The 120,339-nt window shown below is 47.3% G+C and overlaps 3 protein-coding genes and 1 long non-coding RNA gene across 4 annotated transcripts; 2 read left to right on the top strand and 2 right to left on the bottom strand.

Moving 5' to 3' along the window:
* Positions 1–13,520: 13,520 nt before the first annotated feature.
* LOC128415491 (BPI fold-containing family B member 6-like) lies at positions 13,521–38,269 on the top strand. Its single transcript, XM_053391731.1, has 15 exons — positions 13,521–13,641; positions 17,304–17,412; positions 21,007–21,111; positions 22,340–22,495; positions 23,560–23,623; positions 24,489–24,552; positions 26,690–26,781; positions 27,727–27,903; positions 30,311–30,367; positions 31,470–31,637; positions 31,764–31,831; positions 33,439–33,481; positions 34,683–34,746; positions 36,581–36,657; positions 38,065–38,269. The coding sequence occupies exons 1-15, from the start codon at positions 13,521–13,523 to the stop codon at positions 38,086–38,088; spliced, it is 1,389 nt and encodes a 462-aa protein (XP_053247706.1). The 3' UTR covers positions 38,089–38,269.
* A 1,958-nt stretch (positions 38,270–40,227) lies between these two features.
* BPIFB2 (BPI fold containing family B member 2) lies at positions 40,228–76,898 on the bottom strand. Its single transcript, XM_053391730.1, has 17 exons — positions 76,827–76,898; positions 59,410–59,510; positions 57,621–57,757; positions 56,152–56,257; positions 55,920–56,024; positions 54,766–54,912; positions 53,728–53,785; positions 52,165–52,225; positions 48,809–48,900; positions 47,910–48,104; positions 47,230–47,271; positions 46,072–46,248; positions 44,425–44,492; positions 44,160–44,205; positions 42,343–42,406; positions 42,111–42,187; positions 40,228–40,589 (listed from the first exon to the last, which is right to left on the bottom strand). Exons 1-17 carry the CDS (start codon positions 76,896–76,898, stop codon positions 40,548–40,550), a joined length of 1,590 nt encoding a protein of 529 aa, XP_053247705.1. The 3' UTR covers positions 40,228–40,547.
* Positions 76,899–79,004: 2,106 nt separating this feature from the next.
* LOC128416680 (uncharacterized) lies at positions 79,005–102,330 on the top strand. The gene is made up of 16 exons (XM_053394729.1): positions 79,005–79,257; positions 79,483–79,609; positions 80,757–80,844; positions 84,130–84,237; positions 86,044–86,169; positions 86,876–86,927; positions 88,405–88,465; positions 89,200–89,291; positions 91,557–91,730; positions 94,576–94,617; positions 97,115–97,270; positions 98,129–98,202; positions 98,589–98,637; positions 99,846–99,903; positions 100,628–100,707; positions 101,928–102,330. The coding sequence occupies exons 2-16, from the start codon at positions 79,501–79,503 to the stop codon at positions 101,967–101,969; spliced, it is 1,311 nt and encodes a 436-aa protein (XP_053250704.1). The 5' UTR covers positions 79,005–79,257; positions 79,483–79,500; the 3' UTR covers positions 101,970–102,330.
* An 8,471-nt stretch (positions 102,331–110,801) lies between these two features.
* On the bottom strand, positions 110,802–114,066 carry LOC128415145 (uncharacterized). Its single transcript, XR_008330869.1, has 3 exons — positions 114,009–114,066; positions 113,205–113,284; positions 110,802–111,215 (listed from the first exon to the last, which is right to left on the bottom strand). It is a non-coding gene; the product is annotated as an uncharacterized LOC128415145 (long non-coding RNA).
* Between the last annotated feature and the right edge of the window lie 6,273 nt (positions 114,067–120,339).

Raw genomic sequence — 120,339 nt, 5'->3', positions numbered from 1 at the left:
AATTAAGATTGCCAGAAGAAATATCAACAACCTCAGATATGCAGATGACACAACCTTGATGGCAGAAAGTGAGAAGGAATGAAAGAACCTCTTAATGAGGATGAAAGAGGAGAGCGCAAAATATGGTCTGAAGCTCAACATAAAAAAATGAAGATCATGGCCACTGGTCCCATCACCTCCTGGCAAATAGAAGGGGAAGAAATGGAGGCAATGAGAGATTTTACCTTCTTGGGCTCCATGATCACTGCAGATGGTGACAGCAGTCACAAAATTAAAAGACGCCTGCTTCTTGGGAGAAAAGCAATGACAAACCTAGACAGCATCTTAAAAAGCAGAGACATCACCTTGCCAACAAAGGTCCGTATAGTTAAAGCTATGGTTTTCCATAGTGATGTATGGAAGTGAGAGCTGGACCATAAAGAAGGCTGATCGCCGAAGAATTGATACTTTTGAATTCTGGTGCTGGAGGAGACTCTTCAGAGTCCCATGGACTGCAAGAAGATCCAACCTCTCCATTCTGAAGGAAATCAGCCCTGAGTGCTCACTGGAAGGACAGATCCTGAAGCTGAGGCTCCAAGACTTTGGCCACCTCGGGAGAAGAGAAGACTCCCTGGAAAAGACCCTGATGTTGGGAAAGATGGAGGGCACAAGGAGAAGGGGACGACTGAGGATGAGATGGTGGGACAGTGTTCTCAAAGCTACCAGCATGAGTTTGACCAAACTGCGGGAGGCAGTGGAAGACAGGAGGGCCTGGTGTGCTCTGGTCCAGGGGGTCACAAAGAGGCGAACATGACTAAACAACAGCAACAATGTGCCTGTCTGGTATAAAAATCTGATGTGTCTCTAAAGGACCACAAAAACAGAAAGATGTGTTTTATTCCCATTTAAATCATTTTAACTGAGTTGCATTGGAGGTGATTTTGGGGAGGTATATTTCCTTTTCTCTTGAAGCATGGGGCTTGCAGGGGTAGCGGAAGCCAAAATCTGGTCAAGCCAGTCTAGTCTAACCAGGCAAGAAGGCTGAGTCAAGTCCAGGCAAAGGTGAAGGCAGATCTCCCTGAGCAGCTCCCAATGGCTGAGCTTCAGAAGATGTTGTCTCAGCAAAGAGCTGAGTCCGTCTATCCCGTGGTTGGCCCTGCCTCCCTAGGGAGCTAGGTTTATGTTGCGTTTATGGTGTGTAAGGGAAGAACTGGTTCTCTGAGTCTGAGCAAGCTACATCCTCAGTTCAGGAGAAGCCTGGGGAAGGGGATAAGGGTCTTTCTCCCCCACTGAAAGTGGAACAGCCTGTTCCCTTCCTCATCCACTTCTTTCTCAGGGTAGCGAAAGGGACTGGTTTGGGAGTCATGGCAGATCGACTGCTTCCCAGGAGAGACATATTTGTACATCCAACAAGTTTATGTTTAAGTTTATGTCACTTACCGTACTTTAGTGTATCTTTATCCATTTTCAGCATGGGCGGAAGGCACTCGGAGGTTTCATCAGAAAGGGCTGCCCGGCTGCAGAACAGCAGCAGCAGGCAGATCTGCATTGCCTTGAGACAGAACCCCATGATGCGTCACCACCACGTACGGAAGAAGATGGCGAAGACGGGACCCGAGGACCTGAGGTGGAAGGAGCAAACGTGGAAAAAACAAACCCACAACAACACGTTATTAGTTTGGGTTATGAATGAATTACGGTGGTTGAGATTTAGAACCCAAAATGAGGGACTTTCAGGGTGTACAAAAAGTGAGTTCAAATGTGTTGCCAGAATTTCTTCATTCAATTAAATGTCTAAGTCACAAAAACATTAAGTCACCATTGCTGTATTTTTAACTTGTCTGCGGGGAGAAGCAAATGAGCTCTTGCGCAGCCGCAGTTACTTTTGAGAAGATCTATGAATCAATTGGCTCCGCTTTTCCCCCCAATGGAAATTATTTAATTATTTAGAATATTTCTTAACTGCTTTATATTCACAAGAATCTCGAAGTGATTTGCAAAAAGATGAAAACCAGATGCAATGGGACAGAATTCTCAAAACGCTATAGAGAGTAGAGGTCCAGTCCCTGAATAAGATAGGAGTGGAATGCTTCACTGCAGTCCTAGATTCACTCTGTACAGGCCATATAAAGCAGAGCACACCTCTCCGTTCAGACTGAAAGACCTATCTACTACCGTTTTCTATTTCCCACCATATTTCATTTATTTGTTTAGCAAGGTTTATATATCACTTGATTGTTTAAAAAAAAACACTTCTGAGTGGTTTACAAAAATGTAAAATAAAACACTTAACTCTGTTGACTAGAAAGTTAGAACTAAGTATTTAAAGAATGATTTTTGCAACATGGTTTTTATTCATTTTCATCTTTAAACTGTCTGACATGTTTGCACTGAGATATAGCTCTGTTTGCATTAGAGCACATGACATGCAACAATTTCATAAAAATAAAACAATAAACAGTCAAGAAGAAATTAAAATCAACCATGAGCTAAAAGCACATTAAAGCATCTCCATGCCTCCGTGCCGAGATAGGCTTGCCTAAACAAAACTATTTTAAGTGGGTGTCAAAAGGCACAAAGTCCTGAAGTGCAGGTGCTGCCACACTAAACTGAGCCTGGCTTCAGCTGGGGAAGGTGGGATATAAATAAAATTTTATTATTATTATCATCAAACTAAATTCTAATTTATGCAACATTTTAGGGTTTGTCCAAATGACCTGCTTACCATGCATTTGCCATGTTTTGTTTGCCTAAGGCTTGCTTGGAGGTTAAACACAGTCCTGTCTTTACTGAACATTCATTCTGATTTATTTGGGGGCCAGTTATATGAGAATGAGCCTTCTTGATTCGCTTGCACAAAGCTTCTGCGGAGGTCAGACTATGTCTATACTTTATTTAGCATCTGTTCCGATTTGCTTGTGAGGCGATTCTGTGCCTTCCTGTAAATGGTTTACTATTTTCACACTTTTTTGCACATTTTCCACGTCACTTTCCTAGCCACGAAAGTGGATTTGTTGCACCAGGATGGGTGCTTCCGGGCTGTCGCTATTTTCAAGCCGGATTCAATCACATCCTGGCAAATTCAGGGCAATTCAAGCTGATCTGGAGTTCTTGCAAAACAAACCTGCTTCCCCAAAAGATTGGACTCTTTTGCCAGAAGGAAAGTTACAGGGAAATGCAATTTCCTGGCGCATGCTTGCTTTTGATGCAGCATCACCTAATCTCCCTACAAGCAAATCAGAACGGATGTTCATTTTTAAAAAGTTGTCTGAAAGTGACTGGTAGCAGAGCGCTTTATACCGCGCTAATCTTGCAAACCAAAATTTCTGATATGTGCTTGTTTCCCTCCTGCCAATTAACGACGGTTTGGAGGCTCTCTGAATTAGCTGCAAGCAAATGGTGACATACGAGCCATTTTGGATTTAGTAGTAATTACAGGCTTGTTTCATAATCGCACTCGATGAAAAGGACTTTTTGTGCAGAGAATGCAAAATCAGCAAAGTCTCCAGCCTCAAAGGCTGTCTCCAGAACCTTTCTCTTTCTTGTAGATCTCCTACCATCAGAGGTGTCTTGGGGCAACTGCATCGCTCACTTACCTGTCCGGCTGGACTGGAGATTCCTCAGGAGCAGATAGAGCTTCACCTGCTAATCTCCTCTTTGATGATAGGGAAGCGCCAGATATTATATACTCACACCAGGAATGAAAGAACCAATTCAGAGCTTCGATAAGCGCTGGGATGTGCGAAGTGAGCGCACGGTGGCATCTTCCAAGGTAAATATTTTTACTGACATATTGGAAAATTTAGGAGAAGTCGCCGAGTGCCAGGGATCATATGACTCTCTGGGAGGCGCACAGAGGCAAGGCACTGGATCAGGCCACAGGAGCCCAGCAGGTGACGCTAAAAAGAGGAGGAGGAGGTGGATGGAAAACGGGGCTGTCCAGAGAGGAGGACGACACACACGTGCACCGTGCGACACGTGGCTCGCACTTTCTCACCAGGGGTTCACCAGCCCTGGCTCCTCTCCCCTGCTATGGTTTTATTGGTTTACTTATTATGGTTTCCCATCCATGTCCCTCCTTGTAAGGGGGGGTTCATTTGGCGGAGAAAGCAGCCAACACTTTCCCCCACTCCAGCCTGGTCCTATAAACTGTTTCACATTAAATAGATGCCACCTCCTTAACATTTAACATTGCTGTTTCTCCAAGATCAGAGGCAGTAATGGTTCTGAACCCCGGTTGCTGAAAACTGGAGAAAAGGAGAGTGATCTTGTGCTCACTTTGTGCTCCTTATGTTCTCAAGGAGTACTGTTTCATTGTTTCAACCCTACCTGTCCTTTCTCCAAAGAACCTGGAGCAACGGGTGTTGTGGTTCCAGTCCCAGGGGTCTCCTACCCAGTTCAGGGCTGGACAGTTTAACATTCGTAACAGAACTGCATCATGTACCAGAGCCAGTGTGGTGTAGTGGTTAAGAGCGATAGACTCGTAATCTGGTGAACCGGGTTCGCTTCCCCGCTCCTCCACATGCAGCTGCTGGGTGACCTTGGGCCAGTCACACTTCTTTGAAGTCTCTCAGCCCCACTCACCTCACAGAGTGTTTGTTGTGGGGGAGGAAGGGAAAGGAGAATGTTAGCCGCTTTGAGACTCCTGAAGGGGAGTGAAAGGCGGGATATCAAATCCAAACTCTTCTTCTTCTTCTTCTACCTCTAGAAACTGTATTCTCAACATGTACGGTTCTGCGGCCCAGATAAAGGTTACACATTTGTATATATGCCAGCAATTAGGGTGGAATCTGCAGGCATGTTAAAAAGCATTGTGAAAATGCTTTTAAAAAAAATAGTTTTGAAAAATGCATTGAATTTGCTGTAGCTCATAGCTGCCACCTAGTGTCACAATTGCGTATTGCACTTGACAACACAGTCAAAACGTTTTATTTGCAGCTGTATAGCTGCACTCCTGATCATAGAATCACAGAAGAGACCCAGATGGTCGTCTGGTCCAACCCCCTGCAATGCAGGAATCTCAACAAGCAGTCCCTCATCCAATTTGGAACCATGTCAGATCCTGTTTATCTTTGCAAATGTGCTTGCAGTTTTATCGCTGCACAACTTTATCCTTTGCTCTTCTTTCACTAGCTTGGTTTATTCTCCACTGCACTTCCAACTCCTCTCTCTCTCTCTCTCTCCCTGCCCTCCTTCTGCCTGTCCTCTGATAAAACATGCACTTTCCTACAAACTCCCAACGCATAATGTACCTGCTAGCCCCAAAGTCACCACGACGACTTTTTGCATTCTGCCTTGTCTAAGCACGACATGTGGCTGAAATTCCACCTTAGAAGATTTCCACCTTTATCTGATAGGGCTTTAAGATTTCACAGTTAGCAGGGGTTTAAGAGAACTCTGTAGAACACTAAAGATGACTTTGTGGTATGTAATACAATCACTCCATATCCTTCTCTGCGAAGACAGGAAGTCCCTGGGCACCGACACTCTGTCCAGTAAGGACGTCAAAAAAATTTCAGCGTGATTTGGTGCCATCGTGAGATCCCCTTTCACCTCTTCCGGTCTCTGCAGATTTAAAAACAACAATGTCGCAACAACCTCATTTGAGCTGTAAGTGTAAAAAGCTCTCTTTTTGCCTAATGCGGAGATTACGGAATAACTGCCTTTCCCACCTTCTTGACCAAAAGAGGAGGAAGTATTATTGGCTATATTTTATTATTCCACCACCACCACTGTTCCCCTGGATTTATTCTACGGATCGCAGAGCAGAGCATCGCCTGAGATTTGCGAGTGCGGCTTTCTCACGATTGAAGTGTAGAGTGTTTGAGGACCCGGACATTCGCAGGGAATCCAAAATGCTTGTTTACAAAGCTATTGTACTACCAGCCTTACTGTATGCTTGTGAAACATGGACCACTTATAAACGCCATCTCCAACTCCTCGAAAGAGTCCATCAACGGTGTCTCTGAAAAAATTTACACATCACTTGGGAAGACAGGTGAACTAATATCAGTATACTGGAAGAAGCAAAGATCACCAGTGTTGAAGCAATTATTCTTCAACATCAACGTCGTTGGACTGGTCATGTTGTGCGGATGCCTGATGGTCGTCTTCCAAAGCAACTACTCTATTCCAAACTTAAAAAGGGAAAGTGTAATGCTAGTTGTCAACAAAAGAGGTTTAAAGATGCTAAGCTTGTGTGTGTGTCCCAACATGAAACCGAAACATCATAGCCCCTTGCTATGGCCCACACTTTAAGAATCCTTGCAGAACCATTCAGATGCACATTCCTGCCTTCTTCCCTCACCCCTGAAATGTTTTGCTTTACTCCATGACAGAGGCAGCCCACAGTCCCACCAGCATCGAGCAACAGCCACAATCCACAACAGGCAATGGCCACAGCCAACCCACACATGGAGCCACACAGCCCAAGGGCACAGACTCTGCAGCGTCCATCTTTTGCACCTATCACACGCCAGAGGTCTGTTTCTGGCACTGCCAAGTGCACATGAAGCTTCCACATCTGTGCATGGAAGTGCATTGCAGTTCCTGTGGCACATCAGAGCCCATTGTTTCCGAGGTGCTTTTGAACTTGTGCACTATTGACGATAACATCACAGGCAGCGCGTGGTGCAACAGAGGCGATAGTGATCTCTGGTTCTTGGCGTGCTTTGCTTGTGTCATGGAAACCTGGCTGCAGCTGTTGGCTTTGTCTATGTACTCAGAGAGTAAGAACAGGTAGTATGGTGAAGAAAGGAGATTCACTCTGTGTAATCTGCAAGAAGCAGGAATCTGTAGGCCAGTACTGATGAGAGTTTATGGAGGTTGTTGGGGGGAGGTTGGGGGGGGGGAAATTGGAGAAGAGGTCTAGCACACCTCCAGTCTTGAGAAAGCCAGGAGAGGGAGGCCATGCTCTGGTGTAGTTCCTCTACATTTGTCATTCTAAGAAAAATGAGAATCTGATCTCTCACTGTGTCACATCTCCCATGTTTTTTTTGCATTGGTGCAGCAACAATAAGCCAGTTTTGAAAGTGGTTTAAATTTCCTGGCATATTCTTTGAGCGGGTCTTTGCCTCTGCTTTGACAACTTCTCATGCAAGAAGAAAGGCGAGAAGAGAGAAAGGGCAGCAGAAGAAAAAGGGAAGGAACTGGAAGAGTTAGGGTAGCAAAGTCCAGTTTGCAAAGAGCAAATCGGTTAAGGCCTTGATTGTCTAAGACATTCAGAAAATCTTGCCTAATGGAGGTCTCAGGAGCGTCTCTCCTGGTTTGCACTACAGTGGTACCTTGGTTTTCGAATGTAATCCATTCCGGAAGACCGTTCGACTTCTGAAACGCTGAAAAACCAAAGCATTCACTTCCAGAAGCATTTACTTCCGGAAAACTCAATACGGAAGCTGCGTGGCATGTTCAACTTCTGAAAAGTGTTTGAAAACATTTGACTTCTGAGATGTTTGAAAACTGAGGTACCACTGTATATTAATGTTGTTGTTGTTGTTGTTGTTGTTTAGTCGTTTAGTCGTGTCCAACTCTTCGTGACCCCCTGGACCAGAGCACGCCAGGCACTCCTGTCTTCCACTGCCTCCCGCAGTTTGGTCAGGCTCATGTTTGTAGCTTCGAGAACACTGTCCCACCATCTCGTCCTCTGTTGTCCCCTTCTCCTTGTGCCCTCCATCTTTCCCAGGATCAGAGTCTTTTCCAGGGAGTCTTCTCTTCTCCTGAGGTGGCCAAAGTCTTGGAGCCTCAGCTTCAGGATCTGTCCTTCCAGTGAGCACTCAGGGCTGATTTCCTTCAGAATGGAGAGGTTTGATCTTCTTGCAGTCCAAGGGACTCTCAAGAGTCTCCTCCAGCACCAGAATTCAAAATATATTAATAAGCTGCCTCAAATGACTGGAGAACCAGAGTAGAAACATCTTTCTAGACAAGGTTTTGGATGTTGTCCTTGTCAAACCTGAAAACCATCCTTATAATTCCAAAACAGTATTGCTGGACGCCCACCAGCCAAAGGAATACGATTGAAGCAAATGCTCTGATTAGGTAGTGAAGCTCAGATAAGACTGAGACATTGTGAAGAAGAAGAAGAAGAAGAAGAAGAAGAAGAAGAAGAAGAAGAAGAAGAAGAAGAAGAAGAAGAAGAAGAAGAAGAAGAAGTAGTAGTGGTGGAGGAGGAGGAGGAGGAGTTTGGATTTGATATCCCACTTTATCACAACCCGAAGGAGTCTCAAAGCGGCTAACATTCTCCTCTCCCTTCCTCCCCCACAACAAACACTCTGTGAGGTGAGTGGGGCTGAGAGACTTCAGAGAAGTGTGACAAGCCCAACGTCACCCAGCAGCTGCAAGTGGAGGAGCAGGGAATTGAACCCAGTTCACCAGATTACGAGTCTATCGCTCTTAACCACTACACCACACTGGCTCTCAGTCTAGGTGGTTTCCTCAGCTGAATGGATGGGAGGCCGCCTGCTCTTGAGGGGTTTACATGTCCTCGGAAGCAGTAGGTAACAGCTTGGATCCATTGCTAGGGCTTGAGGTTCGAGGGGCCTCGGTGGTCCTGAGTGCCTTCCATCAGTTTAGGCTGGTGGCCCAGCTATGCCCCTATCTGAATAGCATACCGTCCAAGCATCCCAATTTTCCAGGGAAGCCATACCAGTTTCTGATTTGATCCTGGCATGTCCCAGCTTTCCTTTTTCCTCCCTTCCATGTCTCGGAGAACCATGAAAAGTCAGGGGTGCAAGAACAGAGTCTGGTTTATACAGAAAATAAAATCCCTGCACCAAATGAAGGATATGGTGAAACTAGCATACAAAGCCCTTCCTCTACTTTGGAAAGGAAAGGTCACCAATCCATGTTAAATTCTTTAATTTCAATGCTTCAGCAGCCGGCAATGAATGAATTTTATTTTATTTTATTTGGGTCACAGAGCAATCAGTTCCACTCCACATACAATATCAAGGAAGTCATAAAACATGATAGGGATACATTTTAATTTGCAATTAGGTATAACAGGGACAATACAGATATAGCAGCAGTTAAAAATATATATAAATTAAAACTTAGGCACTAACATATAACCTAAAATCATCATTTAAGGCCTTAATCATTATGATAGCACAGCTTGTTCCCTAAGTTTTATGGCAATCGCACAGAATTTGGCCACCCTTAGCGTGATCTCAGGATCCTTGCCCTCTGCCAGGGATTTTAGACATTGCAGTTCAGATTCATTTGGAGATTTCTGCACAGCAGCGGTACCATATTTTTCGCCCTATAAGACGCACTTTTTCCCCTCCAAAAATGAAGGGGAAATGTGTGTGCGTCCTATGGGGCGAATGCAGGCTTTCGCTGAAGCCTGGAGAGCCCCACCGCCAGCCCCACAAGCTCGGGGGACAGCGGGGAGGCACAGCGCGCCTTTCCCGCAGTCCCCCGACTTGGTTAGAAGGCTGGCGGGGGGGAGAAGCCTGCTCCTCCCCGTCGCCAGCCCCGCAAACTCGGGGGACAGCGGGAGGCGCAGTGTGCCTTTCCCGCTGTCCCCCGACTTGGTTAGAAGGCTGGCGGAGGGCTTCCCCCTCCTCCAGCCCCGCGATCTCCCAGAGCGATGCCAAAGCTGCACGCAGCTTCGGCATCGCTCTGGGTCCCGTTCTGGGGGCTGGGGGAGGGGGAAGCCCGAGCTTCCCCCGCCCCAGCCCCGCGCCTGGGGGGGGGGAAATAATTTTTTTCCCTTTATTCCCCCCCCCCAAATCTAGGTGCGTCCTATGGGCCGGTGCGTCCTATAGGGCGAAAAATACGGTAATAAATACCGAGCGTATATCCCCGTAGAAACGGCAGCGTAACAAGACATGAGAGACAGTTTCTACCTCCATCAAGCCGCAGGGGCAGACTCGTTCCGCGTATGGTTTACCCTCAAATCTGCCCTGCAATAAGGCAGATGGCAGCACGTTGAACCTAGAAAAGGTAAATGACTGTCTGTATTTAGGTATTTGTAATTTTGACCAATAATTTGCTGGGGTAAATCCTCTCCCATTATCTTTTATTGCTGGGTGTTTATTCATCTCGCTCACGTGGCATCAGCTGGCCATTTCTGAGGAAATGCAGGGAATGTCGATTCCTTTATTGTAAAGGGAGCCTCACACTGTCTACTCAGAAGTAAGTCCCATTGTATTCCATGGGGCTTACTCCCAGGTAACTGAGTAAAGATTGGGCAGCCTTACACTGCCATCCTAAGCATGTTTACTCAGATGTAAGTCCCATTGAGTTCAACAGGATTTACTCCCTGGTATGTTCCTGATCGCAGGGATGTGGGTGGCGCTGTGGTCTAAACCACTGAGCCTTGGGCTTGCCGATCAGAAGGTCGGTGGTTCGAATCCCCACGACGGGGTGAGCGCCCGCTGCTCGGTCCCTGCTCCTGCCAACCTAGCAGTTCGAAAGCACGTCAAAGTGCAAGTAGATAAATAGGTACCGCTCAGACGGGAAGGTAAATGGCATTTCCGTGTGCTGCTCTGGTTTGCCAGAAGTGGCTTAGTCATGCTGGCCACATGACCCGGAAGCTGTCAAATGCCAGCTCCCTCGGCCAGTAAAGCGAGATGAGCGCCGCAACCCCAGAGTCGGCCATGACTGGACCTAATGGTCAGGGGTATCTTTACCTTTTATGTTCCTGGTCATTCTCACAGATTCTGTTGTTGTTGTTAAGGATAAGGATAAGGATAAGCGCTGAAATCTTATTTCATTCCAGAAGGTGTTGCCTACAGTCCCGTTGCTCTCACATCCTTCCTTTACAACAATCCTGCGAGGTAGGTGAGGTGGCGACTGATGCAGATGTGGATGTTAGGTCTATGTGTGCAGCAAGATTGAATGTCCCCTTTTTCATCAAATAAATGTTGGCGGGGATGGGATAGCGATAGCTTAGCTTCTGCTGCCTACGTTCTTATACCTCTGAAGGTATAAGATTGCCTCTGAAGACAATCTGGAAGCCCCAGCTAGTGCAGAATTCAGCGGCCAAATTGCTCAGCAGGGCAAGACGAGGGTTTGAGCATCTTGCACTGATCCTGGCCTGATCCTGGTTTTGACCTTTTTTGAGGGGAGGTCAAAGTTGTTGAACTTTTTTTTTTCTTTTGCTAAATCGCATAGAATTTTGAGCTGTTTTTATGGAAAGTTGGCAAACAACACTGGGTTGCTGTGCATCCGGATTTCCCCAGAAATTTTACTGAAAATTGATCTATCAATGGCCTTTTAAACTGAGGAGGGGGGAAGATTGCTTTCTTTTTTACTTTGTTAGGCATTTTTGTGTTGTATATTGCAAACTGTCCTGTGATCCTCAAACAAAGGGCAAGACAGAAATTAAATACATAATAATAAATATAGGTACACATTTAGTAGACCTGGTTTCAAAGATTATTGCTGGCATTTGAAGTCCATTCAAAATGAAGTGCATTTTCCATGGCACCAGCTTAATATTTTACTTAAATCTTCAGCCCCCTAAGCGACACAATTGAAGGCATTGGAGAACAATGTAAATCACATTGTGTTACATATGGCCTACATCAAGGGACATTTAGATCCCCTGCAACGTCTTTACAATGGAGCCAGGAGGAGCTACCCGGCTGATGTTTATCACTGTATCAGTCCAGTTGTGGCCGCTATATAAAGCTCAGAGGAAATTGCTTTCTCCAGCCTGGGAAGGTCAGGAAGTTCAGGAGTGACCAGTCAGGACAAAGTTCTAGTTACAGGTAGGTAGCCGTGTTGGTCATACCAATAACAAATTTAGTTGGTCTCTAAGGTGCTACTGAAAGGAATTTTTTATATTTTGTTTCCAGTAAGGACAAAGGTAAGGAAAGTTGCAGGTAGAGGATTGACTTGGCCGATGAGTGGGGGGAATGGGGCAGAGGGTTGGTTGGAAAGCAACCTGGGCAGGTAAGCCTCTACTCTAGACATCAGCATTGATTGCAAGATGCTGCGATTTTGGTGCGAAGGCTTCAAAGTGGAGTGGGGTGGGAGTGTCACAGAATAGAACAAAAAGAATCATTTGAGTCCCATGCATGCATTAAACTGCATGGTGTGGTTTAGGGCCACTTGTTGGCACATTTCCTCCAGCCAATCAATGGGACCACAAACCTGATAACTCAGCGGAGATTTGAGAGGTCTTTTCACTGAAAGTTTTGCTTGCAATGAAGGTTGTCGGTTTTTGGAAGGATCAAACCAATGACTCATATGAATACATGCAGAGAACTTTGCGTGCTAATAACCAAAGCGATAACAGTAGAGAAACAGGCAGGGCCCTTTCCTTGTAGAGATGTTTCACAGAGGAGCGTGGCCCTCGTATTCCCCCAAAAATGTGCAATTCAAGGTGAATGTGGAAATAGCAGCCTAAACAAAGGATTTGAGGAATGTTGGGGGAAGCTATTCGATCAAGCAGCTGTCAAAAGCGACTTTGTGGGGCTTTTCTTGCACATCCACACAAAGGAAAGAAGTAGTGTGTGCAAAAAATGGGGCTTGTGCAGGAGATCTTCCTAATGAATGATGCTCCTGGACTCCATAAGACATTACCATGGACATGTAAAAGGGTAAAAGAGTATTGGGAAATCTATAATGAATTGGGGGGGGGAATGTTTAAAAGTACTTTCCCCCAAAAAAACCAGTCCTTTCTCTTGGGGATAATTCAGACGGAAATTCCCAGGTGTCAAAAAAGGTTATTTATGTATGCTACAACTGCAGCAGGTGTTTTGTTAGCCCCAAAATGGAAAACGAGCAAGGTCCCAACCAAAGAAGAATGGCAACTTGAGTTGACAGAATATGCACAACTCGCAGACTTAACATATAGTATAAGAGAACAAGAAGAACATACGTTTAAAGAAGATTGGAAGACATTTATTGAATATATGGGAAATAATTGTGTACTGCTGAAAACACTGGCAGCATTAAGATAAATTCAACAGTGTAAATAAGTTTGATGGATGCAATAATGGAATACTGATTGCTATAGTTTTTGTAAAATATGCAGGGATTTATGATATGTAAAGTGAACCATGGAAAGAGAAGGGAAGTCACTGATATCTTAAGGATGTAAAATGAGAATTTTAAATTGCAAAACAGAAAAATTAATTGTGTGTGTGTGTGTGTGTGTGTGTGTGTGTATACACACTTTACCAATATTTCCCCCCGCTTGAGTGACAGGAGGCTTCCTTTTCAGATATTTAAAAGGGCTAAAAAGGATGTAAATGAGAAAAGCATAGTGTGAGTACACTCCTACTTTAACCTACTTGTTAGAATATGTATAGAGAATCCCATGCGCGCGCACTTACACACACAAAGGTGCACGTGTGGCGGGATCTCTCCATTGTATCAGGAATTCTGCAAAATCCTGTGGATCTCCCTGCTTACAAATCTGTGTGTGGCCGATGAGCCCGGTCTTCGCACAAATCAAGTCTCCAGTGACTGGGAGAACGGGATTTATCAGCCCCAGAGATCTCTCTCAGGAGCTTTTTACCAGATTACTGCTTCTTTACACAGTAGGGGTGATGACCTGACCCAACTTTCCCAGCAGGTCTTCTGGCTCGATGATGTGGAGCTTCTTGGGGCTACTTGTCCTCTGCAGCCTGGTCAGCCCCTCGCAAGGAGGCCCAAAAGGACTTTCACATGGGATCGTGTCCATCGTCAGTCCGGCCACTGCTCTCAAATGTAAGAACGCTTCGCAACTCGTGTTTGCACCGGTTAGTAAGGAGACAGGCGCGAGTAGCTCCCCTTTCTGCTTGCTCCGAATCACATCCGTTGAAAACTGGTACCACCTAAACTTGTGAAAGAACCTTTTTATTGATTTCCATGGATGTTTTCAGGAAGGAGGTGATTTCCTGCCCGTTGCTGACAACTGCTTACTTCTTTCCTTGGCACCACCAGGGTGCAAGGCGTTTGGCGGAGCGGCAGTCAGAAAGACTTAGGGGTTAAAGCCAAGAGCTTTGTGGGAGCTATGGAAAAGGGGCTTGGGAGAAGAAAAAGACTCATGTTCTGGGAAGCATCTTTCAGGGATAAGTGTCAACCACAAGGGTGAAGCAGCAGAGACCTTCAAGGAAGCCCAAGGATGCTTCAGGGAGCTGTGTTTGGTTGAGCTGGAGAAACAGGAGTCCTGGAGGGGAGATAGTTTGAGTTATGAGAACAGAGGGGTTGGCATGGCGACGTTTTGAAGGTCAAGGTGGAGAATTTTGTGCTGGGTGTGGTAGTGGACAGGAAGGCAATCTGGGTATTTAAGGAAGGCCATCACAGTTGTTTTGAAGAGCAGGTTTGTGAACAGAGGAGACTGAGCTGAGCTGTGATGTTCAGGTGGGGGAGCCGTGATTTGACCTTGGCTTACAGCACATCTTGCATCTTGCTATCACTGTTCTTCTTGACTGCTGCCAAAAGAGGCATCTACATGCTTTACAAGTGCAAAAGCCAATTTCGCAAACATTGCAATATAAAGCTCCCTAATTCAAATAGTAACCACAGAGCCTAGGACTTGCCGATCAGAAGGTCGGCGGTTCGAATCCCCGCGACGGGGTGAGCTCCCGTTGCCTGGTCCCTGCTCCTGCCAACCTAGCAGTTCGAAAGCACGTCAAAGTGCAAGTAGATCAGTAGGTACCACTCCAGTGGGAAAGTAAACGCATAGCTGTCAAGTGTCCCTTATTTGAAGGGACAGTCCCTTATTCCAGCGCCATGTCCCACTGCTGTCCCTTATTGATAGATGTCCCTTAAATGATGTCCCTTAAATTTCAAAGGAAGCAGCTCCTCTCCCTCCCTCCCTGCTGCCCAGGGAGGAGGGAGGCTCCAACTGTGTTGCTTGGCTGTGTTGCTCACCCAATAAGAAGTCTAAGAACGACTGGGGGGTGGAGCTTGCATGCCTTGTGTGTGGCTAGTTAATGCAAGCTGAAGGGTTTTTTGAATGCTGGACGCCATTTTGTTGCACATGCTGCTGCAAACTTTGCAGTGCAAAGCCAGGCCGGGGAGCCTTCTTAAGTTGAGGCTGCATTGTGGTGCATGTGGTTCAGATTCTATTCAGTTGAACCTCTGGTTACAAAGTTGGTTGGACAGTGTTCTCGAAGCTACCAGCATGAGTTTGACCAGGCTGCAGGAGGACAGGAAGACTGGAGTGCCTGGAACAGGTGAGGCTGCAGGTCCCTTATTTTGGCTGCTGGTCCCTTATTTTCAAGGCTGCTGGTCCCTTATTTTCAAATCTGTAAGTTGACAGCTATGGGTAAACGGCGTTTCCGTGCGCTGCTCTGGTTCACCAGAAGCAGCTTAGTCCTGCTGGCCACATGACCCGGAAGCTGTACGCCGGTTCCCTCAGCCAGTAAAGTGAGATGAGCGCCACAACCCCATAGTCGGTCACGACTGGACCTAATGGTCAGGGGCCCCTTTACCTTTACCTTTAATTCAAGTAGTATGCAATAATAATAATAATAATAATAATAATAATAATAATAATAATAATAATTTTTTATTTTTACCCCGCCCTCCCCAGCCAAGGCCGGGCTCAGAGTGGCTTACAAGCAATAATAAAAACAAGATGAATGATTACAACTTAAAAACAAAAATAAAAAACATTAAAATAATGGAACATTAAAATATTAAAATGTAGCCTCATTGCAGGAGGAGACGGAAAAGAAAAAAGAAAGAGAGGGAGGGAGGGAATCAAATTGGCTCCAAGCCAAAGGCCAGGCAGAACAACTCTGTCTTACAGGCCCTGCGGAAAGAAATCAGATCCTGCAGGGCCCTGGTCTCATGAGACAGAGCGTAACACCAGGACGGAGCCAGTGTTGAAAAGGCCCTGGCTCTGGTTGAAGCCAGTCTAACTTCCTTAGGGCCCGGGACCACTAGGGTGTTGCTATTTATGGACCTTGAAGCTCTCCGTGGGGCATACCAGGAGAGGCGATCCCATAGGTACAAGGGTCTAGGCCCTGAAGGGCTTTAAAGGTCAAAAGCAGCACCTTAAATCTGACCCTGTACTCCACCGGGAGCCAGTGCAGCTTGAAAAGCACTGGGTGAATATGCTCCCATGGCAGAGACCCCGTGAGGAGCCTCGCTGCAGCATTCTGCACCCGCTGGAGTTTCTGGGACAGCTTCAAGGGCAGCCCAGCATAGAGCGAATTACAGTAGTCAAGGCTGGAGGTGCCTGTCGCATGGATCACTGTGGCCAGGTCGGGGCGGGAAAGGTAAGGGACCAACTGCTTGATGCGGCGAAGGTGGAAAAATGTCGCCTTGGCTGTTGCTGTAACTTGCGCCTCCATGGAAAGGGAGGCGTCAAGGATTACACCCAAATTCTTAACGGAAGGCAATGGCACTAATTGGGCCCCCGCAATGAAACAAACCCACTAAAATATGCAGCAACAGAAACCCCATCTTTAAAAAAATAACAGCAGTTTTAAAAAGGTTGAGAAAGGTGTGTCCTCACCTGCCTTTGGGAGCCCCAGAGTACTCTGGGTAAAACTTAGCCGTGTTAGAATTTCTACAATATTTTTGCAGCTGCCGTAGCATGTCATCTGCCTAACCAGCTAAGGTTGCAATCCTAGATACATTTACTGTTGAGTAGACATGGATAGGAACGGGCTGCGACACCGTGCCATTTGCGTATCTTCTCCTCTGCTCCAAAGTTCACCACCCCAATCCTTCCATCACGTCATCTGCAGGGCCCTGAGCCCTGGCAAAAAAGAAACAAGATTTCTTGGACCAGTTTCCAGCATAACATTTCCTGAAAGTCATTACAATAAGGCTGAATGGCTCATTGAACATTTACTTTGATTTACCTGGGACGCGGGTGGCGCTGTGGGTTAAACCACAGAGCCTAGGACTTGCTGATCAGAAGGTCTGCGGTTCGAATCCCCGTGACGGGGTGAGCTCCCATTGCTCGGTCCCTGCTCCTGCCAACCTAGCAGTTCAAAGCACATCAAAGTGCAAGTAGATCAATAGGTACCACTCCGGCGGGAAGGTAGACGGCGTTTCCGTGCGCTGCTCTGGTTCGCCAGAAGCGGCTTAGTCATGCTGGCCACATGACCCGGAAGCTGTACGCCGGCTCTCTCAGCCAGTAAAGCGAGATGAGCGCCGCAACCCCAGAGTTGGCCACGACTGGACCTAATGGTCAGGGGTCCCTTTACCTTTTTACCTGAGAACACTGCTTTGGTGAGAGAAAACTGGTAGAGAAATACAATATAATGTATCTCAGTGTTATGTAAACACTGAAAATGGTGTGTGTGTGTGTTTAATAGTTGCCGGAGGTGAAACTGCATAGTATGTAATAACAGACAACCCATGCCAAGCAAATTATTTTCCACCCACAAGATCCTGTGCCGTGATCCTGTTCCTGTATGTTTCAGATGTCTCCTCCGTCTTCCTTCGGAACGAGCTTCTCCAGAGCCACTTCTTGGCCATTCAGTTCCCAGATGTCCCTCACAAAGATAAGCACCCGGAAAACTGGATTAAGGAGTAAGTAAATGACGAGGCTCCTTTATATATATTTAATTTATATGCAGAATACATCATGCGAAAGGCTGGGCTGGATGAATCCCAAGCTGGAATTAAGATTGCCGGAAGAAATATCAACAACCTCAGATATGCAGATGACACAACCTTGATGGCAGAAAGTGAGGAGGAATTAAAGAACCTTTTAATGAGGGTGAAAGAGGAGAGCGCAAAATATGGTCTGAAGCTCAACATCAAAAAAACGAAGATCATGGCCACTGGTCCCATCACCTCCTGGCAAATAGAAGGGGAAGAAATGGAGGCAGTGAGAGATTTTACTTTCTTGGGCTCCACGATCACTGCAGATGGTGACAGCAGCTACGAAATTAAAAGACGCCTGCTTCTTGGGAGAAGGGCTAGATAGCATCTTGAGAAGTAGAGACGTCACCTTGACAACAAAGGTCCGTATAGTTAAAGCCATGGTTTTCCCAGTAGTGTTGTATGGAAGTGAGAGCTGGACCATAAAGAAGGCTGATCGCCGAAGAATTGATGCTTTTGAATTATGGTGCTGGAGGAGACTCTTGAGAGTCCCATGGACTGCAAGAAGATCAAACGCATCCATTCTTAAGGAAATCAGCCCTGAGTGCTCACTGGAAGGACAGATCGTGAAGCTGAGGCTCCAGTACTTTGGCCACCTCATGAGAAGAGAAGACTCCCTGGAGAAGACACTGATGCTGGGAAAGATGGAGGGCACAAGGAGAAGGGGGCGACAGAGGACGAGATGGTTGGATAGTGTTTTCGAGGTTACCAGCATGAGTTTGACCAAACTGCGGGAGGTAGTGGAGGACAGAGGTGCCTGGCGTGCTCTGGTCCATGGGGTCACGAAGAGTCGGACACGACTAAACAACTAAACAACAACAACAAATGACGAGGCATTTGCAGCGCCATATTTCAGAGTGGAAGAGGAATCGAGGAAAAGAGCCGGACCCAAAGGAGGCCTTGTGCTGGTTCCAAGAGGGCCTTTATCTCATTTTCTAGAACAGCTGGGAACATGCTGTGATAATTCAATGTAGTTCTTGGCTGGCTTTGTTCAGGGCTTGCCAGGAATACATCTGAATTTATTTATTCCTTTTAGCACCTGACTGCTTAATCTCCTTTGGCTTTTGTTAGCCCAACCTCAAAGCCAGATGAGGTGCAAAGAGAACATGGCAGACATATAAAAACGAACTTTGATGCCCAAAGGAGCCAAGTCTCATCCTTCCCCCCCCCAAAAAAAAACCCCAAAGAAGACAACCTCCAAGATCAAGGTGGCCAGAGGTCAATGGGTGCAAGTGGTCACTTGGAACAAGGCAATTGATAGTATAGAATTTACCCCCAAGAGACCTCTCAGCTAAAGGGGCGAAGTGGACACGCCCCTCTTTAAGCTGCACCAGTCTTTTGAGAAATGTGAATTGCAAGTGCTGGGAGAACCTGCCCACACCTGGGACCCTGCAAGGCATGGAGAAGGACTTAAAAACTCCCCCCACTCACTGCCACCTCGGTTCTTCATTTTCTTCTCTGAAGGATACCAGCGTAATTTTCTGGTATTATTTTTACATTATAGTAAATCGTGTAAGAAGGGTTTAAACAACAGACATGGAAATTGCAGGCTGATGCGGAAATCCGGTGAAGTTAATTTAAGATTGGGGGAGAGAGAGAGAGAATTTGGGTGAATATAAGGTTGACCAATTCATGCATCCCTACCTCCTCGTTTTGATGCTATAGGAGATGGAGAGGGGAGAAATAGCCATCCAAGCTGGTGACAACCACTGTCTCCGGTGGGAGGAAGTTCCATAGTTTTAGTTAAACAAAAACCACCAAAGGACCACCTTCAGTGAGTTGTGGGTTGCCATTACATGGCCACTCAGAGAAGAGAATTGTTGTTGCCCTGTGACAAGACAACGGACAGGCTGCCATGACCTCTGACCTGAGAGGTTGGCACGGAGCCTACCTGAAATAAAGGATCTCTTTTACCTCTTGTGTACACAAACGCTTCTCCCAAGTCCAGGCTCTTGTTGATCTCAGATATCTTAAAGGACAAGTGAGAGGTTGAAGTGAGCGTAAAAAGAACCACCTGGAGCTCTTCCCCCTGTTTCCGCCCTTGGGTGCAATTGAGCAATATTGCAATCCATGCCACGGAGAGGGTGTTTGCTCAGATTCAGTTTGCTCTTATGCTTTCTCAAAGGCGTCTGGTCAGTCACGGGGAGAGCACGATGCTGGACTGGATGAGCCATGGCCCTGATCCAGCTGATGTTCTTCTTATTTTCTTACCAGTTTGTGGGAGGGGGCAAATGGCAAAGCTACCACCATCACTGAATAATAATAATAATAATAATAATAATAATAATAATAATAATGGGCTGAGCCTTCTATGGGAGTTTGGGCTGCGTGTTCATCAGTATGCGGATGATACCCAGCTCTACCTCTCTTTTAAATCAGAACCAGTGAGGGCGGTGAAGGTCCTGTGTGAGTGTCTGGAGGCGGTTGGAGGATGGATGGCGGCTAACAGATTGAGGTTGAATCCTGACAAGACAGAAGTACTGTTTTTGGGGGACAGGAGGCGGGCAGGTGTGGAGGATTCCCTGGTCCTGAATGGGGTAACTGTGCCCCTGAAGGACCAGGTGCGCAGCCTGGGAGTCATTTTGGACTCACAGCTGTCCATGGAGGCACAGGTCAAATCTGTGTCCAGGGCAGCTGTTTACCAGCTCCATCTGGTACGTAGGCTGAGACCCTATCTGCCTGCGGACTGTCTCGCCATAGTGGTGCATGCTCTGGTTATCTCCCGCTTGGTCTACTGCAATGCGCTCTACGTGGGGCTACCTTTGAAGGTGACCCGGAAACTACAACTAATCCAGAATGCGGCAGCTAGACTGGTGACTGGGAGCGGCCCCCGAGACCATATAACACCGGTCTTGAAAGACCTACATTGGCTCCCAGTACGTTTCCGAGCACAATTCAAAGTGTTGGTGCTGACCTTTAAAGCCCTAAACGGCCTCGGTCCAGTATACCTGAAGGAGCGTCTCCACCCCCATCATTCTGCCCGGACGCTGAGGTCCAGCGCTGAGGGCCTTCTGGCGGTTCCCTCATTGCGAGAAGCAAAGCTACAGGGAACCAGGCAGAGGGCCTTCTCGGTAGTGGCGCCCGCCCTGTGGAACGCCCTTCCAGCAGATTTCAAAGCGATAAACAACTACCTGACATTCAGAAGACATTTTAAGGCAGCCCTGTTCAGGGAAGTTTTTAACGTGTGGTATTTTACTGCATTTTTGGTTTTTATGGAAGCCGCCCAGAGTGGCTGGGGAGGCCCAGCCAGATGGGCAGGGTATAAATAATAAATTATTATTATTATTATTATTATTATTATTATTATTATTATTATTTATTATCTGAAGGGCTCCAGGTTCTTCACCATTGCTTGACCACCAGCTCCCAGCTGTAAAGTGGCTTATCTCATGCTCTTGAATTTGAGTGAGCCCCCCGCATCACCACACAGCATTAGTCCCCCCCCCCCAATATATAGCCAGCCATGGCCAACTGAACGCCCACTTCATTTCTCTCTGCTGCCTGATTTTCAATCTTCAGGTTGCATGTCGTGAGGGTCTTCACTCCATCGGTCAGTCTGGAGCTGTACGAAAAGGTAGATTCCTTAGTGTGCATCAAGGCCAGATTTCATCTCAGCGGTAAATTGTGAGTTGCACCCCCTTCCCCCCCCCCTGCATGCTTTCTGCCTATTTCATTGCTACTGGTTGATTTTGTTTTGGGTGGGTGGGTGGGTTGCTTCCCAAGTTAAGGCGTTCCTCTGTGGATATTGTAGGAGAGGGTCTGGAAGGCACGATTTATCACTTGCAGGGTTGAACATTTTGTTCCCCTGTTGTTGTTGTTTTAAAGTGTTCTGTCCAAGTGGCACTGCCAGTTCAGGTGGGGGTCCACAAGACTGTGACCTGGGAGCAAGCAGTCGTTAAGAAATGTGCCATCCACCAGGTACAGAAAGCCATAGGACAAGCCCCACTGGTCAGACCAAAGGCCCATTGACCTTGACATCCTGGTTCCAACAGAAGCCTTTTCAGGATGCTCACGAACAGGGCAGGAAGGTGTTAGCTCCTTCCTGGTGTTTGTTCGCAGCCACTGGCCTTCAGAGATCTGCTACTGAACCCATAAGTCTGAGCAAAACTGGTTAACCCCACTGGGTGGCAATGACTTGCCGGAGCTCAGCCCTTGGACTATATATGCTTAGGTTCAGCATAAGACAGCTGCCAGCTGATCGTGTCCAAAGGAGGGCAACCAAAATGGTCAAAGGCCTGGAAACGATGCCTTATGAGGAACGGCTAAGGGAGCTGGGCATGTTTAGCCTGGAGAAAAGGAGGTTAAGGGGTGATATGATAGCCATGTTCAAATATATAAAAGGATGTCACATAGAGGAGGGAGAAAGGTTGTTTTCTGCTGCTCCAGAGAAGCGGACATGGAGCAATGGATCCAAACTGCAGGAAAGAAGATTCCACCTAAACATGAGGAAGAACTTCCTGACAGTAAGAGCTGTTCGACAGTGGCATTTGCTGCCAAGGAGTGTGGTGGAGTCTCCTTCTTTGGAGGTCTTTAAGCAGAGGCTTGACAACCATATGTCAGGAGTGCTCTGATGGTGTTTCCTGCTTGGCAGGGGGTTGGACTCGATGGCCCTTGTGGTCTATTCCAACTCTATGATTCTATGATTCTATGATTTTAAGTAGGAGCACAGGCCAGAGGTCTCTATATAGGGCAAGCTTTGGACACAAGCCATAGAACCCCAAATACTGATGCTCTCTGCTGGATTAAAAACATAATGCTTTGCCCAGAAACACAGTGGTTTGGCTGGCGGTTAAGGAATGCAGTGGGGGAGGAATCTCACTGGGGTTCTGTTCCATGTCTTTTCGTCTCCTAGCTTTTTCGGCAAACACTTTGAGCGGATTGACATCATCCTAGACGTAGACATAAAAGCAGAAGTCAGGTTTGATGCCTTTTTTGCGGGCGGCTTCCACATCAGACTGCAAGTGTGCAAGAGTGAATTCGCAATCGCAAGGATCATCTGCCCTTCGCAGTAAGTGCTGACGCAATTCGCTCAACGTGCTCGTTCCTACAGTTCCGTCTGCATGCCTTTGGCTGAGAGAGCTGCCGAAGTTGGCCCCAGAATCCTTTCAGGAAACCAGATCCCTTCCCAGCCGCAGCACACACTCAGCTTCACTGCCTAAAGGTGGTGTTGTGGGACTATCAAAGGATAACCATTCAAATAAGTTTTGAGACATTCCTTATTTTGTGTCATTGCTTGCTGCTTGTCATCCTGGGCTTCGTTAGGAGGAAGAGTAGGATAGAAATGTAAAATATAACAATACAGTACAGTAAAGTACAGTACATTACAATACTACGATATCAATAGCAATATTCAAAGCATGTTTACATTCCAAGCAATGCAAAAATATCATTAGTGGCAGAAGAAGGAACTTTGCTTCTCCTGGCAGCATGACTAGAGATTAGGGCTGGGCAATATATTGATACAGTGGTACCTCTGGATGCGAACAGGATGCAACCTGCGTCTGCGCATGCGCATGACGTCATTTTGAGCGTTTGCGCATGTGCGCGCGGCAAAACCCGGAAGTAACACGTTCCGTTACTTCCGGGTCACCTTGGAGTGCAACCCACAGATGCTCAACCTGCAGCAAATTTAACCCGAAGTATGACTGTATATCATCCCAAATCAGTTTGAAATCCACATTGTGATATCGGTTTCATAATTTTTGACCTGACAATATATCATGAATCATGGTGTGTATGTGTGTGTGCGTCCTACGTAAAAATCGCAATGGGGGGGGGAACTGTGAACCAGCCAATGCTTCTCTCAATTCCTGCAGCCCTTGGTAACTCTGCTGGTCCAGGGTTAATTCTGCCTCATTCAGGGAGGCAATAAATCACAAGAGCAGGTGCCAGCAAAAATCACAATGCGGGGAAAACACGATGCAGCCCAACTTCTCCAGTTCTTGGAAGTGTCTTACTTCCAAGATAAGCTTTGCCCTCACCAAGAATGTGGGCTTCAGAATAAGCTTATAACAAGCTGCTGCCGTCCCAGACCCTTCCCTTCCCTCTTTTCTAACTTGCTTTTCCCTGCAGCTTGTTGGTGAATAAAGTGAGGCCCGTTGTAACGACCATCCTGGCAGCATCATTCCACAAGACGGTGAGTTGCAGCTCCATGGATCTGGTGTATGTCAGCCATGAAAGAGGGTTAAATAAGTCTTGGGGATATCATAATGCATATATTTTCAGATTACCAAGGTAGACAAGATGCCCCTACAATGATGTCTTCAGGTACTTTTTAAATAAAAATAAAAATGGGGGGCTCAATCAATTTTCCAGCTGGCATCCTGTATCAGCCATAGTTTACTCCGTTGGAGAAACCACAACTTGTGTATAACTGGATTGTTGTTGTTGTTTAGTTGCTTAGTCATGTCTGCCTCTTCGTGACCCCCTGGACCAGAGCACACCAGGCACTCCTGTCTTCCACTGCCTCCCACAGTTTAGTCAAACTCATGCTGGTAGCTTCGAGAACACTGTCCCACCATCTCGTCCTCTTCCGTCCCCTTCTCCTTGTGCCCTCCATCTTTGCCAACATCAGGGTCTTTTCCAGGGAGTCTTCTCTTCTCATGAGGTGGCCAAAGTCTTGGAGCCTCAGCTTCAGGATCTGTCCTTCCAGTGAGCACTCAGGGCTGATTTCCTTCAGAATGGAGAGGTTGGATCTTCTTGCAGTCCATGGGACTCTCAAGAGTCTCCTCCAGGGGTTGAGAATCACTCCAGGGGAACTGTGGCACAGGTCCAAACTCGCCATAAGGCATAAGCGTAAAGCCTAAATTCCAAGTTAAAATGGCCAGAGAGGGAGAACAGAACCATGAACAGAGCAATAGTGGGGTCCAGTGATCGATGCAAAGAGCATGAATTCTTACTCCTGGAGATGTTTTGAAGACAACCCAGAAGCAAACAAGCTCAAGGGTGAGAAACCAAGGAAAAACCAAAACCTTTGTCTTAACCCTTGCCTTGCATTTCAGGTGTGCACAGCGGTGGAAATGGTCATCAACGTCTCAGGGGTCGATTTTCTGCACACTGCCAATGGTGAGTTACTTTGACTAGCTGCCAAAGCGTTTCTCTCCTTCGTTCTCCTTGCCAACTTCTTGAATGTTTGTTCCTCTTTCTTCTAGAAAAGGAGCCACAAAAGGCTCCTGGGCCTCAGTGCTTATGGGCAGCATAAACTTTCGTTGTCAGCAGCATCAGTGCTTTATAAATGCATTGGTTAAATGCATATATTCAGCTACAAGGCCGTGGTAGATAAAGAGGCATAAAAGAAACACAGATAACATCACAAACTGCTCCCTGTGGGTGTCAAGAGGCAACACCAGTTCCTGACCTGCCCACATATACAGTGGTGCCTCGCAAGACGAAATAGTTTTCCGTTTTTGAGTCGTTCCGCAAGACGAATTTCCCTATGGGCTTGCTTCGCAAGAAGAAAGCCCATAGGGAAATCTCCGGGGACCTCTTTTAAATGCTGGCGGTGGGGAGCAAAGCCTTTCGCCCCCCGCTGGCCTTCAGAAGAGGTCCAGGAAGGCCGGCGGGGGCCGAAAGGCTTTGCTCCCCACCGCCAGCATTTTAAAAGCGGTCCGGGATAGCAGGGCTTTCCCGCTATCCCGGACCGCTTTTAAAATGCTGGCCATCGGGAGCAAAGACTTTCGCCCACCGCCGGCCTTCAGAAGAGGTCCTGGACCTCTTCTGAAGGCCGGCGGGGGGCAAAAGTCTTTGCTCCCCCCCGCCTGCCTTCCCGGGATAGCGGAGACTTCTCCGCTGTCCCGGGGCTTTTAAAATGCTGGCAGTCGGGAGGAAAGCCCTCCTGTCCCCGGAGCTTGCGGGGTGGGAGGTGGGGAGAAGGCCTTTTCTTCCCACCGCCAGCCTTCAGAACAGCCTTCTGAAGGCTGGCGGTGGGAAGAAAAGCCCTTGTCCCCCCCCCCAGCCCTCAGAAGAGGTCGGGGACAGACTGTCCCCGGACCTGGTCTGAAGGCGGTTTCCATAGGAACGCATTGATTGATTTTCAATGCATTCCTATGGGAAACGGTGCTTCGCAAGACGAAAAACTCGCAAGAAGAAAAAACTTGCGGAACGAATTAATTTCGTCTTGCGAGGCACCACTGTAATCTGTTACAGCCAGCTGGGTCATCCAAAAGCGAACCTTCCTGGCTAAATGTGGGCACGCAAGGACCTAACAGAGTTTCCCTGTTTTCCCTGTTTGTTACATCCAGTGATTATTCTTCAACCCTACTCAGCAACAGCTGTAACTGGGGGTCAACAAAAAGAGATGTTTTGCCACTCCTTTGGAGTGGTCCGGGTGTCCCCAGATAGAATGCACTGATAATTATTATTGTTGTTATTATTATTATTATTATTATTATTATTATTATTATTATTATTATTTATACACCGCCTATCTGGCTGGGTTTCCCCAGCCACTCTGGGCGGCTTCCAACAAAGTATTAAAATACAGTGGTCTGTCAAACATTAAAAGCTTCCCTAAACAGGGCTGCCTTCAGATGTCTTCTAAAAGTCTAGTAGTTGTTCTTCTCTTTGACATCTGGTGGCAGGGCGTTCCACAGGGTGGGTGCCACCACCGGGAAGGCCCTCTGCCTGATTCCCTGTAGCCTCACTTCTTGCAGTGAGGGAACCACCAGAAGGCCCTCGGTGCTGGACCTCAGTGTTCAGACTGGACAATGGGGGTGGAGACGCTCCTTCAGATATACTGGGCCGAGGCCGTTTAGGGCTTTAAAGGTCAGCACCAACACTTTGAATTGTGCTGGGAAACGTACTGGGAGCCAGTGTAGGTCTTTCAAGACAGGTGTTATGTGGTCTCAGCAACCGCTCCCAGTCACCAGTCTAGCTTTCGCATTCTGGATTAGTTGTAGTTTCCGGGTCACCTTCAAAGGCAGCCCCACATAGAGCGCTATGATCCTTTCCTTATCTTCACTCCCTGTGCCGTGCACTAAATGCATCCCTTGTGCCAGGCAAATGAAGCGTGGTCTGTACGTGATGCCCGCGTTTAACAGGAAATGGCTCCTACAAGATGTAGAGCCATAACTTTGTTCTGAAGCCCGGCTATCAGCTGCTAGGATACTGTAGACAGCATATGGTACTTCTGGCAAAGGACGTTCACATCTGAAATGTGCATTTGTGAGAGTGTAACGCCATCACTGTGTTTTATTCCTTGCAGTGTTTTTCTCCGTGGGCACAGTGGCTACCATGCAATATCAGCTCGCCAGCCTGCCATTGATAACTTCAAACTACGTCGCGCTGGAATTCAACGTAAGGAGCGTGTGTGACTGCAAAGCCCCCCTGCCCAGGGTCTCTTTCCTCCTGAAGGGAAGCTGAGCTCCATACAAAACGTACACGGAGGAGATCCGCCTTCCACTCAGAATTAACCTAGGGAATATTCACAGCCACGGGATGTTGCACTGGCTGCTTGCAAAAAAGGGGGGGGTCTCTTTAAAGGATTCACGGAACCGGTTTGGTTGGCGGCCATTAGCCTTGGCAGCCAAAAACGGCCAGTTTCAACTCACCATTCCCACTAGCCTGTGCTAGGACTTCTGCTAGAGCACCAGGGCTTCCTTTCCTCACCTGCACCCCTCCCCCACCCCCAATTGATGTGGGGTGTTGGGAGAACCCCCAGAACATCACATGGGGGGAGGAGGAGAGGTATTTTTGTGCTCTTAGATTCTTAGGCAGGTATATTCAGCGTGTCAAGATATTGATGGGATCCAACTCCCAGATACCAGAATTCCAAGATTGTGGGCTGGTAAAGGGACCCCTGACCATTAAGTGACCCCTGATAAAGGTAAAGGGACCCCTGACCATTAAGTCCAGTCGCGGACGACTCTGGGGTTGCGGCGCTCATCTCGCTTTACTGGCCGAGGGAGCCGCCGTACAGCTTCCGGGTCATGTGGCCAGCATGACTAAGCCACTTCTGGCAAACCAGAGCAGCGCACGGAAACGCTGTTTACCTTCCCGCCGGAGGGGTACCTATTTATCTACTTGCACTTTCACGTGCTTTCAAACTGCTAGGTTGGCAGGAGCAGGGACCGAGCAACGGGAGCTCACCCCGTTGCGGGGATTCAAACTGCTGACCTTCTGATCGGCAAGCCCTAGGCTCTGTTGTTTAACCCACAGCGCCACCCGATAAAGTGATAGAGGCTACCATTATTTTGAGTAACAGCGCTGTGCTTTTTCGCTCTTTCTCCAACCGCTTTCCAGATGATCATCCGAACTGGGGGACGATACATTACCCTCCCTGTCGGCGCAGGGCCTGTCACTCTCCCTGTCTTGCATCACCATGGTTTCTGCTTAGGGATGTCTCAGGCTAGCCTGGATGCCATCCTCATGGTTCTGATCCAGATCCGCGTGCAAGAGTTCATTTCCACCCCGGAAGTGGTGAGTGGCGGCACGTCAGGTAGAAGGGTTGCAAATTTCTCTGCTTGGCTCATCAAAATTTGCAGGTGGAGGCAGAAGGGGGCAGAGACTGAGTCATGTGACCCCAGCACCCAGCTAGCCTTTCGCCTTTGGGTGCAGAAGAGGACGCTTAGCTTTTCATTATTTTTCTAATCATTTTTATTTGATTTTACAAATACAAAATTATAACAGTCCAAACGTATTTCTATAGATGATAGATAGATGATAGATAGATAGATAGATAGATAGATAGATAGATAGATAGATAGATGATAGATGACAGATAGATAGATAGATAGATAGATAGATAGATAGATAGATAGATAATTTATTACGGTCAGAGACCAGCTTATAAAACACACTGGAGGGTACATTCTCAGAAAGAAAACAAACAGTTAAAACAATGTACAAAAATAAATTTACAATTTATATATGCGATAAGCATATAGACACTTAAAACTTTAAGATATTCCATATATAGAGATTACTCTGAATCTCGCAACTTCCCCCCATCTCCTCTGTGGGTCTTATTATCAACATTTACAACTACATATTATTCCATAATCTATATTCTATATCAATCCATATTATCTATGGTATTTGTTACATTACAAGGGAGATTAAAATTCTGCTGATGTTTCCATCTGCTTGCAGTGGTCTCTTAAATAACTTTAAAATTATCCCCATCTTTTTTAAAAGTTATAATAATAAATAATAAACCTTTATTGTCACTACACCACCTGTGTGCAGTGAAATTAAACGAGCCCCCCTCCCCCCTCCCCCATACACTCAGTCTTGTTCGCGCTTTGTGTGCTTGTCGGAAGTCAATTGCACCACTATTTATTTATTTTTTAAAGTTTTTGTCCTCTTGGTTCCTGAGTTTTCCAGTCAGTTTTGCCATTTCGGCATAGTCCATCAGCTTAACTTGCCATTCCTCTCTGGTAGCGACTTTGCCTTCTTTTCATCTGTGGGCTGTTGTCCCATACATAAAAGTCTTTTCTGATCTTTTGGGATGTTGGTACCTAAAATTCCTAAACAAAAGGCTTCTGGTTTTTTAACAAAGGTTATTTTAAACATTTTTAGTAGAGGACACTTATCTATCCTGTTGCCAATGTTTATGCACGTTTCAGTTGACAGTGCAGTATCTTTTTTTAAAAAAAAAAGATTTCATTTATTTATTCACTAAATTTATATCCCTTCCTTCCACCAAAGGAGCCCAGGGAGGTAAACATGCTGATGTTACAACATTATAGTCAAAACATCTCAACACAGTTAAACGCTTTCCGCCATCGGATGGCTGAGTATAAAAGAATAAGGAGAGGCCTCGTGTCACCCTTCATCGCAGAAAGCAAAATGGATTCAGCTGTTCCTTCTGCTGTGTCCTTAGGGAAGGGCATTCTGACACGTCAGAGCACCCCTTGAACTACCTTGCATGCCGGAGGGTCAAAGTGAAAGGGTCTTTGCGGTGCAACAACAACACACTAATTTAAATGAAGCTATAATAATAATAATAATAATAATAATAATAATAATAATAATAATTTATTTATACCCCGCCCATCTGGCTGGGTCTCCCCAGCCCCCCGGTCAGCTTCCAACAAAGTATTAAAATACAGTGGTCTGTTAAACATTAAAAGCTTCCCTAAACAGGGCTGCCTTCAGATGTCTTCTAAAAGTCTGGTAGTTGTTCTTCTCTTTGACATCTGGTGGGAGGGCGTTCCACAGGGCGGGTGTCACTACCGAGAAGGCCCTCTGCCTGGTTCCCTGTAGCTTTGCTTCTCGCAATGAGGAACTGCCAGAAGGCCCTCGGCACTGGACCTCAGTGTCCGGGCAGGACAATGGGGGTAGAGACACTCCTTCAGGTATACTGGGCCAAGGCCGTTTAGGGCTTTCAAGGTCAGCACCAACACTTTGAATTGTGCTCGGAATTGTGGGAGCCAATGTAGGTCTTTCAAGACTGGTGTTATGTGGTCTCGGGGGCCGCTCCCAGTCACCAATCTAGCTGCCGCATTCTGGATTAGTTGTAGTTTCTGGGTCACCTTCAAGGTAGCCCCACGTGAAGCACATTGCAATAGTCCCCAAGCGGGAGATACCCAGAGCATGCACTACTCTGGCGAGACAGTCTGCAGGCAGGTAGGGGGTCTCAGTCTGCATAACAGATGAAGCTGGTAAACAGCTGCCCTGGACACAGAATTGACCTGCGCCTCCATGGACAGCTGTGAGTCCAAAATGACTCCCAGGCTGCACACCTGGTCCTTCAGGGGCACAGTTACCCCATTCAGGACCAGGGAGTCCTCCACACCTGCCCGCCTCCTGTCCCCCCAAAACAGTACTTCTGTCTTTTAAAAAGATCTGCCATTTTCAACGCAACACCATTTTATGCCAACAGTTCTCTGCTGCCAGTGAGCTGACGACCGTCGTTGCGTCTCTTCTGTCACATCAAAAGGTGAGCGGGTGTTTGCTTTTAAGAAGTGCGTGCCTTGTTTTATCTTCAAAAGCCACACCGTCGATAAGGATAGCAATAAAAACCATCGCTGGAAAAACAGAAAAAACCTCTATCGGAGCAAAGCAGGGTGGCAGCAAATCACCCTTAGCAGGCAAAATCCAACAAAAACATTTATGTAGGAAACTGCAGAGGAGTTTATAAAGGTCGCAAGCAGCGGGGGCGGGGGTAGAAAATGTGCAAAAAGCCCCCAGCAAAAAGAATCAAAGGCTTGTTGAAGCAGACAAGTCTTTGGCCGGGCATCTAAAAAGGGAAAGCGGTGCTGCAGGCAGCTGTGGTTGGTGCAAAGTGAGACTGGCAGGCGGAAGGCAAGGAGGTCAACAGTAGGGGGAGCCAGAGCCACGGACAAGCAGAGCAATGCCCCCACCTTCCTTTTCCCAGCTGAGTTCTGCTGAGGCCAAGGAAGAGCAGGAACCTGACTGTCAGTTGCAGCCCCTAGAGGCCTAGACCAGGCACAGGCAAACTCCGGCCCTCCAGATGTTTGGGACTACAATTCCCATCATCCCTGACCACTGGTCCTATTAGCTAGGGATGATGGAAATTGTAGTCCCAAACTGAGGGCCGGAATTTGCCTCTGCCTGCCCTAGACCAGGGTTTCCCAAACTTGGGTCTCCAGCTGTTTTTGGACTACAACTCCCATCATCCCTAGCTAGCAGGACCAGTGGTCAGGGATGATGGGAACTGTAGTCCAAAGCACCTGGAAACCCAAGCTTGGGAAACCCTGGCCTAGACTGGTTATAAGTTAAGGGGGCAGGCAAGTGGGGGCAGGCGGATGTTTGTGGGGCAGTGCCCTGTTGGCCTTAATGAACCAGCCTCCACCGGATGCAGGTCTGAGGGACCTTGGGGAAAGATCCTGCCCCAGTGACTCGCCACAAGCACATGCCCACGTACAGGCATCTTTTATTTTCGTCTGTTTGTCCAATTTGTCCATCGCTTTTTCTTGCCCAGCAAAGCAACTTACAGATAATAAGTCCCACACAGATACGTTAAAACCAGGAGAGAGAAACGCATCAAAAATATCCTTTGTGCCCCACACTTTTCACAGTGCCCCAAGTGTCCTCTAAAGGCGCCGCTGAAAATCACCATCTCTTTGGTCGGGATCCGGAGGATTATCCTGGAGCCCAAGAGAGCCGTCATTGAGCTTTCCGTCGAGATTGCCTTGTTGGCGAAAGGTCCGTCCGGGTCCCTCGTTGGGCTCTTTGTCATGAAAGCCGTAAGTGTTGGAATCAAGAGTTTTCTGCGTGGCTTGGCTTTCAAGTCCAGGGAATGGCAGGGAGGAAGGACTTTTCCAGTCTCCCCACCATCTGAGACGTTGTTTCCCCCCCTTGTCTGATTGCAGAACTTAAAACTGAGTGTCCATGCCTCTGTTTTCGGCGGCAGACTGTTCTTCACTACAAAACTGGCCAGGTATCTTGCCTCACTGTTGCACGATCGCTTAGTCTCAGGGAGTCGAAGCAGAGCAGGGGTGGACTTCTTTGCAACTTGTGGGATGTTATAGTGAAGGGGCCATTAGAATATTGTTCTCTATATGATCCCAAAAACTGTTTAAGGCGAGGTTTTTCCAAAGGGGGGAGGTTTTTCACCAGCCAGAAGAACAAGGCTTTTTCTTGCTTAAATGTTACGGTGCAAATGGGCCTCTCGTTGGAATGTCTAGCTTAGGCAATAAAGATAAGAGCAAGTTTGAATGGGCCCCAGTCGGGAGGAGGTAAAATGCAGGAGACAAAGCCCCATCTTATTGCTATCAGTATAAATAACATGTTTTACATTTGAACACGTGTTTAGGCTCATGGCGTGGAGAGGCTGGTGCAGGAAGGAAAGGGGGGGCAAGCCCATGTAAGGACATAGGAAGTTGCCATAACTTTCGGTTTACAAGAAATCAGGTGGCTTACAGGAGATCAGGTGGTATTCTATTCTGCAAATCTATATAAAGGGGGGGGGCACCCTGACTACTGTGTGCAGGTTGCGTACTGATCACCCTGTACCTTTGTTTTGCATATGCACTTCAAATAAAAATCCTGTTAATAACCTGCAAGGACGTTTAGCCGCTTTGTGTGAATCTGTGCTTCAGGGACCCAATAGCAGATATGTGTGGTCCTTCAGTAGAGCAGACTTCCCCAACCTGGTGCCCTCCAGATCTTTTGTACTATAGCTCCCGTCGGCTGTAGTCAGGCCCTGCTGCTGTGCGGTTGAGCTTGGAGTGAAAGAAGCCCAATAGTCTTGTCCAGACCAGAAAGCAAGCCTGACCTGGAACCAGAAGACTTTATAAGGCTCAAGGGATATCACCTCACTTACTCTGGACTACTGGGATAAAGAGCCTTCATAATAATAATAATAATAATAATAATAATAATAATAATAATAATTTATTATTTATACCCCGCCCATCTGGCTGGGTTTCCCCAGCCACTCTGGGCGGCTTCCAGCAGAATATTAAAATACAAAACCTATTAAACATTAAAAGCTTCCCTAAACAGGGCTGCCTTCAGATGTCTTCTAAAAGTCTGGTAGTTGTTCTTCTCTTTGACATCTGGTGGGAGGGCATTCCACAGGGCGGGTGCCACTACCGAGAAGGCCCTCTGCCTGGTTCCCTGTAACTTGACTTCTTGCAGTGAGGGAACCACCAGAAGGCCCTCGGATCTGGACCTCAGCGTCCAGGCAGAACAATGGGGGTGGAGACGCTCCTTCAGATATACTGGACCAAGGCCGTTTAGGGCTTTCAAGGTCAGCACCAACACTTTGAATTGTGCTCGGAAACTTACTGGGAGCCAATGTAGGTCTTTCAAGACCGGTGTTATGTGGTCTCGGCGGCCGCTCCCAGTCACCAGTCTAGCTGCCGCATTCTGGATTAGTTGCCTGTGTGGCTTGGCGTCCAGCAGTTCCCTATTTTGGCCAGTCCTGGGAGGCAGCATGACGTGAATTGTCACGTCTGTCCTTTCTTTTGGGATGTAACTGGCTCACTTGGGTCCTCCATGATGTCTCTCTTGACCCTTATGTACAACTTCTTCTTTCCACAGTCTTGAGCTGCTCCTGGTTTCTTCCCAAGTTGGACCTGTTAACGTAAGCTCTTTTCCATTTAGTGATTGACCGAATTGATTTGACGCCTTGATTGCACCTTCCACAGGGACAAGAATTGGCTACAGTATTAAAGTAGAAGAAATAGAGACATAGCTAGCTAGACAGAGAGACAGATAGACAGAACAATCTGACACGCAAACATTTGCTTAAATAGGGGACCCCCTAGAACAGGCATAGGCAAACTCGGCCCTCCAGATGTTTTTGGGACTACAACTCCCATCATCCCTGTCCACTGGTCCTGTTAGCTAGGGATGATGGGAGTTGTAGTCCCAAAGCATCAGGAGGGCCGAGTTTGCCTATGCCTGTTCTAGAAGCTTCATCTTGGCCATGGGAAGCCAGGCAAAACAGAGAGGTGGAGCAGTGTTTGTGGAAGGGAGATGAAGTTTGGCTCCAGAGAGCTTCGGGGGGTAGGGGCAGGTCTCTGACTCAGGAGAGGGGGCCAGTGATTTGTAGGGAAGTGTACCAGCCAGGAGACAAGAGTCGGAGGCAGGGGAAGCTTCAGAGCCAGAAGTTGGGGCACAGGATGGGTCAGAAGAGGAGGAGGAAGCAAGTCAGGCAAGTGAAGGGCTAGGTGCTTCCCCTCCCTCTCCTGCACCACAGTATCCCAGAACCAGGAGGGGACTGAAGAGGGAGGAGCAGAGGCAGTTTCCATGCAGGCATAGTCTCTGGCTGCATGCACACAGTCCTTTGGGGGGGAGGTACATAAACTAGTGGAGGGGGAGTGGTCCACTGTTGCTGCAAATGCCTCGAGAGTGCAAACCTGGGAATAGCTGCCTAAATGCTAAACTGGTGTGGGTGGGTATTCGGAGCCAAAGAAGCGACTGCTAAGCTGCGGATGGAAAGGATCCTGACTCTGAATGAATTCCACTGGAGGACCCTTTTTTGCTGCCGTGCAATTGACACAATCTTCTCTAGATCGTATTTCCTGGAGAGATGTTGATTATGGAGGCATTGCAAACCACCTGAGACTTAAATCCCCCATGGAGATCTATCAACTCATCTCACAAGAAGCAGTTGTTGAGGAGGTCATTTGCACTGACAGAAAGCAAACAGCCCCAGCCCATGCACCTCGGTGAAAATGCCCATCTTGAGCCGGATCCAGTGTGAATCCCCCTTGTGATGGCGCATACATCCTCTGCCAGTTTGATTCCTAGATCACTTCCTCCGCTGTTCTGTCTTACAGGTCTCTGTCCTCGTGAAGTTGATGAAGTTGCTTATAGCAGAAACATTTGTGCCACGAGTTAACGGTAAGGCAGCTCAAATTCCATCTCTGACACACCCTCTATACATGAAAAGCCCTCTCACACTTTGACTTTCCAGGGAAAACCCACTCCTTAGCTCTAAATCAGAGGAAACGGCAATCTGGAGAAAATTCAAATAGCTGTTTGCTCCGATGGAGCACTAAAGAGCAGTTTTCCTCAGAGAAAGCAGCAGGACGAGACGAAGTACGGATAAGCTCCAATACTGATCTCAACCTTCCCATGTTCATGGAGCCACAACTGCAACACCGATGCATAAGAGTGTTTAGATTCTCCATTTTTGTTTATTTTTATATATAATTTTTTATAATTTTTTTAACATACCATTTTCAACAGTAATTAAACATATCTTTACATCTTATTCAATTTTTTTTTACTTCCATCAGTCCTGTCTGAAAATTTTCCAATGTAATCTCTTAGAATACATTTCTTATTTTCCCTGTTACATATAAAACTCAGAAACCAATATCTCTATTCTTTATCTACTTTGTAGCACTTCGTATATTTCTCCTTACAAAACTTCTTGTAGTCCTACTAGCGTAATTTGTTGGTTACAATTGCTTTTCAAATAGTTCATATACTTCTTCCAATCTTCTGTAAATCTCTGGTCCCGCAGGTTTCAAATCCATCCTGTCATTTTATCTAATTCTGCATAGTCCATTAATTTCGTCTGCCGTTCTTCTTTCGTCGGAATTTATTCTTGTTTCCATTTCTGGGCTAACAATAGTCTTGCCACAGTTGTTGCCTATAAAAACAATTTAACATCTTGCCTATTAATGTCCTGACCTATAATACCAAGTAAAAATGCTTCTGTTTTTTTTAAAAAAAATATTCTCCATTTTTGTTGGTGCGTTTCTTTGTATGTGGATTTGGATGGCGCCTTGTACGCCTCCTTTCGGCAACTCCTGCAGCCCAACTGATGCCAAAGGTCTTGTTAGGCTTCCCTTTAGACCACATCAGTGAGGGTGAGAGGGCGGTCTTGTTGTGTGAGCATGCCAGGGCCTCCGGGGACACTGCCCAGGCTTGTGCCCCGGTGTGCTGGGCCCAGGGGTAACCCGAGTAACATGGTCCAGGTCCGGTCCCAAATCCAAGGGTTCCGCAAGGAGTCAGTTAAACAGGTCCGAGGCAGGACACAAGGCAGGAAACCAGGCGAGGTCAGGCACAGGATCACAGGCAGGTTCAGGCAAACAGCAACATTGCTCCCGCAACCTGGGGCAGGGTCCAGCAGCCTTTTATCTCTGTCTGGGCGGTCCTGATCCCCCAGTGACTCACCTCCCTGTCTCACCCGAAGACCAGCACTCCTCCTGCGGGTACTCAGGTCTCTCCTTCTCTCAGACCTCAGTCTCTGCAGCTTGGGAGACGTCAGTGGGTTACTAGACCCAGGAGCCACCTCAGCCTCCCCTGACCCAAGCTGTAGTGGAGCAGCTGTAAGTGTTGGCCCAGCTGGAGGCAACGAGGTCATCCCCGCATCTGGAGCCAGGGCAGGCTCAGGCCCCTGACTCGGCCCAGCTGGTGCTTGTTGCAGGGGAACCTGTGCAGACTGGGGCTCTTCAGGATCAGGCCCCAGACTTGGTTCAGATGCCGTCTGAGGCAAAGGATCCGGTGCGGACTGAGACTCCTCTGGGTCTGCGTCCGAGCCAGAGTCCCAGGCCATCACACCCGGGGAGGTCACTTCAGTGTTACTGATGCCGCGGTTTGACTTGCCTAGGCCAATGAAAAGTTTTGGGAATGCTGGTCTAGACTATGGCTCAGACATGACCTAAAGAAAATGCTCCTCTCTGCTCTTCTTTGCTATTGTGCTTATTCTGGTTGCTTTTTTCAGAGTGCCTGGACGTCGGGATCCCTCTGCCTCCAGTGCTGCACATTCGCTGGAATTATCCGGCGATTCACTTTACGCAGGTAAGTCTGCCACTGGTACCTTCCCTCCAGCCACGCATCCAAACGTGACTGGACTCTCTGCTCCATGTTCTCCCCATTAGCAAATCCCACACGTAAGATGCTTTTCCATGAATTTCAACATGCTAGGACTACTGGACCAGCCAGATAATCTGCTTTCCAAGAGAAATATTCCTTATATATTACTTCCCAAGCAGACCCTGTTCTCTACAGCGTAGCCCTGATTCAGCTCTAGCTGTGGTAAACTATTAGTAAGAACTAGTGGCTCTGGATGGAGATGCATATCCCATAATAATAACATAAGATGGAGGTTAACAGATTGAGGTTGAATCCTGACAAGACAGAAGTACAGTGGACGCTCGGGTTGCGAACGTGATCCGTTCGGGAAGCACGTTCGCAACCTGCAGTGTTTGCAATCCGCAGTGCCACGTCTGCACATGTGCAGGTCGTGATTCGGCACTTCTGCGCATGCGCAAAGCGTGTTTTGGCACTTCTGCGCATGCGCAAGTGCCAAAACCTTGAAGTAACCCGTTCCACTACTTCTGGGTTTGGTGCGGTGCGCAACCCGAAATCGCACAACCTGAAGCATCTGTAACCCGAGGTATGACTGTACTGTTTTGGGGGGACAGGGTGCGGGCTGGTGTGGGGGACTCCCTGGTCCTGAATAGGGTAACTGTGCCTCTGAAGGACCAGGTGCGCAGCCTGGGAGTCATTTTGGACTCATAGCTGTCCATGGAGGCGCAGGTCAATTCTGTGTCCAGGGCAGCTGTCTACCAACTCCATCTGATATGCAGGATGAGACCCTACCTGCCTGCAGACTGTCTCGCCAGAGAGGTGCATGCTCTGGTTATCTCCCGCTTGGACTACTGCAATGCACTCTATGTGGGGCTGCCTTTGAAGGTGACCCGGAAAGTACAACTAATCCAGAATGTGGCAGCTAGACTGGTGAGTGGGAGCGGCTGCCGAGACCACATAACACTGGTCCTGAAAGACCAACATTGGCTCCCAGTACGTTTCCATACGAGCCCAGCAGCCTGTTCTCACAGCAGTCTACCCCACAGCGGCCAAGCCAGCAGGATCCAAGCAGAAGTGCACTCTCCCCTGCTGCAATTCCCAGAAATTCCCAGCAGGAGGACTTTAAATAAAATTACAAACTGATGTGGATAGCTGATTGGGGAAAATGAAAAATGGAGAGGAATTGAAATGGATAGATTCTTCTATCCCTAGTTTCCATGGGCTGGAATGCAGAGAGAAGACATGAAGACTTCTAGATCTTCTGCTCTTCACTGCTTAGGACTTCCTCCAGCACTCAGATTCTTCCTAAATTATGTAGGCCTGTCCTAATACGATCCCCACCATTTATTTATGGGAAACAATGAGCTAAACTTTTCGCTTTTCCAACGTCTGCAGAGGATGCTGGCACTGTGTGTGTGAGTTGGCCAAGGGGGCCTCGCATCCGAAGACATTCCACCTGGTTTCGGCTGCGGGAGGAAGGCAAGAGGGATGTCTTAGCGAGAAAGAAGAACCTATACCTATCTTATCCTTTATTTTCCTAACTGTGAACCGCCCTGAGACCCCCGGGTATAGGGCAGTATATAAATTATTATAATAATAATAACAACAACAACAACAACAACAACAACAACAACATTTTGCACTTTGTTTCAGGCCTGGGGTCAAGTTGAGGGTGATTTGCACAAATGTTAGATGCTAGTAGCAGGACTCTCTCAAATAGGAGGCAGGAGTCTTTGCATAGTCTGTAGGTGGTTAGGCCTTGGGTGTTTTCCATTAACGGAAAAGATGGATACAGAAAATAATATTAGAAAGGTAAGAGTGGACTCTTAAGTTTGGCATTGCAAACCCATGCTGAATTTTAGCATGAGTCTGGGTCTGAATGTGCTTCAGTGTGCTTCAGGGAGCCAGTGTGGTGTAGTGGTTCAGAGCGGTGGACTCGTAATCTGGTGAACCGGGTTCGCTTCCCCGCTCCTCCACATGCAGCTGCTGGGTGTCCCTGGGCCAGTCACACTTCTTTGAAGTCTCTCAGCCTCACTCACCTCACAGAGTCGCTTTGAGACTCCTTAGGGCAGTGATAAAGCGGGATATCAAATCCAAACCCTTCTTCTTCTCTGTGTTGGACTGCGGGTCCAATGCAAAGGAGCAGCAGCGTAAAACACAGAAGACCAGGTAGCTCAATTATTCCAGACTGCAGGTGAAAGATCTCACATCTTAGAGCTCTCCTATGCAAACAGAGCATCTCCCTAGGCACAGAAAGCTAGCAGATTGAAATGAAGATTTCAGCATAGGCTTCTCCTTGGCATGCTACATTTCTGTGTGCAGGGAGGGAGGCACAATTTTTTTTGGGGGGGTGGCATTCAAACATGCAAGCCTCCACCTGAGGTATGACCTTCACCACTCAACTCTATGAATCAGAGGAATCGCCCCAGAGGGAGAAAACAATAGTTTGATATGCGCAGTTTTCAAATGACCTTATTCAAAGGCACTTGTTAAACTTCATGCCCTTCTCCATTGTCTCCCGAGATAGACAGATGTCAACTAAGGTTTGCTGTCCCACAGTCACTGGTACAATTTAGGTGCTTTTTAAGCTTTGAGCGCTGGATTGTGGGTGATATTCTACGCTCATGGTGTCTCTCTTCACAATAAAACTTCTTCGCTTTCCTCAACGGCCAGAGAGTGTTTCTGTTTTGTGATGCTGCCCGTGATCCTTGCGACTGCTTTGGCTCCTTTGGCCGCAACCAGAAAGAGCCGCTCCATTCAGTATTTCAGGGCTGATATCCATAAAACATCAACGCAAGGACTGCTGTGGGCCCCTGCGGAGAGTTACTCTCCCGGCTATGGGCTCCAGGGGGATATTAAACCATAAACGCCCTTCACTATTACGTGACTAATGTCGTCATTTACACAGCAACTCTTTGCATCACTGTAAGCAAAGGCGAAGGGGAAAGATGTTGAGATTAGAGTGGAAGGAGACCCAGGGGAGGAGGCGGTTGTGATGCCCCTAAAACACCTGGAAAATAAAAATGCCACCGTGTGCTTTTTAAAAGTAAGGAGGGAGCAGCATGTGGAGGGAGATAGCTGCACATGGAGCGCGGGCTGCTATAATCCAACTTGTGGATCAGGCACGGCCAAGATCCGCTCAAGGGTTCCTCTTGAGCACCCTCTGCAAAGGAGCCGGATGTGGCCCTCTCGTATTTTAACTCTGGGCCTTATACATCTCCCACCAGGAAAACTAGGGACTGGGGAACCCCTAAAATAGATATGGGGGTGCATGGGGAGAGGAGAGGGAGAGGAAGTCCCACTGTGCAGGCAAAAGCCCTGGTGCTGTAACTAGGAAACTTCATTGGCTAAAACCCTACAGAGCATGATGGTCAGCTATTTCATTCTGAAAATGGCTGGAACACCCCCAAGCAATTGAGATCAGAAAGAGTATTTTAATGAGACAAAACAACACATGATGGACATGATCCAGTTGCATTTCAGCACTTGCAAATCCCATTGATTTCCGCAGGAAAAGTTAAGAATCCAATGTAATCAACACACTTTGCTTTGGCTCGATTGCTGCCCATAGTATTTATTTCACTCAACAACATTTACAGGAAAAGAATTGAGAAAGCAGAACACTTAATGAATGCATGAACCCGTGCGTTACTGGGAAGCAAGTTTCCTTTAAATTGGCAGGCCTTATTTCTGAGTGAATGAGTTCCAGATGACACCCCTGTTCATCGCCTGCTGCCAAACCACCAGGTGTGTTTCCTCTGTTTCATGCAGCGAAGAAAGGTAGACTCTCCTTCATTCAAAAGCGAAAGGATTTGCAGGTGCAAAGAGCAGAGATAAATGTGCCTTGCAGAGGAGAACTCTGTGCTCTTCTTTTCAGCTCAGGGCTGGTAGTCAAGGTCACAGTTGACCTGAGCATAACCCTGTAAGTTAAAAGGCAAGAGGAGAGTCAATACATGCTGCCAGAGGGATCTTGGGTAGAGGAACAATAAGGAAAGGTGTTCAAATTATCATACACAGAAGCAGTTTATTTCTGGGGCTCAGGAGACCGGGTGCAAGATGGCACTCAGAAGCAAACGCAGTGGCCCTTCAGATGGCGTTGCACTCCAAATCCCATCGGCCCAACCAGCATGGCCAAGGGGCAGCAATGATGGGAGTCGTATGTAGCCCAACAACATTTGGCTCCCAGTACGTTTCCGAGCACAATTCAAAGTGTTGGTGCTGACCTGTAAAGCCCTAAAAGACCTCAGTCCAGTATACCTGAAGGAGCGTCTCCACCCTCATCGTTCTGCCCGGACGGGGTGGGGGTGGGGAGACAGGAGGCAGGCGGGTGTGGAGGACTCCCTGGTCCTGAATGGGGCAACTGTGCCCCTGAAGGACCAGGTGCACAGCCTGGGAGTTATTCTGGACTCACAGCTGTCCATGGAGGCGCAGGTCAATTCTGTGTCCAGGGCAGCTGTTTATCAGCTCCATCTAGTACGCAGGATGAGACCCTCCCTGCCCGCAGACTGTCTTGCCAGAGTGGTGCATGCTGTAGTTATCTCCCGGTTGGACTACTGCAATGCACTCTACGTGGGGCTACCTTTGAAGGTGAACCGGAAACTGCAATTAATCTACAATGCGGCAGCTAGACTGGTTACTGGGAGTGGCCACCGGGACCACAACACCGGTCCTGAGAGATCTGCATTGGCTCCCTGTGTTTCCGAGCACAATTCAAAGGGTTTAAATTTAAAGCCCTAAACGGCCTCGGTCCAGTATATCTGAAGGAGCATCTCCACCCCATCGTTCTACCCGGACACTGAGGTCCAGCTCCGAGGGCCTTCTGGTGGTTCCCTCATTGCGAGAAGTGAGGTTACAGGGAACCAGGCAGAGGGCCTTCTCGGTAGTGGCGCCCGCCCTGTGGAACACCCTCCCTTTCAGATGTGAAGGAAATAAGCAGCTATCTTATTTTTAAAAGACATCTGAAGGCAGCCCTGTTTAGGGAAGTTTTTGATATTTAATGCTGTATTGTTTTTAACACTCGATTGGGAGCTGCCCAGAGAGGCTGGGGAAACTCAGCCAGATGGGGGGGGGTATAAATAATAAATAATAATAATTATTATTATTATTATTATTATTATTATTATTATTATTATTATTATTATTACTACTATGGACAGGCTGCCATGTTTTCCAAAGGAGGGTCAATCTGACCTCAGTTATGCTCAGAGTTTAAGGAGAAGACCTTGAGCATTTTCAGCTGTTGTGTTCATCTTGGACCACTCAGAAGAACATCAGCTGCACCAGGCCAAAGGGCCCACAATCTAGTCCAGCGTCCTGTTCTCACAGTGGCTAACCAGATGCCCTTTGTGGGGAAACCCTCAGGCAGGTGATTTGGGGATGTCTTAGCTAAATAAGTGGGGCTGAAGGAAAGGACGGAGGCAGCGCAGCCCAAGGAGTCTCACCTCATGAATTTCGATCTCGGGCTCGATGTACTGGACGTTGCTGAGCTTGGGAAGAGAGATCCCCACACTCAGAGCAGCTGCAAAGGGAAAACGACAACACGGTCAACACCCCCAACTTGATGGGGCAACTGTGGGGCAAGGGCTCATGCTCTTCATGCAGCCCCCCTCCCTCTAGGTGCTGAGCTCCTAGGACCCCAGTGGAGCTGCTGTTGAAGCGATTCGCCTGCATTACCGTTCACGTGAGCCAGGAAAGCATCCTGAAATTCGGAGAGGATCACCCTTCTCAAATAGGAGATCTGCCAGGGAGAGAAAAGGCAATGGGTTGATCCCAGATCTTGACATGAGTGATCACAGAGGAGCAAAGGAAGCTCCCTTATGCAGAGTCAGACCACCGCTCTTCCTAGCACAATTTCATCTGTGCTGACTGACAGCAACTAGGAATGGGGGAGAAATTTGATTGACGAAGCACCGAAAGCCTATTCTATCCAATTCACACGTTTCGAAACAATAGGCAGACCGAAACACAGGACTAGGCTTTGAAATCGCACTCGCCTGAATTTTGCGATGCAGTTCTCAAAGCAACCGATGTTTACAAGAATGCATGTGGTGAAGGGAAGAGTGTATGAAAATGAAGATATAAGAGGCAAAAAATACATTGCATATGGGGAAATTGCTCGCAAAAAAATGCCTCTTCAGTCAAAACTGCATATAAAAATGTGTTTATTAGGCAAAATTTGCACTAAGATGCTAGAGAAGTTTCACTTTATTAAGCATCACAAATTGCTGCAAAATGTGGAGAACTGAATTTAAGAATGGAAGAAAGAGAAACCACAGCAGCTGAAATGGACAGATTCTTCCATGTCTTGCAGTGACTCCCCAGGGTTGTAGACTCAGGGCTGCTTCACAGCCCTACCAGCAGATGCTGTCGTCCAGCCCAGACACTGAGGTCCAGCGTCGAGGGCCTTCTGGTGGTTCCCTCCCTGCAAGAAGCGAGGTTACAGGGAACCAGGCAGAGGGCCTTCTCGGTAGTGGCACCCACCCTGTGGAACGCCCTACCTTCAGATGTCAAGGAAAGAAACAACTATCTTACTTTTAAAAGACATCTGAAGGCAGCCTTGTTTAGGGAAGCTTTTAATGTTTAATGCTGTATTGCGTTTTTAATATTCGGTTGAGAGCCACCCAGAGTGGCTGGGGAAACCCAGCCAGACGGGTGGGGTATAAATAATATATTATTATTATTATTATTATTATTATTATTATTATTATGGCAGGAAGTGAACCTGTGACTTCTTGCAAGCAAAACGGGTGTGCCACCCACTGCCCTGTGGTCCTTCCCCCATACTAATAATAATAATAATAATAATAATAATAATAATAATAATAATATCTTTATTGTCATTGCCCCCTCTCAGGGACAACGAAATTACTCAAGGGAGGTTTGGGTCGCCTGGTCCCCGGATACACGTGCGCACAGAGTAAGAATGAAACAACCCTCTGCAGAGAGACTATAATTCATTGCTGGTGAAACAACACAGAGGATCAACGTACAGTAGGAGAAACCAAAAGTTAGAGATGACTCTAAGGGTCAGACCTGGGGCTTTTACACATCTGGAATCCCACCAGATGTCAAAGAGAACAACGACGACCAGACTTTTAGAAGAAATGTGAAGGCAGCCCTGTTTAGGGAAGCTTTTAATGTTTAACAGACCACTGTATTTTAATATTTTGTTGGAAGCCGGCCAGAGAAAATTTTGCTGACCCCTGTTGTAGAACCTCAGAGGTTGTGTCAAGGACCCTGCGCTGTGGGAGCTGAGCACCCACAACAATTTTTTTGTGGGTGCTCAAGCACCCAGAGCCCCCTAGAGTCTTGGGATACTGCAGAAGACATGGCCTAAACAGGCTCAGAACAGCTATGGGACCCACTTGGGAGCACAGCATAGGCGTAAAATGCACAGCAAACCACCACCACCCCAGCTAAATCCCCCCCAAGCAAAAATCCTGGCTACGTCCATGGAGCGCAGCAAGGAAGGCAAAAGGCAGATGGCGTACCTCTGTTATCTCCACGCTAGAAGACTCCACCTCCAGACCAACATCTCTGCAAGACAAAGTAGAATGACATGAGCCATGATGGCATCAGCTGCACCACTGAACTGGACACTCAGGTCCATCAGGTCCCTGAGGAAAGGACGGGGACTGGAGTGTCCCTTTCCTCCTTCACCACAATGAAAGCAGAAAACAGTTGGCCCTCGTCAGGGGGGCGGGGTGAGGCAGGAAGTAAAATGGTAAGGAAAGTAAAATGTCTGACTGAACTCACCCATGGACGGCAACTGTCAGATGGAGACTTGTAATTGTGACATCCAGCTTGACAGCTAAGCTCAGGTCCTGCAAACAGAAGACCGGGAGGGGGTCATTTTCATGAGAGAAAGCTACAAAGGCTCTATCCTTTGTTTGTTTGTTTCCTTGTTTGTTTATAATACTTTTATGTTGTGAACCATGCTATGATCTTCAAATGAAGGTGGTATTCAAATTTTAATAGCAATAGCAATAGTAATATACAGTGGTACCTCAGGATGCGAACGGGATCCGTTCTGGAGCCCCGCATGCATCCTGAAGCGAATGCAACCCGCGACTGCGCGTCTGTGCGTGCGCAGGTCGCAATTCGCCGCTTCTGCACATGCGCGTGACATCATTTTTACCATCTGCGCATGTGTGAGCGGCGAAACCTGGAAGTAACGCGCTCCATTACTTCCAGGTTGCCACGGAGCGCAACCAGAAAGCGCTCAACTTGAAGCAGCTTCAACCCGAGGTATGACTGTACAGTCGTACCTTGGTTTTTGAACAGAATGCGTTCCGGAAGTCCTTTCGACTTCTAAAATCAAGGCACGGCTTCCGGTTGGCTTCCAATTGCACAGGTGCACCAGAAACAATAGCAGAAGCCGCATCGGATGTTCGGCTTCCAAAAAAAGTTCAAAAACCGGAACACTCACTTCCGGGTTTTGAAAGTTCGGGAGCCAAAACGTACGAGTACCAAGGCGTTCGACAACCAAGGCACAACTGTAGTAATAATAGGAGCTTGTGTTGCTTGTCACACACACCCCACACGCTACTGAACCCACCCCACACATTGTCAACCCTCTTCCTTTTACACCTCACCCAACCTGCCGCACCCCCCACCACCACCGCCTGTGCAGCTTGCTTCAGCTCTCTGACCCACCCACAGCTCGCCCAACCCATTGCCCACTGAGAGCAGAAATCCTATATTTTAAAATCCTACATGGGCAGGCACACTCAGTCTCCAGAGTGTCGATGGACAAGTGCAAATATTTATAAACCACTTGACAATTGAAAGCTGCCAAAGAGGTGGATAGTATGATAAAATACAGACTGTAAATAAAAATTGCAGACTTGGTAAACTAAAAGAAATAGCCCCATTTCTACAATAGTACAATTAATTTTCCCTAAAATGACCAGGTCAGACTTCAAGAGGTGACTTCTGCTTAGATGCATCACTTGCTTGATTTGCAAGAGGACAATGCATAAAATATCAATGTGCTACACACTTGTCTTATGTGAGCTGGCAACTCATTCCAGAGGGCTGGAGCTGCAACACTAAAAGCCCAGGTTCTAGTACATACTAAGCACATCCCTAGGTCACATGGTGCTCTCAGCAGTGCCTTCATCTGAGGAACATAGCTGCGGCGCAGGGATATATGAAGTGAGATGGTCCCTTAGGAGATCCATATGGATGTACAACCATTGTAGATGGCAGTTCACACACAGGTGTGCATTTGCAGTGCGAGACTCGTCCCAGCTGCATTCAGATGGAGCCCAGCACAACGGCTGTTGTCCAGCAAGAGCTCTGACATCCAACCTTCGTGCTGAGCGAGCCGTCATGTCCCTGAGAGCTGCAAGTCGCCAAGGCAGGAGAACAAGGAAACAAAGGCTAGGTGCTTTTACTTACCACGCCCAGGGTGAAGAGCGCCTGCGACTGTTGGAAAGATCCGGATTCAGCCACGCCCACCTGGATGGCGGGACTGAGGCGCAGGATCGCTGCGCCCTCATGGAAGCTGATGATGGGGAGCTTGCTGACCACCACGTTGAGCATCAAGGCAACAGCCTGGGGATAACGCTTTGAGATCTATAGTGGGAATGGAAGGAGGGGGTGGTTATTTGCCTTGTTGCGGCCCATCGCACACCCGAAGCTGCCTAATGCAGAATTAGGCCCCTTTAGCCCTGGCAGAGACGCTCTACCCAATGACGTAGCAGGGGAAACCACAAGGGGCGGTTGCTCCGGGCACAAAATTTTTAGAGGCGCAAAATGTCAACACCCAGCGCTGCCTCAATGCAGCTGCACGCTTCCCTCACTGGGCTCCATTGAAAATGGCTTCTCCATGCGAACCAGAAAGTGACCTCTCCAGACAATGGAACAACTCTTCTTTTCTTATCTCTGCAGCTGCAATCTCCTGGGTGATGCGGATGCCTTTATGCAGTTGCATGCACATAGCTGTCAACGTTTCCCTTTTTTTAAGGGAAATTCCCTTATTCCAAATAGGATCCCTCGCAATAAAAGGGAAAAGTTGACAGCTATGGTCCCTTGGCACTGGCAACCCCTGCTACACCACTGCCTCTACCTTCTCCCTCACACTCCCTTAAGGACTTATTCCCACTTACCATTTGGCCTGCTCTTAAAAACTTTAAAAAGGGACACGGGTAGCACTGTGGGTTAAACCACAGAGCCTAGGACTTGCCGATCAGAAGGTCGGCGGTTCGAATCCCTGCGACGGGGTGAGCTCCCATTGCTCAGTCCCTGCTCCTGCCAACCTGGCAGTTCAAAAGCACGCTCTGGCGGGAAGGTAAATGGTGGGAAGGTAAACGGCGTTTCCGTGCGCTGCTCTGGTTCGCCAGAAGTGGCTTAGTCATGCTTGCCACATGACCCGGAAGCTGTACGCCGGCTCCCTCGGCCAATAAAGCGAGATGAGCGCCGCAACCCCAGAGTCAGCCACGACTGGACCTAACTGTCAGGGGTCCCTTTACCTTTACCTTTACCTTTACCTTAAAATACCTCTCAGATCAAATAAAGGGTTTGCCAGTCCTGCATTGGTTCCTGGGCATCACTTACCGAGGGGATGGCCTGCTCCAGCATGGAGGTGGTGAGGTGGCTCTGAAAAGAAGCAAAGAATTCTCAGTCTCGGGCCTTAGGAACAGCTTGGGTCTCTCCTCTGTCCCCCCGCTCTGAGAGTCCAGGGCATTCCAGGTTTGTCTGTTTCCAGAAGTCTGTCCCATTTCTGCATTATCTGCAAACACTTTTTTTTCTTTTAGAATAGTATGTAGATATATATATATACACACACACACATACATGCAAGTTTAAACTTGCATGTGTGTGTGTTTAATTCCTTCTTAAAAATTGTTTCCCTATGTGTTTAGCAGTTTCTATTTTATCTGTAAGCCACTTCGAGTCCTTGACAGGGAAAAAGGAGGGATTTAAATAAACATAATCATCAACAACAACAAAAGCAACTGCTTTGATAGATTTTTGTAAATCACACAGCTGTAGGCAAATATTTTTTATGAATAAAGGATATTTAAATAATTAAATTATTGCTGTGACATCTTCTCATTGGTGATTCCATTGTTTTATATTTTCCATAAACCACTTTGAGTGTGAGTGTGTGTGTGTGTGTGTGTGTGTATTGCAATCAAGCAGGGTATAAATGTTGGGAAATAAATAAACAGGTTTGGGCTCGGCTCAGCTTAGGGTGGCATTCGCTACGCACAAATCACACTCCCTCTACTGACCGAGTGGCCTCCGATTTGGAGGTTCAGGGCTCCCGATTGCTCCAGGCTGGCAAAAAGACTGGCGAAGAGATGCTCCGAGAGACCCATGTTCACCATGGAGTCGTCGGAAACCGTCTCTGGGGGCGGCAGAGAGAAGGGGGGCAGAGGGCCGGCGGTTTCGAAGTCGACTGGCTTCCCCATCAGCGCAATGACAGCCTGCGGAGATTTGGGAAGAGACAGAGAGAATTAAGTGCCATCTCCCTTCCTCCGTTTTCCAATGACTGGTACGCAGAAGCATTTCCTGCCTCTACAAATAATCCTCCATATCTCCTCAAAATCATCTCTCCTGCATATTCCCCGTCTTACCTTACTGGCTGGCGCTAATTTATCGTTAATAGCTATATCCCACACCTCTTTATACCATTCTTCCATTTTATATTCTGCTTGCCCCTTCCACTTCCTGGCTATCATAGTTCGTCCGGCTGTCAATAGATTTGAGAGCAAGTCCTCATAACCTGTGAATCTCCTACTCTATCTTAAATTGATAATAATTCTACCACTGGACTTTTGGTCATCATTTTCCAGGTTATCCTGCAAGACAAACCAAGGATCCGTCAATATTGTTTCCATCCATCTTCTACGACCTGATCCCCTCCAGTCAGCTGGCTATGTCAGATATGTCTTGTGGTCCAAAAGATCTGTTGGGCACCAGGTTGGGGAAGGCGGGTCTACAATACCCATTAGCAGAAGACTTCCTCGCTTCTACCTGGAGATGTTGATTCAGGCTGAACCTGGAACCTTCTGCATGCAGAGCAGCTGTCCTGACCCTGAGCTATATGGCACATCAGTGTTCATGCAAGGTCTGGTTCCCAGGCTAAGTGGGAGCCCGGCAGGCTTGGGGTCGGGTGTAGGGAACCTACGTTTAAATCCAAATCGATGTAATCTTCGGTGATCTCAGGATCTTCCATCATGGCGTACTGGAGGCTTGACATGGGGTTGATGGAATTCAGGCCTGCAGGGGGCGAAAAGATGGCACAAAGAGGACATTGGGTTACACCGAGGGCTCTGCACGCAGTTTTAACTCTGCAGTTTCATCATCATTCATGAATCAATCATCGTAATGAAGTACCTTCCAATTCAAGTACTGTACAAGATGCCCTGCTCCCTGGTCTGGACCCTGTCCACTACCTGTGCTCCTGGGTCTGATCTGGAGGGTGATTCAAGGGCAGGACTGCTCTTTATCAAGGGAATAATAATAATAATAATAATAATAATAATAATAATAATAATAATAATAAATTTTATTTATACTCCGCCCTCCCTGGCCAGAGCCGGGCTCAGGGCGGATAACACCAATAAAATAAAATCACAGTAAAAACATAATAGGGGGGAAAGAGAGGGAGAAGGGGAAAAAACCCCAATTTAAAATACAGGTTAAAATGCAATTTAAAAATCCAGCATTGCAGCAGGCTGGACTAGATGACCCTTGGAGTCCCCCCAACTCCAAAGTCCTATGATTCTGTGAAGACACCAAGAACTGCCACGGGCATCAGCTGCAACTTTTAAGAACTTCTGCATGAATTTGCTTTTTCCTCCTTCTCGCACCTTCCTCTTTCCTTGTGTGTTGTGCCTTTTTAGAGCTTGACGCCAGGGACCGAGGACTTAGTACTGGTTTTTATAAGCCACTCTGAGGGCCTTTATATATATATATATACTGCAGAGCAGGGTATAAATGTTGTGAGTAAGATTTAAAAGTACACTACTATGGAAAAATGATCTGAACGCTTTAGACTGAAACCTATCCTGTGAGCTTAATCTGTAATAGAAAAGATTTTCCAAGTCTGTTTTGATGCCATATGGATAGCTGCATACAAGACGTAACATCTGTACATGTATTCGTCTTGGGAGACAACACTTTGTGTTTGGCAATTGTTTTTACAATTTTCAATAAAGTTGTGTGCTTTTTAACGGTGAGGAGAATCCCTGCTACAAGCTTGCAATCTCTAATTGGGGAAATAAGAAAGGATGCAAAATAATTTGTTATCGAACTATAATCATACAGCCACTAGACGGATCAATGGGCTGACCCTGCACACTGAAGCGTCATATTTTTGTGTTGATAACAAATTAGGTTCTACTCTGCCTTGCAGTGGTCTTTGCTATCTCAGCAGCCTCAGAATGGAGGACTGAAGTTGAACCTTCTATAGGGGATGCCTGAGATCTACCCAATGGGGCTGTGTGGGTATCCTGAACATGGAGAAGCTCTGCCGTTTACCCAGATCTGTCGGCTTGCTGTTGGAACTGCCTATGAGAACCCACACAAAACCGCACAGCCCCAAGATCTCACAAGAGAACCAGTATGGACCTGGTCAAAGCCAGTAGGCCAATAGAGAGCCAGTCAGGGAATGAACCTTGCAGCTGTTTTCTCAGCAAAAAATACCTGATACACTCAAAAGAAAAGGAACCCTCAAGGCTCCCCAACATTTGAAAACAGTCTCCAGGAACCCACACACCACTGCAATTCTCCGAAATATATTCCCAGCTGGCTCAGCTCCAGGACCTTGTTGCAGGAAGCTGGCTCTTGTAATCTTCTGTTGACTGAGCAGGTGCTGGTCAATATTGACCTTCCTCCTTACACAGCCCTTAAAGCATATTTAATTTTTCCATTAAGAGGGATCAAAAAAGGACAGAGGGGCTCTGGAGAAACTGACACTGGGCTCTGGAGCAGAGCAAAGAGGAAGTTGCTCCTCCAACAGGTAAACTGAGCTCAACCTTGCATCAACAAGGTCTCCACACCTATCGGGTGGGTTGGTTTTCTGCCCAATCCCTTTGCAAGCAAGTTATGTAAAAGACTCGGGCTGTTCCCCCTTTCTTCACCTTTCCTCTCATCATTGGCATTTTCCGATGCCATCATGAGAAATTCTAAGGATATATAAAGAGCTTATTGGATCAGCCATTGGCCCATCTAGTCCAGCATCCTGTTCTCACAGCAACTGAAGAGGATTTGAGCATCCTCCCCTCCTGTGGCTTCTAGCTCCTGGAATTCAGAAGCATTGCTGCCTCCAGCTGTGGAGTAAGACCATCCTGCCTAGTAGCCATCAATATCCCTCCCCTCCGCCATGAATTGGCCCAATCCTCATTTAAAGCCATCTAGGCTAGTAGCCCTTACTGTAGAAGGGAGTTCCATAGTTTAACTATGCGCTGCATGAAGAAGTCCTTTCTCTGGTGCATTTTGTAAAGCCACTTCTGCCCTACAGAGGAGGTGGGGTTGAGGGCTTCACAGCCCCATCACGAGCGTGGTGGCTGGAGCCCAGCCCTGGCGCGATTGGGGGGATTCCCAGCTGTGTCACCCCCTGGCCGGCCAATTGGCTGGCTCTGGGGTAGAGGCCTGCCCTATTTAACACAGGCACGGCCAGGGATCTCCCTCTTTTGCCGCCTGCCAGCTGTTCCGGTTTTTCCCACCCTCCCACCCTATAAGGTTTTCGTTCCTTGACCTTGCTATGGACCTCGGTTGGTTGCCACTGAGGGGCCTGGTAGGAATTTTTCCACTTGGCAAATTGGAACACGCCACTTGGTTTTCGCCAACCTCGTAGCAAATCGTCACAACTTTCTGGGTATTGGCGGTTAGGCGTTGGTATTGCTCTGTAGATGGAAGAGGGGAGGAAGCGCCATCACCTGCCCCACATACTGAAGGGTAGTCCGTTAATGGGTTCCAGGGGGCATGGCCCTGTCCAAAGCCTATGGAAGTGAGGGCCTAAGGCACGCCCCCTAGTGGTGACACTGGGGGAGTTTCTAGTTGATGTGCATCAGCAGGACTCCCCTTCTGGTGGTTAACCCTTCCCGGACTTCAATCGGACGGGCTGGAGTCGGATATAGTCGGTTAGGACCAATGCCTAAGCCAATACCGCTCATCACCTGTAACCAATAAAGTTGTGGCCTTATTTAGCCCATTAACCTTAATAATTGTGTCATGTGTCATTATTTCCACTGGGGGGGGTGGGAACTCACCACGCAATGGCCCTTGCATTTACACTTGTCAATTTAAATGTATTGAAATGCATTACATGGCTGTTTCACCATCGGGAGGTGGCGCACTTCTTAATTTATTATTATTATTATTGATGCTGCTGTTGTTGTTGTTATCAATAACAATAGAATATTTTTTACTCTGTGTTTCCACAATGTGTGGTGCACAGATAGCCCTTGATTCTGCTATGAGTTATGGGATGGGCGGGCAGAGGAACCCAGAAGCTCCTCCCTTTGTGTGGCAACTTACCAACCAAGGTGCCCAGCCTGGCATTCAGTCCCAGGACCACGCTGGAGAGGCTCAGGCACATCTGTGTGAAAGGGAAAGTGAGGGGTGGGGAAGGAGGGTCAGTGAGTCAGTTGCAAGGGGTTTGCTCTTTGTCTTGTCATGCAAGAGTTTCATCAACAGATCGCTGTGCGGCTATCAGGTGGGCCACCCTACCTTGTGGCAACGTGCTTGAAGGTGCCTCTCATATCTCCTCTCAGTCTCCTCTTTTCCAGGCTAAACATACCCAACTCCCTCAACCGTTAGTCAACAGGCTTGGTTTCCAGACCCTTGGTCACCCTCCTCTGTACACCCTCCAGCCTGTCTGTATCCTTCTTAAACTGTGGGAGCTAGAGGGGGTCATACGATACGATCATCTTTATTGTCATTGTCCCATACAGAACAACGAAATTGAAAAATCTACATCAGACATTCAAAACCCAACAAGCCTGCTATCCCAACCTGGTTAGCCCCCTAAAAACTCTGATACCCCATTTTTAAATACAATGTACTCCCATAGAGACTCCTTACACTGCGTTTAAAACCAAAATCGCATTTGGGTAGAAACTGTTAGGATATAGTTCCATTCCACCACAAAAGGGCCAGGCATGACTGTTGTGTATCAAATGCCTGTTTACTCCCAGCACTGTCTGCTGGGAACTTCCGTTGTATGTTGCTTTTGCTGTTTTGCTGGACACGAAGGCAAGCAGACATGTTTTCCTTTGTTCCTGAGCTATGCTAAAGAAAATGCTGTTCATTTTACTTGCACATCTCTCTGTCCACCTCTTCTACTGTGAGGTGATTTACACACTCTGCTGACAGAGCGTGCACAGGTCTGTAAACGCATCTGAGGCTCATGTCGCTGACTGACTGACTGATGCTGTTCCACGAGAGACTGCTGATCGTCCAGAGCCAGCTGGAGGCCTGCCTGATGCCCCCGTCTCCCCAGCAGTATCCCAACAGAAACTGTTTCTTGGGCGGCTAGTCCTTGTCTTTATAACCCTGGACCTTCTTCCAGAAGGCAGAAGCTGAAAGAGATCATTTCCGGGGTGCGCACTATCCTGCGCTATCTCTGCAGCTTTCTTATGGCACCTGGAAGCATAGATTTTATCTAAGGTGGGAAGAGTGCACCCAATTATTCTCTCCGCAGTCTTTACGACCCTGGACAGCATTGTTTTTTCCCTGGCCGTGCAGCTCCCAAACCACACACACAGACCGTAAGTTAATACACTCTCCACAGTACAGTGGAGCCAGTACATAGAGCCACTGACTCACTTTCCCCCCAACCCTTCTACATCTTTGATTGCTTTACCCTTCCATCCATGTCTTATTGTCTTTAGGGAGCGGGAGGGGAGGGAGGAGAAGAGGCAAGTCCAAGGCGTCCTGCCTCTCACATCCCAACACATTTTGTCGACAGCAACCCTGCAGAACCCAAGACACTCAGTTGCTTGAGTTGATTGCCTCACATTGCCTCTTGATCAGGTCTGGAGCAAAGACCTTTCTCATGTGTGTGTGCTAAAATGGACAGGAATGAGCAAAGCAGTTTACCTTGTCAACCAAGACAGCGCGGATGTGGTTCTGAAGGGGTTTCAGGAAGCCCAGCAAACTGGAGAGCAGGACACAGCAAAGAAGAATCAGAAAGAGCAGGTGTTCAAACACTTTTAGTTTTTCTCTTGCATACAACTTTCATGTGCATGTTTTTCCATTAGAAGAGATCCAAGGGGTGATCACCCACAATCCACAATAAAAAGGTAAAGGGACCCCTGACCATCAGGTCCAGTCGTGGCCGACTCTGGGGTTGCAGTGCTCATTTCGCTTTACTGGCCGAGGGAGCCGGCGTACAGCTTCCAGGTCATGTGGCCAGCAGGACTAAGCCGCTTCTGGCAAACCAGAGCAGTGCACGGAAACACCATTTACCTTCCCGCCGGAGCGTTACCTATTTATCTACTTGCACTTTGAGGTGCTTTCGAACTGCTAGGTGGGCAGGAGCAGGGACTGAGCAACGGGAGCTCACCCCGTCGTGGGGATTCCAACCGCCGACCTTCTGATCGGCAAGTCCTAGGCTCTGTGGTTTAACCCACAGCGCCACCCGCATCCCATACAATCCACAATAGAGGGGGACAAAAGACCATCTCCACAAATGACCTTTAAGGAGACAGAATCCTTGGCAGGAGGGTGACATTTTCCACACCCCACTTTTTCCTAGGGACCTCTAGTCTTTTTTTTCCACCACCCTCATCCCATCTGCAAATCTATGGGCAGAGATTTCTCTCCCAGGGAGAAGAGTTTGTATCCCAAAAAATTGTGGGGTGGGCTGGTGGGAGACTGCCTAGGACCCACCTGCTTGCCACCTTGAGTTCCATGATGGAAGACAAGTAGGACGTAGCAGGGTGGGGTTAGATACAAATGTTCTTCAGATGTTTGCATAGGTGGTGAGAGTTCGCCAGCAGGAGACGAAGCTAGCAATAGACCCAGGCTGCTCAACAAAACTCTCTTTTTCAGAGTAGGAAAAGGAAATCCAGCTAAGGTGAAACATCATCCACCTTGCAAGAAAGCACAACCTGCGCCCAGGTATCCGCTACTCACTTGCTACCTCCCAGGAGGATGTCCACGTCTCCCAGAAGGGACTTGCAGGCCGTGACGCTCAGGATGGGGAATCCATGGGGGCTTCTTGTGACACGGACGTCGAGCAGGATGGAAGAACCCACCCTCAGCTCCACGGGAGCAATCAAGCTGCACCGAGGGGCAAGGAGAAAGGTCAGTTGAGGGCGCTGGGTGCCCAGGGAGCTCACACCTCTCAGTTCGCCCCAAGACTAAAGAGTGCATAGTTTGCTGCTCTCATGGGAGCTGACTTAACCTGCCCACAGCTCTGTAGCCGAATTGAATTTGCTCCTCCGAAACCTCCTACACAATTGAATTTTTCAACCTCTTATTAAATGTCAAATTGGCAGACATGGAGCTTTCATACTGCATGTAAGCCAGCAAAGTTTACTATCAGCAAAGTTTACTCAACTTAAACTCTTGTTTTGCATCACTTGCACCTAAAACTCAAAAGAAAGAAAGAAAGAAAGAAAGAAAGAAAGAAAGAAAGAAAGAAAGAACCAAAAAACCAACAACAAGTAATAGGAGAGAGAAGGGGAGAGAGAGAACCCCTATTGTTCTGCCCGGACACTGAGGTCCAGTGCCAAGGGCCTTCTCGCTGCGAGAAGTGAGGTTACAGAGAACCAGGCAGAGGGCCTTCTCAGTGGTGGCACCCGCCCTGTGGAAAGCCCTCCCACCAGATGTCAAAGAGACAAACAACTACCAGACTTTTATAAGACATCTGAAAGCAGCCCTGTTTTTAATGTTTGATCTTTTATCCTGTTTTTAAAATTCTTTTGGGAGCAGCCCAGAGTGGCTGGGGAAACCCAGCCAGATGGGCGGGTTATAAATAATATAGTATCCATATCCGTATCCGTATCCGTATTCAATAGTGGAAGAGAGCAGATCTCCCAGAGAGTGTCTATGCTTCAATTTGCAGCCACATTCTGATGGGCTGAAGCTTGCAAACTGAATGCGGTCTTCTGAATACTTTTCAAAAAGTATTGAAAGGCCCTCTCACCCACCTAGAGATCCAGGCCTTCCAGATTACCTTGCTCGTGGCCCTGAGGCACCTGCCCTGACACCTGGGTCTGATAGCAGCTGTTAGTATCCTAAGTTAACCACCCCGTAGAACTCCGAACCGGAAGTAGGTCACTCACACGCTGCCCCTGATGTGTAGCTGGGCACTGAGGGACAGCTGGACACCAGTCCTTGGGATCAGCTTCACGGAGAGATGAGGGAGCTGAGCGTTCAAAACTCGGATTCTGCAAAAGGAGTGGGAGGGGAGGGGGAAAATAAATAGCAATCAAAACTCGAATGCAGTGGTTCCCAAACTTTTTTGGGACACCACCTCCTTGGGTTCCAGAAACCCCTGCGAGAGACATCACTCACCCCACGACCTTCAGAAGTGATCCGATGATGGTTCGTGGGCTCATGAAATTCGGGATCTGGATGACCATGAGACCTCGCAGCAAGGATGGCTTCCCTTGCTGGCAGACTGTGGAGATATTAAGAGAAGAGGCCATTTTTATATTATTAGATTTTCTGTTTTGCAATTTTAAATACTCAGCGAAACATCCTTGCAATATCAATAACTTGCCTTCTTCTCTTTCCATGGTTCATTTTACATATCCTAAAACCCTGCATATTTTACAAAAACTATACCAATCAGTATTCCATTATTGCATCCATCAAAACTTATTTACACCGTTGAATTTATCTTAATGCTGCTGGTGTTTTCAGGTGTACACAATTACAGTATCCCCCCTATATTCAATAAACATTTCCCAATCTTCTCTAAACGTTATGTTCTTCTTGTTCTCTTATTCTATATGTTAAGTCTGCAAGCTGCCCACATTCCACCAGCTTAAGTGGCAATTCTTCTTTGGCTGGGACCTCGCTTGTTTTCCATTCCATATCTGGGATTTGTCCATCAAAAAATGTGTCCTGCCGGAATTTTTCAAAATGGGTTGAAAATGTCTGGGGAAATCCAGGTACAGTATATGGCATTCGGAAGTGGCCGAATTTCCCCAAAAAAGAGCTCAACAACTTTTGTGTCCGGATTTTCACTTTTTGAAATATGGCAGCCCTAATTAATGGGCATGCGCAACTTAGCTCCAAAATAATAACAATAATAATAATTTTTTATTTATACCCCGCCCTTCCCAGTTCAAAAACCGGGCTCAGGGCGGCTAACAAAAAAATTGAAACACTTTAAAACACTTAGTTATAAAAGCAGCATAAAATACAGTATAAAAACATGAATAACAATAAAATTCAAAAATCAATTAGATAATCCCCAGGGCTAGCTGGCTGAATTAGTCCTACTTGGGCCAGCAAGGAGGCCAGAGGAGAATTAGCTGTGGGGTCTCAGAGCGGGTGAGGGAAGGGAAGGGAAATAAAAGATCAGGCTGAATTCAAATTAAAGGCCAGGCGGAATAGCTCTGTCTTACAGGCCCGACGGAAGGAAGTTAAATCCTGCAGGGCCCTGGTCTCCTGGGACAGAGCATTCCACCAGGTCGGAGCCAACACTGAAAAGGTTGTTTTCTGCTGCTCCAGAGAAGCGGACACGGAGCAATGGATCCAAACTACAAGAAAGAAGATTCCACCTAAACGTTAGGAAGAACTTCCTGACAGTAAGAGCTGTTTGACAGTGGAATTTGCTGCCAAGGAGTGTGGTGGAGTCTCCTTCTTGGGAGGTCTTTAAGCAGAGGCTTGACAACCATATGTCAGGAGTGCTCTGATGGTGTTTCCTGCTTGGCAGGGGGTTGGACCCGATGGCCCTTGTGGTCTCTTCCAACTCTATGATTCTATGATTCTATGATTCAAGAGATGCCAGGTCCTATGGAGAGGCCACTCACCATACTCAAGGGCTTCTTGGTTGACCCTCACTACAGTCCCTGGAGTGGAGCCTTGCGAGGGGACCAGGAGGCAAAGGAGGACACTCAGGACGCAAAGCTTCAACATCTTCTGCGTTGTGGTGCAGCCGTTGGGCAACCTAGGAGGAAAGGAAGAGGAAGGAGAGAAAGGAGAATGGTCAAAACCCACAGGATCTTGCAGCTTCTGTACAGAAGGTCCACGGGAGCAAATAGTGCCTTCAACCTGCTGCAACCTGAAATGCCTACTCACTCACAAGGTAAGAAGGTAAAGGACCCCTCTGTCCAGTAGACCTGAAGGAGCGTCTCCACCCTGGACACCAGGGTCCAGCTCCGAGGGCCTTCTGGCGGTTGCCTCACTGCGCGAAGTCAAGTTACAGGGAACCAGGCAGAGGGCCTTCTTGGTGGTGGCACCCGCCCTGTGGAACGCCCTCCCACCAGATGTCAAAGACAAGAACAACTACCAGACTTTTAGAAGACATCTGAAGGCAACCCTCTTTAGGGAAGCTTTTAATGTTTAATAGGTTATTGTAGTTTAATATTCTGTTGGAAGCCACCCAAAGTAGCTGGGGAGGCCCAGCCAGATGGGCGGGGTATAAATAATACATTATTATTATTATTATTATTATTATTATTATTATTATTATTATATGGTAAAGTCCAGTCAAAGGCAACTCTGGGGTTGCAGCGCTCATCTCGCTTTCAGGCTGAGGGAGCCAGTGTTTGTCCCCAGACAGCTTTCCGGGTCCTGTGGCCAGCATGACTGAACCACTTCTGGTGCAACAGGACACCGTGACAGAAACCAGAACACACAGAAACCCGTTTACCTTCGCGCCACAGCAGTACCTATTTATCTACTTGCACTTTGACGTGCTTTCAAACTGCTAGGTTGGCAGGAGCAGGGACCGAGTAACAGGAGCTCACCCCGTCATGGGGATTCGAACAGCCGACCTTCCGATCAGCAAGCCCAAGAGGCTCCGTGGTTGAGATCACAGCAGGACTGGGCATTCTTACTGCATGACAGAATAATTAAGAAGAAGAAGAAGAAGAAGAAGAAGAAGAAGAAGAAGAAGAAGAAGAAGAAGAGGAGGAGAGAGCTGGAAGTGAGAGCTGGACCATAAAGAAGGCTGATCGCCGAAGAATTGATGCTTTTGAATTACTGTGCTCTTGAGAGTCCCATGGACTGCAAGAAGATCCAACCTCTCCATTCTGAAGGAAATCAGCCCTGAGTGCTCACTGGAAGGACAGATCCTGAAGCTGAGGCTCCAAGACTTTGGCCACCTCATGAGAAGAGAAGACTCCCTGGAAAAGACCCTGATGTTGGGAAAGATGGAGGGCACAAGGAGAAGGGGAAGACAGAGGACGAGATGGTGGGACAGTGTTCTCGAAGCTACAAACATGAGTCAGACCAAACTGCGGGAGGCAGTGGAAGACAGGAGTGCCTGGTGTGCTCTGGTCCAGGGGGTCACGAAGAGTCGGACATGACTAAACGACTAAACAACAACAACAAACAAACAATAATAATAATAAAGAGCAGAGGCTGGAGAGCCATCGGTCATGGATGCTGCAGTTACAACCTGCGTCGAGCCACAAGATTCCCTTCCAGCTCTCGGATGCTGTGATTTTTTGGCTTTTAAGGTGCAATGGAAAAGGTGGTGTATATTTGGCTGCAGGTGGCAAACTCTCCTTCCTTGCAAGTTTCTAAAGAGAGGTTGGATGGCTGTCTTTCAGGGGTACTTGAGCTCACCAGCCCACCCAGAGACTCAGATCTTACCTTACTGCTTTGGGGAGGTGGTAGGTCCGAGAGACGCTGGCTGGGCAACTTCTGCTGCCTCTCTTGCTTCTGTGGGCGAAGGAGACTTGGCTTTTATTTGGCTACCAGGTGTGGGCAAAAAGCTGAAGGTCAGGAGACATGTCGAGCTTAGGTTTGCCGAGGGCGTGAAACGTTTACTTGTGGGAAAATGGGGAGCCTGCTTTCTGCACACAACCCACAATGTATATTTGGGATGCAACCAATCCATCCATCCATCCATCACTCTCAAAGAAGCACCGTGCCTGGTCAAACGGGGAGAGGATTAGCAGGTCTCAGAGCTTCTGAGATGACAAGGCATCTGGGATTCAGACCCCACCAAGTCAAACTTTAGGATCCAGCGGGAACTGCTAGCCCTAGAGCAATATCCAGCCACTTTTGATTGATGGGGTCTGTGTGGAGAGGGTAACAACATTCAGATTTTTGGGCATTGAATTACAAGAGGATCTGTCCTGGAGTGTCAACACAAGGGGGCTTGTGAAGAAGGCGCAGCAGAGACTGTACTTTTTGAGAATTCTAAGGAAAAACCATCTCCCGCAGAAACTGCTGCTTGCCTTCTATCACTGTGCCATTGAGAGCGTGCTCACTTATGGCTTATGTGTGTGGTACGGAAGCTGTACTACCCAGGACAGGATGGGGTTGTGCAGAGTTGTTAAGGCAGCAGAGAGCATTGTTGGCTGCCCACTCTCCACCTTAGAGCAGATTTATGCCACAAGGTGCCATAGGAAGGCACTGGACATAGTAAAAGATCCATCGCATCCTGGTCACTGTCTCTTCGAGCTCCTGCCGTCGGGACGGAGATACAGGACGATGAAGACAAGAACGAGCCGTCTTAAGAACAGCTTCTTCTCCAGAGCGATCTCAGCCCTGAATGGGAAGCCTGGACTTTGAAAGTCATCTAATCTTCCTTGCTGTACTATATTGTATTGTTTTAATTAGTGTTTTTATGGAGCAGTCAAGTAATTTCGTTGTCCCTGAGAGGGGGCAATGACAATAAAGATATTATTATTATTATTATTATTATTATTATTATTTATGACACATTTTTTTCCTTTGCAAAGGACGAAAGCCATTTCATTTGTATTGTTTGTCTGAGGGGGGGTCTATCTGGATGAATTCTTGGGGTCCCGTACCCGGTGTGAGTTAAAATCTAATGGAGGATTCTACTGCTGAACATGTTTCTTTGGAAGGCAATGACCTCCGCTGTCTACTCAAGGGTCCTGATCCGAAGAAGCTCTGTTGCAGGAGCTGCAATGAAGGGATGGGTAGTGGCACCCACCCTGTGGAACGCCCTCCCACCAGATGTCAAAGAGAAAAACAACTACCAGACTTTTAGAAGACATCTGAAGGCAGCCCTGTTTAGGGAAGCTTTTAATGTTTAATAGATTATTGTATTTTAATATTCTGTGGGAAGCCGCCCAGAGTGGCTAGGGAAACCCAGACAGATTGGCAGGGTATAAATAAATTATTATTATTATTATTATTATTATTATTATTATTATTATTATTAGGCCCTCCAGGCTCATGGGTGGGCCTTTCCTCCTCCAACCCACCTCACTTGGCTGCTAGGTAGGAGGACAGCCACAGTTTTTGGTTGTGAGTTGAGCTGGAGAAACAGAGACCGGTTTGCTCTGTGCTGGAACCAAAGCTGTGACTGATGGAGAAGAAATATCTCCTGGGGTGTTGATGCTGTGAACAACCCCCATCCTATGCTCAAGTTGTAAAGGTAGACTCTGGGGTTGTGGCGCTCATCTCGCTTTATTGGCCAAGGGAGCCGGCGTATAGCTTCTGGGTCACGTGGCCAGCATGACTAAGCTGCTTCTGGCAAACCAGAGCAGCGCACAGAAACACCGTTTACCTTCCCGCCGGAGCGGTACCTATTTATCTACTTGCACTTTGACGTGCTTTCGAACTGCTAGGTTGGCAGGAGCAGGGACCGAGCAATGGGAGCTCACCCCGTCGCGGGGATTCGAACCGCCGACCTTCTGATCGGCAAGTCCTAGGCTCTGTGGTTTAACCCACAGCACCACCCACGTCCATGCTCAAGTTGTATAAATGTGTAAATAAAACCATATATGCTAAAAACTCTGCAGTCTCCACTGACCTTCATCCCAAGGAAAGCAAACTCTGGGTAAGAGCTTGAAATTCATGGAGCCCATCACTGCTTGGAAATTGGGGTGGCACGTAACTGTATTATCTCAGCAATCCTCACAACATTTCATTGACTGTCCTAGTTGCCTTTCCTCCAAGGAGCTCGAAGGGGGCATGCATAGTCCTCCCCCACTGCCCCAATTTTATTCTCACAACAGCCTTTTGAGGTAGGTTAGTCTGTGGATGTGAACCTGGGCCTCTCCAGCCCAGCACTCTAACCACTACGCAACACAGTCTCTCCCTCCCTAGTGAGGTAGGCCATTGTTAGCAAAGCCGTCCTGCAAATGGAGGCAGAAAGAGAAGGGTTTGCACTGAGTGAGTCCAAGAGAGGCATTTCCGGGTTCAAAGCTCAGCCTTTCAACCATTCCAGGGCAACCTTCTAAGCCATGGGTAGGCAAACTGAGACCCGGGGGTCGGATCCAGCCCAATTGCCTTCTCTATCCGGCCCGCAGACAGTCCGGGAATCAGCGTGTTTTTACACGAGTAGAATGTGTCCTTTTATTTAAAATGCATCTCTGGGTTATTTGTGGGGCATAGAAATTCGTTCATTTTATTTATTTATTTTCAAAATATAGTCCGGCCCCCCACAAGGTCTGAGGGACCAGCCCCCTGCTGAAAAAGTTTGCTGACCCCTGTCTAAGCTGTTAGGGCATGGTCTTGGTCTGGCTGCCACAGACAAATGTGACTTCCCCCTCTGGGGCCGGTTTCCTAAAATTCAGTTCATTGCCCAAATAACTTTTGCAAAGGAGAGGAGGCCTGTGTGCATTGACATGCCTGGATATGGGATTTAATCTCCTGGCTCTTTTGTTTGTTGAGACAGCACCAGAAGTGGGCACGGGGTGTGTATGTTAATGGCTCTTTTTGAAACGCCCCAGTGAAAGTTGCAAGAGCAGGGCATCTCTGAGTCAACACTCTTTCTCCTGAGTTCCTAAGCCATTTAGGCATCCCTTTGTTATGAACTAGCAGGCTTATTTGCTTTCAGAGTCCTTTCCCATCTTTCAGCATCCTGATCCTGGACTTGCTAAAGAGATCTTGACGTTGCAAAAGGGCTGCCTTCTCTGCCACTTAGGAGCAAACCACAAAGGTTTCAGCTTTGGGTTCACCTGCCCATCACACTGGAGAGCATCACTTAAGGCAGGGGTCCCCAAACTAAGGCCCACGGGCCAGATAAGGCCTGAGGGACTTGTTTATCCAACCAAAAGCGACTGCTGCCACCCACTCTTAATGGTGCTGCGCAGCTGCCCATTTCTGGGTTGGAGTAGCTTGTGCGCATGTGCAAGCATTATTTTTGGTGCACATCCCGGTCAGAGGAGGCCCGTGCACATGTGCACAAGCTATTTCCGGTGCTCTTCTGACCCCGAAGTGCAACGTAAATAGCGTGTGCGCACGTGTATGGGCAAGCGCTCCCCAGCCCTCCGGCCCGCCGTGCGATCGGTGCTGGAGACACTGGCACGGTAAGTTTGCTGACCCCTGACTTAAGGTTCAGCACTTAGGCAGGAATAACTAGCTGCACAAATGCAAGATGGGTGACACCTGGCTTGCCAGTAGCACATGTGAAAATGGTCTGGAGGTCTTAGCAGACCACAAGTTTAACAAAAAAAGTGAATGGAAGTCCAGGCTGCATTGACAGAAGTCTAGTGTTTCAACCAACCCACAGCGCCACCCACATCCAAATGAAGTAATAGTCCTACTCTCTTCTGCCTTGATCAGACCCCACCTGGAGCCCTGTGTCCAGTTCTGGCACCACATTTTAAGAAAGATGTTGACAAGCTGGAAGGTGTGCAGAGGAAGGCAACAAAGATGGTCAAGGGTCTGGAAACCAAGCTTTCAGTTGATGGAACTAGGTATGTTTAGCCTGGATAACAGGAGATTGAGAGGAAATACGATAGCCATCTTCATGGTTGTCATGTGGAAGGTGGAGCAAACTTCTTTTCTTCTGCTCTGGAAGGCAGGACCCGAACCAATGGCTTCAAGTTCCAAGAAAGGAGATCCCCACTCAACATCAGGAAGAACTTTCTGAGGGCTGTTCAACAGAAGGTGGTGGACTTTGAGTTTTTGAAGCAGAGGTTGGCTGGCCATCTGTCATGGATGCTTCAGTTGAGATTCCTGCATTGCAGGGAGTGGGACTAAGTGATCCTTGGTGTTTCTTCCCGTATCTGCTGGATCAGACCAGCATCCTGTTGTCACAGTGGCCAGCCAGATGCCTGCAGGAATCTGGCAAGCGGGACCTGAGGATGACATATGCAAAACTGCAGTCCAACATGCAGTGGTACCTCGGGTTAAGTACTTAATTCGTTCCAGAGGTCTGTTCTTAACCTGAAACTGTTCTTAACCTGAAGCACCACTTTAGCTAATGGGGCCTCCTGCTGCCGCCGCACCGCCAGAGTACGATTTCTGTTCTCATCCTGAAGCAAAGTTCTTAACCCGAGGTACTATTTCTGGGTTAGCGGAGTCCGTAACCTGAAGCGTATGTAACCTGAAGCGTATGTAACCCGAGGTACCACCGTATCGGTCTTACCACTGACTTGCAGGTACTGGAAGTGAGTGGGGCAAAGAGGCAAGATGTTATGTACTAAGCTTGGATCCTAGAACAATAGGCAAGTAGGATCCTAGAATGCAACAACTGACTGGCCTGCAGGAAAAGACCAATCAGGCTCCAGGAGGGAAGCAGAATCAGCCAATCAGACAGGACTCAATGTGTAAATAATGTATGTAAAAGCCTGAGGTCTGAGGAGCAATTCAATCACTGTTTTACAAGCTACAATAAAGAGCATGAAATCACTACAGGACTCCGAGTATATTTCACAAGAGGTGGATAATGTCTTACACATTGCTGTATTTCCATAGCTGTCAACATTTCCCTTTTTTTAAGGGAAATTCCCTTATTCCAAATAGGATTCCTCACAAGAAAAGGGAAAAGTTGACAGCTATATATATTTCTGCCACACCAATTTGGCTGTGTCGACGGAGCCCTCAGAAGAACCTCCCCTTTGCGTTCTGCTTCTGCAATTCAAAACTAACATCAAGGACCTGGTGAGATGAGATGGGCAGCACTCCCATGCTTTATCAAGCATAAAGCTCTTAGAAAACCACAGTGACTTACGAAGAGGGCGTGAGCACGGCAGAAAGGGCACAGGCTCCTCAAAGTTCAACAAAAAGTGTTTACCCAAAAGCTAAGCCAGGGCTTTGCTCTCTTTCCTCTCCAAAGGCAAATCCTTGGCTGACGTGTCCTTAGCGCTACTTGCCGACATCCCTGGAAGTCCGGGGTTATGTTGCACTGGCTCCCAGTGGAGTATTGGGTCAGGTTCAAGGTGCTGGTCCTTTAAAGCCCTTTGTGGCTTAGGGCCCTTGAATCTACAGGACTGCCTCTCCTGGTCTGCCCCGCAGAGGACCTTACGGTCCATGAATAACCATAGTTTAGAGGTCCCGGGCCCTATCCTCCACCAGGGCCAGGGCCTTCTCAGTGATGGCTCCATCAGAATGCTCTGTCCCATGAGACCAGGGCCCTGCAGGATTTAACCTCCTTCCGTCGGGCCTGTAAGACAGAGCTATTCCGCCTGGCCTTTAATTTGAATTCAGCCTGATCTTTTATTTCCCTTCTCTTCCCTCCCCTTTTATGAAGATCACCCGCTCTGAGATCCCACAGCTAATTCTCCCCTCGCTGGCCCAAGTAGGACTAATTCAGCCAGCTAGCCCTGGGGACTATCTAACTGATGTTTGAATTTTGAATTTTATTGTTATTCATGTTTTTATACTGTATTTTATGCTGCTTTTACAATTAAGTGTTTTGAATTTGTTGTTAGCTGCCCTGAGCCCGGTTTTTGAACCAGGAAGGGCGGGGTATAAATAAAAATTTATTATTATTATTATTATTATTATTATTATTATTATTATTATTATGAGCCACAATGACGAAGTTCTAAGTCAGAGGCAGCAATGCTTCTGAATGCTGGTTCCTGGAAACTGCAGTAGAGGAGAGCTGCTCTTGCACTCAAATCCTGCTTGCAGGTTTCCCATTATGGACATCTGGTCGGCCCCTGTGAGAACAGGAGGCTGGACTAGATGGGCCATTGGCCTGATTCAGCAGATGCTCTTCTTATGAACTGTTCTCAGCAGCCAAAAATTAAAAATGGTGGGGTGTTGTGCTGTGGAATCTGTCGTTCCACAAAGTGGTGAGTGTGTCCCACAGACTTGAAAGATCCTGATCTGTTTTGACCAGACAGAGGTTCTCACACTGTGGTCTGTGAACTGCATAAATTGAATTTCCCAGTGGAGGCTCCATGATAAGTTTGCAGAACAATCTGTACCTGATTATTATTATTATTATTATTATTATTATTATTATTATTATTTTATTATTTATTGAATTTATATGCCGCCCTATACCCAGAGGTCTCAGGGTGGTTCACCTGATCACGCACTGCATTCCTTTCTTTCTTTTCTCACAGAGATAAAGGCCGCTTCTTAAACAAAAAGCAAGGCTGGACTATCAAACAGGCTGACTGTGGGCCCTGCAGTGACATTCTCCTCTTGGAATCGGCAGCCAACTTTTTGGGAGAGACCGAAGCCCTCCTAGATGTGAAAACTGCTATCCGGACCTTGAAATGCTTTTTCTGAAGAAGGTTATCCCGTTCTGCTGCAGTTTGCCTTCCGCCCAAAAGCACATTATTTGTATTGCTGCCCACTGCGACAAAATTATGTGAAATTCATTGGTGTTACGTTATTCCACCTCATTTATTTTGATGCAAAGGAAACATGCCGCAAATAAGAGAGGGACATTATTAATTGTGAAGGTGGTGGAGGTTTTTAAGCAGAGGTTAGATAGCCATCTCTCAGGGATGCTTTAGCTGTGATTCCTGTATTGCATGAATCACAGGGGTCCAGGATTCAAAGATACAGGTTTCTGTGTGTGTCTGTGTGGACAAATGAGCACAACCAGCAATTCACACACCCAACACACACACACACACACACACACACACACACACACCCCATCCCTCTGTGGATGCTGTTTAAACCTAAACCTTCAGAAGCTTTCTCTTTTTTAAAAAAAACACAACCATAATTTTTCAACAATACATTTATTCACACCTTATTAATAACAATACATTAAACGTCGACTTCCCTTCCATGGTTGCCTCCAAATAAGAATTACTGCTGCACATTATAATCCAACTATACGTTATTTTTCTCATCTTAGTCTCAATACAACTTTTACAGCTGCTTTTACTCTAAACCTGCTAATGATTTAACCTGTTCTTTGCATGGACTGCAGACATTCTCCAGTTCTCCTTAAATGCTGTTACATCTTGATCTCTTTTTCTCCCTGGCTGACTGGCAGGTTGATTTATGTCCGGCGGTTCTAAGTTGGCTATTTACTCAGCGCTCCCTCTGATCACTTGGAAAAACCTGCCAGACCAGATCTTGACGTCTCTCTTCCTGCTCCTCTCGTCTTCTCCCAGCTTTTCAATTTGACAAAACGGCTTGGCTGAGAGAGTGGTTGGAAATCTCTGAAGGAAATGATCTGCAAGGGAATGAAATAGGATCTGGCACGGCAGGGGTGGGCTCTCATTGAAGGGGGATTTCACGCACACAAAGTCAAAATGCTGGTGGGGGTATATCATTTCCCAAAAAAATTTAATTACCTTACAATCCCACCACATATGATAAAATGTCCCCTCCTTTTCCTTACACTCCCAACATATATTTGAACTAGTTTTGTACATTTTCTCTAACTGCACTGGTGTCATATACCATCTGCACATCATCTTCATATAATTCTCCTTCAACAGGGAACAGTCTGTAAATTTCAAATCAGTTTTCCATAATTTTTCCCAATCTTCCGTCATAATGTTGTGAATTGAAGAAAATGTTCCATCGAACATTTGTTTAAAAAAACCTGAAGCATTTTTGTTAGGGATTGTAGGGAAAGACCTGCCAAAAAAGCTGGAAAACATCTTCATGTATGCGACAACGGCCGCGAGAGTCCTAATAGCACAAGGATGGAAGACTGAAGAAATTCCACCTAAAGAATCATGGCAAGAAAAACTGATGGACTATGTAGAACTGGCAAAACATACACATAAGCTATGGGACAAGGATAACTGTGATTTCAAAGATGAATGGGAACCCTTTACAAAATATTTGAAGACGCAACAAAGTGAATTGGACTCCTTGGCAGGTTTTTAATAAACATTCACAAACTTTTTATTGACATACTCCTAAATTTTGTGAATCTAAGTTTGGCCTCATTGAGGGGCAGTATTTCAATATGAGTAGGAAAATGAGAGTACCCCCAAACATTTTTTTAGGGGAAAAAGTACTGATAATAATAATAATTTATTACTTATACCCCGCTCATCTGGCTGGCCCTCCCCAGCCACTCTGAGCAGCTTCCAGCAGAATATTAAAAACAGAATATTAAAATGAGTCCCCTGCCTCGTTTCCCCCAAATTTGTCCACTTGACTTGGGAGCAGAAAATATCCAAAATATGCAGCGGATTTGGGATGGCGGAGAGAGACTTTCGGAAAAGATATTTGCCGTTTCCTCCAATGGCAAAGGGTGGCGCTTTCTTTGTCATTTGTCGGAAACATAAGAAGAGGAGGCAGGCAAGAAGGGAAGAAATTGCACAGCCTCAGCTTATTAAGAATATCCCCGAACCAAATCCCATTACTTTGAGGCAAAGGCTAACAAATCTGTTTGCAAAGGGAGACAGCTCCTGATGGAGGCAGCTGAGCCCATAAACCATCTCCAGTGCCACCTCCGTGAGTTCAGTCCCTTAGAACTGATTGCTTCTGACAGGGAGCCACAGGTGTTGCTGAAATTGCATCAGCGACGGGAGCGTCAAAGCCGGAGGGGGAAGGCGACAGGCCGAAGAAGCACTCAAGGGCGGAAATGAGACACACTAGATTCTGTGAACCAATCTCAGCTACTAAAACAGCCCACTCTGAGCAAGGAAAAAGAAGAAGTGGGAAGGTTTCTGTGCTCTCCGTTTAATTCCAAAAAGTTCTACTCATTTAAAATAAAAAGTCTAAATAGTTACAAAAACTGAGGACCAGCTCACTGCTGAGTACAGCATCCGCCTCGTATCATAATTGTTCAAATGCCCACGGACCCAACAGCCATACACGTGTGTTTATAATAGATATGTGTGTATACCAGACCCTCCAAGTGTCCCTATTTTTCAGGGACATCTCTGATGTAGAGAAGCTGTCCCAGTTTCTGATCTGATCCCAGATCGTCCCACTTTCCTTTGTTGTTGTTTAGTCGTTTAGTCGCGTCCGCCTCTTCATGACCTCATGGACCAGAGCAGGCCAGGCACTCCTGTCTTCCACTGCCTCCTGCAGTTTGGTCAAACTTATGCTGGGAGCTTCGAGAACACTGTCTCACCATCTCGTCCTCTGTCGTCCCCTTCTCCTTGTGCCCTCCATCTTTCCCAACATCAGGGTCTTTCCCAGGGAGTCTTCTCTTCTCGTGAAGTGGCCAATGTATTGGAGCCTCAGCTTCACGATCTGTCCTTCCAGTAAGCACTCAAGGCTGATTTCCTTCAGAATGGATAAGTTTGATCTTCCTGCAGTCCATGGGACTCTCAAGAGTCTCCTCCAGCACCATAATTCAAAAGCATCCATTCTTCGGCGATCAGCCTTCTTTATGGTCCAGCTCTCACTTCCATACCTCACTACTGGGAAAACCATAGCTTTAACTATATGGACCTTTGTTGGCAAGGTGATGTCTCTGCTTTTTAAGATGCTATCTAGGTTTGTCATTGCTTTTCTCCCAAGAAGCAGGCATCTTTTAATTTCGTGACAGCTGTCACCATCTGCAGTGATCATGGAGCCCAAGAAAGTGAAATCTCTCACTGCCTCCATTTCTTCCCCTTCTATTTGCCAGGAGGTGATGGGACCAGGGGCCATGATCTTCGTTTTTGGAGGTTGAGCTTCAGACCATATTTTGCGCTCTCCTCTTTCACCCTCATTAAAAGGTTCGTTAATTCCTCCAACTTTCTGCAATCAAGGTTGTGTCCTCTGCACTTTTCCTTAGGGTGTCCCAATTTTCATTGGAGAAACATTGGAGGGTATGGAGTTATTCAACTTCCCAGACCTCTGTAGGCAATCCTGAATAGGGAAGGGTTTTTCTGATGTTTAATGTTTTATTATATTTTTATATAAGTTGGTAGCTGGCTGGGGCAACCCAGTCAGATGTGTGGGGTACAAACTTGTGTAATGGGACGTCCCTATTTCGTCAGAGAAATGTTGGAGAGTATGGGATGCCCATTTGTGTATACCAAACAATATAATGTGTCAGGAGAAATTTGACCTCAAATATTGATGAATGTTCATGAAGACTTTGTAAAAAAAAACTGATATAGAAACATGGAGAACTGGGTTTAAGATTGTGAAAATGAGAACCTGAGGGGAAAAACCCAAATTGACAGATTCTTCCACTCCTGTTCAGGAGGACTCCAGGTTTCTCAAGAGAAGTGAGAAGATGCAGAAGCTGCAATTAATTGCTTTAGAGAGAGAAAGAGTTGAGCTGACCCAGTTCATTGTAGTCTAAAAATGTATTTTTAACCTTCTGTTGGAAGCCGCCCAGAGTGGCTGGGGAAACCCAGCCAGATGGGTGGGATAGAAATAATAAATTTATTATGATTATTATCATTATCATCATCATCATCATCATCAGAAGACATTCCCGTGGGGGGGAAGCCCCAACACACCCAACACATTGCTTTCCTCACTTTTCAAATACAGTATAGCCACCTGATCACCTTAAACTGAGCTGAAGTACAGGAATTTAAGTCAGTTTGGAACCAGGCTTGCTTGCTTTCATTGGTTTAAACTAGGTTGGGGGGGGCACTGAGCTAACTGAGTTGCAAGCTCGGCTAGAAACAATCTTTGCCTTGTCTTTTAGTGCTCCCCAGTGGCAACAAGCATGAGTGCGGCTACTTTGGGAAAATCTGAAGCAGCCATTTTTCTCTGGGTTTCTCCTGCTCACGGTCACAGCTCAATGAAGATACTTATTCTGGGATGCAGGAGATGCAGGTCACGGTTGGGTGGAGGAACCCAAGTGCAAAATCGCTATGAATATAATATTTAACTACAGGACATAGGATTCATAGCATGTGACAGGAGCAGGCCTGCGGTAAATTACACAGAGTGAGTTAGAGTTAAAATCTTTATTAGCAAAAGCGGGATCTGCACAGGAGCGTCAGGCCTAGTGAGCACAGCAACTAATCTCCCGCAGGTCTTGCCCCCCCCCCCAAGAAGCAGTTGCTGAGACTGAAGGTCCCTGCCTCCCCACAATCCCCTCCTCTCCAGGGTTTTCCCCAAGTAATCTGAGACTGTGCCTGCCTGGAGCTAATTTCTCCTCCGCCCTCTTCGTGCCTCTCCTGGTTCTGGAAGACCAGCACAAAGGGGAGCTCATCACAGCAGAAGACACCTTTGCTTCTTCACCAGCCTGACCCATCTCTTTCTCTTGGCCTCCCTCCCACTTCAGCTTCTGCCTCTAATTCTGGACTTCTCTCTGCCACAGACTCTCCCCGCTCACTAAGCCCTGTTGCCTCTTCACCTTCTGGCGCCTCCTCCTCCCAGTCTTCTCCCTCTTCTCCCTCTGACCACTCATTGTTGTCCCACCACCAATCCACAGGCTCTGAACCTTCTTTCCCTGGGGGTTTCCCAGCTGGTTCCTCCCACCATTCCTCTGCGCCCACCCAGTCAATGGCAGGATGATGTTGTGGTTGTTTAGTCGTTTAGTCGTGTCCGACTCTTCGTGACCCCCTGGACCAGAGCACGCCAGGCACTCCTGTCATCCACTGCCTCCTGCAGTTTGGTCAAACGCATGCTGGTAGCTTCGAGAACACTGTCCCACCATCTCATCCTCTGTCGTCCCCTTCTTGTGCCCTCCATCTTTCCCAACATCAGGGTCTTTTCCAGGGAGTCTTCTCTTCTCATGAGGTGGCCAAAGTCTTGGAGCCTCAGCTTCACGCTCTGTCCTTCCAGGGAGCACTCAGGGCTGATTTCCTTCAGAATGGAGAGGTTTGATCTTCTTGCAGTCCATGGGACTCTCAAGAGTCTCCTCCAGCACCATAATTCAAAAGCATCAATTCCTCGGCGATCAGCCTTCTTGATGGTCCAGCTCTCACTTCCATACATCACTACTGGGAAAACCATAGCTTTGACTATACGGACCTTTGTTGGCAAGGTGATGTCTCTGCTTTTTAAGATGCTGTCTAGGTTTATCATTGCTTTTCTCCCAAGGAGCAGGCGTCTTTTAATTTCGTGACAGCTGTCACCATCTGCAGTGATCATGGAGCCCAAGAAAGTAAAATCTCTCACTGTCTCCATTTCTTCCCCTTCTATTTGCCAGGAGGGATCAAAGGGGTCTTGCCAGGAATAATAGAACATATTTCAATCTGGGCAAGCCAAATTGAATTGCTTATTATCTTAAGAGATTCAAACAAGTCTGCAACCAGCTTCCTGCTGGGTAAAGGGGAATGCAATCTGTTGTACGAAGAAACTTGCTAGCACTTGCTGGTATTAATCGATATATCCTCTCCTGTTACCCACAACATTCCCACACTAGAAACATTCTTGTTTAGACAAGCCTATCCAGATGCTTAGAAAGTTGAGGCGAATTTGTATCCGCTTTAGTATTGTAACTTTCTGCGCGTTTTAAAGTTTGTTAGCAATTATCCCCTCCAATTTATTGTTTCATCTTTCCACAAACCACTTTGAGGTCTTTTACGGCGTGCAGATTTTACAAAGTAAAAAAAATAACAAATGGAAGCTGTGATTTTTTTGCGCTTGTGGTGATCTTGGGGCATTCATGCACAACTCTGCTTTCAATGCTTTGAGCTGAGTGCCCTTCTCCATTTCCAGCTTCTGCAGGCCCCAGGGCCTCCGGCTGAAATCCCATAAGTTTTCATAGCACACATGTTCAGGAGGCCACGCGGCGGCTGTCCCACTTTTGTTGCTCCGTATAGTATAAAAGCACCCGCCCAGCCAGAGAGCAACAATGGCTTTGAGGGTGCTTTTTGTACCACAGCTTTCCCTGAGAAAACCTGCCGTTTACCGCTAGATCGGAACAAATGTCAGTTGGGTTTTCCGCGGACTGACATTTCTTCCAATTCAGCGGTAAACTCTGGGTTTCCCCACAGCGGAACAAAAGAAAAAACTCTCAGGCCCATCACCAGAAATCGCTGGACTTCCTCATTTGTTCAGATCTTCACCATACGCGGCCAAAACAATAATAATGGCATCTTCGGAATGCAAAGATAACTTTTCAAAGCGACTGACTTTTGCAGTTTATTCTATTCGTCTTAAGCATCTGTTTCCCCCATAGTTCCATTTCCAAAAGCAGAAGAGGGAAAAATTGAAAAGGTATCCATGAATAGCATAATAATAATAATAATAATAATAATAATAATAATAATAATAATAGGGGAACATGCTGCTATCCTAGGTCTGATGATAGACTTTGCTAGAATCTCACACACCTTTGAGGGCTCAGGGCATTTCCCCTGGTTGTGGGAAAGAGAGGCGCTCAACCCACCCCCGCCTGTCCCGTCCCCCCGCCAAGGAAAGGAAGTTGCGCATCACCTACTCGATCAGTGGGTCTACTCTGATTTCCGCGTACTCCGAAGAGCAGCTGCTGACGCTCAGCCCCAAAGGTACCACCGCCAGCCAGATGGTAGCACAAAATGCGACGCGCACTGTGGCCGGTAGCAGCCTAAGCAGAGAGGAGAGGAAGGTCAGCTGCTATCCATCCCTGATTCGAGAGGCGAGGCCGAAACAAGGGCACTATGGCCGCCGCCACCACCCCAGACGAGGCATGGCTCAGTGGCCAGGCGTGCGCTCTGAACACAAATGGTCCCAGGTTCAAATCTTGGCATCTTCAGATAAGACTGGAGAACTTCTGCCAGTAATGGAGCAGAATCAGATTTAGGGCATTGTCGGTGGTTCCTCTGCGCAGGGTGCCTAGCCAAGGGGGCACAGAATTGTGCAGAGCTGTGATGGAGAAGATCCATTTGCGGCAGCCAAATTTGGGGCTTGCACAGGGCGCCATATTGGAGGAATCAAATGAATCAAATGGGATTTAGCTGCCCCAGCGTCCCTGACATCCCTTCACCCCCGCCACTCCCGTGATGGGTGAATCATTGCAAAAGACAGCAGTTTACAAGAAGGGAATAAGGAAGTGAAGTGATCTTGAGAGGGGACTAATCTTGAAATTTGCTTATAAATCATGCTCCCCAGCGGAGGAACTGGTGGGGTGGAATTCTTCTGATCTTCTTCCTTGCTTGTAAAAATTTTATAATCTTGCTCTAGGAATGCTCATATATCATGTAACAATATTACAAAATATTATCTCCCCCCTCCCCGAAAATTTAAGGGCCAATATTTGCAGCCTATTAAAGTGCTCAAGAAAATGGAATCTGTAAAATATAGTCACTAATTTTACTCTTCGGAACAGTGGAAGAACCATTAACTAGTGCTAGAAAAGCACTAGAAAGAATAGAACAATTCGGACAAGTAGCAGGTTTCAAATTAAATAAGAAAAAACCAAAAATGTTAATGAAAAATATGAACCGAGAGTTGATTGATACTTTGCAGCATCAGAGTGGAATAGAGGTTGTTAAAAAAGTTATATATCTAGGAATCTGGTTAACATCGAAAAATATAAATTTATTTAAAGACAATTACACACCGATATGGAATGGTATTAAAAGGGACTTAGAAGTGTGGGGAAGAATGAAACTATCCTTAATGGATAGGGTTTCAGTTTTTAAAATGAGTGTGCTACTGAAAATGTTGTTTTTATTTCAATCAATCCCAATAATTAACAGAGCTGGTATCTTTAGAGAGTGGCAAAAAAAAATTTCAAGATTTATCTGGCATGGGAAGAAGCCAAGAATTAAATTTAAACTGTTAACAGCTATAAAAGAAAGAGGAGGCTTCTCCCTACCACATTTGAAATTGTATTATGAAGCATCATGCCTTTGTTGGTTAAGGGACTGGATATTATTGGAGAATACAGATCTTTTAGATCTAGAAGGATTTGACAACAGATTTGGATGGCACGCATATCTATGGTATGGCAAAGTAAAAGTTCATAAAGGATTTGGAAACCACATATTTTGAAAGTCATTGTATGAGGTGTGGGATAGATATAAAAATCTATTAGAACGTAAGACACCATGGGGGCTCTCGCCACTTGAGGCAATGACTGTAAAAAAGAGAAATGTGAGTAAAAATTGGGGCACCTATGAAGAATTAGTAATAGCGAGGGAGAGCCAATGGAAGGTAAAGCCATATGAAGATGTAAAATGTATGGTGAATGATTGGTTGCATTATCGTCAAGTCAATGAAATGTTTAAAGAAGATAAAAATAAAAATGGATTCAGATATACAAAATCAAGATTTGAATTGGAGTTATTTAATAACAGAGTTGGGATGCGGGTGGCGCTGTGGGTAAAAGCCTCAGCGCCTAGGGCTTGCCGATCGAAAGGTCGGCGGTTCGAATCCCCGTGGTGGGGTGCGCTCCCGTTGCTCGGTCCCAGCGCCTGCCAACCTAGCAGTTCGAAAGCACCCCCGGGTGCAAGTAGATAAATAGGGACCGCTTACTGGCGGGAAGGTAAACGGCGTTTCCATGTGCTGCGCTGGCTCGCCAGATGCAGCTTTGTCACGCTGGCCACGTGACCCGGAAGTGTCTCCGGACAGCGCTGGCCCCCGGCCTCTTAAGTGAGATGGGCGCACAACCCTAGACTCTGTCAAGACTGGCCCGTACGGGCAGGGGTACCTTTACCTTTACCTTTAATAACAGAGTTAAAATGTTATCTAAAATGTATAAATTACTATTGGAATGGCATTTGAAAGATGAGGAAGCGACATCAGTTATGATTCATTGGGCCAAAGATATTGGTCATAATATACAAATAGAGGATTGGGAAAAATTATGGAAAGAGGGATTAAAATTTACTGCTTGCAGTGCATTGAAAGAAAACATCATGAAAATGATGTACAGGTGGTATATAACACCAGTGAAGTTAGCTAAAACGTACAGAAGAGATAAGAAATGTTGGAAATGTAAAGAAAATGAGGGTATTTTTTACCAAATGTGGTGGGAATGTAAGAAAGTGAAGGACTTCTGGGAAATGATTTATAATGAATTTAAAAAATGTTGAAATATACATTTTTTAAACAACCAGAAGCCCTTCTGTTGGGTATTGTGGGTACAGAAATTCATATGAATGATAAAAAATTGTTTTTATATGCAATAACTGCAGCACGGATATTGTTAGCCCAAAGATGGAAGCAAGAAGAAATGAAGACGAAAGAAGAGTGGCAAGAGAAATTGCTGAACTATGCCGAGATGGAGAGATTCACCGGGAAAATTCGGAACTAGCAGCACCAGACTTTCCTAAAGGAATGGAAGAAGTTTTTGACATATTTGGAAAGCAACCGTAACCAATTCACATCGCTTGTAGGCTTAAAAGAAGTTTTGTAAGGAGTAATATAGAAATTATTGTGAAAAGAATTAAGAATAGGTATAAAGATTTGAATTTATAGCAATAACTATAGTAACAAAATGCATAATTCGGAAGGATTTTAGAAAACCATCAGTTGAGGTTGAAGGAAGTCTTAGGCTGTGGTAGCCAAAAATTTTGAAATGCTGTTTAAAAGGATGATATGCTGGAAAATATGAGGAAAAACTAATAAAAAATCATTAATATATTTAAAAACAAGAAACACTGGCCAAGAAGGTCAGAAACTGTAAAATGAGGGCAAGGTCATAACTATGGCATGGTCTGCTCAAACAATCTATAAAACACACACAAAATTTTCTCTTCCGTTTAATTTGCATGCAAAAGCCAGGAAAATGTCATTAGAAACTCATCTAGACAAAGATGAGAAATGTCAAACTTTTTTTATTCCCTTGTCTTCTGCTCATTATATATACACACACACACACACACACACACACACACACACACACACATTCAAAGATATACAAAAATACAAACCCACAACAAAGTATCTTTTTATAATATACGGAATTAAAACAGTAGGCAAAAAACCGAATGGCACCAATCAGCCAATTGGACAAAATTCCTACCAGGCCCCTGCCCCAACAGCAGACGACCCCATGACAGGCATCGCAAGGTCAACACACAACACAAAACTTAAAATTAGGGAGGGTGGGCGGGTGACCCAGTGCACGCAGCTTAAGAAACCTCTGTTCCCTCCCCAAAGATGGTGTCCCCTCCCGGCTGCGCCACCTGCGCCTTGCTGATCTTGTCAACCATCGCGAACCGCCACCTGACGCAACCCTCTTGCTCGCTCGCCCCGCGTTCCGTATCCCGGTTCCACCTCTTCCGGTTGCATCCAACCCTTTTCCAAAATATTCTGCGGTTTTTTTAATATACATTTTTATTGATTTTTTAACATATCAGTTCCAACAGTCATACCACATACCGTCTCATCTTATACAATATTTTTTAGACTTCCATCAACACCTCGGATGATTTTCCGTTCTTTATCACTTATTGTGCATTTCTTCTATACTACTATATAGTAGTATACTATATACTGTACTACACTTAAATGTCCTTAACTAATGATTCTCTTCATAGTCTTTCTTGCAATATTTCAAATCATCCACTTTACAAAACCTCTTGCAATCCTACTAGCGTAATCTGCTCATCACAATTACTTTTCAAATAGCTCACATATTTACTCCAGTCTTCTAAGAATCTCTAATCCTGCAGGTTTTGAATCCTTCCTGTTAATTTATCTAATTCTGCGTAGTCCATCAACTTCATCCTCCATTCTTCTTTCGTTGGCAGTTCTTCTTGCATCCATTTTTGTGCCAATAATATTCTTGCTGCTGTCGCTGCATATGAAAACAACTTACAATCCTGTCTATCAATATCACCCCCTTTTCCAAAATATTCTGAAGCATACGGGGTCTTGGTCTTGGTCACAGCAGTGGCGTTGGAGTGGGGGGGCACCAACCATTTCTGCCCATGCCCTGATTATTAACATTGTTATTTGTTATATAGTGATTGATGCTTTGCTTTTTACCCTGACAGGGACTCCAGGCGGCTTATACATGAAACAGAGCCAGCTAAAAACATAGGGGGGAAACAGCGGTGGAGCAAGCCAATCAGGTGCCTGGGGCGGCGCGCATGCCCTGTGCCCAGGGGTAGGGTCAGGGGCCAGTCGCCCACGGGGCGGGGTGAGCCAGGTCAGGATGCCGGGGGGCAGGCAGTGGGTGGACCAGGAGAGACGCGTGGCTCAGGCGCGTTGCAGACCCTGCGGTGAGTGCTGCCCGGCATTTTGTCACCCCCCTCAGTGGTGACACCCGGGGCGGATCGCTCCCCCTTCCTCCGCCCCTGGGGGGGAAACCCAAACATTAATAAACAGCTAAACCTCAATAGAATTAAAACTCTATATAAACACAAGAGGTCTGTAAATACACAATATGTAATTAGGGATGGGTGACTCTTTCCGACTTTTCAGTCTTGAGTTCAGCTGTGCACATTTCCACGCAATCTTTTTTTAAGTCCTCATGAAAATACATCAACCTTTTAGCGTCAGTTTCTCCCACTGTGCACATTTCCCACTCATATATTTTTTGCATGTACAGTGGTACCTCAGGTTAAGAACTGAATTCGTTCTGGAGGTCCGTTCTTAACCTGAAACTGTTCTTAACCTGAAGCACCACTTTAGCTAATGGGGCCTCCTGCTGCTGCTGCACCGCAGGAACACAATTTCTGTTCTCATCCTGAAACAAAGTTCTTAACCCGAGGTACTATTTCTGGGTTAGCGGAGTCTGTAACAGAAGCGACTGTAACCTGAAGCACATGTAACCCGAGGTACCACTGTAGTTATTACTACTGCATGCATTTTTATGCACCGTTTGCCCTGGTATATTTGTTTTTGTGCGCATCCCTGGGCTGGCAAACAGCACTGCAACAGTCAGGAAAGTGCGAATTCCAGAGGCTGGCTCCAGCCTTTCTGTCTGCGCATTGTCTTGGAAAGCGCGGATTCTATAGGTTTGCCTTGAACTCAGGAATTAATGGAACCTCTTCCCTGCCTCTGTTCGTCAGGCTTGCAGCGCTTGGTGATGCCGCCTCAAAATTAAACTGCTGCTGATTCTTATCTAGAACAAATGGCATCAAACTGGAAGCTGAAAAATAACGTATTTTCAGGCTTAATGGATAGAAATGTGTTTTGCAGATAGCAGCCAAACAACCTGTAAAACTTGGGGGAGGAACCTTGTTTTAAAAAACCCCTGACTTTTCTTTCTTTCTTTCTCTCTTTCTTTTTCTTTCTTTCTCTCTACCCTAAGCTCACCAAAGACAGCACACTCAACAAGCATTGAGTTCAGAGCCCATGTTGTGCACCAGCAAGGCTGCTCCTGGTCTGAATGGCCTGTTCCTAGCTAAGGAGCACATTCAACCTTTTCTCACAGTCTGAAGTGGCTTGGCTCTTTGCAGCGCGACCCCTCTCTCCGAGCTCTTATTTTGGCCACGCCTTCCTAATTTTAGGCTCCACTGGCCCTGCCTTGCTGGTCTATATAATGCACACCTTTTGCCACCTGTTGGAGGGCTGTCCAAGGCAGCCACCAACCACCCAGCCCAGATCAACCAGCAACAGAAGGTAAGGAGACTGGGAGGAGGGGTGGTTCGAGATGAAGTGGTGGGGTAGACTTGGAAGGGGGGTCTTCTTTTATAAAATATAATTTTAAATTAATTTTTCAACATATCATTTTCAACAGTAATTAAACATACTTTCATTTCAAATTGTGAGCTAGAGACGTGCTGCTTTAATGAAGGGGGCCAAACAAAGCCCATTGATGCATTTTGGCTGTCTCTCTTTCTCCAGGTTGCTGCAGAAGCCGCCATGGCCCAGACCATCCTGCTGAGCGTCGCCCTTCTGAGCGTCGTCCTCTCCTTCCATGGCGCCTTGGGCATCAGTGGCTGCAGAGTCACTCAAACCGGGCTGGAAAACTGTAAGGGAATCTGCCCCTGCGAATGTGACACTTAGAATCCCCAAGCCAACCATTTATTTATTTTGCAGAAAACCCCCAGGTAGCTCAACGCTTGGTGTGTTTCTCAGATGCAACAACAACAACCCATACGAACAGGTTCCAGACGTGGTTCCTTGCCATGCCTCCCCTCCCTCAGAGAACCAGGGAAACTGTAGTTTTGCGAGGGCGCAGAGAGTTCTTGGGCCTGCAGCTTTCCTGGGATTCCTTCCTTGTTCACCACCAGCTACGACCTTTAAGGCATTCTGAAGCTGTGTGGCATCTATAGGGTTGTGGTTGGCACATGTCTGTCTTCAGAGACATTGGAGTGTGCCTCCGGGGGTGAAGTCCAACTGCTGCACTAGCAGCACCAACGGACCTCTCTGGGGGACAAGCCTGGGCAGTGTGTTTGGAGGTTCTGGGATGCCCAGAGGCCCCACTGATGTGGTCCAGAGGAAAGCAGAGCAATGCGTTGGAGCCTTTTCTTCTCCCAAAGATACCCTGCAAGGCAGTGGAGGTTTCGGATGAGCGCTTTCCTTCTCCTAGATGGGTTCCCTTCCCAGGCGGGCAAGATTCAGCCAGACGTTCCACTTCCAGATACCTGCTGAAAACTTTTGCAATTATTGCATCAGGCTTGAGCAGGCAATTAAGAACGGCATCTTTCTGTAAGAGCTAGCTGACCTCTGATTATAATTTTTTTATACAGCTTTATATACAGGTGAAACTCGGAAAATTAGAATATCGTGGAAAAGTTCATTGATTTCAGTAATTCAACTGAAAAGGTGAAACTAATGTATGAGGTAGACTCATGACATGCAAAGCGAGATATGTCAAGCCTTTATTTGTTATAATTGTGATGATCATGGTGTAAAGCTGATGAAAACCCCAAATAAACAATCTCAGAAAATTAGAATATTAAATGAAATCAGCAAAACAAGAATTGCAAATAGCTGTACGTCATGATCAGTTGAATTACTGAAATAAATGAACTTTTCTCACGGCCACGACTTTCCCAGTGCGGAAGGTGGAAGACTGCTGGCTTGCACCAACCCTGGCTTGTTCCAGGGCATTGAAGAACCTGGCCCTTGCCTCTCCCGTCTCCAATAATCTCCTGTTTGTTTTGTCTTTACAGATTGCCTTTCCACAAAAGATCACTGGGCGCAATCCCTGCAAGGTCCCATCCAACAGCTCCCTGGCCCCGCCCTTCCTGGCCTGGCTGGGTGAGTAACAAGTTTGGGGCAAGTGTTCTTTGGTGAGAAGACCCCCCAACAGAGCTGTAGCATGGCAAAACACGCAGCAAAGAGAAGTGTAGAAATATAGGCTGTGAAACCTTTCAAATGTGTCCTTCTGGTGAGTCACACAATGTCCCCTTTTAAAAGCTTTCCCCAAGCTATCTCACTTCCGTAGCACAGAGAGAGGCCACATGTCCGGTAAGTCATAAAGTACTTTACTTACAAACTGTCCAAAGGTCAGGTTCATGTGCTTTTCCATACAGCAATCAGAAAAGATGCACAGGCAGTTTAAAATGTTGCTTAGTTATAAAAGGTAAAAGTAGAGGAGAGAAATGCTAGTTTCAGACTCCATTCTTTCTGAAACAAAAGAGGCTGGTTAAAGCCATGCGACTGGAGCAAACAGCTCAGACCTCCTCACATGCTGTAATCCACACGCTTCGTCTAAATCGGTGGTCCCCATACTTTTGGGGGCTACTGCCCCTTTGGTTCCATAAACCCATCCACAATGCCCCTTGCCTTACCCTCTAGAAAGCCTTATTCAGAATGGTGGTTTGCATGACCTACTAAGAAGAACAACACAGTGAAATTCAAAACTGTCATGGTGACTTGTACATTTATTCAAAATCCAAATGAAGCTGTTCAATCAAATGGATGAATGTTATCCAGTGAAGCCAGATTTTCAAAGTCTGATAAGTCTTTTGCAACTCCAGCACCTCCCTGCCTCTTAGCGCCCCACCCTGGGTAATCCCACTGCCCCCTGGTGGCAGTACCTCTCCTAGCATCTATACATATCCGTACAAAGACTATGGGCCCAGAATTGATTATTGATGGATGCCAGTGGAGTCTCTTAAGAAGAGAGAACGGAGAAAAGGGAAATACCAGGAGAATCCTGCCTGCCTTAAAGCATCCTTGATTACTTAAACTTCAAGGCTAGAGCTGGCCTATCAAAGCTTCCCTTTTAAACTGCAAAGGGATGGCACTCTGCGGAACTCACAAATGTGAGCAAGGAAGGATAATATCCAATAAATAGATCCTCTCCTGGCATCTATAAACATTCCTACAAGTACTGCCCACTTGGGAACCATTGGTGTCTAAAACAATGGCTGTCACCCACCTGAATAGAACTTTCCTAATTAATCAGATGCTATAACAACAACAACAACAACAACAACAACAACAACAACAACAATAATAATAATAATAATAATTTATTATTTATACCCTGCCTATCTGGCTGGGCCTCCCCAGCCACTCTGGGCGGCTTCCAACAGAATATTAAAATACAATAACCTATTAAACATTAAAAGCTTCCCTAAACAGGGCTGCCTTCAGAGGTCTTCTAAAAGTCTGGTAGTTGTTTTTCTCTTTGACATCTGGTGGGAGGGCGTTCCACAGGGAGGACGCCACTACCGAGATGGCCCTCTGCCTGGTTCCCTGTAACTTGGCATGTCACAGTGAGGGAACCGCCAGAAGGCCCTCAGAGTTGGACCTCAGTGTCTGAGCAGAACGATGGGGGTGGAGACGCTCCTTCAGGGATACTGGGCCATTTAGGGCTTTAAAGGTCAGCACCAAAACTTTGAATTGTGCTTGGAAATGTACTGGGAGCCAATGTTGGTCTTTCAGGACTGGTGTTATGTGGTTCTGGCGGCCGCTCCCAGTCACCAGTCTGGCTGCCGCATTCTGGATTAGTCGTAGTTTCCAGGTCATCCTCAAAGGTAGCCCCACATAGAGCGCATTGCAGTAGTCCAAGCGGGAGATAACCAGAGCATGCACCACTCTGGCGAGACAGTCTGTGGGCAGGGAGGGTCTCAGCCTGCGCACCAGATGGAGCTGGTAAACAGCTGCCCTGGACACAGAATTGACCTGCGCCTCCATGGACAGCTGTGAGTCCAGAATGACTCCCAGGCTGCGCACCTGGTCCTTCAGGGGCACAGTTACCCCATTCGGGACCAGGGAGTCCTCCACACCTGCCCGCCTCCTGTCCCCCCAAAACAGTACTTCTGTCTTGTCAGGATTCAACCTCAATCTGTTAGCTGCCATCCATCCTCCAACCGCCTCCAGACACTCACACAGGACCTTCACCGCCTTCACTGGTTCTGATTTGAAAGAGAGGTAGAGCTGGGTGTCATCCGCATACTGATGAACACCCAGCCCAAACCTCCTGATGATCTCTCCCAGCGGCTGCATGTAAATGTTGAAAAGCATGGGGGAGAGGACAGAACCCTGAGGCACCCCAGGGGTTTGAACACTCATCCCCCACCACCACTTTCTGAACCGGCCCAGAAGGAAGGAGCGGAATCACTGTATAACAGTGTCCCCAGCTCCCAGCCCCTCTAGATGGTCCAGAAGGATGCTTTGGTCAATGGTGTCAAAAGCCGCTGAGAGATCCAGCAGAACTAGGAAACAGCTCTCACCTTTGTCCCTAGCCTGCTGGAGATTATCGACCAGTGCGACCAAGGCAGTTTCAGTCCCGTGATGAGGCCTGAATCCCGACTGGAAGGGAACCAAATGGTCCGCTTCTTCCAGGTGTGCCTGGAGTTGTTCAGCAACCACTTGCTCAATCACCTTGCCCAAGAATGGAAGATTTGAGACTGGGCGATAGCTGGCCATCGTGGCCGCATCTAAAGATGGTTTTTTAAGAAGCGGTTTAATAACCACCTCTTTCAGTGGGTCTGGGAAGTCTCCCTCACAGAGAGAAGCATTCACCACCCCGTGAAGCCCATCGCCCAGCCCTTCTTGGCTAGCTTTTATAAGCCAGGATGGGCAAGGATCAAGGAGACAGGTGGTTGGTTTCACTCGCTCAAGCAGCCTGTCCACATCCTCGGAGGTAACAGATTGGAATTGATCCCATGCAACTTGACTAGACAGGACCCTAGCACTCTCCCGCCCCGGCCCTGCTCCCACAGTGGAGTCCCTAATCTGAGCGACTTTATCTGCAAAAAAACTTTGTAAAATCATTGCAGGAGATCATGTGGCCCGTATCTCTTAATGAATTGCTTCAAAAGTGCATGTATCTGCCCGGGGGTAAGAAACCCAAGACCCCAATACTTGGGCAGTCTCCTTCCTTTTTGCTTTTGATGGTCACACGCAGTCACAGAGTAGTAAATACTGACACGCCGGAGCTTGCGATGACCACAGCCAGAAGATCCCTCGTCCGCAATGGAAATGGCTGGCAAAGGGTTGTGTCGCAAGGAGCGTGTTTTCCTTGGGTCGTGGAAACTTTGGCTGGCACTGCTCAGCCCCCTCCTAACACCTCCTTTTCCATTTCTGCAGCTGCCGGTTCGATGTCCTGACGTGTGAGCGTGTGAGCGTGGTTTTCAGGCCGCCCTATGGCGTGGACGTGGTTGTGTGCTTTGTGGTCCAGATCAAGTGCTCTTTGCTGTGAGTAAAATGCATCCTGGGTCGCTGGGCAGATTTGGGAGACCCTTCATTGCCTAAAGTTGCAAAGACAAAACCGCAAAAGCCTTTGCGCCCGCTCTGCCCGGCTGCTGGCGCACGGCAGGACTCTCCCCTTGGCCGTGACCTCTGTGGTTTGAGGACAGGGGGGTGCTGATCTCTTGGCACCCCCTTCCCTTCCAAAAAAGCTCTTGCTGTTCCCTTGGCGCCTGCTGGGCGTAAGGGGCGTAAGTCTGTTCTGGCTGGGTGGGAAAGGGAACCCCAGAGGTGAAAAGGGACAGAGCAACAAAGGCAAACCTGGCCTTTGCTCACTAGGCAAGGGAAGGAACATCTCCACGTGCCCAGAAGAAATATGCACAACAATGAATGAAAGGAATACATGGCCGGACTCATGACATCCTCTGTCTTGCCTTTAAGAGCACTAAAGAAAAATCAGATGGGAGGGTGGCTCTCCAGATGACTTGTCATTTCACATCATCCCCTGACAGCATGGCTAAGGGCACATAGGAACATCGGGAGCTGCTTTTTGCCTGGTCATCTAACTGCATGCTGTATGTGCTCTGGGTGGACCTTCATAATATGGCCATCGTTCTCTTCTTTCTCTTTCTCTTAAGGCCTTTCTTTTCTTTTCATTCTTTCTGCCTTTGTTCTTTTTTCCCAATTATGTAGCTGTTTTAATTCCGTATATTATAAAAAGATACTTTGCTGTGGGTTTGTATTTTTGTATATCTTTGAATAGGTATCTCTAGCTATATCTATCATCTATCTATCATCTATCATCTATCTATCTATCTATCTATCTATCTATCTATCTATCTATCATCTATCATCTATCTATCTATCTATCATCTATCTATCTATCTATCTATCTATCTATCTATCTATCTATCTATCATCTATCTACCTATCATCTATCTATCATCATCTATCTATCTTTCTATCTATCTAGGAAATATTGAGCAGAAGAGAAGGGAATAAAAAAAGTTTGATGTTTCTCATCTTTGTCTAGAGGAGCATTTCTACTGACATATTCCTGCCTTTTGGATGCAAATTAAACCGAAGAGTAAAATTAGTGGCTATATTTTACAGATTCCATTTCCTTGAGCACTTAAATAGGCTGCAAATATTGGCCCTTAAATTTTCGGGGGGGGTAATCTTTTCTAATATTGTTGCAGGATATATGAGCATTTCCAGAGCAAGATTATAAAATTTTTACAAGCAAGGAAGAAGATCAGAAGAATTCCACCCCACCGGTTCCTCCGCTGGGGAACATGATGTATAAGCAAATTTCAAGATTAGTCCCCCTCTCAAGAACACTTCACTTCCTTATTCCTTTCTTGTAAACTGCTGTCTTTTGCAATGATTCACCCATCACGGGAGTGGCGGGGGGGGGTGAAGGGATGCCAGGGACGCTGGGGCAGCTAAATCCCATTTGATTCATTTGATTCCTCCAATATGGCGCCCTGTGCAAGCCCCAAATTTGGCTGCCGCAAATGGATCTTCTCCATCACAGATCTGCACAATTCTGTGCCCCCTTGGCTGGGCACCCTGCGCAGAGGAACCACCGGCAATGCCCTAAATCTGATTCTGCTCCATTACTGGCAGTGGCTCTCCAGTCTTACCTGAAGATGCCAAGATTTGAACCTGGGACCATTTGTGTTCAGAGCGCATGCCTGGCCACTGAGCCGTGCCTCGTCTGGGGTGGTGGCAGCGGCCATAGTGCCCTTGTTTCGGCCTCGCCTCTCGAATCAGGGATGGATAGCAGCTGACCTTTCTCTCCTCTCTGCTTAGGCTGCTACCGGCCACAGTGCGCGTCGCATTTTGTGCTACCATCCGGCTGGCGGTGGTACCTTTGGGGCTGAGCGTCGGCAGCTGCTCTTCAGAGTACGTGGAAGTCAAAATAGACCCACTGATCAAGTAGGTGATGCGCAACTTCCTTTCCTTGCCGGGGGGACAGGTGGGGGTGGGTCGAGCGCCTCTCTTTCCCACAACAAGGGGAAATGCCCTGAGCCATCAAAGGTTTGTGAGATTCCAGCAAAGTCTGTCACCAGATCTAGGAAAGCAGCATGTTCCACTGTGAAAGGAGGTGTGGGTCCAGAACTGGCCTCCACAGTCATTTACGGGCTCACTGTTAAAACCATGTTTATGGAAGACTCGGCTAGGAGGGATCGCCCAAGAAGAAAGACCCAGAAAGGCAAAGGGCTACAGCTTCCATGCAGGGTTGGAGTGCATGAAAATGCTGCCCAGGTGGGGTGTGCAAGCGCTCCCCAGGGGTGTGGTGTGGAGGGAACCCGTTGCAAGCAATGGGGCAGGGGCTCACTCCTGCCCCCCAGTCCTGGAGAGGGCGCAGCAGCATTGCAACCCAACGCTAACCCACTTTCTGCCGGAGCTGCTGGGCCGGCCGTGAGGAAGCAGGATCTGATCTTCACCCTCCATGCTCTCCAGCACCCCCTGCTGGCAGGGCACAGGGGAGATCTCTGCCGGGGGCTGGTTCAATTGCAATCATGGGAAGCGATGCATAAATGAAATGAACGATAACAACAGAATATGAAGAAAGGAAAGAGGAACAGGATTCCAAAGAACCTCTCTGCTAACTTAATTCCTGCTGCTTCTTCTTTTGTAGTTTGCAGCTGCCAGCAGTGGCGCAAATCCTGGCCCCTGTGCTGGATCCTGTGGTAGGTCTCACAGAGCATTTTATCTTTCCTCTGCTAGCAGCCCCACATCAACAAAGCGGTTCCAAAAAGCAGGAAGCAAAGTCAGTTGATTGGAGGCCTCTGCCTCTGCAATGCTCTCTTCAGGGGAATCTGGTGTCTCTTGTGCATCTATGCTTTATTGTTGTTGTTGTTTAGTTGTGTCCGACTCTTCGTGACCCCCTGGACCAGAGCACGCCAGGCCCTCCTGTCTTCCACTGCCTCCCACAGTTTGGTCAAACTCATGTTGGTCTCTTCAAGAACACTGTCCCACCATCTCGTCCTCTGTCGTCCCCTTCTCCTTGTGCCCTCCATCTTTCCCAACATCAGGGTCTTTTCCAGGGAGTCTTCTCTTCTCATGAGGTGGCCAAAGTCTTGCAGCCTCAGCTTCAGGATCTGTCCTTCCAGTGAGCACTCAGGGCTGACTTCCATCAGAATGGATCGGTTTGATCTTCTTGCAGTCCATGGGACTCTCAAGAGTCTCCTCCAGCACCAGAATTCAAAAACATCAATTCTTTGGCGATCAGCCTTCTTTATGGTCCAGCTCTCACTTCCATACATCACTACTGGGAAAACCATAGCTTTAACTATACAGACCTTTGTTGGCAAGGTGATGTCTCTGCTTTTTATGATGCTGTCTAGGTTTGTCATTGTATACTATCTGCACACTATCCCTTGCTTTTTCCTGTAGGACTAATTGCAGTCGTTAACAGTCCTCCACAGGTTTACCATACCCATTGAGTCAATCACCCATCTCCTACGACCCTCCTGAGAAAAACCCCACCCTCCCACTTATATATAAGGGCCTGGTGACTTCTGTTTCATGTGACTAGTAGGTCGCCATGACCTTTCCAGGCCTGGTAAAAGCATGCACACGAAAGTTTATTCCCAGAACAAACTTAGTTGGTCTCTAAGTTGCTACTGGAGAATTTTTAAAATTATTTTGAAGATGTTTACTCACATTTCAGTTCATGGTTTTATCCCTGAAAGGCAGGCTTTAGCTAGTATTTACATAAGAGTCTGTGAGTTCGTCTCACATGGAGATTGAGCTCCTGTGCTGCTGGCTGAGAGCCAGCAGACAGCGAAATTACATTGAGAGAACAAAATGGCTGCCGGAGAGCAGCATTGCAGTAAGAGATCAGCAAGCAAGAGAGCAGGTGAATGTGTGAGAGAGAAAGCTTAAGATGGCTGCATGACTCGGCTCTTTTATGGAGTCAGCCAGGGCTGTGCCCATCTCCCAGCTCACATGCAGAGGGAGGACGCTCCAGACTAGGAACAGGAAGTTTGACTGGCTGGACGATCATCCCCTGTATGTCCCCTCTAGCAATACAGGGAATGTTGTACTTGACTGCTCCACTGGATCACATCCCACATCTAAAAGGGTACATGAAGGGACCTGCTTGATCCCAAGTGGCAGGGAGTTCCAAGTTTCTGACCCACTGGACCTTCTCTTTTTCTGCAGGTTTGTGGCCATGCCCAGGAGATAATCACACAGCTGAACATCATCTATGGCTTCCAACTTCGTAAGCACTAATGGGGTGTACCGCTCGTTTACTTAAAAGACTTACGAGTCGCTTTGATATTTTTAAAAAATCCCAAAGTGCTATGCAAAAGATTAGAATGTCTACAGCAGGCACAATAAGATGATATTTAGCCAGAAAACTCTACGCCTTCACAGTAACCCAGTGATGGCCAGAGTTGTCCACTGCAGAAACCAGTAACGTAGCTGAACTCTGCTCTGAAAATGAACGCAAATGGGTTTTGGCCGACGTAGAGGACACAAATGGCATTAGGAATGAGGTCACCAGGGAGGAGGCTAAAGCTGATGGTCTGAGGGTCAAAAATGAAGTCTAGCGTTAAATAGGTCTTTGGTTCCCAGCCCTGGGATTCTCCTTTTTCTGTTTTTGAAGTAGATGTTTTAAGAGGAAAAAGTTTCATTTGGATTTTTGGGGTGGGGTGAAAGTCCCTATTCTTCAGAACTCCCTGCCTATCATGTACTTCTAGCCCAGAGGTTGATACCGCCTCTCGCCCCCCCCCTTTAGTCTCAGTGCTGTCCCTTGCAGAACTCAGCAGGGGGCAAGATGGAGACCAGACTGTGTGGCCTCTGCCTGATATTGGCTCTCTGGCGCCACCTACTGCCCGACTCCCTGCCTCCTGCCCCATCAGTCCCAAGAGCTGCCAGCCATCCCTGCTTCAGCTTTTGTTCTGCTGTGCTTTGTAGTCCAGCTCTGGAAAACTCCCGATCTTTCTCCCCCAGAGCCAACGCCGTTCTTCACAGGCTGCCAGTACATCTGCACAAGGCCCTATCCGCCTCAAATCAACTCCGGCTACTTGGATTTCCCTTTTGTGGTGAGTAGAGGCTTGTTACAGGCTCAGAGGGGGTCAGTCTGAATGATGGACACAGGGAGGGAGGGCTAGAATTAGGGCCGGGCGATATTTCAAGATTGTGATATATCACCAGCGAAACATTGCAATATGCTGATAAATCACTATGCCTGAAATAAGGATCAAGCTACGTACAGGCATACGTGGGTGGCACTGTGGGTTAAACCACTGAGCCTAGGACTTGCCGATCGGAAGGTCAGCGGTTCGAATCCCCGCGACGGGGTGAGCTCCCGTTGCTCGGTCCCTGCTCCTGCCAACCTAGCAGTTCGAAAGGACGTCAAAGTGCAAGTAGATAAATAGGTACCACTCTAGCGGGAAGGTAAACAGCATTTCTGTGCACTGCTCTGGTTCGCCAGAAGCGGCTTAGTCCTGCTGGCCACCTGACCTGGAAGCTGTACATTGGCTCCCTCGACCAGTAAAGCGAGATGAGCACTGCAACCCCAGAGTTGGCCACGACTGGACCTAATGGTCAGGGGTCCCTTTACCTTTTATGTACAGGCATCGGCTGGCTTCACAGTTTTCCCCGCAGTTTTGGATAGCGCACACAGATTCACAATATATTGGCAGGTCAGAAATGACGAAACCAATATCACAATATGGACTTCAAAGCAGTTTGGGATGATACATCACCCTGAGCTAACACACATCATGATTCACGACATCATGACAGGGACTTCAAACCGGTTTTGGATTATAGATTGATATATCACCCAGCCCTAGTTAGAACCAGAGGATTCTATTGCGGAACTAGTCTTTGCGGGACAAGGACCTTTGCTGCCAATCAATCGTCCCCAAAGCATCCCGAAAGAATGAGCCAGGTTGGGAGAGCCACAACTAATGCTGTGAGCCACTCCATCTTGGACTCATATAAGTGAAAATAAAGCCATAAAACCACTGAAGGAAACTGAACCCGGGCAAGCATTGCAGGGGGTTGGACTTGATGACCTTTGGGTTCCCTTCCAACGCCACAATTCTATGATTCTATGAAGCACCTGGAACCCCCTGGAGTCTCTTCCCACTAGGAGATTGGGGTGGCGCATACCAATATAATAGGGTGACCTCCTTGTTGCTGCAGAGGCTGGAACTGTCTTGCTCATAGAATTGTAGGGGGAAGGGACCCGAAGGCATAGCTTGGGGGGCACCAGGGGGACCATGGCCCCGGGCACAAATTTCTGAGGGGGTGCCCGTGACAGGATTCCTCATTGAGGCCGGAGTTGAGGGGCCGCAAGCTGTGCCCAGGCTGGACCTTTGTGGCTAGAGCGACACGTTGGCCTCCTTCTTGTGGCTGGTCCTGCCCACCCCGCCCCTGGGTCGGCTGAGAGGGTGGGAACAGGAGGGTGCCCCCACTGCCGTTGCTCTAGCCCCCATCTCCCAGGTTGGGGCGATTTGCAAGAGAGACTCCCTTGATTAGGCGCTGGCCGGTGAAAGGACTGACTAGTCCACCAGGGGGCTGCAACACCTGCCCCATCCCAGGTGCCAGCAACCCATGCTATGCCCCGGCCACAAGGGTTATCTAGTTCAACCGGCTGCAGCGCAGGAGTCTCAGCTTGCCGCTCTCTGGGCTGGCAGTTCCTTTAGCAGTTGGCGCTCTGACCTTCCCACCTGCTTTCTGAATGGCCGCTGGACCTGCCTTGGGTCATTTTCCAGCCAGTGACTTTCCTGTTGCCTCCAGATCTTATGTTCGGGCGCAGGAGCTCAGGCAGGAAAGCAGGACAGGGATCAGGCAGGAACTAGCAACCAACAATGTTGCTCCCGCAACTTGGGACTGGGGCTGGCCGGCTTTTATCTGCCCCGAGGCATAGGGCGGCCCCAATCCTCTGGTGACTCACCTCTCCTGGCCTGGAGGCGAGCACTCCTCCTGCAGGAACTTAGTTCCCTCCGCCTCTTTGCCCTGAGCCTCTGCAGCTCAGGAGAGGCTGGAGGGTTACCAGACCCAGAGGCAACCTCCGCTTCCTCTGACGGGGCTGAGAGTGGAGCACCTGCAGGCAATGGGTCCTCCATCCGCTCAGGAGCCAGAGCAGACTCAGCTGACGCCTGCACCTGAGGATCCAGCACAGGTGATGACCCTTCAGGCTCATGCTCCAGCCCCGGCTCATCTGATTGTGGAGGTGGGGAATCCTGTGCAGGCTGGGATCCCTCAGGTTCAGCCTCCGAGTCCGAATCCCAGGCCATCACAGCGACTGCAGTTGGGTCCCACTGAATTCCCGCCCCCCCTTGTTCTCCTTGCAGCCTCAAATGTCCTGCGGAGGAGCTGTGGTTCCCTGGCCCACCTATCCCATCTACTACCCGCCAGCCACCCTCGTCCCTGACGGACACATCTGTTATTTTTTGAACGAAGCTGACACAGGCAACGTCTTTTCAACTTTGCTGGCAAGAGGATTATTCAGCCTTGAGCTCACCCAGGTGAGTTCTGCACAATGAGGGCCCTTTCCCTGGGCAATTGACAACAAGCTGGAGGCAGTGGGCGCCAATTTCGGGGGGGCCACTGCCCCCTTGATTCCATAAGCTCACCCCCAGTGCCCCCTAACCTTACCCTATTAAAAAAAGCATCATTCAGAGCAGCGCTTTGCACAACCTGCCAAGGAAGAGAATAACACAATAAAATCCAAACCAGTAACAATTAATGGCACATTGATCCACAATCCAATTTATTTGTTCGTTTAGCTTAATTAATGCAGCCAAGGTGATCAACTTGATCCAGGGCTACCAGCTTTTCAAAGTCTGGAAGTCATTGACACCTCCAGTGCCCTTTTGCCCCTTTGCCTCTTAGTGCCCCCCCAAGATGATTCCACCACCTTTAGGAAGCGCTGAGTCAGAGGGTCAACAGCAGAAATATTTTTGCCCCACTCAGTGAAATATGAAGCCTGTGCAAAGATGGCAGCTTGATCCGATTCAGCTGAAGCCCTGGGATTCAGAGCTTCAGGGGCCAGTTTGTTCATCTGGGCCATTAATATTCTGCTTCACACTGCTTAAAGTAAGGATAGGAGGAAAGGGTATATTGATTAAGTTACTTTGCAGATTTGTTTGAATCTCTTTAGTTAAGTAATCCCATTTGGCTTGCTCAGAGGGATTATTCCTGGGGTTGTCTTTTATCCTTCTTATAAGAATAAAGACACAAAGGTCTTTCCTTAAAAGTAACAAGTAGTTTACTAGAGTCAGGTACGTAGCCTTGTTGGTCTGATGCAGTCAAAATAAATTAAAGAATTGTCCAGTAGCACCTTAGAGACCAACTCTAAGTTTGTTCTGGGTATGAGCTTTTGTGTGCATGCACACTTCTTCAGATACAGTGGTGCCTCGCAAGACGAAATTAATTCGTTCCGCAAGTTTTTTCTTCTTGCGAGTTTTTCGTCTTGCGAAGCACGGTTTCCCATAGGAATGCATTGAAAATCAATCAATGCGTTCCTATGGAAACCGCCTTCAGACCAGGTCCGGGGACAGTCTGTCCCCCGACCTCTTCTGAAGGCTGGGGGGGGTGACAAGGGCTTTTCTTCCCACCGCCAGCCTTCAGAAGGCTGTTCTGAAGGCTGGCGGTGGGAAGAAAAGCCATTCTCCCCACCTCCCGCCCCGCAAGCTCCGGGGACAGGAGGGCTTTCCTCCCGACCGCCACCATTTTAAAAGCCCCCAAGACAGCGGAGACTTCTCTGCTGTCCCGGGGAGATTTTAAAATGCTGGCGGGTGGCAGCGAAGCCTTCGCTGCTGACCCCCAGCATTTTAAAAGCCCCCGGAACAGCGGAGGTCTTCTGAAGGCAGGCGGTGGGCGAAAGTCTTTGCTCCCCCCCGCCTGCCTTCAAAAGCCGTCCGAGATAGCGGAGAAACGCGCTGCGCTTCTCCGCTATCCCGGGAAGGCAGGCGGGGGGGAGCAAAGACTTTTGCCCCCCGCCGGCCTTCAGAAGAGGTCCAGGACCTCTTCTGAAGGCCGGCGGTGGGCGAAAGTCTTTGCTCCCAACGGCCAGCATTTTAAAAGCGGTCCGGGATAGCGGGAAAGCGCAGCGCGCTTCCCTGCTATCCCGGACCGCTTTTAAAATGCTGGCGGTGGGGAGCAAAGCCTTTCGGCCCCCACCGGCCTTCCTGGACCTCTTCTGAAGGCCGGAGGGGGGCGAAAGGCTTTGCTCCCCACCGCCAGCATTTAAAAGAGGTCCCCGGAGATTTCCCTATGGGCTTTCTTCTTCCCCATAGGGAAATTCGTCTTGCGGAACGACTCAAAAACGGAAAACTCTTTCATCGTTTTCGTTTTGCGAGGCATTCGTCTTGTGAGGCACCACTGTACACTGAAGCTGAAGTCACCAGACCCTTCTATATAGTGGGAGGGTGGGGTTTTTCTCAGGAGGGTGGTAAGGGATGGGTGATTGACTCAATGGGTATGGTCAACCTGTGGACGACTGTTAACGACTGCAATTAGTGCTACAGGAAAAAGCAAGGGATAGTATGCAGATGACCCCGCCCTCCCACATTTCAAAAACCCCAGAACAATTAGCCAAGATCTCCTTAGGACAGTTCTACACTTGTCATTGATAACGTTAAAAATGTGTTATTAAAATGTGACACCAGGGGGTGCTGCAGAGCAGAGAGCCACCGACAATGGGAAACTCCCATTAAGCGTTCTAAACGTTATTAAAAAATAACATTCTGTAAGATCAATGTAGATCCAGCCCCTATCATAAATATCTGGGTAATATCCAGTGCTATTTGCAACAGGACACCCGTTTCCTCTTCTCCTCTCTGCGGCTTCGCACAACCTCAAGCCTCAGTTTAAGTATCCAGGGAGACACCCTTTCAGACAGCGTGTCTCCTTTTTTTCCAATTTTTAAAATTGATTTTCCAAATTTATAACAAACATAAAAAAGAAAAAAATACATATAAAAAAACCAAACATACCAACATTCATCCTAACTATTATACTCCCACTTTTATTACCATTGTTAGCTGACTTCCTCAAATCCCTCTAGCTGATTTTCCATATATTTCATTATAGCAGTTTTCCAATACTAATTTCCAATAAGATTAACTTAATCAATTAACATCTTTCTTTCTTATCATATTCACTTCTGTCCATAGTGTCATACAATTTAAAACATTTAACTCCCAAGCCAATTTGCTACACACAAATATTACTACTTATATTATCTTAGAATATTTTACAAAATAATCCTTAAATTTCTCCTGGTTGACTCTTTGAACAGAGCTCAGCATGGGGGGCGGGGGGGACCATGGCAGAACATTATAATCAAGATGTATTTTCTTTCCACAGTCGACTGTGACCACCACTTTAATAATGAGCCACATCCCTGAGGTACGTGATTCTCCTTGGCTGTGAGATGTTTCTTGGGTGTGTCAGGGGAGATTTTCAGAGATTTGTTCATGGGCCAGCAGGGTTGCGCAATGGCTTCTTGGCCCCCCTGCGATGGACACATCATTTTGGTAGTGATTACGACCACTTTGGAAACACCCCTCAACAAGTTCAGGACAACGATACCCTTTTCCTCTCCCCAGGGGAAGCTCTGGAAACCAGCCTTGCAAGTTTGCAGCTTGGTTCAGCTGATGCTGTGCGGCGGGAACCGATTGGCTAGTGCCTGTGTTGTCGCCAGCACATCTCTCCGCTCTGTCCATGGAGCAGTTTTGCAGCTGTTTTCAGGGGCTTCAGTGGGGACAGGAAGGACTGCCAGCTGAATCAGGATTTGCTGGTCTGTCACACAAACTGTGAAGCCAGCTCCCGCTGAAAGTGAAGAATCCTCTGGGCTGGCTTTTTCAAAAGCATTTTATTGTTTTCCCACGTAAGAGAAATACAATTTAAAATACAATAAACAGCAGCAGCTTATAGCTGGAATCGCTGCTTAGAACACGTTTGTGATGCATATTGAAATCTCTCCGATAAGTCTCTCCAGATGTTTCTGTGGGTCTGGGGAGGTTGTCTCGGTTGATTGTCCCACCTCATATGGTGAGATATTGCCTCTGGCCTCCCTGAGCTGGCAGGTCAGTTTCTCGACCAGAGCAACAGGGCCACACCTGAGCATGCCGTGAATCTTATTGACAGGCCTGCTGCAGAAAACCAATGTTTAGCAATTTCTAAACAAAAAAGCCAGCATCTCCTGGTGAGATAAGTTGATTTCATAGAATTATAGAGCACTGGAGCTAGAAGGGAGACCCAGGGTCATTGTATATTATTGAAATTGTATATTATGTCCTACATCTTGCGCCCATTTAATCATTACTGATTTTCCTTCTTCATCTTTGGTCTCCCATTCCAAAAAGCTATTATATGCCTTTTAAAAATAATTTTGTGTTTTCTTCTATCACTTCCTTTTGGAAGTTGGAAGCCGAATATGAGAAGCCTTTTTTGTTATCCTCCTTAAATGTATCCTGTAATTGTCTATGATGTAACCAGCTTTGAAGAGGTTCCTTTATTTCATCATATTCTTTCAGTTTTAACTTCCCCTTTTGTTCCACCAACAGTTCTCCTTATGTTGGCCACTCTCCTTTTCCACCCAATCTTTTAAGTGATAGTGCTTCGATAGGTGATAGCCACCATGGCGCTTTGGGTTCTAATAAACCTTTGTATTTCTCCCATACTTTAAACAGTGATCTTCTTTTTAAATGATTGTGGAATCCTTTATGCACTTTTGCTTTTCCATACCAGAGGAAGGCATGCCATCCAAATCTATTATCATGTCCAGGAATCTCAGCTTAAAGCGTCCCTCACAGATGGCCACCCAACCTCTGCCTACAAGCCTGCAAAGAGGGAGAGTTCCCCAGATCCCAAGAGAGTCTGTTCCACTGTCCAACAGCTCTTCCTGTCAGAAAGCGCTTCCTGGGGTTTAGCGGGAAAATTAGAGCAAATTATATAGCCAAGGTAGCCACCAACTGTAAAGGAGATGAATTTATTTGACCCTATCTACCCCTATCATCTATCTATCTATCTATCTATCTATCTATCAAGCTATATTCTATCTTTATCACCAAACTCCGAATATAATTGCACATTGTATTAATTAACATTATTTTTAATATATTAGTGGTCATGTGATAATTTTAGCTTACAAATTTTATTGTTTAATGTCTTAATTTATATAGTAAGGTACTTTTATAGATCTGTTTAGAGTAGGTAATGTTTTAAGTATCAATTCAGTATATTTTCTTTTAATTGTTGAATGATTCTGTGTACATTGCGGCAGCCTTTGGCTATGTGCAATAAAACTGACTGACTGACTGACAGCTCCTTAAATACCAAATTGGTCTTCCCTAACACCTTACATTAAAAACCTGACAGTACCAAACCATCGAAGGCTTTTCACCAAAGCCAGACTAAACGTCTTTCCTTCTGCAGTGTTGGATGGCAGGTTGAGAGGAGTTCCCTACCAGGACAGACTTTGCTCGTGTGCCCAATACATCTATTCTGTAAAACATATTTTGCTGCACTGTGCGAAATACGAGCAAGCCAGGGCTGAATTGATATTACCCTTGCTGGTACCGTTCCCAGGAAAATCAGAGGCTCACTATGTCAGGTTCCTATTGGAAGACCGGACAAACACTAGAACATTAGCAGTGGCGAAGTTTTTATCGGTGGTTGCAAGAACCAATGATCCCTATCTTTAAGTCGGAACAAAATGCTTGTTTAACCTGGAGGTAGGTTGTCTGAATTGTGCATTGCTTTGTAACGATTTGTTGGGTCTCTGGACCGTAATAAGGATTGATTGATTGATTGATTGATTGATTGATAACTTCCACCCCACTGGTGACGTGCGCCAGGATAGATGATCCTGAGAGATCACATCTACCCACTTCTCCCACAGATTGAATGTCCAGCGGATCTTTCTTCTTTTCTGAAGTTCTCATGCACAAGCATCTCCATCCAGTTTACTGCTAACTATGTCTATCTTGATGCTGTCCTGCGTATTGACATTGGCTATTTCCAGTCAGAGTTTGTTGGCCTCCTTCAAGCCACAGCGGTAAGTAAAAACACCGGGCAAGTGACGCTTCAGGAGCCCCAAATCAGGGGTGGACTTTTCTGAAAACCTCAGTGAAGAATTTATCTACACCTATTTCCCTCCCCAATTCTTGTTTTGCTCCTTGGTCTCAACAAGAAGTGCGTCTCCCCTGATCTCCACACCCCGCTGTACTGAAAAGATGAACTGTTAGGCACACGTGCTCTCTAGGCTCCTAAAAGCAACCAGCACGCAGCTAGAAATGAAAGGCAATAAATTGGTGAAAGATGAGCCACTCCTCTGTGCAACCTGAGCTTCGCGTTTAATTTTGCACATGCTTATTTCGCTTTATGGGGTGTGAGTGGCTCTGTTAAACCACAGATCCTAGGGTTTGTCGATCAGAAGGTTGGCGGTTCGAAGCCCCACGACGGGGTGAGCTCCCATTGCTCAGTCCCTGCTCCTGCCAACCTAGCAGTTCGAAAGCACATCAAAGTGCAAGTAGATAAATAGGTACCGCTCCGGCGGGAAGTTAAACGGCGTTTCCGTGCGCTGCTCTGGTTTATATTTATTTTTTTTCTGGTTTTTATATTACCGATAAAGAGTTTGTGAATGTTTATTCCAAACCTGCCAAGGAGTCCAGTTCATTTTGTTGTTCCTTTAAATACTTCGTAAAAGGTTCCCATTCTTCTTTAAAGTCACAGTTATCCTTGTCACATAGTTTATGTGTCAATTTTGCCAATTCCACATAATCCATCAGTTTCTCTTGCCACTGTTCTTTAGTCGGGATTTCCTCATTCTTCCATCCTAAAAAAAACCCCGGATTCCTCTCAATCTCCCCTGGCCCTCAGTTTGACTCTGATGACCTTTGCATCCCAATTTCAGAGACTGAGAATAATTCTCCGCCCGGCCATTGACTGCCAAAGAGGACTGCTGCTGTTGTCGGTGGATCTAATAAGGTAATGCATGCAAGGACCCTTCCCCCGGTTTGGATTAGGTCCCTTGGGACCGTGGATGGAGGCCCGGGTGGTTAGCTGTGGTGGGCTTGGGGCAGAGAGCCTTGTTTGTGGGCACGTGTGACGCTTCTTCCTCCCTGCACACAACTCACACTTCCTGCCACCTGACTTTTCCTGGCTCTGGAAAGGTCCCCAGATGTTGGAGGGGCCTGTCTCAGAAAGCAGGGATGCAGGACTCAAGCTGTGAATGCAAGGAAGGAAAGAGGCCCTATAGATTGAAAGTTGCAAAGAGACCTGGGGCTGGCTTGGGATTGAAAGTTGGGGAATGGATGGGGAGGGGATGGGTGGCTCTGCCTTCGCATCACAGTGGCTCATTCCTCTCTCCCCAGCGACCTCCAGATTACAGCTGCTTGCAGCGGGAGCCCTTGCACGGTTTATGTAAGTATCGGGTGATTTAATGGGGGCAGCGGGGCTCATGGATGGAGCTGACCTCACTCAGCCCTTTCCCCCCCTCCAGCTTTTAGTCAGGCAAAATCAACATCTCATGGATTTTTGCCCAGGCCGTTGTAGGGCATATCGACCGCACAGATTTTAAACCAATTAACACATCTCCTCCCTCTCTCTAGGGAATCGTGGGCCCTGTGGTTTTGAGGGTGGCAGGGACCTCTAGCAGAGACCCCCCAGCTTTGACACCCAACTACAATTCCCATGATTCCTTGAGGGGAAGCCATGACAGAGTGGAACTGGTGCTGAAGCGATGCTGGTTGCAATGCAGAGAATACGCTCCCGCCGCGCATCTTTCAGTTTCTGGGCTCGATGGTTCTCCCCCTGCTATCTGGTCTTCCTTGGGGTCTTCACGCCTCTAAAATTACAAGCATTTCCCAAAGCCCCCAGCTCTCGATCTGTGCCATTCAGGGCTCTGCCCAGTGTACATGAAGGAGCGTCTCCACGCCCATCATTCTGCCAGACACTGAGGTCCAGCACCGAGGGCCTTCTGGTGGTTCCCTCCCTGTGAGAAGTGAGGTTACAGGGAACCAGGCAGAGGGCCTTCTTGGTGGTGGCGCCCGCCCTGTGGAACGCCCTCCCATCAGATGTCAAAGAGATAAACAACTACCTGACATTTAGGAGACATCTGAAGGCAGCCCTGTTTAGGGAAGTTTTTAATGTGTGACATTTTGATGTATTTTTAATCTTTGTTGGAAGCCGCCCAGAGTGGCTGGGGAAACCCAGACAGATGGGCGGGGTACAAATAATAAATTATTATTATTATTATCCAACACACCCTGGTAGAAGTGCTACTTACCTACCTTTCCCCCAGTCCAGTTGCTTTGAAAGGGACCCCAAAAGGCATCTAGTCCACCCCTTTGGCCCAAGGGCTGGTGGTCTCCCATTCACCCTCCTGCCCCACTCCCTTTCTTCCCTATACGGAAAGCAAGGGCAAATGCAGGAAAGGTGCGATGCCTCAGAAGGTGGTCCAAGTCTCCTTCATTTGGAGGCTACATGGCCATGATCCATGCATTCTTTAGACGTGGTTCCTGCACTGCAGCGGGTTGGACTACATGACCCTTGGGGACCCCTTTGAAGTCCACAGTTCCATGATTCCCATCTGCCTCTCTCTTGACGCATGGAGGGTTTTCTTTTTGCAGGGCTCCGTGATAGAGGAACTGTTTCCGATAAGGACACACTGCCAGAACTTATTCAACGGTGAGTGTCGCTCAGGGGCGCATTTGGCTGAGACAGCTGGTGAAATTTGCACCGCCTCAAGCATCTCCTTCCGACTTCGCCGCAGCGAAATCTAGGGGATGGTCGGTTTAAAGGTTCCAGCACTCGGGGACCCTTGACATAAATGTTAGCGGGCCCCCAATCCTCACTTGCCCCCAAATGCAAAACCTTGCGAGACTGGCGAACTTCCACATTGGGAGCTGCACGGCCAGGGAAAAAACAGTGCTGTTCAGGGTTGTAAAGACTGCGGAGAGAAGAATTGGGTGCACTCTTCCCACCTTGGAACAAATCTATGCTTCCAGGTGCCATAAGAAAGCTGCAGAGATATCACAGGATAGTGCGCACCCCGGAAATGATCTCTTTCAGCTTCTGCCTTCTGGAAGAAGGTCCAGGGTTATAAAGACTAGGACTAGCCGCCTGAGAAAAAGTTTCTATCCAAACGCGATTTTGGTTTTAAACGCAGCATAAGGGGTCTCTATAGTATAGTGTATTTTAAAATGGGGTTTCAGAGTTTTTAGGGGGTTTTGAATGTCTTATGTAGATTTTCAGTTTCGTTGTTCTGTATGGGACAATGACAATAAAGATATTGTATCGTATCGTAAGTGCTCCAAGGCAAAAATGCCAAAGGTATCAGTCTTTAGCTCTTGTGATGTGGGCACAGCCATAACTGCATGATAATTTTTTTATTCCCCGTCTTCTCCTGCAGAGAGGCTGAAAGGCGGAATCCCCTGGCCTTTCCCCATAAACTGCGCCTGTTCCTCCTGCCGTGACGTCATCGTTGTCCCGGTAAGAAGAGAGACTTTAAATTGTATGCCAGTGTTGGGTGGGAGTGCCTAAATCTCCATTTGGGGATAGCATGTGGGACAAAAGAAACATGGGGAATTGGGAAATAATGCAGGGAGGGCACTGTGTCCCATAATCCCTCTTCTGTATTCGTAAGAACTCGATTATTTAGTGTGGCAGCAGCTACCCTTTGGAACTCCCTGCCTCTTGATGTTGAGCTTGGAAACACTTATGTGAATTTTATTCTGTTCTGGTATTTTAAGTCCAGCTATTGACGCAGATCAGAGCCATTCTGGCTAGTAGCCCTGAGAACGGGGGGAGTCTGGGGTGAGGAAGGTCTACCTTTTGGCTATAGTTTGACTACCACCAAGGATCACTTTAGATGCCCCTGTTAGGCTCCCTCTCCAACCCATCCCGCTTTTCACTTCCCATAGTAAAGCTTCGTTTCATTTATCTCCCTCCTGCTGTTTCCCGAGGGACGCAGGTGGCGCTGTGGGTTAAACCACAGAGCCTAGGGCTTGCTGATCAGAAGGTCGGTGGTTCGACGGGGTGAGCTCCCGTTGCTCGGTCCCTGCTCCTGCCAACCTAGCAGTTCGAAAGCACGTCAAAGTGCAAGCAGATAAATAGGTACCGCTCCGGTGGGAAGGTCAACAGCGTTTCCGTGCGCTGCTCTGGTTCGCCACATGACCTGGAAGCTGCACGCCGGCTCCCTTTGATTATATACCCCCTTTGATTGGGAAAGAAAAACCTCGAGGGGCCTTGCAAAAAAGAGAAAAGAAAATGTGTACAAGGAATGTGTAACAATGCAAGAAATATAATTGTACAAGGAAAATGTATAGGGAAAGTTTAATTACTGAAACAGATTAAATGTCCCGCCAGCTTTCTAAGCACCTGGATGGGCTTGTCTAAAGAAGAATGTTTTTAGCAGGTGCCAAAATGTGTACTGCAATGGTGCCACTTTGATGTCCATAGGCCGGGAGTTCCAAAGTTTGAATGCTGCCACACTAAATGATGGAGTTCTTACAAAGGCGACACGCGTATTAACGTAATGCAGGGGCCCCAATTCCCATTCCCCGGAGTGCAGGTATCCACTGTTTGGGTTTTCTGCCTCAGATGCCAGAATTTATAGGGGCCTGAGTTGAAGAGGGTGGAATCCAGTGGCGAAATGGGAGGTTCATCATCCTCACCCAATCTCTTCTGGCCTTTTTTATTTTTTTAAACAGAAATTTGCCATGTGGTGCTGCAACCTGAACTACCTGCCCTGATGACCTCGGGTGGCTGGAGAAGACCCTTCGACGGAAGCCAGAGCGGTCCCTTTGCTTCGCTCAGAAGGGGGAAAGGAGGGGAAACCGGGGTGGTTGATTTCTCTATGTTCTCTGTAGTGGGATGGGGTCAATCATGCACAGGGGTGTATCTGCAATTGTGCACATCTTTAGATCTTGCAATCAGGGCTTTTTTCAGCTGGAACTCAGTTGGGTGCCATTCTAAGAGAACAAGGAAGGCATTTGTGGTGAGTTCTCGCACCTATTTTTCTAGGAAAATAGCAGTGCTTGTTTTGCTTAAGGGCAGTTTTCAGGGGTGATTTTAAGGGCTAAAGGGTGAGAAGAAAGTTGTTTCATTAAAGAATCTTTGGGCTGCATTCCTGAGTTGTGGCATCTGATATTTATTTCTTTATTTAATTGCTTTGTCAAATTTATGCGCCGTTTTATTCTTCAAACAAATAAACAAACACACACCTCAAAGCGGTTTATGAAAAGGTGAAATGACAAAATCAGGAATGATCTGCGATAGTTTAAAACGTGCAGAGAGTTAAAATGCTAAAACAGATTAAAACTTGCACCAACTTTCTAAGCCTTTGGATGGGCTTGTGTGAACTAGAACGCTTTCGGCAGATACCGAAAAGAATACGGCAAAAATATCTGCTTGACCTCAAGAGGCAGAGAATTCCAAAGTTGAGACGCTATCGCACTAAATGATCAAATTCTCAGCTAGCTCCTCACTGCTTGAGATATTTGCGCCTAACCAAGACTGTGCTTTGCACATAGGTGCATTGCTTACATGTTAGTAGGGGGGTCTTCAATCTTTGGGGGACAATGGTCCCACAAGGAATTTGAAGGAAGTGCAATGGGCATCCGTCACAAAATGCCATGATGTGTGTGTGTGGCACAATGCAAAATGGAAGCCAGGGCTAAAAGGGACAGGACCACGAGATGGCACTGGCAACCCCCAATCAATCGATGTGGAAAAGGTGCCTGTACGTGTTAGCAAAGTCACTTAAATAATGCAGACGGAGTCCAGAGAGAAATAAATCCAGATAGCACTTTACTGACTAGCCTGAACAAAAACAGTGTATAATGTGAGGGGAAAGAAACAGAGGCTTTGTATTTCTTGGCCCCTAGGCATTGGCTCCTGTGGTGAGTTCCCAAACATTTCCTTAAAAAGTTTCTTTCCAAAGTTTCTCTCTTCCCCCAGCCTGGGAAAAGGACTACTAGTAAAAAATAAATAAAAATGGTTTACTTGCAAAGTCTTCAAAGGTCAGATTCGTGTCCTTCAGAAAGTTGCCCAGGCAGTAAAACTTTGCTTAGTTACCAAGTGGGGAAAGTTCCTAGATTGCTGGTATAAGATCTCAAGAGTGGCTGGTGAGAGCCATGCGGTCTGAGCAGCCAGCGGAAACCGCTTCCTACCCTCCAGAGCAGGAGAAAACAAGCTTGCCCCATCCTCTTTGGGATGCCCCATGGCACCTTGGCTCATTGCAGAACACACCCACGAAACCCCCACAGATCGGGAGGGGCCCAGGCCATGGCTGTGGGCTGATGGGACTTGTAGTTCCCAGAGGGTGCCATGTTGGCGGAGGCTGGTTTAGACAACTGCAGTTCTCTTGCTGCCACTTTCCGCACTCCGACTGACTCAGTTCAGTGTCAGTTCCCCGCGGGCTCGTCTTCCCTTTGATGCCAACTTAGCAGACGGCACATTAGAAGAGCTCCTTTTGCTCAGAGACTAAAAGCGCAGAGGACGCTTTGATGTCGGAGGAATTACGATCAAAGCTCCCGCCGGTGCCACAATGCAGCTGGCTCTGCAAGTGAGGAGGAAACAAAGAGGCAGCTAAGTGCACTCTGGCTATATTCAGATCGGGAGTGAGGAACTGATGAGTGGAGGAGACCCCACAGAGAGGCAAGGCCCGGCACTCGCTTTGATTGTCGCCCGGGATTCGAACCCAAAGCGCTTTACGGAAGAGGCTGGTCCGTGAGGGTGGGGCACCCCCTGACCAACCCCAGTTTTTCCTAGGGGTGTGAAGGCCTGGAAGAAGGATCAAAACGTGGGGGGGGGAGAAACCACCCCAATTCCACCCCCTTTTCCTCCCTGTTTGTTTCTGAAGATTTGGGGAAATAACAGAAAAGTGAGGAGGGAGTGACCTCATTTTCCAGCTCCCCCCCCCAATTGCACATTTCTGATTTTCTCTCAGCCAGCCCCGACTTCTGACTTAGAAGCAGCCTAGCCCAGGGGGTGGCACTGCCAGAGAGCTTCTTCTGGGTCCTTGGCCTCAGGTTGTGCCCTTGCAGAACTCATCAGGCAGGAGGATGGAGGTAAAAATGGAGTGTGTGTGTGTGTGTGTGTGTGTGTGTGTGTGCGAGCAGCAGCAGCAGCAGCAGCAATTTTATTATTTATACCCTGCCCATCTGGCTGGGTTTTCCCAGCTACTCTGGGCGGCTCCCAACAGAATATTAAAGGTATAGGTAAAGGGACCCCTGACAGTTAGGTCCAGTCGCAAACGACTCTGGCGTTGCAGCGCTCATCTTGCTTTACTGGCCGAGGGAGCCAGAGTTTGTCCGCAAACAGCTTCCGGGTCGTGTGGCCAGCAGGACTAAGCCGCTTCTGGCGAACCAGAGCAGCGCACAGAAACGCCGTTTACCTTCCCGCCGGAGTGGTACCTATTTATCTACTTGCACTTTGACAAGTTGGGACCAAACAACGGGAGCTCACCCCGTCTCAGGGATTCCAACCGCCGACCTTCTGATCGGCAAGCCCTAGGCCACAGCACCACCCACGTTCCGTAACAGAATATTAAAAACACGCTAAAGCATCAAACATTAAAAACTTCCCTAAACAGGGCTGCCTTCAGATGTCTTCTAAAAGTCAGATAGTTGTTTATTGCCTTCACATCTGCTGGGAGGGTGTTCCACAGGGCAGGTGCCACCACCAATAAGGCCCTCTGCCTGGTTCCCTATAACTTGGCATCTCGCAGCGAGCTTGTCACGGCTAAAAATTGGCCGCTGTTTCTTTAATGCTTAAAAAGCTGGGTCAGCATGAGTCAGCGGCCTGCACCAGGTTGTATATATAGAGTGAGAAATGTTAGTTTGTTGTTGGGTTGGTTGGTTAGTGAAAGCTAGTAGTGTTGATGTGTATACAGTTGGTCAGTCACTTTTGCAGAAAGACTTTTAAGAATAAAAGCAGAAAGTACTTTGCAAGGATACTTTTCTTGTGGACTCTTTTATGCCGATAAGGGTCCGAGGACCAGGCTGAGGTGACAAAGGGAGGTCAGAACCCCCCCTTCTTCTTCTTTTTACAAACACTGACAGAGGTAACCGCCAGAAGGCCCTTGGAGCTGGACCTCAGTGTCCATCTGGAGCTGATATGGCTCATCTTGTCCTGAGCCCAGCAGAGTGTAGTCTGCAAAGAAAGGATAAGCAGGTATAGTGCTACATTGCTAAACTTTATTTCTCAGCTATACCGAGAACACACAAATGTACATCTTGCCTCTGTGAGAGCAGAGAGCAACTCACTCAACAAAGAAACGACAGAACAAAGGAACAGGAAACCAGTGTACGTCACATCCAGTCTCCCTTTCCCGTGAGAACCCAACAGTAACTGAACTGTGGAATGTAAACAGTGTCTTGTGACATGCAGCTGCCTCAGTGTCCGGGCAGAACGATGGGGGTGGAGATGCTCCTTCAGGTATACTTGAGGCTACAAGTACAGAGGCTCACACCCAGATTCCCAGTTGGTCAGACTTTATCTGGGACGGCATTACCAGACAGAGCTGAAAGAATCTGTGAGAACATTTCCACCAGAACACAAACTATACAGTACAGGCAAAATATATGCCATGTTAGGGTTCCGGTTCCGGTCAAGATGGAGGAGACATGGTGAATCTGGCTACTCCCTAACTGAAGGCAAGATCTACACACCTAATCTATTTCTTGGCACCAGTTTATCTGCCTCCCCGTTCTACCTTTTAATGCTTTATTAGAGCTCTTCTCAAAGCTGCATTCTATCCTCTCCCTGCTATTTTATCGGACTAACAACCTCCATCGCGAGGTTGCAGGAAAGGAAAAGCTGAGCTCTCTTCCAGCCCCAGCCCCCCAAATGAGAGGCATTATTAATGAGTTTCTATAGCTTCACAAGGCTCACAACTTCACTTTGAGAGAGGCTCGACAACCTGCTCCCAATAAAAAAAATATTGCAAAGAGGCTTATTAGCAAACGGGACTAAAGCACTCCCTATGCGAAGACATCGAGACCTCTGTCGCAATTAGAAACCAGAACCGGTTGATTACCTGAGGAACTGAAAGCAAGTTTGGCTCAATAATTTCTATTTGGCATCAGCTATTATCTTATCGTCTGTCAGAGATATCAGTAAGCTCCAGTGGCAACTACTATTAATCCATGCCCTCGCTAGTGATTCCCATCAAGTGTTAGCACCCGGACTCTGGCATTTGCCAAGGCAAGCTCTCTCCCCCCCCCCCCCGGAGCAGAGAGACATCAGAGAACTGCTGATATTCAATTACTCCATGCTCTATATCTACTATGGTCCTCACCAGGAAGAACTGTAAGGACCTGGGAGTCACGCTAACCTTGCCTCATAGCTCTACGGAGCATCGAAGGAGGCAAAGCAAAATCACCAGTTATTTCCCCAAAAAGAGCAAGAGAGTTCAGAGTGAGACCTCACTAGACGAGGTTATCCCCCTGCCTCCCACTGTGCTGGACTGGTCAATACAGCTCAAAGAACTACGAACAGACCACAAGAGTACAAACCATTCAACAAGCTTGGCTCAAAAAATTGCCTTAGCAGAAAATGTCACGAAGGCTAAAACTATGCCATGTTAGCTGTTCATTCTCTACCCGACCACCTGCTCTCACCCCACTATCTCTCCTCTAACCACGTGCCTTGAAATGCAACCTTATTCAACCCATTATTTTACTGTACATGCTGGAACCCTCCTTGAACCTTACATGGAGCCTGTAAGTTTCCCTTCAGCTGCTTCTTACCAGTCTTGTAGTCAGGTTGCATCCTTGCATACATGAAACTGGCCTCACTGAGGAGAGGACCTGACAGTAATTTCACATCCAATGCAGAGATGAAGGAGCTGGTGTTTCTATATGGCAAGGCCTTTCAGGAGCAGGACCTCTGCATGCCAGTGGCCCAAGACTCTGCAGGAAGCAGAGCTGGGAAAGAGACTCTCTTTTCACTGGAGACCACAGAGAGGTGCTGCTCACCAGCAGAGTCGATCCTTGACTAGATGGACCATGGGCTCCCTGATTTGCTATGAGGTATCATCCTGCCAGAGACATCACCTTGCCAACAAAGGTCTGTATAGTAAAAGTTATGGTTTTCTCAGTAGTGATGTATGGAAGTGAGAGCTGGACCATAAAGAAGGCTGATCGCCAAAGAATTGACGCTTTTGAATTCTGGTGCTGGAGGAGACTCTTGAGAGTCCCATGGACTGCAAGAAGATCCAACCTCTCCATTCTGAAGGAAATCAGCCCTGAGTGCTCACTGGAAGGACAGATCCTGAAGCTGAGGCTCCAAGACTTTGGCCACCTCATGAGAAGAGAAGACTCCCTGGAAAAGACCTTGATGTTGGGAAAGATGGAGGGCACAAGGAGAAGGGGACGGCAGAGGATGATATGGTTGGACAGTGTTCTTGAAGCTACCAGCATGAGTTTGACCAAATTGCGGGAGGCAGTGGAAGACAGGAGGGTCTGGCGTGCTCTGGTCCAGGGGGTCACGAAGAGTCGGACACGACTAGACGACTAAACAACAACAAAAAGAATAAAGACACCACAGTCACGATCAGGCAGATCCCTGAAGGCAGGCTTCAGGCTTAAAGTTACAAATACATAGAAATAGGTTTACCCCAAAAGGGAGACAAGCATGGGACTGCTGGCTGAGAACCAGGAGTGCAGTCCAGGTGAAGCTGGAAGCAGGCAGAATGAAAAAGAAGGAAGGAGGAGGAGGTGGCTACATGACTTGGCCTTTTACCAGGTCTGGAAAGGTCACAGCCACCTACTAGTCACATGAAACAGAAGTCACCAGACCCTTATATATAGTGGGAGGGTGGGGTTTTTCTCAGGAGGGTAGTGGGAGATGGGTGATTGACTCAATGGGTATGGTCAACCTGTGGAGGACTGTTAACGACTGCAATTAGTCCAACAGGAAAAAGCAAGGGATAGTATGCAGATGACCCCACCCTCCCTCTATGTATAAGTTTCTGGTGACTTTTGTTTCAGTGTATCTGAAGAAGTGTGCTTGCACATGAAAGCTTATTCCCAGAACAAACGTAGTTGGTCTCTAAGGTGCTGCTGGAGAATTTTAAAATTTATTTTGAAGAAATTTACTCACATTGAGACGCGGGTGGCGCTCTGGGTTAAACCACAGAGCCTAATACTTGCCGATCGGAAGGGCAACGGTTCGAATCCCCGCGACGGGGTGAGCTCCCGTTGCTCGTTCCCTGTTCCTGCCAACCTAGCAGTTTGAAAGCACGTCAAAGCGCAAGTAGATAAATAGGTACCGCTCTGGCGGGAAGGTAAACGGCGTTTCTGTGTGCTGCTCTGGTTCGCCAGAAGCGGCTTAGTCCTGCTGGCCACATGACGCGGAAGCTGTCTGTGGACAAACTCCGGCTCCCTCGGCCAGTAAATCAAGATGAGCGCTGCAACCCCAGAGTCGTTTGCGACTGGACCTAACTGTCAGGGGTCCCTTTACCTATACCTTTAATATTCTGTTGGGAGCTGCCCAGAGTAGCTGGGGAAACCCAGCCAGATGGGCAGGGTATAAATAATAAAATTACTGCTGCTGCTGCTGCTGCACACACACACACACACACACACACACAGTCCATTTTTACCTCCATCCTCCTGCCTGATGAGTTCTGCAAGGGCACAACCTGAGGCCAAGGACCCAGAAGAAGCTCTCTGGCAGTGCCACCCCCTGGGCTAGGCTGCTTCTAAGTCAGAAGTCGGGGCTGGCTGAGAGAAAATCAGAAATGTGCAATTGGGGGGGGGGAGCTGGAAAATGAGGTCACTCCCTCCTCACTTTTCTGTTATTTCCCCAAATCTTCAGAAACAAACAGGGAGGAAAAGGGGGTGGAATTGGGGTGGTTTCTCCCCCCCCCAACGTTTTGATCCTTCTTCCAGGCCTTCACAACCCTAGGAAAAACTGGGGTTGGTCAGGCGGTGCCCCACCCTCACGGACCAGCCTCTTCCGTAAAGCGCTTTGGGTTCGAATCCCGGGCGACAATCAAAGCGAGTGCCAGGCCCTGCGTCTCTGTGGGGTCTCCTCCACTCATCAGTTCCTCACTCCCGATCTGAATATAGCCAGAGTGCACTTAGCTGCCTCTTTGTTTCCTCCTCACTTGCAGAGCCAGCTGCATTGTGGCACCGGCGGGAGCTTTGATCGTAATTCCTCCGACATCAAAGTGTCCTCTGCGCTTTTAGTCTCTGAGCAAAAGGAGCTCTTCTAATGTGCCGTCTGCTAAGTTGGCATCAAAGGGAAGACGAGCCCGCGGGGAACTGACACTGAACTGAGTCAGTCGGAGTGCGGAAAGTGGCAGCAAGAGAACTGCAGTTGTCTAAACCAGCCTCCGCCAACATGGCACCCTCTGGGAACTACAAGTCCCATCAGCCCACAGCCATGGCCTGGGCCCCTCCCGATCTGTGGGGGTTTCGTGGGTGTGTTCTGCAATGAGCCAAGGTGCCATGGGGCATCCCAAAGAGGATGGGGCAAGCTTGTTTTCTCCTGCTCTGGAGGGTAGGAAGCGGTTTCCGCTGGCTGCTCAGACCGCATGGCTCTCACCAGCCACTCTTGAGATCTTATACCAGCAATCTAGGAACTTTCCCCACTTGGTAACTAAGCAAAGTTTTACTGCCTGGGCAACTTTCTGAAGGACACGAATCTGACCTTTGAAGACTTTGCAAGTAAACCATTTTTATTTATTTTTTACTAGTAGTCCTTTTCCCAGGCTGGGGGAAGAGAGAAACTTTGGAAAGAAACTTTTTAAGGAAATGTTTGGGAACTCACCACAGGAGCCAATGCCTAGGGGCCAAGAAATACAAAGCCTCTGTTTCTTTCCCCTCACATTATACACTGTTTTTGTTCAGGCTAGTCAGTAAAGTGCTATCTGGATTTATTTCTCTCTGGACTCCGTCTGCATTATTTAAGTGACTTTGCTAACACGTACAGGCACCTTTTCCACATCGATTGATTGGGGGTTGCCAGTGCCATCTCGTGGTCCTGTCCCTTTTAGCCCTGGCTTCCATTTTGCATTGTGCCACACACACACATCATGGCATTTTGTGACGGATGCCCATTGCACTTCCTTCAAATTCCTTGTGGGACCATTGTCCCCCAAAGATTGAAGACCCCCCTACTAACATGTAAGCAATGCACCTATGTGCAAAGCACAGTCTTGGTTAGGTGCGAATATCTCAAGCAGTGAGGAGCTAGCTGAGAATTTGATCATTTAGTGCGATAGCGTCTCAACTTTGGAATTCTCTGCCTCTTGAGGTCAAGCAGGTGTTTTTGCCGTATTCTTTCCGGTATCTGCCGAAAGCGTTCTAGTTCACACAAACCCATCCAAAGGCTTAGAAAGTTGGTGCAAGTTTTAATGTGTTTTAGCATTTTAACTCTCTGCACGTTTTAAAGTATTGCAGATCATTCCTGATTTTGTCATTTCACCTTTTCATAAATGACTTTGAGGTGTGTGTGTGTTTGTTTGTTTGTTTGTTTGTTTGTTTGTTTGTTTGTTTGAAGAATAAAACGGCGCATAAATTTGACAAAGCAATTAAATAAAGAAATAAATATCAGATGCCATAACTCAGGAATGCAGTCCAAAGATTCTTTAATGAAACAACTTTCTTCTCACCCTTTAGCACTTAAAATCACCCCCGAAAACTGCCCTTAAGGAGAATAAGCACTGCTATTTTTCTAGAAAATACGTGCCAGAACTCACCACAAACGCCCCCCTTGTTCTCTTAGAATCGCACCAACTAAGTTCCAGCTGAAAAAAGCCCTGATTGCAAGATCTAAAGATGTGCACAATTGCAGATACACCCCTGTGCATGATTGACCCCATCCCACTACAGAGAACATAGAGAAATCAACCACCCCGGTTTCCCCTCCTTTTCCCCTTCTGAGCGAAGCAAAGGGACCGCTCTGGCTTCCGTCGAAGGGTCTTCTCCAGCCACCCGAGGTCATCAGGGCAGGTAGTTCAGGTTGCAGCACCACATGGCAAATTTCTGTTTAAAAAAATAAAAAAGGCCAGAAGAGATTGGGTGAGGATGATGAACCTCCCATTTCGCCACTGGATTCCACCCTCTTCAACTCAGGCCCCTATAAATTCTGGCATCTGAGGCAGAAAACCCAAACAGTGGACACCTGCACTCCGGGGAATGGGAATTGGGGCCCCTGCATTACGTTAACACCCGTGTCGCCTTTGTAAGAACTCCATCTTTTAGTGTGGCAGCAGCCACACTTTGGAACTCCCGGCCTATGGACATCAAAGTGGCAGTACTCTTTTTGGCCCTTGCTAAAAACATTCTTCTTTAGACAAGCCCATCCAGGTGCTTAGAAAGCTGGCGGGACTTTTAATCTGTTTCAGTAATTAAACTTTCTGTATACATTTTCCTTGTACAATTATATTTCTTGCATTGTTACACATTCCTTGTACACATTTTCTTTTCTCTTTTTTGCAAGGCCCCACGAGGTTTTTCTTTCCCAATCAAAGGGGGTATATAATCAAAGGGAGCCGGCGTGCAGCTTCCAGGTCATGTGGCGAACCAGAGCAGCGCACGGAAACGCTGCTGACCTTCCCACCGGAGCGGTACCTATTTATCTGCTTGCACTTTGACGTGCTTTCGAACTGCTAGGTTGGCAGGAGCAGGGACCGAGCAACGGGAGCTCACCCCATCGCGGGGATTCAAACTGCTGACCTTCTGATCGGCAAGGCCTAGGCTCTGTGGTTTAGACCACAGCGTACAAGTAATGAATTATTATTATTATTATTATTATTATTATTATTATTATTAAGTTAGAAGTCTGTGGGTGGGGTGTGTGGAATGGAGATGTCTTATCCAGCCTACTCTCTTTGTACCCATAACAGATCTTGGCAGGCAGGAATGAGCAGGGGGAGGGTGTGTTGCTGTTTTTTGCAGCATGGAATAAAAGCATGATCACCAGCAAATGCCTGCACATTGGACGTAAGTGTTCATCAAGGGACCATACCTCCATGGCAGAGCACATGCTCTGAATACAGAAGCGCAGTCCCTGGCAGCAGGTGGGGTGCATAGCCACCACCAGTGACAGCAGACAGTAGTGGCCTGGTTGGACCAATAGTCTGACCCGATGTGAAGCACCACTGCAATGCCCAGTGGGAAACTCAAGCCATCCTACTTCCCCACCCGTTATTCTGTAAGGTAAAGGGACCCCTGACCATTAGGTCCAGTCGTGACCGACTCTGGGGTTGCGGCGCTCATCTCGCTTTACTGGCCGAGGGAGCCGGCATACAGCTTCCGGGTCATGTGGCCAGCAGGACTAAGCCGCTTCTGGCGAAACAGAGCAGCGCACGGAAACGCCGTTTACCTTCCCGCCGGAGTGGTACCTATTTATATACTTTGACGTGCTTTTGAACTGCTAGGTTGGCAGGAGCAGGGACCGAGCAACAGGAGCTCACCCCGTCGCAGGGATTTGAACCGCCAACCTTCTGATCAGCAAGCCCTAGGCTCAGTGGTTTAAACCACAGCGCCACCCGCATCCCTCAGGACACAGCAGGAGGGAGATAAATGAAATGAAACTTTACTATGGGAAGTGGAAAGCAGGATGGGTTGGAGAGGGAGCCTGTCAGGGGCATCTAAAGTGATCCTTGGTGGAAGTCAATCTATAGCCAAAAGGTAGACCTTCCTCACCCCAGACTCCCCCCATTCTCATGGCTACTAGCCAGAATGGCTCTGATCTGCCTCCAGAGCTGGAGTTAAAATACCAGAACAGAATAAAATTCACATAAGCGATTCCAAGCTCAACATCAAGAGGCAGGGAGTTCCAAAGGGTAGCTGCTGCCACACTAAATAATCGAGTTCTTACGAATACAGAAGAGGGATTATGGGACACAGTGCCCTCCCTGCATTATTTCCCAATTCCCCATGTTTCTTTTGTCCCACATGCTATCCCCAAATGGAGATTTAGGCACTCCCACCCAACACTGGCATACAATTTAAAGTCTCTCTTCTTACCGGGACAACGATGACGTCATGGCAGGAGGAACAGGCGCAGTTTATGGGGAAAGGCCAGGGGATTCCGCCTTTCAGCCTCTCTGCAGGAGAAGACGGGGAATAAAAAAATTATCATGCAGTTATGGCTGTGCCCACATCACAAGAGCTAAAGACTGATACCTCTGGCATTTTCGCCTCGGAGCACTTACGATATGATACAATATCTTTATTGTCATTGTCCCATACAGAACAACGAAATTGAAAATCTACATAAGACATTCAAAACCCCCTAAAAACTCTGAAACCCCATTTTAAAATACACTATACTATAGAGACCCCTTATGCTGCGTTTAAAACCAAAATTGCATTTGGGTACAAACTGTTTCTCAGGCGGCTAGTCCTAGTCTTTATAACCCTATACCTTCTTCCAGAAGGCAGAAGCTGAAAGAGATCATTTCCGGGGTGCGCACTATCCTGCGCTATCTCTGCAGCTTTCTTATGCCACCTGGAAGCATAGATTTGTTCCAAGGTGGGAAGAGGGCACCCAATTCTTCTCTCCGCAGTCTTTACAACCCTGAACAGCACTGTTTTTTCCCTGGCCGTGCAGCTCCCAATGTGGAAGTTCACCAGTCTCGCAAGGTTTTGCATTTGGGGGCAAGTGAGGATTGGGGGGCCGCTGACTTTCATGTCAAGGGTCCCCGAATGCTGGAATCTTTAAACTGACCATCCCCTAGATTTCGCTGCAGCGAAGTCGGAAGGAGATGCTTGAGGCAGTGCAAATCTCACCAGCTGTCTCAGCCAAATGCGCCCCTGAGCGACACTCACCGTTGAATAAGTCCCGGCAGTGTGTCCTTATTGGAAACAGTTCCTCTATCACGGAGCCCTGCAAAAAGAAAACCCTCCATGCGTCAAGAGAGGGGCAGATGGGAATCATGGAATGTGGACTTCGAAGGGGTCCCCGAGGGTCATGTAGTCCAACCCGCTGCAGTGCAGGAACCACGTCTAAAGAATGCATGGATCATGGCCATGCAACCTCCAAATGAAGGAGACTTGGACCACCTTCTGAGGCATCGCACCTTTCCTGCATTTGCCCTTGCTTTCCGTATAGGGAAGAAAGGGAGTGGGGCAAGAGGGTGAATGGGAGACCACCAGCCCTTGGGCCAAAGGGGTGGACTAGATGCCTTTTGGGGTCCCTTTCAAAGCAACTGGACTGGGGGAAAGGTAGGTAAGTAGCACATCTACCAGGGTGTGTTGGATCAAGAGCCCTGAATGTCACAGATCGAGAGTTGGGGGCTTTGGCAAATGCTATAGTTTTAGAGGCGTGAAGACCCCAAGGAAGACCAGATAGCAGGGGGAGAACCATCGAGCCCAGAAAGTGCAAGATGCAAGGCGGGAGCGTATTCTCTGCATTGCAACCAGCATGGCTTCAGCACCAGTTCCACTCTGTCATGGCTTCCCCTCAAGGAATCATGGGAATTGTAGTTGGGTGTCAAAGCTGGGGGTCTCTGCTAGAGGTCCCTGCCACCCTCAAAACCACGATTCCCTAGAGAGAGGGAGGAGATGTGTCAATCGGTTTAAAATCTGTGCGGTCGATATGCCCTACAATGGCCTGGGCAAAAATCAATGAGATGTTGATTTTGCCCGACTAAAAGCTGGAGGGGGGGAAAGGGCTGAGTGAGGTCAGCTCCATCCATGAGCCCCGCTGCCCCCATTAAATCACCTGATACTTACAGAAATCGTGCAAGGTTTTCCGCTGCAAGCAGCTGTAATCTGGAGGTCGCTGGGGAGAGAGGAATGAGCCACTGTGATGCGAGGGCAGAGCCACCCATCCCCTCCCCATCCATTCCCCAACTTTCGATCCCAAGCCAGCCCCAGGTCTCTTTGCAACTTTCAATCTATAGGGCCTCTTTCCTTCCTTGCATTCACAGCCTGAGTCCTGCATGCCTGCTTTTTGAGTGTTATGTACTGAGTTGAATAGGATTCAAAAAGCAGCAGTCTTATTGGTCCTAGAACAATAGGATCCAGAATGCAGCAGTCTGATTGGTCCACAGGAGCCACCCAATCCAGCTCCAGGTGGAAGGGAATTCGCAACCTGATTCGCCTACAGGAGAATCCCGGAATTAGCCAATCACGTGGGGCCCATTGTGTAAATAATGTATATAAAGCAGACATTCTGGGGGAACTTCCATTCCTCCTCACCACTATGAGCTGAATAAAAAGCATGAAATCCACTCTCGACTCCCAGTATATTTCATTGAGACAGGCCTCTTCAACACCTACTCATCTGGGAACCTTCCAGAGTGTGAGTTGTGTGCAGGGAGGAAGAAGTGTCAAGGGTGCCCATAAACAAGGCTCTCTGCCACAAGCCCACCACAGCTAACCACCCGGGCCTCCATCCACGGTCCCAAGGGACCTAATCCAAACCGGGGGATGGATCCTTGCATGCATTACCTTATCACATCCACTGACAACAGCAGCAGTCCTTTGCGGCAGTCATTGGCCAGACGCACAATTATTCTCACTCTCTGAAATTGGAATGCAAAGGGCATCAAAGTCGAACCGAGGACCAGGTGAGATTGAGAGCAATCCATTTTTTAAGAGATTTAGACTCCGTCCAGCTTTGCTCACATCAGATGGAGCCTTGTATCAAACGACCACTTGCGCACAGACGCTGCATGTTTCTTTTAAACTGAAATAAGTATGTGCAAAATTAAACGCGAAGCTCAGGTTGCACAGAGGAGTGGCTCATCTTTCACCAATTTATTGCCTTTCATTTATAGCTGCGTGCTGGTTGCTTTTAGGAGCCTAGAGGGCACGTGTGCCTAACAGTTCATCTTTTCAGTACAGCGGGGTGGGGAGATCGGGGGAGATGCACTTCTTGTTGAGACCAAGGAGCAAAACGAGAATTGGGGAGGGAAATAGGTGTAGATAAATTCTTCATTGAGGTTTTCAGAAAAGTCCACCCCTGATTTGGGGCTCCTGAAGCGTCACTTGCCCGGTGTTTTTACTTACCACTTCAACTTGAAGGAGGCCAACAAACTCTGACTGGAAATAGCCAATATCGACACGCAGGACAGCATCAAGATAGACATAGTTAGCAGTAAACTGGATGGAGATGCTTGTGCATGAGAACTTCAGAAAAGAAGGAAGATCCGCTGGACATTCAATCTGTCGGAAAAGAGGGTAGATGTGATCTCTCAGGATCATCTATCCTGCCTCTGGCGCACGTCACCAGTGGGGTGGAAGTTATCAATCAATCAATCAATCAATCTTTATTACGGTTTGGAGACCCAACAAATCGTTACAAAGCAATGCACAATTCAGACAGTCTACCTCCAAGTTAAACAAGCATTTTGTTCAGATAGGGATCCTTGGTTCTTGCAACCACCGATAAAAACTTCGCCACTGTTAATGTTCTAGCGTTTGTCCGGTCTTCCAATAGGAACCTGACATAACGAGCCTCTGATTTTCCCAGGAAAGGTACCAGCAAGGGTAATATCAGTTCAGCCCTGGCTTGCTCGTAATTCGCACAGTGCAACAAAATATGTTTTATAGAATCGATGTATTGGGCACACGAGCAAAGTCTGTCCTGGCAGGGAACTCCTCTCAACCTCCCATCCAACACTGCAGAAGGAAAGACGTTTAGTCTGGCTTTGGTGAAAAGCCTTCGATGGTTTGGTACTGTCAGGTTTTTAATGTAAGGCGTTAGGGAAGACCAATTTGGTATTTAAGGAGCAATCAAAGGCTGCCGCAATGTACACAGAATCATTCAACAATTAAATGAAAATATACTGAATTGATAAAAACATTTATATCATCAAGACATTACCTACTCTAAACAGATCTATAAAAGTACCTTACTATACAAGTTAAGACATTAAACAATAAAATTTGTAAGCTAAAATTATCACATGACCACTAATATATTAAAAATAATGTTAATTAATACAATGTGCAATTATATTCAGAGTTTGGTGATAAAGATAGAATATAGCTTGATGTCGATAGGGTCAAATAAATTCATCTCCTTTACAGTTGGTGGCTACCTTGGCTATATAATGTGCTCTAATTTTCCCGCTAAACCCCAGGAAGCGCTTTCTGACAGGAAGAGCTGTTGGACAGTGGAACAGACTCTCTTGGGATCTGGAGAACTCTCCCTCTTTGCAGGCTTGTAGGCAGAGGTTGGGTGGCCATCTGTGAGGGACGCTTTAAGCTGAGATTCCTGGACATGATAATAGATTTGGATGGCATGCCAACCTCTGGTATGGAAAAGCAAAAGTGCATAAAGGATTCCACAATCATTTAAAAAGAAGATCACTGTTTAAAGTATGGGAGAAATACAAAGGTTTATTAGAACCCAAAGTGCCATGGTGGCTATCACCTATCGAAGCACTATCACTTAAAAGATTGGGTGGAAAAGGAGAGTGGCCAACATAAAGAGAACTGTTGGTGGAACAAGAGGGGAAGTTAAAACTGAAAGAATATGATGAAATAAAGGAACATCTTCAAAGCTGGTTACATCATAGACAATTACAGGATACATTTAAGGAGGATAACAAAAAAGGCTTCTCATATTCGGCTGCCAACTTCCAAAAGGAAGTGATAGAAGAAAACACAAAATTATTTTAAAAAGGCATATAATAGCCTTTTGGAATGGGAGACCAAAGATGAAGAAGGAAAATCAGTAATGATTAAATGGGCGCAAGATGTAGGACATAATATACAATTTCAATAATATACAATGACCCTGGGTGTCCCTTCCAGCTCCACCGCTCTATAATTCTATGAAATCAACTTATCTCACCAGGAGATGCTGGCTTTTTTTAAAAAAAATTGCTAAACATTGGTTTTCTGCAGCAGGCCTGTCAATAAGATTCGTGGCATGCTCAGGTGTGGCCCTGTTGCTCTGGTCGAGAAACTGACCTGCCAGGTCAGGGAGGCCAGAGGCAATATCTCACCATATGAGATGGGACAATCAACCGAGACAACCTCCCCAGACCCACAGAAACATCTGGAGAGATTTCCATACGCATCATGAACTTGTTCTAAGCAGCAATTCCAGCTATAAGCTGCTGCTGTTTATTGTATTTTAAATTGTGTTTCTCTTACGCGGGAGAACAATAAAATGCTTTTGAAAAAGCCAGCCCAGAGGATTCTTCACTTTCAGCGGGAGCTGGCTTCACAGTTTGTGTGACAGACCAGCGAATCCTGATTCAGCTGGCAGTCCTTCCTGTCCCCACTGAAGCCCCTGAAAACAGCTGCAAAACTGCTCCATGGACAGAGCGGAGAGATGTGCTGGCGACAACACAGGCACTAGCCAATCGGCTCCCGCTGCGCAGCATCAGCTGAACCAAGCTGCAAACTTGCAAGGCTGGTTTCCAGAGCTTCTCCTGGGGAGAGGAAAAGGGTATCGCTGTCCTGAACTTGTTGAGGGGTGTTTCCAAAGTGGTCGTGATCACTCCCAAAATGATGTGTCCATCGCAGGGGGGCCAAGAAGCCATTGCGCAACCCTGCTGGCCCATGAACAAATCTCTGAAAATCTCCCCATCCCCTGACACACCCAAAGAACATCTCACAACCAAGGAAGATCACGTACCTCAGGGATGTGGCTCATTATTAAAGTGGTGGTCACAGTCGACTGTGGAAAGAAAATACATCTTGATTATAATGTTCTGTCATGCCCCCCCCCCATGCTGGGCGCTGTTCAAAGAGTCAACCAGGAGAAATTTAAGGATTATTTAGTAAAATATTCTAAGATACTATAAGTAGTAATATTTGTGTGTAGCAAATTGGCTTGGGAGTTAAATGTTTTAAATTGTATGACACTATGGATAGAAGTGAATATGATAAGAAAGAAAGATGTTAATTGATTAAGTTAATCTTATTGGAAATTAGTATTGGAAAACTGCTATAATGAAATATATGGAAAATCAGCTAGAGGGATTTGAAGAAGTCAACTAACAATGGTAATAAAAGTGGGAGTATAATAGTTAGGATGAATGTTTGTATGGTTGTTTGGTTTTTTATATGTATTTTTTTCTTTTTTGTTTATGTTTGTTATAAATTTGGAAAATCAATTTAAAAAATTGGAAAAAAAGGAGACACGCTGTCTCCTCCCCTGGATACTTAAACTGAGGCTTGAGGTTGTGCGAAGCTGCAGAGAGGAGAAGAGGAAACGGGTGTCCTGTTGCAAATGGCACCGGATACTACCCTTATATTCATGGCAGGGGCTGGATCTACATTGATCTTACAGAACGTTATTTTTTAATAACGTTTAGAACGCGGAATGGGAGTTTCCCATTGTCGGTGGCTCTCTGCTCTGCAGCACCCCCTGGTGTCACATTTTAATAACACATTTTAAACGTTATCAATGGCAAGTGTAGAACTGTCCTAAGGGGATCTTGGCTAATTGTTCTGGGGTTTTTGAAATGGGGGCTTTTAATTGTAGTTGTTCCTTTCTGTATATTCCCCCATTTTTTAAAAAATAACATCTGCTTTGAGATCCAGATGTGAAAAACGGAGAGTGTTTGTGTGGGAAGTAATCCATTGGAGCAGTCAAATTAAACAATCCCTAGAGTGGACACAGACAGGGGGATGTTACCCCAGCCAGTCAAACTTCCTGTTCCTCTGGTCTGGAACGTCCTCCCTCTGCGTGTGACCTGGGAGATGGGCACAGCCCTGGATGACTCCATAAAAGAGCCGAATCACGCAGCCATCTTAAGCTTTCTCTCTCACACATGTTGGGATACTGCCAGGGAGACAAAGTCCATCTGAGCCCCCAAGCCGGCTGCCGGACGTTCCGTCGATCTCCCGTAGTCACGCAGTATCAGCAATAGCGACACGAAGCCTCAAGAATAGATTGCCACATTCTTGGACTGGTGCACACTCTATCAGCAGGATTCACACAGCAAAAGATGCACAGCAAGAGAGCATATTTACAGTTTATTCAGCGTTGGTCAGAACAAAGAATCCATGACCATCTGCTTCGGTCTGCTCAGGCAACAAGGAGAAAAACGAAAGCAACTGACAACATAAACATCCTGTGAGACAGGAAATACGCAGGCTGTGACACAAACATCCTGCTCCCTTTTAAGGTGGAACGGAAATATCCTAACAACACATTCACCTGCTCTCTTGCTTGCTGATCTCTTACTGC

The sequence above is a fragment of the Podarcis raffonei genome, chromosome 6 (genome assembly GCF_027172205.1).
Source record: "Podarcis raffonei isolate rPodRaf1 chromosome 6, rPodRaf1.pri, whole genome shotgun sequence".
NCBI classification, from domain to species: Eukaryota; Metazoa; Chordata; class Lepidosauria; order Squamata; family Lacertidae; genus Podarcis; species Podarcis raffonei.
The sequence above is the reverse complement of the archived record's forward strand: the minus strand, read 5'-3'. Positions and strand labels throughout refer to the sequence as shown.

Coding starts and splice junctions, on each gene's coding strand:
- LOC128416680 (XM_053394729.1), top strand. CDS start 79,501: ATGGCCCAGACCATCCTGCTGAGCGTCGCCCTTCTGAGCGTCGTCCTC. Junction 98,638..99,845: donor GGAGCCCTTGCACGGTTTAT/GTAAGTATCGGG, acceptor TTCTTTTTGCAG/GGCTCCGTGATAGAGGAACT. Junction 100,708..101,927: donor GTGACGTCATCGTTGTCCCG/GTAAGAAGAGAG, acceptor TTTTTTAAACAG/AAATTTGCCATGTGGTGCTG.
- BPIFB2 (XM_053391730.1), bottom strand. CDS start 76,898: ATGGTTGACAAGATCAGCAAGGCGCAGGTGGCGCAGCCGGGAGGGGAC. Junction 56,025..56,151: donor TCACTTCTGAAGGTCGTGGG/GTGAGTGATGTC, acceptor CTCCTTTTGCAG/AATCCGAGTTTTGAACGCTC. Junction 40,590..42,110: donor CCGAGATCGAAATTCATGAG/GTGAGACTCCTT, acceptor TTTAACTTACAG/GGTTATGCTCAGGTCAACTG.
- LOC128415491 (XM_053391731.1), top strand. CDS start 13,521: ATGATGTGGAGCTTCTTGGGGCTACTTGTCCTCTGCAGCCTGGTCAGC. Junction 22,496..23,559: donor AGGATCATCTGCCCTTCGCA/GTAAGTGCTGAC, acceptor TTTTCCCTGCAG/CTTGTTGGTGAATAAAGTGA. Junction 31,638..31,763: donor GGCTCTTTGTCATGAAAGCC/GTAAGTGTTGGA, acceptor GTCTGATTGCAG/AACTTAAAACTGAGTGTCCA.